The 143752-nt window shown below is 49.9% G+C and overlaps 4 protein-coding genes across 9 annotated transcripts in view; 1 reads left to right on the top strand and 3 right to left on the bottom strand.

Moving 5' to 3' along the window:
* The window catches only part of LOC103173149 (contactin-associated protein-like 5), a 104471-nt gene extending 85512 nt beyond the window's left edge, over positions 1-18959 (bottom strand). Inside the window, 3 exon segments of the mRNA XM_042336193.1 lie at positions 11033-11226; positions 11342-11452; positions 18887-18959. Of these exon segments, the coding sequence (XP_042192127.1) occupies positions 11033-11226; positions 11342-11452; positions 18887-18959 (378 nt within the window).
* A 37088-nt stretch (positions 18960-56047) lies between these two features.
* On the bottom strand, positions 56048-94385 carry LOC103189033 (myc box-dependent-interacting protein 1). 6 transcript variants are annotated; one of them, XM_042336255.1, is made up of 19 exons: positions 94254-94385; positions 84308-84388; positions 82822-82876; positions 81356-81450; positions 79214-79309; positions 78372-78479; positions 76026-76118; positions 72898-72983; positions 70590-70665; positions 69310-69389; positions 67281-67416; positions 65199-65327; positions 62328-62435; positions 61352-61375; positions 60511-60636; positions 59053-59127; positions 58068-58193; positions 57485-57586; positions 56048-56638 (listed from the first exon to the last, which is right to left on the bottom strand). In XM_042336255.1, the coding sequence occupies exons 1-19, from the start codon at positions 94332-94334 to the stop codon at positions 56531-56533; spliced, it is 1785 nt and encodes a 594-aa protein (XP_042192189.1). In that variant the 5' UTR covers positions 94335-94385; the 3' UTR covers positions 56048-56530. The 6 variants fall into 6 exon arrangements, with proteins under 6 accessions (XP_042192189.1, XP_042192191.1, XP_042192190.1 ...); XM_042336257.1 differs by lacking the exon at positions 60511-60636; XM_042336256.1 differs by lacking the exon at positions 76026-76118.
* A 12478-nt stretch (positions 94386-106863) lies between these two features.
* LOC103189037 (solute carrier family 15 member 2) lies at positions 106864-121763 on the top strand. Its single transcript, XM_042336414.1, has 23 exons — positions 106864-107226; positions 107718-107767; positions 108387-108474; positions 108975-109116; positions 110065-110157; positions 110315-110414; positions 110991-111081; positions 111492-111569; positions 112326-112408; positions 112879-112965; positions 113684-113773; positions 114392-114436; positions 114737-114772; positions 115196-115284; positions 115764-115845; positions 116402-116530; positions 117551-117715; positions 118220-118266; positions 118599-118709; positions 119486-119579; positions 120175-120321; positions 120977-121081; positions 121407-121763. The coding sequence occupies exons 1-23, from the start codon at positions 107202-107204 to the stop codon at positions 121596-121598; spliced, it is 2169 nt and encodes a 722-aa protein (XP_042192348.1). The 5' UTR covers positions 106864-107201; the 3' UTR covers positions 121599-121763.
* Positions 121764-126121: 4358 nt separating this feature from the next.
* Positions 126122-140921, bottom strand: LOC121849386 (HSPB1-associated protein 1 homolog; the record flags this gene model as incomplete). Its single annotated transcript, XM_042336189.1, has 5 exons — positions 126122-126580; positions 126613-126747; positions 127058-127168; positions 132867-132950; positions 140748-140921. Coding segments are annotated over 5 exons (867 nt in total), but the record flags the coding sequence as incomplete, so codon positions are not given.
* Between the last annotated feature and the right edge of the window lie 2831 nt (positions 140922-143752).

Here is a 143752-nt window from a genome sequence, read left to right as displayed (position 1 = left end):
AAACGATCAAATACTTTATAGAAATTTTTTTTTTAAAAAAAGCTAATTATTTTAGCTCCTGTCTTGTGAATACTCTTGTAAGGATATAATAATGATGATATCATAATAATAATAATAATAATAATAGTAATAGTAATGATATAATAATGAAATAATAAAAAGTAATAATAGAACAAAATAATAATGATATAATGAAATAATAATAGCAATATTGATACAATAATAAAATAACATTGATGTAAGGATAGAATAAGAAAAATATAAGAATGAGGAGGACGTAATAATTATTAGAACAGCAATAATAAAATAATGTAACGGTGGGGGGAGGGGGAGTGAAAAATAGACACAAAACCTTTGCGAAGGTCGGTTTCGAAAGCTGCTCTCGAGTACTGAGAGAGTAGAGATAGAGCTTTACGTTGGCGAAAGCCTTCAGAGGCGAACATCCCAGCCACAGACCCCCCGCGGCAGCGCTCCGAGACGCAATTTCCCGGCGGCCGCATCTTACGTTCAGAGTTCAAAAGTTTGCGGCCAACGCGTTTTCTGCGGGACTCCTTGCCCAAGAGCCCCGCGGCCTTTTTTTGGTTGCCATCGTAAATAAGTCAGCCGCTGCGCTCAGCGGGGCCGAGCGTCCCGCGGAGGGCAACGAGCGGGGCGAAGTCGTTTCCATTGGGGGTCACTTTTCAGCGCCGTGCGCTTCTCTCTCCAGCTTTGTTGTCTCTCAAAGCTGCCCTTGAGGCAGTGAGCGACGGAGAACAGCCATCGCATAACCCACCCCCTCCCAGCGTCAGGACGGAATGAGCTACGAGCAATGGTTAGACGAGTGGCGCTGAGACAGCAGAGCAAGAGGATGCGAGTTTATAAATAATAATCCTCGTGTTGGATTGCAGTGGCCTTGCTTGTCAGGAGGACGTCTCGAGGCACGCCGCTGGGGCTAACTGTGGAGTCCCGCAGGGTGGTGGTTAGCTGGCCCGCTCGCCTCGAGAGGACTCGGGTTCGATCCCCTGGCGCGTCAGCGCAAAACCTTAGGCGAGGTTCCTTCCTCCACACACACACACACACACGCACACACACACACACGCGCACACACACGCCGCTGTTCACCCAGCGGTAAGTAGGAACCCGGTTGTCAGTCGATGGGCACACGGCTTTTCCGGGGGTAATAAACGCCCCCAAAAAAAAGAAATGGGGGGGGGGTCACTCAAACCACGACCGTTTGCGGGGGGGACGCCGCCGTGCGCCATTGGCTGCCGCGTTTCGCCCAGAAAATACACGGTCGCTTCACTTTACTGTGTATTCTGTGAAGCGCTTTGAGACGTATCGACGACGCTGCATCGTATCAAAGGCAAAGATTATTATTATTGTCAGAGGCGCTGCCCTGTGGGGTGAGATGTTGGACCGAGATCTCGTCTGCGCCTGATTCAACCGGACGTTTAAGGATTATTATTATTATTATTATTATAATAATTATTATTAGTATTATAATTTCGGTCTGAGCAGATGGACCGGAGGGAGGGAGGGGTTTGGGTGTGGCGGGGGGGGGGCTCAATACGCACCCACTAAAGGAGATGCAAAGCCCCTCTCCCCACCTCCAAAAAAATTGTTTTTGTCCCACAGATTAACATTCGCGGGAAAAGCAAACCACAGAGAGAAAACGGCTCATTAGATTTAATCGGAGAAACCGTCAGCAGTGTGTCAGAGAGAGGAAATCTTTGGAAATCTTTGAGTGCGTCAATCTGTGCGTCCCGGCTCCCAGAGTCGACAGAACAAAGCCTATTCTCTCGTGCCTAACCCCAAAAAAAACACACACACACACTCTCCAGGCTTTATCCCCGACTTTTCAGTCAAGGCGTATTTTGCCTCCAAGCGAAATAAGCTTTGCTCTCGGATTCCCGTCGAATCTCGACCGACAAACACTCGAAGCCGCTGATGTGGACGGAGTGGACGCGCGCACAGGGACAACACGGGGGGGGATCGGTAACGCAGGAAACTCCTCGCAACTCGACCCCGTCTCAACTTGTCACGACCGCTTGAGCCAGATCGCTCTCAGTGTCCCGGCTGGGTTTATTTATATTGTCCGCCTGTTCCGGTGGACGTTAAAGATCCCGCGGCGCTATTCGAAAAGAATCTCTCTCTGTCTCTCTCGGTCTGTCTCTCTCTCTCTCTCTCTCTCTCGGTGTCCTGGCCCGAAAATCCCCCAAATAAAACTGGTCGCTCTCCCTCCCCGATGACCGTTGGTGGCACATCGCCGTGTGCCGTCGGCTGCCGCGTTTCACCCACAAAATACACGGGAGAGGTGGGATGACTACCCTCGGGGAAAGCGATCTGCCGAATCGATTAACAACCGGGTTCCTACTCGCTGCTGGGCAAACGGAGGTGGTGCGCGCGGAGAGAGGAAACTTGCCTAAGGTCAGGATTAAAAACAAGTGGACACGACCCGAAATAATTAGCGGAAATCACACGTAGTGCTGACACCGAAGCCAATTAAATACCTCGGTCTCCTGGGAGCCACATGGTTCACGCATTGAAACGGAATAAATTTCGCAGCAAATTAATTATTAGGAGCAGTAAACAGTACAGCTATCAGCCAGCCCCAGGAGACGATACCGGCCCTCACTCGCTACGCAACCCCCCACCCCCCACCTATTCGCCTCTCATATACCGCCCTCGACTCCCTTATCCCTCCCATGTATCAAGGAAAAATAATAATAATAATCCTTGCAGCTGATACAGCGCCTTATCACGTGGTCGAGACTTCTCAAAGGGCTTCACAGGTTACACTATAAAGTGCAGTGACTGTGTATTTTGTGGGCGAAACGCGGCAGCCAATTGCGCACAGCAGCGTCCCCCACAAACAGCCATGGAACAAGCGAACCCGGGGCCTCTCGCCTGCGAGGCGAGGGCTCTCACCACTGAGCTACGGGACTCCGCTCTATAAGGTTCCTCAAGTGTTGGGCCTGAGACATGTCTACCAACGCAGTGTCACCACCTCCAGAATGTTCTTACTTACTCACGTTCGGAAGCAGCGCTGCCGAGGACCTCACGTCACGTCACATCTCAACCGAGGGGCTGGTGTCCCTGTGCAGGACAGCGACAGCCAAGCCTGGTACACGTCAGCCAGAATCTTCAGCCCGAGGACTGCCTGAGGCTCCCACCATGTTAGCTGATTTCTCTCCCCCCAGCACCCCCACTCCCCCCCAACCCCTGGGGTGTCTCTGCCCCCTCACCCGCAGCCCCCACTCCCCACGAGGACATCTCCGTCACGCTTTCCAACCAACTCGTGACGTCTTCGGCTACAAAGGCTGACAGACACCTCACGGCACTGACCGATGCCCACTTTGAGACGTTGCGACGTGACTGAGGTTCTCAAGCTATCGAACACAAGCTATAATTATTATTAATAACAATATTAACAATTAATAAGCCCTCCGCAACCCCCACACAAGCCACCGAGGCACATGTACACAGCGCCTTTACACAGGCGAGGAATATCCCGACTACTACCGCTACAATAACATGTGAAATAATAATAATAATAATGATCCTCGCGTTTGAAACAACAGCGCCTCATCACGTCTTCGAGACGCCTCAAAGCGCTTCACGGGATACACTTCAAAGTGGAGTGACTGTGTATTTTGTGGGCGAAATTGCCCTCCATAACGTACAGTCAGTACACGGGAAGTTACTGTGAAAGGCGATGCTTCAAGTAATGATGATAGTGATTCCTGTTATTATTAATAGTCCTAATAATCCATCGCTCTTTACTCTAGAGAGCGACTTGCTGTGTTAACTGCCAAACTGCAGTGTTGCGCCTGGCGATGCAGGTGAAACATACAGCAGGACACGAGCTGCGATAACACTGCGCGGATTAACCAGGGATTTTATTTAGGAGGGAGAGAGAGCGAGAGAGAGAGAGAGAGAGAGAGAGCATAAATATAAATGAAAGCCGCTTCCATCGCACCAATCTGCTCCCTCTCTGAGACCGAACAAAACCACGAGCTCGCAGGACAGTTTGCAATGTGCGCGGTGTATGTTTGTGGGCTCTTGTGTGTGTGTGTGTGTGTGTGCGTTTGTGTACACGTATGTGTTTGTGTCTGTGTGTGTGTGTGCATACTCGGGTGATTGTGTGAGTCTGTGTGCGCGCGCGCGCGTCTGCGCGTGTTCAATACAGCGGCTTAGCACATCACCGAGATGTCTCAAAGCGCTTCGCAGGATTTACTGTCAAGTGCAGTGACTGTGCGTTTTGTGGGCGAAACGCGGCAGCCAATTGGCGCTCAGTGACATCCCTTCCTTTGGGCGAGCGACCGGTTTTAATTCGGAAGGAAAACCAGGAGAGTCTCAGGGCTTTACAACCTTCGGGTTGAGTCAATAACATGGAGGGATACGACGCTGAGGTTAGGCTGGTGCTACAGGAGTGTCCATTGCGCTGCGGTCAGTCAACGAAGGAGTCGGAATGAAGCTCTGTTTCAGTCCAGCACTGCCCACAAGATATTGATTGAGGTTAACCTTGTGTAACGTAAACCTTTCTCTCTCTCTCTCTCTCTGGTGGCAGCGCTAAGAACACGGGTGCACTGAGGCATCAGAGCAACGGCTGGCGATTGACAGGCCGACACGGCATCCAGCGAACGAGCCAATATTGCCTCAACAGTCTAAGCTGACGCTCCAATGCTGCGCTGGGCGGGGGGGGCGGGGGGGTGGGGGGGGTTGGGGGGGGAGCGATCGGTGCCACGGGATCTTTAACATTCTTGCATTTGAATACGGCGCCTTAAAGCGCTTCACAGGGTTCACAGTGAAGCGCAGTGACTGCGTATTTTGTGGGCGAAACGCGGCAGGCAACCGCGCGCAGCGGCGTCCCCGGCAAACAGTCGTGGAGCGTCAGCTTAGACTGTGTGAGTTCAAGTCCTGACATGGGGGCTCGAGCCCACAACCTTCTGACTCAGAGGCGAGAGAGGAGAGAGAGAGCTACTGACTGAGCCAGGCTGACACTACAAGGGTTAAAACTGTACCTCATCTCTTCTCGTTAATCTTATAAGACCCTCTGACGTCGAAGGAAGCCCAGATTTGTGGGTCGCAGGTTGCGGCCGCAAGATTAAAGCCAACGGCGTTTGGTTTTTCAGCCCGAAAGGTTGGGTTACGGAAACCCAATAGAAATAATTATTCCCAAATCAATTGGCTCCGAGCTGCTCACCGCCCCCACCCCCATTCACACCAAACAGCCTGAGAGATAGAGAGCGCTTTACACCCACAGTCAATATTCATTTACACAGCGTCAGATAACGAGAGGGTCTGTTCTTGCCGTCGCCGCGTTTTAAGCTTTAAAGATTGATTCCAATTTCCGAGTCTGTGCGTGCGAGGGAGATCCTCCAGAATGATACCATCGTCGGGCATCGGGGTGGGGGGGGGGGGGATTTACTTCTGAGGAGAGGACGGCTTGATTTGCATTGCGGTGGAGAAGGAAAGAGGGGACCCCGATAGAGGCCATTCAGCCCCTCGAGCCCGTTCCGCCATTCTATCAGATCATGGCCTGTACCTCGACTCCAATTACCCGGCACTGGCCCCTTACCCCTTAAGACCCTGACCTGACAAATAGCTATCCACCTCAGTCTTGAAGATGCGAATGCAACGTAGTGGGGTAGATCGCTCACCTCGCAAGCGAGAGGACCCGGGTTCGATTCCCGGGCGCGTCAGGGCGAAACCTTATGCGAGTTTCTTTAACCTGTTCGGTGTCACCTCAATCTCAAACGCTCTCGCTTTCCAGACACGAGGACATTCACCTCTCTTTCCCTCTCTCTCATCCCCCTAACCCCTCCTCTCGCACCCCAACCCCCCCACCACCCTTCCTCCAGGCTCAAGGTTTAAGCACGTCTCAAAGCGCTTCACAGAATACGCTGTCAAGTGGAGTGACTGTGTCGTTCGTGGACAAAATGCGGCTGCCAGTGGGATGGAGAAACTCCCTTCTCTTTTCCAACAGCGCCGCAGCACTTTAACGTCCACCTGAACGGGACTCCGGTTAAGGTGTTTGTGTGTGTGTGTGGGTGTGGATGGGTGTGTGTGTGGGTGGGTGGGTGTGTGTGGGTGGGTGTGTGTGTGGGTGTGTGGGTGGGTGGGTGTGGGTGTGTGTGTGGGTGGGTGGGTGGGTGTGTGTGTGGGTGTGTGGGTGTGTGGGTGGGTGGGCGAGCGTACGAAAAGGTTTCCAATTTCCCTTCTGCCAGCCCCAGCTTTCATTGCACGATTGAATCCGCTCTGGGCTGGAGGCAGGAGCAGAGGAAAGAGTTGCCCACTATCTAACCTGTCAAAGACTTTCATTGTTCGGGAGCACTTCAATCAGATTCCCCGCCCACCCACACTTAAATTTCTCAACTGGAAGGATTACGAACCTAAGTAATTTCTCTTCACAGCTAAACCAACGCCCCGAGACTAGAAGCCTGGGTCTCTCCTGATTCCCTATCTGATTAATCCCATAGATAAACTATTCCTTTGCTTCACGGTTCCTTGGAGAAGCGAGTTACACACACACACACACACATATATATATATATAGATATAAAATACAAGCATCAGTCTATGGTTGATTTGCTAACAGCTAGCACCCTATCTACTCTCTCACACGATAGTTAATAACCGTAAAATAGCCGTGAGCAGACGTGTTCAGGTGGGTGTTAAAGGTCTCCAGACATTTCGCCCACAAATGACACAAAGTGACTCCACTTTACAGCGCATCACGCGAAGCATTTTTGAGACCTCTCAACGACGCCACAGGGCCCGACATCACTCACCAGGGTTATTGCTATAATTGAATTGATTTGTAATCATAAAGGGATTGGATGTAGCTGCAGATAAACTATTTGCTCTGGTGGGTGGGTGGGTGGAGGGGGGAATTCAGGACAAGGGGGGCATCATCTTAAAATTGGAACCAGACCATTTAGGGGTGAAATTAAGAAGCAATTTTTCACGCAAAGGCCGGTGGGAATCTGGAACTCTCTCTCCCACAAGAGGCTGTTAGGTCAGGGGATCAATGGATATGGGGCAAAGGCGAGTAATTGGAGTTGTGGTACAGATCAGCCATGATCTTATAGAATGGCAGAACAGGCTTGAGGGGCTGAATGGCCTCCTCCTGTTCCTATGTTCCAATTATCACACACTGTGAGTGCTACGGGAGCCTTATACGGAGTTTGATGTGAAAGAATCGGAGGTCAAATTACATTCATAAATATCACCAGTGACATTTAAAGGCTTTTATTAAAAATCAATCCTCGGTTGAAGCAGTGACTACTTAAAGTGCCTAACTTATCACATGTGTCCCCCAAAGGGAAGAGAAACTGCATTCAATTCCGAATTAAAGAAGTTTATCGAACACTATGCACTAATATTCATCCCGGTTTGAAGTGGTTAAACATTAAACCGATGCTTGAGACTCAATAACTACTGTAATGAAACATTAGGACTCGCATATCCAGGGTTCCGCATTTACCTTATAATAATAATAATAATTTAAGACAGTGTCGTTCACGTCATGAGTTCATCCCAAAGTGCTTCACAGGGTTTTTTTACTGTAACGTGCAGTGACTGCGCGTGTTTTGTAGTCGAAAGCGGCAGCCGAGTCACGCAAACGGCTAGGAAACGAGTGACGGATTTTTAATTAATGGGGGAATTGTTGGCCAGGACACGGGGAGAGAGAGAGAGGGAGAGAGGGAGAGAGAGAGAGAGAGAGAGAGAGAGAGAGAGAGAGAGGGGGAGAGAGAGAGAGAAACTCCCTCTCTTTTCTAATAGCGCCGCGGGAGCTTTAACGTCCACCTGAACAGCCAGACGACTTAACGGCTCATCCAAAGGGCTCCAACAATTGCCCACTGGGTTGGGAAGCCCGCCGTGCTCAAATCGTCTGCCCCGTTCACCCCCGAAAACACACAGTGGTTCCCGTGAAACCCTTTGAGGATACCTCTCCCGCCGCGAAAGGGGCGTTGGAACCAAACACACGTTCCGTGTCTTCGTTTCTACTGACGTTCAGAATCCATCGATGGGTTAAGACGACTCAGTTACCACACTCCCTCCACCCCGCACCCACCCCCCACCACCGTGAAGGCAGAGAGGCACTGACAGAGACGGATGATCAGATACGTGGGCAAATGTGTCGTCTACACAGCCCAGCAATTCAAACTTATTGGATGAGGAGCTCGCGACACAGTGCGGGGCTCGAGGAGGAAGGGAGAGAGAAAAAAATATCTCAGAAAATAGGAAACAAAATAGGATTGACGCTTTCAACACCGAAAGGCTGCTCGGGTTATCGAGCCGCGCTTGATATTTACGCAGCGCCTTTCTCGACGGGGGGAGGAGGGGGAAACGGGCAACTCGAAGGGCTTCAAGTGGGGCTGGGGGAGTGGGGGAGGGATGGAGAGTGTGTTAGAGGGCGGGGGTGGAATGGTTGATCCCCGCCAATGATAATAGTAGTAATAATAATAATAATAAAAGCCCTTGCCTCTGATAATGCGCTTTATCAGGTCGTTCAGACGTCTCAAAGCGATTCACCGGAAATCTTGGAAGGCGGAGTGACTGTGCATTTTGTGGGCGAAAAAATTACAGTCAATTGTGCACAGTCGTGGATTGCGTCACCAATTTTTTTTGAAGGGATTATTAAGCTCCGGGAAAGCGATCCATCCGATCGACTAACAACTGGGTTCCTACTTACTGTGTGTGTGTGTGGGGGGGGTGTGGGTGGGGTGGGGGTAAGGAAACTTGCCCAAGGTTTCGCTCTGCCTGGGGAATCGAACCCAGGTTCCTCTACGCGCTCTGAACACTACGGTACGGGGCTGCACGATTCCACAGCGATGGTGGGGGTGGGTCGGGGGGACGAGAAGCAAGCGAGTGTTCGCTGAGGGGAGGGGGCGGCCGCGAGGGGTAGCTTTGACGGAGGTGGAAGAGGGTCTCGGCGGCCCGGGGGAAGGGGGTCGAGGTGGCGGAGGACGCGGGCGATGGTGCGGAGTTGACGGAAAGCGAATTAAGTGAGACGAATGCCCAGGCTTGTGCGGCGGAGAGTAATAAGACTGATTCCCCTCGTGTCTGGGAGCGATGAGCTGTGAGACCCGACAGGATAAACCGCAGCCTCTCAACCTTGGAGACAGATAACTCAACCAGAAACCCGCGGAGGCGCGAACACGCTTAACGGGGTAGAGAATTAGACCCGGAGCAATACGGGGGTGGGAGGGCGGCAAATTCCGTCTGTGTACGGGTAATTCTGGTGGGATTCTGTGTGCGTTGCGTGTGAGTGTTCTCTAACCCTCTCTCGCACCGAACAGCAACACGTGACCCGGCGGCTTTCACGTCAAGGGGACAGTCAGGGGATCTGTACCCGAGCTGCGGGTTGGGATCGAGAGGGTGAAAGTGGGGGGTAAGGGTCGAGGGCGGGTGGGTGGGGGGGGTTCAGAGGAGATGGGGGGGTGAGAGAGGGGGGGGGAGTGTGAGGCCGGCATCCGGCCTGAGTGTGCAAAACCCCAAATCAGATGCAAAACAAAACATCGAATGATTTGCAAACGATTTCCCCCCCGTCCCGAGGTCTGTGTTTACACCCTCGCCGCTGCCTCCTGCTCTTTTTTTTTGTTTCTTCGCAATCAATACCGAGTTATAGAGAGAGAGAAAGAGAGAGAGAGAGAGAGAGAGAGAAATCACTGCTTGCAAATCCATAATTACTGCCAAGGGAACGCAGCGAATTGAGTGTGAGCACTTACCGAGTAAACTAACCATCAGAGACTCACTGAATAATAAACGACGATAATAATAATAATAATAACACTGCTCGCGTTCGACGTGGCATCTTATCGCGCCGTCGAGAAGCCTCAAAGGGCGTCATCCCACACGCGTCTTTCCTGTGGGCGAAACGCGGCAGCCAAGTTTGCGCGCAGAAACGTCCCGGAAAACAGCCCAACCGTGAGTCCCGGCTCCAGATATGTGCGTGGAGTCCTTAGATACTTACCGCTGGGTAAACAGAGGAGGAACAGAGGCCGTGCGTGCGGAGTAAGGGAACCTGGCCAAGGTTTCTCCCTGCCCTGGAATCGAACCCGGATCCTCTCTCTCTCGCGCGCGCGCGCCAGGAGAGCGCTCTGACCGCTGCGCTACAGGCGCTCCACGCATCGAAACCGGCCCGCTCAAACCCAGGAGCACCGAGGAACCCCATCACCCGGCTCAAGAGTACCCGAACCAGACCCAGAGCGTCACACAGCGCACGTCGCCCGCACGCGGAAATTTTCTCCGCGTCTGGAACCTCTCTCTCTCTCTTTCGCTCTCTCTCTCTCTCTCTCTCTCTCTCTCCCCCACCAGGAGGGAGATAAGAAAGAAATCTCAATCGAGGCAGATGAGAGCAACTTCGGATCGCGGTTACAATGCCAGGCAATTTACATTCGCACAATGCCTTTCAAGTCGGGAGGACTTCTCGGAGAGTTCGACAATGGCGGCTGTTTGCGGAAGACAGTTGATGGCTCCCCCGGTTCGCCTCAACTATCACTCAGTAGGGCTCTAAGTGCCTCTGCGGGTCTCGTGCTCCGTCTTATAAACAGGGAAACCTGCCTTTTGTCAAGCCTCGAGGTTAAATATTCATTCCTAAATGGTCTCGGCTCCCGAGGATTAATATAATAAGGAGTAACAATAAAAGCAATAATAATCCTTGCGTTAGATAGAGCGCCTCACCACGTCCTTGAGACGTCTCAAAGCGCTTCGCGGGGATATACTGCGCTGCGAATCGACTGTGTATTTTGCGGGCGAAACGCGGCAGCCATTTGCGCCCGGCAGCGCCCCCCCCCCCCCCCCACCCACAAACAGCCGCGGATTGAGCGACCAATTTATTATTCTTATTTTTTTTTCTTTTGAAGGGATTGTTACCCCCGGAAAAGCGATCGGCCGATCGAACTAACAACCGGGTTCCGAGTGACCGCCGGGTAAACAGAGGGCGCGAGTGCGGGCGTGACCTGCCCAGATGTATGTGACACACACACGCACACGCGTGCGCGCGCGCGGTGTACAACAGCAGCTAATGATGAGGAGCACTGACCCAGATGCTGTCTTGCTGCCGGTATTGTTTCCAGTTGCTCTCCGAGTCGCTGAACATCAGGGCGTAGCTGGTCACCCAGTCCGAGCTCCCGTACCTGCCCTGTGTGGCCACGGCCGTGACCTCCGTCCTCTCGCCCAGGTCTATCTGCAGCCACTGGGGCCGGTTGGACTCCAGCGGGGACCAACCTCCGGCACCTGGAGAGGGGGAGAGGAGAGAGAGAGTGAGTGAGACAGAGCGGAGGGTCTGATCGGGTCACTTTTCGTTCAACGTTTGAGGTTTAACCGGCCGATCGCCAGCCGGCGCCATTACCGTCTCTCCTGTTGAGCTTGGCGAAGCCGGGGCCGTGGCTGGTAGAGAGCCGCGAGGAGGAATTGAAGGCCGAGCCGGGCAGGTCGGACACCAGGTGATCGTCGCAACCATCTGCCGGACAAAGGAACAGATTAGTTACCATAAAGACACACAGCGCGCTCGCTCTCTCGCTCTCTCGCTCTCTCGCTCGCTCACCAACAGATACCCTCGCTTTCCACACAGCGCCATTCACGTCAGGAGCGGCACTTGGAAACCATTGAGGCTCACCAACACCTTCTAAGCAATAAGCTACAAGACTCGTGGAGTCCTGTGGCTCAGTGGGTTAGACTCCTCGCCTCGCAAGCGAGAGGACCCGGGTTCGATTCCCGGGCGGGTCAGGGCCAAGCCTTGGGGCAAGTTTCCTTCCTCCGCACAGCTGCTTAAAGTCGATTGGCGTCGGCTAACAGTCCCTTCCCGAGAAAAAAATTAATAATAATTCGGTCACTCAATCCACGACGGGGTTTGTGGTGGTGGTGGGGGGGGGGGGGGGGGGGGGAACGCTGCCGTGCGCAATTGGCTGCCGCAGCGTATCCCGCGAAGCGCTTTGAGACGTCTCGACCGACGCGATGAGCCGCGGCGTCAAGTGCAAGGATTTAGCCCGGAAGCAGTCAGGTCCACGATCAATCCCTCGCTCTCATTAAAGCGGTATCGGAGGCCTGGAAGAGGAGCGATCAAAGCGTAGCGCGGGGCTTTGATTCAGGGCTGCGCTCGCTGGGATTTTCTGCCAATTAGCGGAGGCTTCAAAGCCCCGAGTTTGAGGTGCGTGTGTTTAAGTTTACAGCCTGGTCGCACGTCACCCAGTGATCAGCAGCCACCGAGCCCACTTCACACCGGATTGCTGCTCTCCACCGCTCGAGCGTCAAACACTGCTCGTGTTTAATCTACTCCCAAACACGCAGAGAGAGAGAGAGAGAGAGGAGAGAGAGGGAGGAAGAGAGATGGGGGGAAAGGGGTGGAAGGGGAAAGAGAGAGAGTGTGGGGAGGCGGGGGAATGGGAGAGAGGGGCAGATGGAAAGGGGTGGGGGGGGCGGGAGAGAGAGAGAGAGGAGAGAGGGGGAAAGAGAGAGAAGGGGGAGAGAGGAGGGGAGAAAGAGCGAACGAGGGGGAATAAAGAGAGAGGCGGAGAGAGAGAAGGAGAAGGGGAGGGGGTGGAAGAAGGAGAAAAGGCGAGAGGAAGAGAGAGGGAAAGAGAGAGCGAGAGAGGGAGCGGGGAAGAGAAAGAGGGAAGAAACGTGGCAATGAAATTGCGTCCCCCCTTCTCCCCCCCTTTCCCACCTCTCACTCCCTTCCCCCCCTCTCACCCCCTTCCCCCCCCTCTCCCCCACGTCCCCCCCCCACAACGTTCTGACTCAAGAGAGGTGAGAGCACCATCAACTAAGCCAAGAGCCACCGTGCGTGCGTTGGCATTAATTAGCCATCGGAATTAATGAGCGCACGGATGGCAATATCGCTATTTTCATCCCCGGGGGAACCAGTGTTTTTCGGGGGAATTTTTATCAGCTGTTGGACGAGAAGCCAAGGATCTCGGAGGCCTGTGAGCTCAGCTCCTGTCTCGCTGCTCGGGAGATTTTACAAGCGGTTCCGCAGCTTCGAGATTTATACTCCGCACGCAGACGTACACGTGTACCCCCCCCCACCCCACCCCACCCCACCCCACCCCACCACCACCGACTCACCCAGCCCCTTCCACCCACTTGATCACGCCTTCGAGACGTCTCAAAGCGCTTCACGGGAATACACCACGACAGCCACTGCACTACGCCCTGGAACTCTGGAAACTCTCCTCCCCATCCCTCCCTCTCCCCCTGGCTTCGGGGTCAGTCAGACTCCACACACCGTCAAGCGCTCTGGGACGCACGATCGCGAGTTGTTGTTCCTTCCTACGCTGAAGGCCTCCAGGAGATCCATTTTAATGGTCTCCGCGCGCCGCAGTTCGCATTCAGTCAAGTTAACAGTGACCGTTATGTTTAGAAATAATTGCAGACAGACAGAGAGACGGAGAGCGCGGGGTTGGGGGTGGGGGGGTGGATGGGGGAAAAAAAGGCCTCATCGAATGTGCTCACTGATATGTCACCTTCGCTGAGGTCCTTTAATTGTTTAAGCTGTTCCGAACTTGTCACGTTATTGAACGACAGGTAATATATCGAGGGTTTCGTAGCGAGGTTCTGCGATCTAAGTGCACACTATTGTAACTGCGGAATTATAACTTCTGCTTCATCCCCCCCCCCCCGTTCCCCTCGGCTCTACTGTCGGCGGCCGGGCTTCCAACCAGTACGCCCCGAAGCTTTGGAACTCTCTCGCCCACCCCCCACCCCCCAACCCCACCCCAATCCCTCCGCCTCGCCCCCTCCTTCGTCGTTGTGCGACTTCAAGCACTGACAACAAATTACATTTCTCTCGCGCCTTTCACGTCCAGAGGACGTCCCAAGGCGCTTGGACGGTCAACGATTTGCACCCGAGCTGGGGGTTGGGATCAGGAGGTGCGGAGGGCGGGGAGGGTGGGTGGGTGGGTGGGGGGGGGGGGTGTAGGTGGGTGACCCAAGGCGCGGTCGAAGAGGAGGTGTATGCATCCGGGGTTTTTGACGGCGTGACGACTTAAGTGGGAGTGACAAGTCCAGCCAGGGTCGAGTTATCAGGAGTCTTGATGGATTGCTCGTGGAAAGCCGAAGGGGAAAAAAATATAAAACACGGGGAGTCGTTTCTCGATCGCCCCCCCCCACCCCCCCCTCCGCCTCCCTCACCTCCTTCAAGACCCATCTCAAGACCCTCCTCTTCGCCCATGCTTTCGATCTCCCTGCTTCCCCCACCCGCCCCCCCACCCCCCCACTCCCCGACCCCGAGCTCGGGTCCGAAACTATGTCTGTCCAGCGCCTTGGGACGTCCTCCCGACGTGAAAGGCGCTTTACGCATGTCACTTGGGGGCGGTCGTTGCTGTTGATCACCTTTAATTAGCGCGGAGATTAAGTGAGGGGGAAAGAATAACCTTTTCGGGGTTCGGGGAGAAACAGTAAAGGGATTTGAAAGAGGGCAAAAAAGAGGGCGAAGAGTTTCAACACGATCGCGTTTGCGGGAAGTTCTCAAAGTTGTTGACAAAAAGTCTATATATTTATTCATATATCGCTCGAGACTACGTTCCAGGCGTTCAAAATAATTGACTCAAACTGCAACTTGTCGAGGACCACAGCTTCACTGGAGTGTTGTCTGCGGTTGCTATGTGCGGAGGTTTTTTTCGATTACACGGCAGCGTCCGCCGCAAACACCCGCGGATTGAGTGACCAATTTATTATTTTTTAAAAAACAAAACGGGATTATTACCCCACCCCGAGGAAAGTGATCCGCCAATCGACTAACAGCCGGGTTCCTATTTACTGCTGGTAAACAGAGGGGTGCGGAGTAAGGAAACTCGCCTAAGCTTTCGCCCTGACCCGCCCGGGAATCGAACCCGGGTCCTCTCGCTTGCGAGGCGAGCGCTCTAACCACTGAGCTACGGGGGACTGCATTGGAGCTTTGGCCTCGACTATGGAGCTCAAAGTCCCCGACTTGAACCCACACCCTTCAGAGACCATCGACATAGCTTCTTTTCCTGACAGAAAGCACCATGTGTTTGAGGCACAGGCGGCAGAAATCTTGCCTGGAAGTCTGTTACCGACTGCGAGAATTCCCCTGAACGCCGTCTATTTCTACATAACATAAGGCCCAGTTATCTCTCCGGCACTTTGGGACCGGAGAGGCTGAAAGCTGATTAAACTAGGGCTGAAGGGAATTTAGTTCAGGTTCATTAAGAAGTTGCACAGACCCAGAGATCAGGCAAAGCTACACTTATTCCACTGCGCAAATACAGTCCAATTAACGTTACACATTCAACATAAGACAACGTCGAGGCTCTCAGCTGGTTCTTTCCTCGGGGACCCATCCTCAGCAAGTCCGCGAACAGTCAGTGCACAATCCCGTCCTTCAATAATAATGATAATCCTTGCGCTTCGTTATGTGCTGTGCCTTTCACGTCAAGAGAACGTTTCAAAGCTCCCCACAGGATTTCGCTGTGAGCTTTGAGCTCGCAAGTCCGGTGGGGTAATGGTTAGATCGCTCGCCCCGCAAGCGAGAGGATCCAGGGCCGGGCAAAACCTTAGGCGGGTTTCCTTACACCTCGCGCACGCCTCTGTTTGCCTCAAAGTAAGTAGGAACCCGGTTGTTAAGTCAATCAGTGGATCGCTTTCCGGGAGCAATAGTCCCTCGAAAAAACAAGTGGTCGCTCAATCCTTCAGAGACAACTGTGCGCAGTTGGCTGCCTTGTTTCGCCCACAAAATTACCCCAAATTATATCCCGCGAAGCGCTTTGGGTCGTCTCGACGACGTGATCAGGCGCCGTATCAAATGCAAAGATTATTATTATTACAGTAAATTAAAAAATCTGCGATTGGCTGCTGCCTCAACGTCTCGCGGGAGATAAAGGAACAGCACGGGAGGAATTTCCCGTCTCTCGCCCCCGCAGTCTGTGAAAGTCTCACGATATCGGGAAACCTGCCTGTTGTTCGGCTAACCCCTGGGTTTTATTTTGCTCAGAGAGAGTGCTCTGCAGCTACTCACGCTCTCCGAGATTACAAGCATCAGCGACACACACACACACGCAAACGCACACGCACACGCGGACCATTTCACAGTACAAAATCTCAGTCGAGAGATTTACCCTTAATCAGATAACACGGAGCCCCGCATTTAATGTAGCGGCTGGAAACCCCGACAACATCTCAAAGGCATCTCGCGAGGCTTCTGTGAAGTGTAGTGACTGAGCATTAGTAGGCAAAGGGGCCAAGGTCACCATCGTAGGTTCAAGCCCCAGTCTGAGCTGACATTCCCATGCAGAGCTGGGGGGTGAAGGGGGGGGGTGGAGGGGGGGGTTATTGTCAGAGGTGCCGTCCTTCTGATGAGACATTAAACCGAGGCTCCGTCTGCGACTGTTTAGGTGGGTGTTAAAGATCCCACAACGCTATTGGAAAAGAGAAGGGAGTTTTTCTCTCTCTGTCTCTCTCTCTCTCTCTCTCTCTTTCACTCTCTCGGTGTCCTGGCTGACAATTCCCCCAAATAAAATCGATCACTCAATCCATGTCTGCTTGTGGGACGCTGCTGGGTGCAAGTTGGCTGCCGGCTTTCGCGCACAAAAATGCGCAGTCGCTGGACTTGACGGGAAAGCACTGGGTCAATCGTGCACTCGGTTCGAACCAAAAGCCGAGCAATCAAACAAACATATCTCACCTCCTTCTCGCGTTATCGGAAACGTCAAATCACCGAAGGCAAAGAATGAATGAAGTTAGTGATTTATGGTGAAACGCTGGTATTTTCTTATTAATAAATATATTATTTATTCTGATGATAAATATTCATATTAATTCATTAACTTTTTTCGGGAGCATCAAGGTGACCTCTGTTCTCGCCACGTCGGTTTCAATCGCTCCCAAGTCCAAGCACGGACGCACTCTCCCTGGTCCCCAACCCATCCTCACCTCCACTGAACCACAGCGATAACAACAATAATCCGTGCTTTTGATTTCGCGCCTCACCGCGTCAATCGAGACGTCCCAAAGCGCCTCACGGGACACGCTGTCGAGCGAAGTAGCTTTGTGGGCAAAACGCGGCAGTCAATTGCGCACAGCGACAAGAACTTACACCTATACAGCGCCATCCACGCAGGGTGGAGTCTCAGCGTCTCGCTTAAAACAACAGCGTCCCCACAAACAGTCGTGGTTCGAGCATAGGAACAGGGGGAGACCGTTCAGCCCTTCGAGCCTTGTTCCCCCAATGAATTAGATCATGGCTGACCTGTACCTCAACTAATCCTTTCAATTCCAATCTCCCATATCCCTTAGTCCCCTGACCCACCAAAACCCTTTCAGCCTCACTCTTGACGGCGTGGATGGATCCAGCATCCACGGCCTTTTGGGGGAAGAGAATTCCAGATTTCTACCCCCCACTTGATTGAAAAAATCCTTCCTGATTTCACTCTTAAACGGCCTGGTTCTAATTTGAAGACTATGTCCACTTGTTTTGGGTTCCCCGCCGGAGGAAATAGCTTCTCTGTATCTATCCTATCGAATCCCTTTATCATCTTAAATACGGATCAAATCCCCCCTCAACCTTCTAAACTCAAGGGGACACAATCCAAGGTCACGCAGCCTTTCCTCGTACCTTAACCCTTTTGGGCCTGGTAACATTCTGGTGAATCTGCGCTGCACCCCCTCCAGGGCCAATATAATCTTTCCTGAGGTGCGGTGCCCAAAACTGAACGCAGTCTCCGGATGGGGTTTGACTAACGCTCTATACAGCTGAAGCATCACTTCTTCCGCTCTGTATTCCAGGTCCCTTGAGATAAAGGCCAACAGTCCACTCGCCTTTCTGATGACTTTTTGCACCTGGGAACTAGTTTTTAGTGATTTGTGGACATGGACACCCAAATCTCTTTGCTCCTCCACAGTTCTTAGTTACTCCCCCATTACGAGAATATTCTGCTTTATCTTTTTTCTCCACAGTGGACGAGCTCACACTGCCCTACATTGAACTCCATCTGCCACAGTTTTGCCACTCATCTGTCTAAGTGCCTTTGTAACAATTGAGTGATCCAATTATTTTTGGGGGGAGGATTTTTTCCCCCGGAAATCAACTAAGAACCAGGTTCCAACTTACTGCTAGTTAAACGGAGGTATGCGGAGCCAGGAAACTTGCCTAAGGTTTCGCCCGGCCTGGGAATCGAACCCGGGTCCTGTCACTTGCGAGGCGAGTGCTCTAACCACTGAGGACTACAGCGTTTACCATTGAGAGATTTACTGCACAGAAGAGACATTTGGCCCATTAGGACGCTGCCAGGAGCAAACTGGGCGCTGTGTTCACTCAGAAACATTTACACAGCGCCCTTCATGTGGGATAGCGTCTCAGAGCGCTGCTCACCGGAGGGCTTGGACGAGCCTGAGGATTGGGCGGACTGGGTGGGGGGAATTGGTGGGGGTTGAGTGGGAAATCGACCGACTTTATTTCGCAAGCCAACTTTCTGGAGAGGGGGGAACGAAAGGAGAGAGAGAGAGAGAGAAAAAAACCAATCGATGTAGGGAGAGTGTGAGAGAGAGAGAGAAAAATCGGAAATCAATGGAAGCTTTTACAGGATGTAATCTACCGAGTTAAAGTACCGCCCGTCAAAGAAAATTAATGACAGATATCACTAGCTTTTAATCGACCCGGCTGTGAGCTCGCCCCTCTGTTAATTTAACATATGTCCGTTCCGTTTTTGTGGTTTGAATCACTACATACGCTTTCGTCTCGGAAATAAGACACAGGAATTTTCCTCTCCTCTCCTCTGCTCTCCGCCCCCACCTCCCCGACCCCAGGGTTCGATAGACGAATGCGTTAAAGAGGCCGTTTACATCAACGAGACAGGCAAAGGGCACCAGTCTGCCCTTTGCCCCCACACTCCCCCCCCCCCCCCCCCCGCTCCGCCCCACCGCCATCACCTTTGCTAACACACGTCAACTGGTTTGACGGCTTTCACTGCAAAGTCAATCGATGACGAATTTAGCAGCGAGTGGCAAGTCATCGCAATAGCAATAACGGTCCTCACGACCACATGGGTTTCACGTCGGGGGGGACGCCCCAAAGCGCTTTGCAGGATTCACCGTAAAGTGCGCTTTGTGGGCAAACACGGCAGCGGCCAACACGGGCGCAACCAGCCGCGGGGCGCTCCGGGACTCTGCCCTGCGTGAGGGCAATTTGTTGCCGTAAATGCAAGTTGTTGTTGCGATTGTGGAGCAAAATTATCTGGGTGGATGGGGGTTGGTGTTTGTCAGCTACGGACACTTGGGGCGGGTGGGTGGGGGGGTTGGGGGAGGAGAAACTCCCCTTCTCTTTTCGAGTAGCACCTCGGGATAATGATAATAAATAATAATAATAATCCTCGCATTCGACACGGCGCCTTATCACGTCGTTGAGCCGTCTCAAAGCGCTTCACAGGATACACTGTAAAGTGGAGTGACTGTGCATTTTGTGGGCGCAACGCGGCAGCCAATTGCGCACAGCAGCGTCCCCGCAAACAGCCGTGGATTGATGTCTGTGCTGGGGCTCGCTCCCCCTAACACTGGAGCTCTCTACTCTAACCCCATTCCCTGCTCTCTCTGGCTCTCTCTCCCTCTCTCTCTCTCTCTCTATCTCCCCATCGTGTCTGGAGATCTACAGATGTGTCCTGTCTGCCTTAAAGAGAATAGGCGCTCTGAACGCAAGTTTTGAAGGCAATTTTCCCGCGTGTAAATTGAATGTAGTTTGACTTCCGTACCTTAAAATACTGAATGCCTTTGCTGTTTTAAAGGCAGTCTGTCTCTGCACAGCAGAAGCAATTAGCCCTGAGAGTTCTAAATGTCCGGTAAAAATCAGCGGCTATCCTTCAATGTCACGACGTTTCAAGATCCAACTTTGCAGCGTATCCTGTGAAGCGCTCTGAGACGTCTCAACGAGGTGCTAAGGCGTCGGTGCCGAACGCGAGGATTATTATCATTATCATTCTAACAAAAATTGATCGGTCGCTTGGAGCTGGCGCTGGGTAGGGAGAGAAAAGGGACGACGCGAGGTCCGAATTGGCTGCTGCATTGACACGCAGCTTGAGGGCTGTGATCTCAAAGTTCCCCCCACCCCACCCACCCACCCACCCACCCCGTCTGACGTTGGGGCTTGAACCCGCAATCTTCTGACCCAGAGGCGAGGGCCGAGATAGCCTGCCATCCCAGCTCCGCCACACTGAAGCGTGGCTCGCTCGGTGGTGGTACGCCGCGTGGGCATACAGAGAGAGAGGCTTTACCGCAGCGCGCAATTCAATTTACTCTGGAAATAATGAAAGGTTTCGCTTTGCTCGCCTCGTGATTAGATGGTGCATCAGTTCCCACCGCTGGCAGACTTGCCGGGGGCTTAAAATACCTCTTTTCTTTCGAGGGAAAACAAAAATTCCCCTCCCTCCCCTCCCCCCCCCCACCCGCTGTGAAAATATCAACGCTATTTTCTTTTCTGACGCCAACGCTTTCGCAATTACACAATTATACAATTATACACAGCCTATTTTGACAAGACGGGAGAACAACTCAAAGCACTTTGCAGAGACGGCGAAGGGGTGTGCGTGTGTGTGTGTGTGTGTGTGGCGGGTGTGGGGTGGGGTGGGGGTGGGGGTGGGGGGTGCGGAGGTGTGGGAACCGAGCTGGGAGGCAGATGGGGTTGGGAGGAGAAACTCCCCTTCTCTTTTCGAGTAGCACCTCGGGATAATGATAATATAATAATAATAATCCTCGCATTCGACACGGCGCCTTATCACGTCGTTGAGCCGTCTCAAAGCGCTTCACAGGATACACTGTAAAGTGGAGTGACTGTGCATTTTGTGGGCGCAACGCGGCAGCCAATTGCGCACAGCAGCGTCCCCGCAAACAGAGTAAGGAAACTTGCTCGCTGCCGGGAATCGAACCTGGGTCCTCTCGCTCGCCCTCTAACCACTATACTACGGGACTCCATATCATTCCCAGAGTGGGAGGTTTGAGGAGATTCGAGGAGAGGAAAGCACCAATGGGAATGAACGGGAGATGGTTAGATTTGAGGGAGAGGGGGGGGGTTGGAGGGTGGCGGGGTGTTGTAGGGGCAAGTGTGTGGGTGGGGGGGGTGCAAGGGAGTGGGGTGGGAGGAGTGGGGGGGGGGGGCGCAGAGAAGTGGAGGTGGTGGGGGGGGAAAGAGAAAAAAAAATTCCATGTTTTCCTTTGTCCTTCAATCAATGCGGTGATGGGAAAAAACGTTTCACTTTAATTTGAATTTCCCTCCTAATTGCGAGCAGTATGTCTTCATGATCGCGTCGCTCCTCAATCACCGCCTGCTCGGACATCTCCCACCACGGCAGATAGAAGGGGCCATTGGAGTTCCGCTTGCGACCATTTCTCCACCCTACCATTCTGACGTCCCCCCCCTCTCTCTCTCTCTCTCTCTCTCCCTCCGACTCCGCTCTCCGCTGCCTCCCCTCGACCGGCTCCAAATCGCGCCGCAGGGGTTCGAGCCATATCAAAGGCGCCATATCAAATGCGAGGATTATTATTATTTTTATTGTTGTCGTTATTTGTATTATTATTATTTTTATCGTTACTATCATAACAAGGCGCGGTATTGAATGCGAGGATTGTCATCGCTGTAAAACTACCTTTTGATCTCAGGGCGGAAGTCAGTATGAATTTGTTCCCATTCACCCCGACTTTCGGCTCTTTCACCGACTGTCGTCGCGTTTCTTTTTTTAACATTACATTTTAGATCAAATTAGACTCGAGGGGGTGTTTTTGTGAGAAAACAGCTCAAAATGAAATATTCATCACATACAAATGCATGTTGCTTCATCTCGGTGTGTAATACATTATTGATCATTTATTATTCCACACTCTGGTGGATTTTGTTGGGATTAACTGGCTCACTCGACGGCTGACTGGCAAATCCAATAGGTGCGTTCAATAAATCATCTCTCGCACAGAACTGCAAATTCTTTCACTTGGTGGAATGAAACGCATTTTTGTTGCGTGGAGGGTGTGCGGAGCCCTGAGGCTGAGTGTGCGAGCGTGCGAGGGCTCAGTGTGAGACAGTGCAAGGGCTGAGTGTGTGAGAGTGTGAGGCTGAGTGTGTCGCAGCGTGAGGTTGGAGTGGACGACAGTGGTAGGGGAACGGGGTTAAGAGTAGAGAGCTCCAGTGAGGGGGAGCGAGCACCGGCACAGACACGGTGGGGGGGGGGAGAGAGAGCGAGAGAGCGAGAGAGCGTGAGAGAGCAGGGACTGGGGCTGGAGTAGAGAGCCCCAGTCATAATTGTTGCTCGCGGCAGAGAGAGAGAGAGAGAGAGAGCTCTACACGTGCATGGCTTCCGAGCAAAAGAAAGAGCCAGAAAAGAGATAGAAGAAAAGAAAACACTTTAATAATAGTCCTTGCGTTTGAATCAGCGCCTTTATCGCATCTTCTAAACGTCTCAAAGCGCTTCACAGAGTATACCGTAAAGTGAATTGACTGCATATTCAGCGGGCGAAACGCGGCAGTCAATTGCGCACAGCAGCGTCCCCACAAACAGCCGTGGATTGAAGTGACCACGTTTATTGTTGGGCTTTTTTCTTCAGGGATTATTATCAGGTGTGTGCAGTAAGGAAACTTGCCCGAGGTCTTGTCCTGCCCGGGAATCGAACCCAGGTCCTCTCGCTTGCGAGGCCAGAGCTCTCATCGCTGAGCTACAGGACGCCAACTCGTATTTATTTATCATCCTTCACATAGGGCAGCGTCCTAGGGAGCTTCAGAAAAAAGCGAGAGAGAGAGAGAGCGAGAATGTGAAAAATGAAAGCAAGAGTGGGAAAAGTGGGAGAGAGAGAGAGAGAGAGAGAGAGAGAGAGAGAGAAGAACGAAAGAGTAAAAAGAGAGAAGGAGCGAGAGAATGAAAGAAAAAAAAGAGAGAAAGAGAGAGAGAAGCAGCCAAGATACTGTGATTCCCGAATCTCTTCCATCAATGTGGAGGAATTGGCTTCAAATAAGAACCTCAGACTCTGCGGTTCGCACGTAAACGCAGTGTCTCCGAATAAAGAGCGGATCGATCGCCCGCAGCTGTTCAACATCCGCACGGATGCGTAAGAAACTGCTGGACGTGAAAAGAGGCCGAGGTCCTAACTCGTTAGCCTTCGGGTTAAGTGTCCCGAACGCGCCATATTGAAACCGCGCAGCATTTCGATTCCTACCACCCACTCCCTCTCTCCCTCTGCCCTTAACTATTCCAGGGACATCCATCCCTGGGCTCACAATAATAATAGTAATCATCATCGTCGTAACAATAATCCCTGCATTTGACACAGCGCCTTATCCCGTCGTCGAGACGTCTGAAAGCGCTTCGCGGGACGCACCGTAAAGCGCAGCGACTGCATCACTTGCGGGCGAAACGCGGCAGCCAATTGCGCACGTCAGCCTCCACCCCCCCCCCACCCCCCACCACCACCCCACAAACTTCCTACTTAAATTGGGCGACCGAATCATTATCACCTTTTTAATTTCCGGCGAAGCAGAACTAACTCTGAGACATTTCAATGACACAACGAGGCGCCGGATCAAGTGTCCGAGCAATCGTAGGATAATTATAACACGGGACGGTGAAAGCTTTCGATGTGGAGATTGGATCCCGGCCACGTTGGCCCATTCCGTACTGTTGCGCAAACATACCAGTGATTAGTAACTGTATCTCGCTAAATAAGTGATGCCGATTATAGATCCGGCAACGAACCTATTTAGCCCTCTGCTCTAATGATATTACACCAGAGTCCAAATCGATGTAACTTAGCGGGAGACACTTATGGATTCAGGTTGACACTTATCTGAAATGTGAAGCAAGTGTGTGTGTGTGTGTGTTTTTTTTTAGGGGTTCTATTCATCTCGCGCCGCGCTGAGGCTTTGTCGATCCGCGAGTGGGATTGTCACCACTTTTTTTTTCTTGTCGCATCTTGTTCTGGGCTGAGTTCGAGGACTCCGAGAGACTTTGCGGAGTCCCGAGGCTCGCCGTCCGTCACAAGCCAGAAGACCCGAGGGTTCGATTCCCGGTCAGAGCGAACCCTTAGGTAAGTTTCTTTACTCCACACACACACACACATAGACACACATAGACACACACAGACGCCCGCGCCCCTCTGTTTCTCCAGCAGTAAGTGGGGGAACGCTGCTGTGCGCAATTGGCTGTCACGTTCCGCCCACAAAATACACAGCCGCTCCACTTAACAATACGTACCGTGAAGCTCCTTGAGACGTCTCGACGACGCGATAAGGCGCTGTGTCAAATGCACGGATTGTTATGATTATTGCTATCATTATTTTACGGTTGGTTGGGGGTGGGGGGGGATACGGTGGGGGTGGAGGCAAAGTAGACACAGCACAAAGTTTTCAGGTCTGACCAGGCAGTGCGGAGAGGAAACTCATTGATAAAATAGCACCGCGGCTCTCAGCTCTGCGACCGGTAATGGAGTGGATTAGCTTTCAGGGAGGATGAGATAATTGGGCCGAAGAGGCTAGTTCATTCTAAACCTCCGCTGCGATCTCGCACAGGGCAGAAACCCCGTCTAAACAGGGCCATTAGTTAAGGAAGGAAGCGCTCTCTCAATTCATCAGCACCCCAGGGGCCTGAGATCAAAAGCCACGCTGCAGCTCTTACACCATCGCCTTACGGCACAAAGATTGAGCTGTTTGGCCCAGCGACACCACGTCGCTGCAAAATACAGCTAGAATCATTTACAGCGCATTCCCCCTGCTCTTTCTCTCCCTATCTCTCTCTCTCCCCCCCCCTCCCCGCGTCTGTGCTGGGGCTCGCTCCCCCTAACACTGGAGCTCTCTACTCTAACCCCATTCCCTGCTCTCTCTGGCTCTCTCTCCCTCCCCCTCTCTCTCTCTCTATCTCCCCATCGTGTCTGGAGATCTACAGATGTGTCCTGTCTGCCTTAAAGAGAATAGGCGCTCTGAACGCAAGTTTTGAAGGCAATTTTCCCGCGTGTAAATTGAATGTAGTTTGACTTCCGTACCTTAAAATACTGAATGCCTTTGCTGTTTTAAAGGCAGTCTGTCTCTGCACAGCAGAAGCAATTAGCCCTGTAGAGTTCTAAATGTCCGGTAAAAATCAGCGGCTATCCTTCAATGTCACGACGTTTCAAGATCCAACTTTGCAGCGTATCCTGTGAAGCGCTCTGAGACGTCTCAACGAGGTGCTAAGGCGTCGGTGCCGAACGCGAGGATTATTATCATTATCATTCTAACAAAAATTGATCGGTCGCTTGGAGCTGGCGCGGGGTAGGGAGAGAAAAGGGACGACGCGAGGTCCGAATTGGCTGCTGCATTGACACGCAGCTTGAGGGCTGTGATCTCAAAGTTCCCCCACCTACCCACCCACCCACCCCGTCTGACGTTGGGGGCTTAAACCCGCAATCTTCTGACCCAGAGGCGAGGGCCGAGATAGCCTGCCATCCCAGCTCCGCCACACTGAAGCGTGGCTCGCTCGGTGGTGGTACGCCGCGTGGGCATACAGAGAGAGAGGCTTTACCGCAGCGCGCAATTCAATTTACTCTGGAAATAATGAAAGGTTTCGCTTTGCTCGCCTCGTGATTAGATGGTGCATCAGTTCCCACCGCTGGCAGACTTGCCGGGGGCTTAAAATACCTCTTTTCTTTCGAGGGAAAACAAAAATTCCCCTCCCCTCCCCTCCCCCCCCCACCCGCTGTGAAAATATCAACGCTATTTTTCTTTCTGACGCCAACGCTTTCGCAATTACACAATTATACAATTATACACAGCCTATTTTGACAAGACGGGAGAACAACTCAAAGCACTTTGCAGAGACGGCGAAGGGGTGTGCGTGTGTGTGTGTGTGTGTGTGTGTGTGTGTGGCGGGGTGTGGGGTAGGGGTAGGGGGTGGGGGGTGCGGAGGTGTGGGAACCGAGCTGGGAGGCAGATGGGGTTGGGAAGGAGAAGGGATAATAATATAATTATAATAATAATCCTCGCATTTGATGCAGCGCCTTATCAGGTCGTCGAGATGTCTCAAAGCGCTTCACAGGATGTACTGCAAAGTGTAGTGACTGCGGGCAAAACGCGGCAGCCAATTACGCACAGCAGCGTCTCCACAAACAGAGTAAGGAAACTTGCTCGCTGCCCGGGAATCGAACCTGGGTCCTCTCGCTCGCCCTCTAACCACTATACTACGGGACTCCATATCATTCCCAGAGTGGGAGGTTTGAGGAGATTCGAGGAGAGGAAAGCACCAATGGGAATGAACGGGAGATGGTTAGATTTGAGGGAGAGGGGGGGGGTTGGAGGGTGGCGGGGTGTTGTAGGGGCAAGTGTGTGGGTGGGGGGGGTGCAAGGGAGTGGGGTGGGAGGAGTGGGGGGGGGGGGCGCAGAGAAGTGGAGGTGGTGGGGGGGGAAAGAGAAAAAAAAAATTCCATGTTTTCCTTTGTCCTTCAATCAATGCGGTGATGGGAAAAAACGTTTCACTTTAATTTGAATTTCCCTCCTAATTGCGAGCAGTATGTCTTCATGATCGCGTCGCTCCTCAATCACCCGCCTGCTCGGACATCTCCCACCACGGCAGATAGAAGGGGCCATTGGAGTTCCGCTTGCGACCATTTCTCCACCCTACCTTTCTGACGTCCCCCCCCCTCTCTCTCTCTCTCTCTCTCTCTCTCTCTCCCTCCGACTCCGCTCTCCGCTGCCTCCCCTCGACCGGCTCCAAATCGCGCCGCAGGGGTTCGAGCCATATCAAAGGCGCCATATCAAATGCGAGGATTATTCTTATTTTTATTGTTGTCGTTATTTGTATTATTATTATTTTTATCGTTACTATCATAACAAGGCGCGGTATTGAATGCGAGGATTGTCATCGCTGTAAAACTACCTTTTGATCTCAGGGCGGAAGTCAGTATGAATTTGTTCCCATTCACCCCGACTTTCGGGCTCTTTCACCGACTGTCGTCGCGTTTCTTTTTTTAACATTACATTTTAGATCAAATTAGACTCGAGGGGGTGTTTTTGTGAGAAAACAGCTCAAAATGAAATATTCATCACATACAAATGCATGTTGCTTCATCTCGGTGTGTAATACATTATTGATCATTTATTATTCCACACTCTGGTGGATTTTGTTGGGATTAACTGGCTCACTCGACGGCTGACTGGCAAATCCAATAGGTGCGTTCAATAAATCATCTCTCGCACAGAACTGCAAATTCTTTCACTTGGTGGAATGAAACGCATTTTTGTTGCGTGGAGGGTGTGCGGAGGCCTGAGGCTGAGTGTGCGAGCGTGCGAGGGCTCAGTGTGAGATAGTGCAAGGGCTGAGTGTGTGAGAGTGTGAGGCTGAGTGTGTCGCAGCGTGAGGTTGGAGTGGACGACAGTGGTAGGGGAACGGGGTTAAGAGTAGAGAGCTCCAGTGAGGGGGAGCGAGCACCGGCACAGACACGGTGGGGGGGGGGAGAGAGAGCGAGAGAGCGAGAGAGCGAGAGAGAGCAGGGACTGGGGCTGGAGTAGAGAGCCCCAGTCATAATTGTTGCTCGCGGCTAATAATAATCATCTTTGCCTTTGACACGGCGCCTTATCACGTCTTTGAGACGTCTCAAAGCGCTTCACAGAATATGCTGCAAAGCGTAGTGACTGCGTGTTGTGTGGGCGAAACGCGGCAGCCAATTCCGCGCAGCCGCGTCCCCACAGACATCGTGGATTGAGCGACCGCACCGTACATTGTGGAGGGAGGGATTTTTTTTTGTGGGCTACAGGGCAGACGCGTATTATTTAACACCTTCGCCCAATGACCTCTGCGCCATCGGAATTCCCTAAGTATTTCTCTGTGAACGGCATCGCTCACGGAAAGGTACTCGATGGGGAAGAAAGGCCTGAGTCACCCTGGTCGGGTTTCTACATTTAAACGCTGGACGAGAGAAGACCGAGAGCCATCCAGTTCGCTTTCCGCCGTCCCGGCGGTGGCTTGCACGCGTGTCACACCCCCGAACTATAACACGCTGTATCCCCGGATATTATTTCCCCAAAACAATCCATCTCATTTGCTTCGGGAAAAAAAAAATAATCAGCACTTTCTGCATCCACCGTCTCCCTGGGAGTCACTTGCCAAAGACTCCAACCCAGATACAAAATCCCATCCCAATTCCCGTGAGTCCCATTCCAATTCCATCCACTGGTCCAGGACGTGGCCACTTCCCAGACGCTAAAGGAAAATGGCCGACCTACGAGGTCGCCACTGACGTCCACTTCCTACGAGCTGCTCGCAAACAGGCGCCGACAGGGGATTAGCAGTTTAACATCTCACTCGATAGACAGCACCTCTGGCAATGCAGCGTTCTTCCCTCCCTGCAACCCCCCCCCCCCACTCCCACCCAACCCTCCACCCCCAGGACTACCCTGGAGCGTCAGCTTGGATATATCCTACGATATTGTCGAATGGCAATGAAAGAAGTACAGGACGGGTATAGTATAAGGGGTGGTCACTGCTGGTTGGTTGGGTGTCTGGGCTCTTGAATATCTTTGTTCAATTAGATTCTTTGCACGACTTCTGTCTGGCGCTTCCGACTTCCACTTCCTATTTTCCACCACCAGTTATGTTGTTGAGACGTCTCAAAGCGCTTCTCAGAATCTAACGTAAAGTGTGGTGACTGCGTATTTTTTGTGGGTGAAGGACAGCAGCCAAACATTTTCTTTGGAGGGTTTGCTGGGATCCGCCAATCGACTAACAACCGAGTGCCTACTTACCGCCGGGCAAACAGAGGTGTGCGGAGTGAGGAAACTTGGCTAAGGTTTCCCCCCGCCCGGGAATCAAACCCGGGTCCTCTCGCTTGCGAGGCGAGCGCTCTAACTACTGAGCTGCAGGACTCCTTCCCCCTCTTTCCCCCCCCCACCCCCACCACCGTCTTAGTTGCCTAACCAGCAATGTCATGCGCTTTGAGACATCCTCCCGAGGTGAAAGATGCTGTGTAAATGTTAATGGCATTGTTGTATAATTGTGCTATCAGTCTACCGCTGGGTGAAAGAAAAACTATTTCGCGATCGCAAATCTAAATTGACTGATGCCTTTCCAGGGTTGTGCTCTTGAAATCTATATTCATATTCAATAATTACAGCGCAGAAACGATGTCCTGTGATGAATTTGGGAACAATGAATCTCATTACCGTTCTTCCAGGAAAAATAAGGCGGACACCTGCTGTACCGGGGACATGTCTCATCGTCCTATTGATTCGGGGGTGACACAAACGAGGAGACATCACAATTTTGTCTATCGGGCAGGAAGATGGATGCTGACGCCTGGAGACAGAAGTACAGAGGCGCAAGAGGAGAGCAGACACCCAGCGTTGACTCCCCCATCAGGACTCTGAGCTCCAAGCCGTACACGGGGGGGAGGGAGGGGAGGGAACGACAGATAAGGAGATAAGGAGAGCTACAGCGTCGGAAGTTTTTTCGCTCAGAGAACTGTTGGGATGTCCACAAAGTCCTGTTCCGCCTGTTAAGAATTAGCAAGGAACAGGCAAAATACTGCGGAGAGAGGCTGGAAATCTGACATAAGAACAGAAGTCGCTGGGAACACTCAGCGGGTCAGGCAGCATCTATGGAGGGAGGAACATTTCAGGTCCATGACCTTACGTCAGAGGTTGACGGGTTGGGAGGGGATTGGATAGTTGCAGCAACGCAGAACAGCGCACTGAAGCATTTCACAGTTGCATCGGTGTTATAGATTAGCAGCGACTCTGGGCTGTGTGTAAAGCGAGAGGGCGATGTGTGTGTAAAAAAAAAAAAAATCACATTAAAAGATAAGGCCTGTTCGATATTAAGCCTAAAAGCAATTAGGATTTGCTGTCATTGTCATCGGATTCCTTCCATTTCTGTTCACAAGCATTCCCGCAAGTACCATCTGCACAGTCAAATCCGGTGTGACTTGATGGAACAGTTCTGAAGTGGAGAGGTTAGAGAACTCGCCTCGCGAGCTTGAGGACCCGGGTTCGATTCCCGGGCGGGTCAGGTCAGGGGCGAAACCTTAGGCAAGTTTCCTTACTCCACACACGCACACACACACGCGCGCGCCTCTGTTTACCCAGCGGGACGTAGTAACCCGGTCGTTAGTCGATTGGCGGATCGCTTTCCAGGGATAATAATCCCCTAAAAAAAAATGGTCACTCAATCCACGACTGTGTGTGGGACGCTGCTGCGCGCAATTGGTTTCGCCCACAAAATATACAGTTACTCCACTTTACGGTACATCCCATGAAGCGCTTTGAGACGTCTCGACGGCTTGATGAGGCGCTATATCGAATGCAAGGATTATTATTATTATTATTATTATTATTATTAAAGGCGACCAAAAAGATGACGGTGAAGGAGATGTGTCTCGAGGTGGGCCTTGAAGGAGTGAACGAGCAAGTGACGGAGGGAGAGAGGGAGTTACAGAGCAATTTTGCTCTGATCTGATCAGATGCAGATCATGTTCCTGCCAAAGCTACATTAATTATAACACAGATATCTTTCACTGCCCTCAGGGGAATGTCACTGTCCTGTGCTCCCAGTCTCTGCCGTTCTCCAACTCCCCAAAAAAATGATTATAACCCTCACGTTCAATGCATCACCTTCCACGTCGAGAGGACATCTCAAAGCCTTTCGCAGGTTTGTTTCACTGCGGGAGGCATCCCGCTTACCCAATTCCGGAGAGTACCAGGCGCGGGTTGGCAAGAGCCGAGGCTTGGGGGGAGATTAGAATGTGTGTTGGGGGGTAACTGCTGGAGTCTAAGACCGCAATAGCTTGCCGTTAATATCGCTCTCCGGCCAGCGTTCCCGCTGCTTGTCCCCGCGTGAGAGAGTGTGAGAGAGAGAGAGAGAGAGAGAGAGAGAAAAGGGAGGAAAATAATCTACTTTCTAATTAACTCAATTTACATATTGCGTCGTGAGCATTTCTCATCAATCTGATCGCTCACACCCACACCCCCACACACACCCCCCCCCCCCACCCCCGCCCCCGGAGCCCGCTGACAATTCTCCCCACCCGGGAATCGGAAATCTAGGTTTCGCGGAGTTTCGGGGGAAAAAAAAAATTCAATTCACGTAAATTTCATAATCTATGCCTCCGATGGATTTGCATAATTCATTAACACGCAACCAACCACTGGCTCAAACGATGCCGTTCGGAAGGATTGTCGTGGGAGTGTGATAATTAATAATTATAATAATAATATTAATAATGCGGTTGTTAGTCGATTGGCAGATCGCTTTCTAGGGCTAATAATCCCTTCCAATAAATAAATAAGTGATAATAAATATTAATTTGGGCACTCAATCTACGGCGGTTTGTGGGGGACGCTGCTGTCCACGTTTCGCCCACAAAATACACAGTCACTACACTTTACAGGGTATCCTGTGAAGCGCTTTGAGACGTCTCAGCCACGTGATAAGGCGCTGTATCAAATGCAAGGATTATCATTATGATGATTATTTTAATCATTCCTGGCACTTGTTACGCCTTATCACATCACCAACACGTCTCACAGTGCTTCAAAGGATTTTACTGCGAAGTGCAGTGACTGTGTGTTTTGCTGGCAGACCGTTTGCGCGCAGCGACGTCCCATCAACAACCATAAAGCGATCGACCAATTTTATTTCGTGGGATTGAGAGAGAAACTGCCCTCTCTTGTCCAATCGTGCTACGGGATCTTTAACGTCCACCTGAACAGCACTGACCGGTCTCAACGGTTTAACACCTCCTCCGCAAACCCCAGATTCGCCTACAAAATGCACAGTCACTCCACTTGACAGTCTATCCTGCGAAGCGCTTTGAGACGTCGCGACGGCGTGATAAGAAGACTTATTTAACATGGGCAGACCGAGAGAGAGAGAGAGAGAGAGACAGAGAGAGAGAGAGTTTAACAGCGTAGCCACAGTCACCGGTGATACCATGAACACCGTTCACTGACAGAAATTGCTTATGAAGGCGTAATGGGAGGCGGAGGTGGAAATAACAGATGGTTGAAGGCTCTCTGACTGATTCGGGGCGAAAAGGGTTGTATTTCACGCGATAATATTTCAGCGGATTCATTACATGCGAAAGGTGAAAGCCGGGACCTCTCTGTCTCGTCTGCGCAGAAGGACCTCGTGTCACTTACTGGGAATTGTCGTGAGCAGCTTCTGGGAACTGACGCGGACGGGCACGGCCGCGAGTCTTATTGGCTCGTGAGCTCTCCGCAATTGGTCTCTGTTTTATTTTCGCTGCCGAATCCGGGTCGGACAAAGGTAAAGCGAGGACTTTGTACAGTCTGTCTCCCCATATACGCACACAGACACACACACACACATATACACACACACTCACACACACACACACACTCACACCTCACCCTGACCTCCCATCACCACCTCACCCCCACACCCCCCCCCCCCCACCACCACCGACACCCCAAATTCCACCCAGTCTTAGCCATTCCGAGCGATCGAACAGCACAACGTATTTGTTGATCGGCTGCCGCGTTAAGCCCGGCTCTGATGGCTTTCCATCAGTAATAACCCCTTCAAAATAATAATAATAATAATGCGGTCCCTCAACCCACGAGCGTTTGTGGGGACGCTGCTGTGCGCAATTGGCTGCTGCGTTTCGCCCACAAACTACACAGTCAGTTCAGTATATATTGTGTAAGTTGCTTCGAGGCGTCTCGAGGACGTGATAAGGCGTTGGGTCGAAAGCAAGGATTAGTATTATTTATCAGATGGGCCGAAGGGACTTCTTCAACCAGACCACGCTTGGATCGTTGGGATTTATGATTGAAACATCATCACCTTCTTAAAGAGGGTCAAAGTCTCTCGATACTCAATATTGCCCGGCTCTCTGCATTAATATCCTCCGTCTTAATTTCCCACAGCTATTGATCGCTGCTATTTCTGGGTTGTGTTGTGTTGGGTCTTATTGACAACTGACGCCAATTTGGTTGCTTTTTTCTTTTCCCGATCCCGAGCGTGGGCGCCCGGGGATTGCGAGGAGAACCGGGGTTAAGATCTTATAAGGTGTCAGACCGGGGGGAGATAATGACCAACTTTTCCAGCCCCCTATTGGTGCAATTTAGGAACCGCATCAGTCCTTGTTCGTCCACAAAACACTCAGTCACTACACTTTATGCAGTGAAATCCTGTCAAGCGCTTCGAGACGTCTGAGGACTGGGATAAGGCTCTTTCCCTCACCGGGAAACAAACATTCCCGACTTCCTGTTATATTATTTTCATGCATTTTCGCCCCAAAAAACACACAGTCGCTTTACAGCATATTCTGTGAATTGTTTTGAGACATCTCTTATCCGTGATAATCAGCTATATCAAATGCAAGGATTATTATTATTATTATTATTATTTATTATCACAGCAGCAGGACAGAGTGGAGACAGGACAAACGTGGAGTCCCTGTAGCTCAGTGGTTAGACCGCTCGCCTCGCAAGCGAGAGGGACCCGGGTGTGATTCCCGGGCGGGTGGGAACCTGAGGCAAGTTTCCTTACTCCACGCGCCTCTTACTCCCGGCAGGCAGAGAGGAACCTGACTGTCCACAACAACAACTTATGCAGCACCGTTCACGCAGGGCTGAGTCTCAGAGCGCTTGTCAGGCAATTGTCGGGTTTACTTTCCGGGAGTAATACACGACTGTTTGTGGGACGCTGCTGCGAGCAATTGGCCGCTGCGTTTCGCCCGCAAAATGCGCAGTCAATCCACTTAGCAATGCATTCGGAGAAGCGCTTTGAGACATCTCGATGACAAGGCACTATATCAAACACACAAGGATGATTATTATTATTATTATTATTAATACAAAAACTGCTGAGCACTAGATGAGCATTCTACAGTTCCGGATAGAGTTGAAACCTCCTCACTTTCTCGTTGTTAAATTATTATGGCTTTTATGAACAGCGCTTTGGAAAATTGCCTATTTCACATTTGAATGATCCGACAGAGGCTGTCGGTCGGTAACCGCTTCTGTTTATTTTTATTAAAAAAACACACACGAAAAATAAATACCGCTGACTGGACAAACAAAAATCATCAAAAGCTAAACATTTGTTTCTCAAAGGGCTTTGAAATCAGCGCGATCAATTCCCTTCCCGGCCGGGGCAAAAACCTGAGGCAAGTTTCTTTCCTCACTCCACACGTCTCCGTTTGCCCGGCAGTACGTAGGAACCCGGCCGTTAGTCGATTGGCGGATCGATTTCCGGGGTTAATACTCCCTTCGAAAATAAAACACAATAAAAAAATGATTCACTCACTCAATCCACGGCTGTCTGCGGGGACGCTGCGGTGCGCGATTGGCTGCCGCGTTTGGCCCACAAAATATGCAGTCAATTCGCTTTACAGTCTATTCCGTGAAGCGCTTTGCGACGTCTTCACGGCGTGATAAGGCGCTGTATCAAATGCAATGATTATTGTTCATTTTATTCGAGGTAACTAGAACCCACGGTACTATTTGAAAAGAGAAGGGAGTTTTTCCCTCTCTCCCCCCCCACCCCCTCTCTCTCTCTCTCTCTCTCTCTCGATGTTCTGGCCGACAATCCCCCAGATAAAATCAGCGGCTCGCTCTGTGGTTATTTCTGAGACGTTGCCAGGTACAAATTGGCTCCTGCAATCACCCACAAATTGCACAGTAAAATCCTGTGAAGTGCTTTGATGGAGAGGGTTCAGTAAGATACGTGGAGAGCCCAGGAAATTATAGCCTGAAAGAAGGGTAAGTCTCATTAGTAGCTTTAGTGTAATGAGATGACACCGTTCGTTTCTTCGACTGAATTGAAATGAAAAGCCTCTCTGCTTCGTTCCGAGACAGTTTCAGTCAAACACAAAAAAAAAACACTGGGGGGTAGAATTGATTTGCATCGCCTGCCGCTGAGCTGGTGTCACTGACACGGGGAGAGGAGGGTCCGGGTGACACCGGGCTCACACGCGATAGCACTCGGCAAAGGCACTTTAGGGGCATCGTCTGTCGAGGGCTTCCAGGGCAGAGCCCACCCTGGGCATCGCCCCTGCCAACCGGGGAGGTGTGCGTGCGTGTGTGTGCGCGTGTGTGTGTGTATGCACATCTCTGTCGATGGGCATGTGTGTCTGCGAGACAGTGTATGTGTGTTTGTGTCTGTGACTGTGTCTGTCTGTGTGGCGACCACGCATGTGTGCGAGGGAGAGGTTGTTTATGTGTGGGTGTGCCTTGTGTGTGTGTGCGCCACTTGTATGTGTGTGTGTGTGTGTGTGTGTGGGTGGGTGTGTCAGAGAGGCTGTGTGTGTATGCCTGTGTGTCCGTGTTCGTGCCTGTGCGTGTGTGATAACATGACTGACAGTAGTTTCGCTGTGGGCAGAAAGTTGCTGATGGTAACCCACTCTCCCTTATTACATTCATCCCGAAAATCAATTTAAAAAAAATTTCCAATTTTTTTTTTCTGTTGGATGCAATCGCTGAACGCCTTTCACACCTCATTAGTTACAGCTTCGCAAAGCTTGTGTATGCTTCTCCCCCCCCCCAACACCCACCCCCCCCCCTCCCAACGCCTCGCACAAACTCTCTTCGAAACGCACGAAACTTTTAGCAATCGTAATAACAATAACAATCCTCGCATTTGACACAGCGCCTCATCACGTCTTCGAGACGTCTCAAAGCGCTTCGCAGGATATACGCGCGCGTGTGTGTGTGTGTGTGTGGAGTAAGGAAAATTGCCCAAGGTTTCGCCCTGACCTGATCCGCCCGGGAATTGAACCCGGGTCCTCTCGAGGGCTCTGACCACTGAGCTACAGGATTCTGCATGAACAACAACCAATATCTACAGAGCAAAGCCCGTTGCTTGGCGTGTTGTCACTACCGGCGACGCGGACCAGACAGGCTTTGTGCTGTCGCTCTCTCTCTCTCTCTCTAAGACATACGGACAGACCACGCATAGCGTTTCACTTGCTGAAGGGGTTGTCAGCATCTTGTGTTATTTCGGGGCCGACTCTGTCCCTATATCGTTGCCCCGGGGTTGAGAGTCTGCCTCTCTCTCTCTCTCTCTCTCTCTCTTTTGCTATCTCGTGCCTCCACACTCTCTCTGTGTGTCTCTGTGTGTGTGTCTCTCTCTCTCTGTGTGTGTGTGTGTCTCTCTCTCTCTCTGCTTGTGTGTCAGGCTCTCCAATCTACGCGGTTCCTTAAAGTCCTCACGCAGTTCCTCAACGAGCAAACGTCCAAAGGCAGTGGACAGTTAAGCGCTCTGAGCCCCACAATTTGGGGGGGGGGGGGTGTGGGGTGGGGGCTGTATAAATTCACGTCGCCGTTGTTGTCGTGCATGACAGAGCAAGCCTGGGATTTTGCACGGCATTGCATTCTCTTATGTTTTGTCGTTTGTGGAAAAAAAAAGTTAATTAGGGGTGGGGGCGCGCGGGGGGGGGGGGGGGGGGGGGGGAATCAGCGCTGGCACCGTGCGAATGAGCACGGGCGCCATGAATGCGTTCCCGCTAATTGTGAGGAGTTTGCGCGGTTAATTAGCCGAACGACACGGGCAATCAGTTACACACACACACACACACACACACACACATCCACACGCACAGTCACTCACTCACTGGGTGAACGGCGTTTAGCTCAGACTTCATTTAACTCAAATGCAGATTAATTGGTCGCAGCTGTTAGCTTCAATAAATACGGCCACCGTGGCCGTGGGAATCTTCTGCGTGCCTCACCCACCCCCCCCGGGACGCCTTCGCACGCCGAACTTAAAAGGAACTCCAACCCACCCCCTCTTGGATCCGCTTTACAGCGTGTCCCGTGGAACGCTTCGAGACGTCTCGACCACGTGACGAGGCGCTGGGATCGAACGTTATTATCGTCAGGATTACTTATTCGTTTATCTTCCGAAATGGTTCACGTCAACTAACTGGCCCGGGGAGCGTGGAAAAATTCCCTGGACCCGAATGAACGGCTTTTACCGCTCTATCTGCCATCTCCGGTAATATTCCCTTTTTTTTAAACCCCCCCCCCAACCGATAAACCAAACAGTACGACGACTTGCATTTCGCGCGGCGCCTATCCTGTCGGGAGGACGTCCCAAAGCGCTTCACAGGATGTTTGAAGCGAAGTGTAAGTGACTGTGTGTGTTTTGCAGGTGAACTCGGCAGCCGATGTCCCACAAACAGCCACAAAGGGAGGGGAGGATCATCCGTGAGCTGGGACGCAGGGAAACTCCCTCCTCTTTTCCATCAGCGCCCTTCTGATCTTTTAACGTCCGCTCGGGACAGGCCGGACAGGCGGGCTGATCGGTTCTTAACGTCCCGCCAGGAGAGCGAGGACCGAAAACGCGGGTGTGCGATTTCAAAGCTTTACAAGAGGGCTACTCGGAAACGGACACAGTGGCGCGAGACGAATCCATACCTCTGCAAAGCTCAATCGGCCAACGCTAATCGCGATAAGGCACCCGGAGAGTTGTTCGGGGTGAGAACAATGCTCAACAATTGCACTGATTGCGAGGGGCGGTGGGGGGGTGAGGGGGTGATGGGGTGATGGGGTGGGGGGGGGGGGGGAGGTATGCTGCGTTGTCGGAGGCGGCATAGGAAGCCTGACAAAGATTTACGCAGAATGTACAGCAGGGAGACAGGCCATTCAGCCCATCAGGCCATATACTCACGAGATCTCCATCCACTCCTCTCTGCCTCCCTCCCCTCCTCCCTCCCTCCCCTCCTCCCTCTTCTACTCCCCTCTCCCTCCTGCGAAGGTCTGGCTTTCTCTTGAAAGTATTATGCACCATCTGCTACATCTTACACTTGTTTCCCCTGGTTACAGACTCCCTCACCAGTGGGAAAGAGCCTCTTTTATGTTAAGCTTATCGAACCATTTTATTCACTTGGCTTATTTCACACCCCCCCAACCCCCTCCCCCATCACCACCACCACCCCTGAAATACTTCAGGCGGTGTTTATTTCAACAGAAGGAGAGAGTTCAGTCCTCACGAGCGCGTTGCTCGAAAGGTTTAATGGCGAGGTAGGATATTGCCGCGATGTTGTATTCAATCCAGAGCAGTGTAAGAGCTTTGACGAGAGGTTTAATATTTAATGACTGCTGCAATCATACTGGTGAATAATTCAACATGGACACAGCATTTGACACAGGCTTTCTTGTCGCTCATCTGCTGTTTGAGAGAATTCCCTCCACCCCCACCCACCATCACCACCCCCCCCCCCCACCCCACCCTAACCTTTCTGAGAGATCTTTCTAAGAGAGAGAGAGAGAGAGAGATAGTGGCGGAAACTGTTCTCGGGTCACATATTACAATAAACATCAGCAAAAGTCACCCCGAGGGCTGGAATCCCACCCAGCGAGACGACTTCCTCTTTAAAATTTGAAGTGAGCGCAGAATTGTATTGGAAAAGGTTTTTTGTGCGGCAGTCAGCCTGGCTCAGCGAGTAACGATCTCTCCTCAGAGGCAGCCAAGCTGTTCCAGTCGTTCAGGCGGAGTCCTGTAGGGTAGTGGGTTAGAGAGCTCACCTCGCAAGCGAGAGGACCCGGGTTCAATTCCTGTGGCGGGGGTGAAATCTCAGGCAAGTTCCCTTACTCCACACGCACGCGCACGCCTCTGTTTACCTAGGCGGTTCTCAGACGATTGGGGGATCCCTTTTCCGTCCATAATAATCCCTTAAAAAAAATAACGCTCAACCCGCGACTGCTCGCGGGGACGCTGCTGGGCGTAATCGGCTGCCGCTTTTCGCTCTCACGAGAAAAAAAAAAAACCCCACACGGTCGCTGCACCTCGCAATATATTCCGTGAAGCGCTTTGAAGCGTCTCAACGGACGCAGCAGCCTTTTTTGCAAAAGGGATTAAGGGATGTGGGGAGATAAGGCGGGGTCAGGTTATTTAGCTGGAGTTAGATTAGAAGATCAGCCATGATTGAATGGCGGGGCAGGCTCGAAGGGCTGAATGGCCTCCTCCTGCTCCTGCATGTTATGTTATGCCATCAGCAGCGAGTGCCCTGGACTACTGCGGCCCTTCCTGGCTCAGGAACCGGACTGGAGAGACCGTCAACAGAGGGTGGAGGAGATTCCGACATTGCATTGTCCACATGTCTCCTCAACCTCAAGGAAACCCCGTTTGCCTTCACCCCCCACCCACCACCACCACCACCACCCAGGGAGATCAGTCCACCCGCTGCATGGTCTCTGTCACAGCAAAATAAACATTCCTGACTCGATCCTTTTATACTATAGCAACAGGACAAAGTGCTCCAGTGGGAATGCAACCACAGAGCAAATGGGCTGGAAAAGTAAGAGAATAATGCATGAGTTGTAAAGAGCTCCTACACTGATAGCGAGAGAGAGGGAATGGAGCTCTCAGTGAGCTGTGAACAGGGAGAGAGCCACAATCATGATAGCACAATAACGCAGAGAGAAACTATTTCCTCTGGTGGGTGGTGGGGGGGGGAATCCAGAACAAGGAGGGGCATCATCGTAAAATTAGAGCCAGGCCGTTTAGGGGTGAAATTAAGAGGCAGTTTTTCACCCAAAGGCCGGTGGGAATCTGGGACTCGCTCTCCCTCTCCAAAAAAAGGCTGTGGGTTATGCCTGGATCCATTCACCTTGTCCAGACTGAGGTGGAGAGATGTTTGTGGGGTAGAGGGGAATCAAGGGACATGGGGCAAAGGATGGGCAATTGGAGTCGAAGGTACAGATCAGTTGTGATCTGATAAAATGGCGGAACAGACTCGAGGCTACTCTCTGGGAGAGACATATCATTGAATCATATTATTATGGAGCAGCGGAGTTGAGGATGGGATAGGAAGCCGGGGGGGGGGTAACCAGGCTCTATACCAAATGCAAGTTTTACTGCTACTATTATTATTATTTATTATTCATTATATCACGGGATCTTTAACAACGCGCCTGAGGCAGGGCACGGACGGGGGGGGGGCTCGAGTTAAACGGCCCACCCGGAAAGTCGGACGCTGGGGAAAGGAGAGAGAGGAATGAGAGGAGATTATTATTATTATTATAGATTTCGTTAAAAGGTGAGAGAGAGAGAGAGAGCTTCTCCACTGGGGGAGGGAAAGAGACAGAAGCTTAACAGTCGAGCACTAATTTAAAAGGCTGCTGCGTCCTGGCCTGTTTAATAGCTGGCTTCCAAAGTCGAGGCAAAATTCAAGGATTTTTCTAAACTCCGCGCTAAAATAATGAGCTTTTAGCCTGAAACCCAAAGGCTTTAGGTCGGCCAGTCTCCGCAGAATTAAGTGAAGCTTTCAATTCAGGAACGTCTGGGTAGATAATCCTCGCATTTGATACGGCGCCTCGTCACGTCTTCGAGACGTCTCAAAGCGCTTCACGGGATAAACTGCAGAGTGCGGTGACTGTGTATTTTCTGGGCGAAGCGCGGCAGCCGATTGCGCACAGCAGCGCTCCCCCCGCAAACAGCCGTGGATTGAGTGACCAAATTATTATTATGTTTTTTGAGGGATCATTACCCCCGGAAAGTGATCCGCCGAACGACTAACAACCGGGTTCCTACTGACTGCCGGGTAAACAGGCGCGCGTGTGTGTGTGTGTGTGTGCGTGTGCGTGTGCGGAGTAAGGAAACTTGCCTAACGTTTTCGCCCCCTGACCCGGGAGTCGAACCCGGGTCCTCTCGCTTGCGAGGCGAGCAGCCCTAACCACTACACCCCAGGACTCCAAACATCTCAGCCGAAGGACGGCCGGCCGGACCGAGAGATGGAGAGAGGGGTGGAGGGAAGGAGGGAGGGACGGAGGAGGGTGGCTGAAAGCTCGGTGGTTCCGGATAGCCCGAGAGACCTCGCTCCAGTTGATGGGAGAGAACGAGAGTCGTCGAGGTAACTGGCTCTGCCTTGCGGATCTTAAAAGGATTACTCCGGTAACCTGGCTCGGGTTATTATCCCGCTCCGTGGTCTGGTTGCCATGGCAATCTCACGCCTCAGCCCTTTGACGGAGAAAGACCATCAAGGGATGTGGTCTAATTTGCAGTCTGGGTTAACTGCAACATGTTACATGGGTTAACCGCGTGTAACAGGAGCCACAAAGGGGCAGCTGAGCGATCAGAAGGCGCTCGGGGGATCCTGCTCACGAGTCGATTGGCACACGGTTAGCACACGGTTAGCACACGGAAAGGTGTGGGTCAAGCTGGAGACCAGGATGGGGTTATAGGGAGCGAGCGACGAGACCGACTTGCTCCATCTTGTGTCCCCGGTGTGTGCGTGTGCGTGTGTGTGTGCGCGTGTGCGTGTATGGTGGTGGTGGTGGGAGTGGGGGGAGAGGTGGGGAGGAAACAAAGAGAGGGAAGAAAGAGAATGGGTGGTGGGGGTGAGGGGGGGGGGGGGAAGGGGAATTGAAAGCTTCGGAAAATACAGCAGAGCCTGAACAAAATACTGGTGGGACTAAAAAAAAAGGAACAGAGCAAAACAAACAGCGAGTGCGGTAATAGTCACAGGATAAGAGCTTCAGGCGGCGTCTAATGAGCGGTTTAGAATAACACTGCATGGCTTAGACTTACTTTGTTTTCTCTAAAGTTAACAGGAACTTCTTCACTCACACACACGCACACGCACACACACACACGCACACACATGTGTGTGTATATAGGGAAGCTGGAGGAGGTTTCATTCATCGGCTTTTGGAGAAACTGTTGCGGTTATTCAGTCTCTCTCTCTCACTCTCTCTCTCTCTCTCTCGTGACAATACTTCAAAGCGCTTCACAGAATATACTGTGAAGTGTAGTGACTGTGCACTTGGTGGGCAATACACGGCAGCCGATTGCGCACAGCGGTGCCCCGCAAACAGTCGCGGATTGAGCGACCAAATTATTATTGTTTTTTTAAAAAGTTTGGAAGGGATTATTATCCCCCGGAAAGCGATCCGCCAATCGACTAACAATTTGTGTGTGTGTGTGTGCGTGTGCGTGTGCGGGGAGTAAGGAAACTTGCCTGCGGTTGCGCCCTGACCTGACCCGCCCGGGAATCGAACCCGGGGTCCACTCGCTTGCGAGGCGAGAGCTCTAACCACCGCGCTACGGGACTGCACAAATTATTTTCAATTAGCAAAGTGAAAGCAAATCGTACTTGGTTTGACTGGTTAATTAAACAGGGGCGGGCGGCGGGGGCGGTGTGTGGTGGGGGGTGGGGGGGGGGGTGGAGAAGAGGAGGTTCGCTTAAGAGTGAGGTTGGAAGGTCAATTAGGATTAGCTCGTGAGCTACATTCATCCTCATTAACAGAGCGACAGTTCGCGAATGATTTCCTTTCTGCAGCTCGAATTAACTACGCCAAAAAATGCCGCCGTTCCTATTTGCGCTGAGCACCTTTGCGGGGATTCGTTCCGCTCCTTTCGTCAACGGCTTCGGGGGGGTTGAAACCCGCATCCCGCGATTCATTCCCGCGGTCGGTTGAAACCCGCGGACGGCCGTGCGTTGGTCAGACCGTTCGCCTCCCAAGTGGGTCACCTGAGAGCTCCGAAGTCTACTGCTCTCACCCTCTGCCTCGCGAAACTAGGGTCTTCCCGCCCGGCTCAGGTTCAGGTCAGCGATGGGCGCAGGTTTCCGATCGCTTTCGCTGTCGCCTCTCAACGTTTCAAATCTACCGGCGACCAAGTCTCGCTTCTTCCGGATGTCGCAAACGAGGAAATCTCGTCGCCAATGCGCTCGCTTTCCTCTTATCGGTGGTTTACATCGAATCGTGGAACTCTCTGCTCTGACCCCATTCCCCCTTTGCGCCCCTCTCAGTAAAATATAGCGCCTTATCACGTCATTGAGACGTCTCAAGAGTGCTTCGCTGGAAGCTTTGTCCTGTCCACAATGGAGGACTCTTTGCCTCAATCGGAGTCTCCAACAGATTAAAAATTACATTCTATTGTCACTGAAATCATTACTGTCTTTATTCCCCCCCCCCCACCACCGCCCCCACCACCACCGCCCCCCACCACCACCCCCCACCACCAACCCCCCCACCACCACCCCCAAACACAACACACACGCAACACACACGGTTTACGGAATCTGATCACAGAAATAACATTTTAATAACCTTGTTTTGTTACCACAACACAAAGAATTCTTCCCACCTTCCACCGCCCCCTACTCTGCCGCTTATATACACACACACACACCCCCACCCCCCAACACACAGTCCTACTCACAACAGTTATCCCATTTTATTCTTCAATTGAACGCAACCATTAATCATCGCTGCAATCTTTTCATCAGCGGTTGAATTACAAGTGAAAAAGCTTCTCGTCACAAATTGCCCGAGGAAACAACGAGAAAGAGAGGGAGAGAGAGAGAAAACAGTATTGCCTGAATGGTTCCAAAGAAAAGTATAATTAGATTGTATGTTGAGAGCTCCACAATGTTAAAGAGACTAATTTTCTATTAGATATATCTCTCTCTTTCTTTCTCTGCCCCACCTGCCCCCACTTTATTCCCCAACTCGATGGAGGTGGGGGTTAGAGGGGTGGGGTGGACGGGGTGCCCGACTGTGTCTCTCATGCTCTTACCTCTGAGTCAGGAGGTTTCGGGTTCAAACTCCCGCACGTCTGCGGACTCCGAGCTCACGGTCCAGTCGGACGCTCCAGTGCAGTGCTGGGGGAAACCGCTGCATCCTCAGAGACCCCGTACTTTGGATGGGACGTCAAACCAAACTCCCGGTCTGTGCCCTGTTCAGGTGTCGGACGTTAAAGTCTTTGTGTTGTGGGGGGGGTTTGTTGACCAGGAACCTGGGAGAAACTGCATCCTCCACAGGATAAGAATAATAATAATAATAATCCTTGCATTTGATATAGCGCCTTAGGCAAGTTTCCTTACTCCACACACACACACACACACACACACACCTCTGTTTACCGAGCAGTAAATCGGGACCCGGTCTTTAGTCGATTGGCAGATCGCGGTAATAATCCCTCAAGGAAAATAATGTGGGGACACTGCTGTGCGCAATTGGCTGCCGGGTTTCGCCCGTAACAGTCGATCCACTTTACAGTGTATCCTGTGAAGCGCTTTGAGAGGTCTCAACGACGTGATAAGGCGCTGTGTCAAATGCGAATATTATTATTATCTGCCGTTTGCCTGGTTGCAAACCTTGAAGCTGCTCTCTTGCTCTCTTAATCTAAAGGGACGTCAACTAATAAATCAAATCTCTCCTTGTTAACTCACTGTGTTTTTCTTTTGCATGTGTCTGAGGAGCGATAAAAACCTGTCCCTTCACCATTACTTAATCTAACTCCTTCTCAGATCTCTCTCACTCTCGCAACCCAACTCCTCGCCTCAATCGGGGCAAAACCTTGGGCAAGTTTCCTTGGTCCACGCGCCTCGGTTTCCCCTTTGCAGTAAGTAGAAACCCAGTTGTTAGTCGATTGGCAGCTCGCTTTCTGGGGGTAATAAACCCTTCAAATAACCAAATAAAATAATAATTCTGTTTGCGGGGACGCTGCTGTGCGCAATTGGCTGCCGCGTTTCGCCCACAAAATACACAGTCAATTCACTTTACAGTATACCCTATGAAGCGCTTTGAGACGTCTCAACGACGTGATAAGGCGCTGTATCAAATGCGAGGATTATTACTCTGCTCGGGGCTGCGGGAGGGGGTGTGGGGGAGAGGCGCAGAGCCTCCTAATGCATTGCAAGGCTGCTGCAAAGCTTCGTTAAGAGACTTTTAATTGCTTGTTAAACCGAGCGATCAACGAGCTGGAAAGCTGCAAAATAAACTATTTATCCGATTGGCCGGTCTCCTTTAAAGCTCAGTGGAGCCCGTTTAAGGTTCGGATTGCTTTACACTGTTCTGTCGTCTCGACTTCATTTACTTCCATTGACTTTTTAATCTGCTCTCTCTCTCTGACCTGATCTTTACTGAATAAGCTTTCCTCACCTCTGAAGCCCTCCGCTGTCTTGCTCCTCCCGTCCTCTGCGACCTCATAAAACGTCACCAAGCTGCCTGCTCCCTCCTGCTCCATATTCCCCCCCCACCCCACCTCCACCCACTCCACCCCTCCCGATCCCAACCCCAAGCTCGGGCGCAATACCCTTCCATTGAGCAGCGCCTTGGGACCTCCTCCCGACGTGAAAGGCCTTGCGTGAATGCAATTTGCGGCTCTTGCCGTTTGGTTCGGTCGCGATCTCGCCTCCGAGTCCAAGGTTCTGGGTTCAAGCCCCACATCAGGGAGTTTGAACTCATGCAGTGTAAGCTGACGCTCCAATGCAGCGCTGGGGAGGGGGGGGGGTGTCGTATTGACGGAGACGCCGTCCTCCGGATGAGACGTTAAACCTCACTCCCTGTCTGGCTGTTCAGGTGGATGTTAAAGATCCCGCGGGGCTGATGGAAAAGGAAAGGGAGTTTCTCTCTCTCACTCTCTCTCTCTCCCAGTGTCCTGACCGACAATCCCCCACCCCCACCCCAGATAAAACCGGTCGCTCACTTCCCGACTGTTTGCGGGGGGGCGTTGCTCCCCCCACTACCCAAAAAAGATAAGAACGCTCAGTAATATTTAACAATATTTGAATCCAAAATGAGTTATTGATCACAAATCTTGCAAAATCACTAATTGATCAAAAAAAGAGACATCCCCCCCCCCACCCACCCACCCACCCCACGTACACCCACCATCTCATAACCCACAATAAAACAGCGCCTTTAATCCAGCGTAAACCACAAATGAGGCAGAGATGAAAAGCAGAGACAGCCCTATTCCATCATCCAGAATTTATACTAAAATAAGGTCACTGGCCTCTCTGTGTGATGAATGGCTTTGCTCGCTATCTCCCCCATCCTACATCACGTCCCGATCCAAATGTCCGTCGGATTCCGAGTCGCTCTCATCTGCCGTGCGCATTTGGCTGCCGCGTTTGGTCCACAAAACGCACAGTCACCCCCCCCCTTTACAGTAGGTCCTGCGAAGCGCTTTGAGACGTCTCAAATACACGGTAAGGCGCTGCATCAAATGCGAGGATTATTATTGGTGTTGTTTTACCTGCGGAAACCCATCGCCTTGTGCTTAAGAGTCTCCAAACCAAGCTGAGAATTCCAGGCCTCCCACCTCCACGTGGACACCCCAGCGACAGACTGTTGGGATGAAAGGGGAAAGGAAAGATGAGCGAAATCCCACTTCTTCGAACGTTTTAACCCCTGATATCTTGCCTCGCCCCAGCCCACAACACCTCAGCGCCAACAACGTGGATTTATGCAAAGCCCCTCACGCAGTGTGGCCATAACCTCCTTCTCGGTTTGCATTCGCTCCTACATTCAACCAGTTTAACCTTGGTATCTTTTCTCCCTCCTCTATGTGATTGAACATGACCGACCATTTTCTAACTGCGAGAACCTCCTTAAAGCTTTTCACTCAACGCCCATTCCCCCCCCCCCCCCCCCCCCCGTGTCCTGTTCTCACTGCTCCTTGGCAGCCACGTTTGAGGTGGGAGCAAGACCCCAAAGACGTTGCTTGCTCCTGGCTGAGTGTGTGGGGTGGTGGGGTGGGGGGCGTCTCCAAAGACCCCAGTCAGTAGGAAGTACCACAGCCCATGGTGGTTGACTAGTCAGACCAAGCTCCCCGTCTGCACCTGTTCAGGTGGACGTTAAAGATCCCGAGAAGCTGTTGGAAAAGAGATGGAAGCTTCTCTCTCTCTCTCAGTGTCTTGACCGACAATTCCAACCCCCCCCCCCCCCCCCCCACCCCAAATAAAAGTTGGTCGCTCAATCCACGGCTGTTTGTGGGACACCCCTGTGTGGAACTGGCTGCCGTGTTTCACCCACAAATACAGGCGATCCACTTTACTATCCGCTTTACAATATATCCGCCTGTTTACCCGGAAAACCGGTTGTTAGTCGATTGGCGGATCGCTTTCTGGGGGTAATAATTCCTTCGAAATAATAATAATAATATTAATTGGGTCCCACAAAATATACAGTCAATTCACTTGACAGTATATCCGGTGAAGCGCTTTGAGGCATCTCGAAGAGACGCTATATCAAATGCAAGGATTATTATTATTATTATTATTACTTTACAATCCAGGAGTGTTATTATTATAGCTGTCCGGCGGGAAAGGTGCGGAATCCGGCACAGGTACATGAACCGACGGGGGAAACGACAAATGGAAACACACACACACTCACCCACGCACAAACACACACACACACAAACACACACACACAAACACACACACACACGCACAAACACACACGCACAAACACACACACACGCACTCAAACACACACACGCACACAAACACACACACCCACGCACAAACACACACAAACACACACACACGCACAAACACACACAAACACACACCCACGCACAAACACACACCCACGCACAAACACACACCCACGCACAAACACACACCCACGCACAAACACACACACACACACACAAACACACACACAAACACACGCACAAACACACACAAACACACACCCACAAAAACACACACACACTCAAACATATACACACAAACACACACACAACAAACACAAAAACACCCACGCACAAACACACACAAAACACACACACAAACACACACACAAACACACACACACGCACAAACACACACGCGCGCACAAACACACACAAACACACACACACGCACAAACACACACCCACGCACAAACATACACACAAACACACACAAACACACACCCACGCACAAACACACACACAAACACACACACACGCACAAACACACACACAAACACACACAAACACACACCCACGCACAAACACACACCCACGCACAAACACACACCCACGCACAAACACACACACACACACACAAACACACACACAAACACACGCACAAACACACACAAACACACACCCACAAAAACACACACACACTCAAACATATACACACAAACACACACACAACAAACACAAAAACACCCACGCACAAACACACACAAAACACACACACAAACACACACACAAACACACACACAAACATATACACACAAACACAAAAACACACGCGCGCGCGCACAAACACAAACACACACACACACACACAAAAAATTAAACGACAGCATCTCTTGGGGAAAAAAGATCACCACCGCAATGGGAACAAAGGACGCGAGAGAGATAGAGGCTCCCGGAGACCTTTTGAATACGGAGCCTGTCAGGCATCGCTGCCGTGTCAGGACAGTTGCTCTTTGGGAGCGTCGGACTGATAAACGCTTCAACAAAAGGGCGTCAAGAGAGACCGATTGTGGTTCTGCCGGGTCAGGAGCCTTATCTGTGAGCTGTGAATAAATAAAAGGCGAGCGGGGAAGCGAGAGCAAGAGCAGGTAATAGCTCAGGGGTGGGGGGGGGGGGGGGGGGAAACGGTGAAGGAAGAGGACACAGAGATGTCACGTTCTTTCTCTCACCACATCAACACCAGCCCCCAACCCTCAGCGATTGACACAGCTTTTTTTTTTTTAACGTCGGGCAGACGTCCACGAGGCTCTGGACGGTGAGGGGTTTGCACCTGAGCTGCGGGGTGGGATCAGACAGGGGTGGAGGGCAAGGGGTCGGGTGGGGTCGGGTGGGGTGGTGTGGGGTGGGGGGGTAGCGGGGTTGGGGGGTTGGAGGAGGGAAGGTGACCGAAGGCGCGGTCGAAGAGCAAAGTCTTGAGACGGGCCTTGAAAGAGGCGAGGGAGGGAGGGAGAGAGGCGAAGGGACTGTGGGATGGAGTTCCAGAGGGTGGGGGAATCAAGGAACATGGGGCAAAGGAAGTTGAGGTACAGATCAGCCATGAGCTCATCGAATGGCGGAACAGGCTCGAGGGGCTGAATGGCCTCCTCCTGTTCCAAGCTTCCTAAAGGGGACCTTCTTCAGCCGAACCACTCGTGCGATCCTGTGCTTTGCAGAATTTGCTCTTGAAAAAAAAACATTCCCGAGACTACGCTTGTTTTGCTTGGGATTGTGAGAGCGGCAAATCTGCCAATATATTATGATTTTCCGACTAACAACCTGTCGAGGAAAACACCTGGAACAATCTTCAATATTATATATATATTTTTGGTTACGTTTTGAATCTTGTTGTTGTTGTTGTTTACCCTGTGTGCGTGTGTGTGTGTGTGTGTGTGTATATAGGGTAACCAAAAAGTCTTATTTTTCAGCTAAAATATTATTTATCATCTAAAAAATACCCCAACGGCAGAATAAACTGCGAAATGGAGTGACTGTGCATCTTGTGGGCGAAACGCAGCAGCCAATCGCGCACAGCAACGTCCCCCACACACACAGTCGTGGATTGAGTGACCAAATTATTATTTATTTGCAACCCGCGAATTCGATCCACCAATCGACTGACGAGCGGGTTCCTAATTACTGCTGAGTAAACAGAGGCGTGTGCGTGTGCGTGGAGTGAGGAAACTTGCCTAAAGTTTCGCCCTGACCGGGAATCGAACCCGGGTCCTCTCGCTCGCGAGGCGAGAGCTTGAACCACTGAGCTACAGGACTCCACGACACACAGTCTTCAATCCCCTATTGTCTTCAAAACCCTTTATAGCCTTCAAATCTTCATACACTTCAAACAACCTATTCTGGTCAAACCCCTATTGCTTTCAATCCCTTTTAGTCTTCAACAGCGACTCATATTTGTATTGCGCCCTTCAGGTCAGGAGGACTTCCCGAGACGCTGGACAGTCAGTCAGGGACTTGTTCAATCCTCCATCTTCTAAGAGGGCTACAGACCTGCAGCTCTTTCTGCTGTGTGAACAACGAGCTCTAAATCCCCTCAAGACACACCGTCTGCATCACGACGGCTGCCAATAAGCATTCAATCCCTGATTACGAACCCACAAACGGATTTGCGAAGGCTTTGAGGCGCAGCGTGTCTGAATAAACAGGAACATTCTCAAGTCTTGTCAGAATATTAATTCCAGTCTAAGTCTGCCATAGAATTGCATAATTCATTTAACGCTCTGACTTTCCCCGCCTGTTAATTATCACTTGATAAGTGCAATGCGCTGACTTTAATATTGAAGTCTAAAATTGTTCCATCATCAAAATGATTGCACGGGAGGAAGCCTTTCAGATCATTGATCTTATGCTGGTTGTCAGTTCCTCACTAGAATAATTTTAATCCCATCTCTCTCCTCTTTCAACCTTCCATTCCATGTTTTCTCTCTCTTGGTATATTCATCCTGTTCCCTCCCGACACGCTCGCTCAGCAAAACTCCAGCCAATTTTATGATGGGTTATCTATCTTCTTCAATTTCCCCCTCGTCTTTCAATAAAACCTGTCTTCAATCCACTTTAGTCGTCAAGTCTTCATAGCTTTCAATCCACCATGTTCTCTAACCCTGAATAGTCTGAGAGCTATGTTAATTTGGGGCTCATTGCAATGATAATAATAATCCTTGCATTTGATGTAGCGCCTTATCGTGTCGTTGAGGCATCTCAAAGCACTTCACAGGATACACTGTAAAGTGTAGTGACGTGTATTTTGTGGGCGAAACGCGGCAGCCAATTGCGCCCAGTGGCGTCCCCACAAACAGCCGTGGATCGAGTGACCGAATTGTCATTATTTAAAGCCTCCACAAAGTTGCGGTTGACGGCATCGGAAAGAGAGAGAGAGACAGCGAGTGAGAGAGAGAGAGAGAGAGCGCGAGCGAGTGAGAGAGAGCAGGTCTCCGCTTTTAATCCGTAGACCCTGTCTGCCGTGCAGATGATCAGCTATTCAGTGAACGCAACACGCCTGGCAGCAAATCAGACATGGGTTGTTTCGTTCCCTTAACCTGAGCATCGTTTGTTTCTGACGAGGAACAGTGAAGTCATCTTGATTATCTCTCTCTCTCTTTCCTTCTCCTCCCTCCCTCCTTCGCTCCCTCCCTCGTTCCCTCCCACCATCCCTCCCTTTCGCCCACAAAACACAACTCCATTCGCTTCGCGGGGTACTCTGTGAAGCGCTTGTGAGTTCAAAGTCTCGACCTGGGGGGGGGGGCTCGAACCCACAACCTCCTGACTCAAGAGGCGAGAGGCGGCACAGACTGCGCCGATCCCAGAAGATTGATAACGGAGTCAACGCCAGACTTGTTAAAACACACGATAGTAAAAATAAAACTGTTAACAACATTTGGATTTGATCCGTCTCCACAAAGCGCTTCACAAGATCTTACTATAAAGAGCAGCGACTCTGTACTTTTGTGGGCAGACGCAGCAACCGATTTGCTCCCTTTCATTCCCACCCACATGTCAATAAAAACACAAGCATCAACTGCACGCAGGGCTGAACCCAGTAAATTATTAAAGGTGCGTTTTCCCCACCAGGGCTGGATTTCCTGCGGCTGATCAATTAATTCCAGTGGAAAAGCAACCACTGAATTTATTCCTAGTTCGATCGATTAATCTACTCCCTTTGCGGTGCTGCCTGTCTTGATTGCGGCTCGGTCAATAGCACTCTCGTCTACGGACCAAAAGGCCGTGGCTTCCGCGTGGAGGATTTGTGTTTGCTGAGGTTCCAGCTCAGCGCTGCGGGGAAAATGGGGGTTAATGTACCGCATTGACAGGACGGGCTATCCCCTTGGATGAGACGTTAAACGAGGTCTGTCTCTCTGTTCAGGTGGACCTTAAAGACCCTGTGGAGGCTATCTGTCTAATAAATAATCCTCGCATTTGTTATAGCGCCTTATCGCGTCTTCGAGACGCCTCAAAGCGCTTCACAGAGTATACCGCAAAGTGGATCGACCGCGTATTTTGTGAGCGAAACAGGCGGCAGCCAATTGACAGCGGCCCCACAAACAGTCTCGGATTGAGCGACCGCATTTTTTTTTGTATAAAAGGATCGTTGCCCCCCAGAGAGCGATCCATCCGTCCCTCGACCCACGAACTGGATTCCCTCATCGCGAGGCAAGCAGAGGGGTGTGTGGGGTGAGGGTAAACTCAATCGTTCGCCTCCTGGGCTATTTGCAGGAGCGTTGCGTCTATTACACCGCTGAACACTTGCCAAATTCCTACCGAAGGGCAATGTGCTTCTCCTACAGCTCCACAGTGCCGCTGGCTGGGCCTTTCGCGACACTGCAGCCGTTTCGCACCGCAAACATGACTCTGACCGCCGTCGGCAAAGTCTCGAGATATTGGCGCGTGGAGAGTTCCAGGAGCCCCCGCAGAGACAGCGCCCCAAGGGCACTGTCACTGCACCAAACCCACGGGACGGTACCAGGCTCTTCGCCAGCACAGGGCTTCTTCCTACTCACTCAGCTCCCGATAATTCTGCCGCGCCCTTAGGGTAAACTGGTTCTCGAATTCAAGATCCTCATCCTCACCTACAAGGCCATTCACGGCCTCGCTCCCTCCTACCTCTCTGACCTACTATCCCCCTACCTACCTGCCCGTACCCTCCGTTCCTCTGGCTCCGGTCTGCTCCACATCTCCCGCCCCAACCGCCCTACCATCGGTGGCCTTCAGCCTCTCAGCCCCGAGGCTCTGGTACTCCATCCCCAGTGCCTTCGCCGCTTCCTCCCTTTCCTCCTTCAAGGCCGGTCTCAAGATCTTTCTCTTTGACCTTCAGCCTTCAGCTCCCCTCTCGACTCTCTACCCCCTCCTCGCTCCCTCCCTTCCCTCCCCTCACCTGACCATTTCCCCACTGCTCGGTTCCTGACCCAACTGTACAGCGCCTTGGGACGTCCTCCTGACGTGAAAGGCGCTCAATAAATGGAATCTTGTTGTTGTTGTTGTCCTCAGCAGACAAGCAGGAGAAAGCTCACCTATATATGCCACGTAGGTGGCATATATATAATAATACCGTAGTAATAATCCTTGCATTTGATACAGCGCCTTGTCGAGTCTTCGGGACGTCGCAAAGCGCTTCACAGGATACACCGTGAAGCGAATTGACTGCATATTTTGGGGGCGAAACGTGGCAGCCAATTGCGCACAGCAGCGTCCCCACACACAGTCGTTGATTTGAGTGACCAATTTATTTTTTCAGTTTATTTTTTTAAAGGGATTGTTACCCCTGGAAAGGGCTCCGCCAATCGACTGACAACCGGGCTGTCAGTAAGGAAATATATATGTTCACCCCATTCCGGGAATCGAAACCCAGGTCCTCTCACTTGCGAAGGCTCTAACCAAGGCCCTGCAGGACTTCACCGTCTCGTTTGGGCGCTCTTAAGGTTGGCGCATCACTCTAATGAACTAACAGTATTCACAGCGGCTGCGAGTGAAATTACTTCCGTTTAGTCAGCGTGTCAGTGAGCAAGTTGGAATCTGAGAGACAAAACAATAATTATTCACAGACGTGGCCAACCGAAAAGCACTGATTAATGAATTCCGTGTTGGAACATGCTGGAGGGTGGGGGGGGGGGGGGAAAGAAAAACAACTTACGTACAGTAGTCTGAAGGAAAGATGTAGAATAATATTCCTTTGCCTTATCAAAGCTACATGTTATCTCGGTGTCTTTCTGTCAGGGTCCTGGCCGACTATCGCTCCAGATAAATTGGTCACGGTTCAAAACCAGAGGACACAGCCTGCGATTGAAGGCGGGTAAAATTGAGAAGGAATCTACGCCAACACTATTGCGGGGAGAGAATAGTGAACCCGTGGAAGAGGCTCCCGAGGGAGACGGTTCAAGCAGGAAATGTTGATTCCTTCAAACAGATCCAACAGTTTTCTTTCAAGAAATAACATGAGGGGGATAGAGTACGGAGGGAGTTCGGGAAGGCGAACTAGATGGACCTCGGTCTGTTTTTTCGTCCAGCATTTCTTATGTTCTTATGTTCTTGCAGGACTTTGCTGTGCGTTACATGTTCACCTGTAAAAGTGAGGCGCCGGTCTGCCCCAGCTGGTCATGCTTTGAGATCACAGTACAGGCTGACACTCTGGTAGACTTTCTCAGTTAGAAAAGTTAAGCAAGTATAGAGTCCTGTAGTTCAATGGTTAAGAGCGCTCGCTTCACAAGCAAGACGAACTGGGTTCGATTCCCGGGCAGGGCAAACATTGGCCGAGTTTCCTTACTCCACACACACACACACACACACACACACGCCTCTGTTTGCCCGTTAGTCGATTGGCGGATCGCTTTTCCGGGTGAGGAGTGGAGAGCAGGAGAGAAACAAAGTAGAGTCATGCAGTTAATAATAATAATAATCCCTTTTTGAGTCGGTCTCTCTCACAAGCCGTTTTCTTTCTTTCTCACGCTTGCCCTTTCTCTCTCTGTCTCTCTCCCTTCATTTTCACGTTTGCTCTCCTTCGTCGTAGGCTCTTTCGAGAAGAGAGCGAAGATGAGGACAAGAGAGACAGGAAGAAAATGAGAGAGAGAGAGAGAGAGAGAGAGAGAGAGAAAAAAGAAGGGTGATGGAGGGCAAAAGAGAGATGGAAAGAGCGATGGAGGAGTGGGGGGCAGTGGGGGGATTGCGGGTGGGAGAGTGGCCGAAGGCAATGTCAAAGAGGAAGGTCTTTAGACGGGACTTGAAGGAGGCACGAGAGGGGGTGAGGTGGAGGGATTGCGGGATAGAGTTCCAGGGCGTGGGGGGGCAGAGATGCTGAATGCCCGACCACCAACGGTGGGGCGGAAAGTGTGGGGGGGACCTGAAGCGGCCAATATCCACCGAGCGGAGGGAGCAGACGGGCTGATATGGGGTTCGGAGGTCGGAGAGGTGGGAGGGGCGGCGGGAGGGGGGAGCAAGACCCTGGAGAGTTTTGAAGGTAAGATCGAGGGTTTTGTACTCGATTCTCCCGCGACCAGAACAACCCGAAAGGCAGGAGCTTGAGGTGTCGAACCTCGAAAAGAGAAACGCAACGACCCGGAAATGAGAGTTGTGAGTCAAATCACATCAGATTTATTTCTTTGTGCATCATCCACTGCGTACAATACTCGGGGAAGGTTAATCTCACAGCTCGGTAAAAACACCGTACAGACCAGAAAACAAAGAGAGAGAGAGAGAGAGAGAGAGAGACAGACAGAGACAGTGGTTTGAGGTTCTTAGTGTCCTCTCTCTCTCGTAAAAATAAAAGTTTCACATCCGGCGACAGTGGAAGACACTTGAAATAATTTACCAACAGAAAGCACAAACATGTTTCATTTAAGCCAACTGATCCAGTAATCGGGGTTTTACTTTACGGTTTGCAGTTTTGTAGGGTTTTTTTCTTAATTTTTTTTTAAATTCTTCTTTTAAATAACATAACGAAGACTAGGTTTTCAAGACTTTTTAAAAAATAATAATAATAATAATAACACTTCAAAATGGTGGGAGGGAGAAACTATATTCTATATACCGACGGTAACAACAACTCACACACGGTAACAGGTTGCGTGTAATAATCACCAGCTCTTAATAAAAAAAAAGCACTAATATCTCACACACAATAACAATACACATCACTGGGTTTTACAATAATTAAAATACTGCTGTTTAACGTTACGTTTTCTTGGGGGAGACAGCGACTAACCCACAGCAAACAGTATTTATTCGCTTTTATTTTCCCTTAAATACAAAGATGATCAACATCTTAAGTTCAGTTACTTTTCGCTCAAAGCCGGGCTCCCACTCATTTTGTCACGAGAGACGGGGAGGGAGGGGGGAGGGAGGGAGGAAGGGAGGGAGGGAGAGAGGGAGGGCAAAATAGAAACAGAAAGAGAAATGGACAGAGAGAGAGAGTGAGCGAGGCGAAGGAGAAAACGAAAATGAGAGAAAGTAAAAGAGAGGAAGGGAGGAGTGCAATGATGACAAAACAGAGAGAGAGAGAATGAAGGAAGGAAAACAGGGAAGGAAGGGAAAAGTGAAGAGAGAGAGAGAGAGAGAGAGAGAGAAAGAGAGCGACTCAAAGAGTTGGGAACCACATGGTACTACTGGGTGGCAGGGGATGGGGAGCAAAGGAGGGAGAGAGGAAAAGATTGAGAACTAAAATCCAGTCAGAGTTTGTATCCTGCCCCACTATTTCCCGCCTTTCACGTCCCGAGGCGCTGGACAGTCAGGGATTTGGACCCGAGCTGGGAGTTGGGATCAGGAGGAGCTGGAGCGCGGTTGGGGGGGGGTAGGGGGGGTGTCTGAAAGCGCGGTCGAAGAGGAGGGGGATCTTGAGACTTGAAGCAAGACTCAAATGAAAAAAACACACTCACACACACACACAAAGCTTTTTGCAAGTAAAAAATAAAATCGGTTCTAAACCCTTAAACCTATCCCACCTGCCCCCACCCACCCACCCTTTCAGACCACGTAATACCTTATAATAATCTAGTCGTTTATCCTGAAATTGCCACAATAGGATTTTCATGCAGACAATGCGAAGAAAGAGTAAAATTGCAGAGAAGATCACATTTGTTTCGTTACATGTGGGTTTTTTTTTTGTTTTAAAAAGGAGCCCGGTTGTACTTTCGCAGAGGGGCACACACACGTGTAACCGGGCTTAAACCTCTCGCTGAACGATCCGAAAGGCGGGCGTGTCAGCTTTTGTGTCTTAAACTCAATATGTCCCTATGTCAGTATACGTGGGACTGGCCGGGCCTCAGATGTACAGTGTTGGCAAGATTCTACATTGGGGCAGGGGGCGGGGAGGGGAGGGGTTGTATGTTGGGGAGATTTTCACCCCATAGGTTTCAGTTCCTCCAAATCTCCCTTCTCTCTCTTCCCTCCACCCCCCCCCGCCCACGCGCGCACGCACACCACCACCCGGTCGATCGCTTGCCGGATTACTGCACTCGTTCCGTGAAGTTCTCTGGGAAAACTCCCCGAAGAGATTTGAGGTCTTTGTCCTGGTTCCAGTCGACCTGCCGGATTCCCATCAGCCAGCCGTCATCCTGACCGGGGAGAGATAGGGAGAGAAACAACAACAAGTTACATTTACTCAGCGTCTGACTTTCACGTCGGGAGGACGTCCCAAGGCGCTGGACGGTCAGGGATTTGGACCCGAGCTGGGGAGCTGGGATCAGGAGGGGCTGGAGGGCGGGGAGGGTAGGGGTAGGAGGGTGACCAAAGGCGCGGTCGATGAGGAGGGTCTTGAGACGGGCCTTGAAGGAGGCGAGGGAGAGGGCGAGGCGAAGAAAGAAGGGGCGGTGGAGGAGAGAAAAGGGGATACACCTGAGCATAGGATCGGAAGCAATCCCTGAATACAATACAAGTGTTTCTGGCGCGAAACAGACCCTAACAGAGCTCGGAAGGTTGAAGGGACAAATGGCATTTACAGCCTTAGCTGTTAATGGTTAAAATTACTCAGTGCTTCTCTCAGATTCTCTCTCATCCAGGAAATAGGACAGAAAGGAGTCAGAATGTGGATCTGGCCCTAGGGGGAGACAAAGCTCGTGTGTTGCACGCACTGATGTTCAGGGTATGAATTCTCCACAGCCTGAACGCGATAATAATCCTCGCATTTGATACGGAGCCAAATCATCCGTTTGAGACGTCTCAAAGCGCTTCGCAAGATACACTGTAAAGGTTGCCTCAGGTTTCGCCCCACCCACCCCGGGAATCTCTTGTGTGGCGAGCGCTCTAACCACGACGCGGTATTACTCCACAGTAACAACGGGCTGTAATAGCCTTAAACCCAACCGCTAAGATTAAGGCAACAAGCCAGAACATTCACCCCAGCCTCGTGCACTGCAGCCCTGATCCCAATAACAGGGAACAAATAAGCAAAAGCTCCTCACCTGCTCGTCTGGGTTTTCGTACGAAACTACGTAAACCAAGTCGCCCATTTTGAGGTTCAGCTCATCGGTGTCTGTGGAATTATAGTCGTGCAGAGCTCGGACCTGGGGAGACCAGGGAGGAAGGAAGGAACGATCAGGGAAGTCTGGACTGGTTACAGCCCTTTTTTTCCCCCTCGGAGACGGGATAATAATGCAGTAAACCTGGCACAAGTCTGATCTTCACAAACAGTATAATCGCCCAAGTCCTACCCCTGGCCAAGTCCCCTTCAAGAGTTTATAGTCTCTGCAAGTTTGACATATCTCATACTTTGCATGAGGCCAAGCCAGGGGTGGGGATGGGGGAGCACGGTCGAAGAGGAAAGTCTTCAGGTGCGACCTGAAGATGGGGAAGGATGGGTTGAGGCGGAGAGATTCAGGGAGTTGTTCCAGAGTTTGGGGGCGAGTGGAGCGGAGGGCACGAGGGACAAGCAGGAGTCCCGCCAGAGCCAGTCGAGCGGAGGCAGCGGGTAGTGGGTTGGGGAGTAAGCAGGTCGGAGAGGTAGGGAGGGAGGTGCCAGGTGAGAGGTTCAAACTCCAGCCTCACCTTGAACTGAAACCCAGGAGGGAAGTCACTGGGCTCAGAAGGAACGGTGTCGTACACAGCTCCGTTGGCAGCGCCCTGAAGCGTATCGCTCACCACGGCCGGCAAAGACTCCTGCGACTTGGGAGCCTGAAACACGGAAGAGTACAAAAGGTAAGCAGAGAGTCGCAATGAGTCAAAACAGCATCAAAGATCATATTAATAGTATTTGATACAGCGCCTTATCACATCTTCGAGACGTCTCAAAGCGCTTCACAGAATATACTGTTAAGTGAATTGACTGTATATTTTGTGGGCGAAACTCGGCAGCCAATTGCGCACAGATGCGTCCCCACAAACAGCCGTGGATTGAGTGACCAAATTGTTGTTCTTTTTTATTTTTGGAAGGATTCTTACCCACGCAAAGCGATCCGCTAATCGACTAACAACTGGGTTCCTACTTAGGGCTGGTAAACAGAGGGGTGCAGAGTAAGGACACGTGCCTTAGGTTCCGTCCCGCCCGAGAATTGAACCTGGGTCTACTCGCTTGCGAGGCTAGTGCTCTAACCAATACGTTACAGGAATCTAAAGGCACGAAGGTCCAAATTTCAAGGGGTTGTGTTTAGGGCAAATCTCTTGAAAGAAAAGTCAAGCCCTTTGAGTAGAGGGGTGGGGGGGCGGGGGGAAAGAGTGTGATCATGGCAAAAGAGTCCACATTGAAGTCCATGTAGTCCTTGGATGCCTCAGTGAAGAAAGCTGATGTTTATTTTATTACATCTGATATAATCAGGTTCTACTGGAAGCTGACTCACGCCACGGAGAGGGGGCGGAGGTGCGGAGGGAGGGGTGGTAACAATAAAACAAAGAAATTCATCAGCAACTACAAAACCCAGGGTTTCAAAACGCTTGACTAAAGGGTTTAAAGGGGTCCGATCTTTTGCACTCAGCCGCTGAACAATACTCCACTTTACGTTAAAAAAAATTTAAATAGAGATTTTGAGGTGCCTACAGTTCCTCTGGCTCCGTCTCCAACTGCACCTTCCTTCTCTACCGCTTCGCTGCTCACCGGTCCTTCTGCCGCTGGCTGAAGACAGAAAGAGAGAGAGAGAAAGTTGACTTGAGAAAGTTCACTGAAGCCAATTGCTGGCCAGTCCTGGGAACACCCTGAAACCAATGTTAATCCCTTACTGAACAGGCAGACTGTTTCGTGCGTCAGTGCCTGCTGCACCTCACACACACACTGACACACACAGACACACACACGCACAGACACAAAAAATGCTAGACGAAAAAAGACCAAGATCTAGTTCGCCTTCCACCTTCCTGGTGGTCGCATGCACGTAGGTCCTGTATCACCCACGTCGACCAAGGTCAGGGAGAGGAAGAGAGAAAGAGAGGGAGCGAGAATAATAACAATAATCATCCTTGTATTTGATACGGCGCCTTATCAGGTCTTCGAGACGTCTCAAAGCGCTTCACAGCATGTACCTTAAATTGAATGGACTGTTGTTTATTTTGTGGGCGAAACGCAGCAGCAAATTGCGCTCAGCAGCATCCCCACAGTCGTGGATTGAGTGACCAAATTTATTATTATTATTATATTCTTTAAAAATAGAGAGAGAGATATAGGGAGAGAAATCCATTGTTCAAACCACAAGGGACACGAAAAGTCTTAGCTGCTTCTCTCCGAACTTGCAATGAATGGAATAAAAACTTCACACTCGCACGCAAAACATCTTCTGAAAGGGGAGACTTGCTTCCAAATACTAACGTCTGGGAAACCAACGACGAATTCTATAAGATAAGGTTTCCTACCGTGCACATGAGGGCATCTATAGCATCACCACTACTCTGCACTATAGACTAAGCAACAGTGCAAGGAACCCGTTGGAAGACTTGGTACAATCCGCTACCGCTGCGCTACATACAAGGGTGGTTTTATTTTTATTCAACAAAGAAAAGCCAAAAGAATATTTTGCAATCCTCCCCTCCTCCAAGATGTCCTCTAGGATTCAACACAATGATGGAGGCGGAGGGTTAGATAGCACACAGGACCTGGCATTCAGAGCTCAATGCATTTAACAGCAGCAACTTAAGAATTGTACACACATTATTATACAGTAAAACTCGCACAAGTCAGATCTGTATAAATAGTATCATCACCTAAGTCGTATATCTGCCCAAGTCCCGTTGAATTTCCTATTATTTAATCCTAATAATACTTGCATTTGATACAGCGCCTCACCACGTCTTCGAGACGTCTGAAAGCATTTCACAGAAGGTACTGTAAAGTGAGCTGAATGTATTTTGTTGACGAAATACAAGTTTCACATAAATCATACTTTGCATAAGTCATATTGAATGTATGGTCCCAACTGATACACGACTTAGGTGAGGTTTTCTGTATAGAACAGAAGCACGGCACAGATATTAGCCTATTAGCTAATACACAGTCCTTGGCACTTACTACGACAGGATCACACTCAGCCTCCGCGGGCTGGCTGAATTGTACAGACCAGTCTGGCGTAAAGCCCATCTCGCAAGAACTATCTCCCAAATTGGTGTTAAGGTTTTGATCCAAAGAGGTGGAGCCCTTTTTCAGTGAAGAAACGAGAGGGAGATGGGGTGGCCATGAGAGTAGGGAAGAAAGAAAGAGGAAGACTGTAGAGACATGAAATGGTCCAGAGATTTACAGAGATGCTGAAGGATGGGGTGGAGGGAGGAGATGAGGCACATTGCAACACCGCAGCTATGGGGGGGTGTGGGGTAGGGAAATCGCACATAGAATCTTACAGCGCAAAAGGAGGCCCTTCGGCCCTATACCGGCTCTTCGAAACAGCTTCCAACTAGTCCCACTCCCCCGTTCTTACCCCCCACAGTTCTGCAAATCTTCCCCTTTCAAATACCTATCCAATTCCCTTTGGAAAGCTACCATTGAATCTGCTTCCACCACCCTTTCAGGCAGTGCGTTCCAGACCGTAAGACCGTAACTGGCTGGGGATGACCCAAACATTTACTGGCCTCAACGCGCCAGTTGGCAGAAACAGTTTTAACCCAAAGCAGCTACAGTGTGGAACTCAAAATAAGGGGAGATAGACAGCTTTTGATCAAGACTATGATTTACACCTTAGGAGTAAGAGCACAATGGCCCAAACTGTCCAGCCAGGTGGTTGCGTCAGCTCATGAGTACAATGTACCTTCAAAAAAGAACTATACCCTGGCAAACAGAGACAAGACAGGATACAGACAATTTACGTGATCGATCGATAGTATTGAGAATGCGGTAATTAATGATCCATGTATCTTACCTCCCACATGTCCCAAGGTAAGGACTGAGCATGTTAAAGAACAAAACAGGCAAGAAAATCAGTTAGTGACACGTCTCGGCAAACACAAAGGTTAGATTTTTAAAAAAATTATTCTGCATTCATCATTGCGAGGATGAAACACACGGGTTAAAAACGCAGGCGAGGTGGGTGTGTACACAAGGAGTGCGACCGGATAGCCAGCACCATTTGGTTGCCACGGGATAGAATCAATGTGTGACCGAATTAGACGAGGGTTTCAATGTTGCAGAGACTTAGCGGAAGTGGTTTGCGGATAGAAAGTAAAGTCCTAACGGAACATAAAATATCAAAACCAACATCTTGTAAGCGGAAACATTTTCACAAACACCCACTTCTCCATATCGGTCGCTCACACTTCTGAAGATAACTGAAGCTCTGAGACATCTTAACCCAATAAGGCACTTACTTGCACCTTATTATCAATTAATGAATAATATTATTACTATTAGTGATCTGCGCAGGCAACAGTGTGCAGCTGTAACACTTTCAATAAAAATCTTTTACTAAAGAACTTTAAAATCACAAATGGACGAAAAGTTATTTCCAATTCTTCCGCCCCCCCCACCCATCCATCCCCAACTCAATAGCACGTTGGTGAACGCAACTTGACTCAGCAGTTGTATAATAATGAACAGCTCAAGGTTTCAATGCAAGACTCGGGCCAGGAGCCTTGTTGTATCTGTACAGCAAGCCCCTCCCTCGAGATGAAGTTGAACTCTATTCTATTCTCTATTCCCCCCTCTCCCCCCCAAGGCAAAGGTTGAGAATCTGACCACTGCTAGGTTCAAAGCTCAGCTACGATCTTAGTCCCGAGTCAGGCGGTTCCAAACACAAGGTCCCAGAACACAAGTCAGCCATTACCGGCCTGACTCTCAGACCCGATCTAACAGAGCACGAGGGACAGTCACTAACTGGAGTCAAGCTTAGCCAAACCAACCTGAGAGGCTGATGAAGGTATTCCCGCTGTATTGGCCCCTGGCTTCAAAGGGTCAAAATTCAGGTCCAATAGACTTCCTTCATCCGCTAGAGGCCCAACAGCCTCAAACTTGGAAGGGCGGGAGAGAGGGAGGGAGGGAGGCAGGGAAATAAAACAAACATGCATTTATTCGTCACACAAGTCAAAGGGTTGGTAACGGTTTCAGGGTACAACGTACAAAGGTGCACATGTCGGTCAGGACTGTGGAGCAGAGTTGGCTTTTTTTTTAAAAATACGTTAAAAAAAAGGCCAACAGACAACACTGTGAACAATGTGAATGAAGCAACACGATGCATCAACGTAGGCTTGAAGGAGAAAAGTACGAGCGTTAAAATTACTTACAAAACACATTGCACTGATCTCTGTGGCCGGACTGAAAGCTGAACATGGATTACCATAGACTGTACAGAACGGGAAACAGCCGCTTCAGTCCAAATAGTCTCTGCCTGCGTTTATACTCCATATACGCACCCCTTCTTTATTTGGGTTGAAGGAAGGAGCAAATCTAGCCAAATCCATTTCTCTCGCACTCGCTTGGTCCATCTTGATTCTCAAACCACCTAATTTAATTTCCCCCCCAAACTAAACAATCCCAAGACCTCAAGGCCAATTGGCTCAGGATTTTCCGCAGGAGAAATAGGAGGGTTAGAAGTTTGAAGGATATTTCTACGCTCAGCGGCTTGGTAAGTTCTGGGATTCCTTACCACAGGTGGAGCAATAAAACCCCTCAAAAGTGAACTGGGATAAACACTCAGAGCAGAGAAGCATCGAGGGCATAAGAGCAATCAATTTAACAATATCAGGTTACATTGGATTAAATTAAATTGGGCAGAGAGATGTTGGCCCTATCTTTTTCCTGAGCTGAAAACGTCCAGGTCTGTAAGTGCTTCAAGCAGCGGACATCTGATAAAACCGTCCACATCTTGTTGAGCTCGTCTTGAACCATTTAGTTATTTATTTTTTATTGCGGATGCAGTTTTGCAGCAACAAAACCAAATCCACTGTGAGTTTATAAACCGCTCCACGTTTAAGGCACATCAAACCTGCTGAAAGGCTGTTCGAATGCACATATGGGGTTCCAGTTCAAACGACAACAACAACACCACCTTGCATTTACATGGAGCCCTTCACTCCATCCCGGAGTGCCTCACGGCAGGGGAAAGAGAAGGGAAGGGGAGAAAACAAGTGTACTTCACAAAGTGGGACAGGAATTGGCTCCAGGAAGGATTTTTGCTTGTGGTACGGGGGAAAAGGGAAATAAAAATCCCTTTTACACTGAAAATAATGCATCATGCCCCCAATTGTACTTGGTGCCTGAAATTGTTATTTCAGTTGTTTCCTACTTTTCCCGCCACCCCATTCCATTCCATCCATATAAAATATAGTCTTTCCCTTTGTGGCTATTTGTGGGGACAATGTTGTCCCCAAACACTGTGGCTGCTGCGATCGTCTGACAAAAAAAAGTCACTACACTTTAGAGTAAATGCTGTGGAGCACTTTGAGACGCAATTAATTAATCACTTTGCAATTGCACACAGCAGTGTCCCAAAAAGTCGTGGATTGAGTGACCAAATTATTATTATTATTATATTTTTTGAAGAGATTATTACCCCCGGAAAAGGGATCCGCCAATCGACTAACAACCGGGTTCCTCCTTACTGCGGCGTAAATAGAGGTGTGTGGAGTAAGGAAACTTGCCCAAGGTTTCGCCCCGCCCGGGAATCGAACCCGGGTCCTCTCGCTTGCGATTCGAGTGCTCTAACTACTGAGTTACAGGACTCCAGTTCCCAGCTTCGCAACAAATAAATCTCTGCACTGCGCTTGCTGTAAGGAGCCTTTAAACAAACAAAAAAAATGCTCATAGAATTAGAGTTCTTCAAGATTCTGGAGAACTAATAGCGAATTGGAGAAGTTCCCCTTTCAAAAAGGTCAAACAATTTCTCGATGTTCTCGAAAAGGCACCAGCGACAAAGCTGAGCCCAAGAATCAAAGGGATGAGCTTCAAGGAGAGAATGGGTATTTTCATCGCTGTAGGCTTGAGACTTATACAATATTAATTGCACAGATGGGACAAGCTCGAAACAAAGACAGCGGACTGGTTTCATGAACAATATTAGGAAAAAATATCTTCACTGAAATGGCCAGAACCAGTCTAGTGAGTAGAGAGAGAGATAGTTTTTTTTGGGTCAGCCGGGTGTCCGACACACGTGGAAACCCATCACCTTGTGCTTAAGAGTCTCCAAACCAAGCTGAGATTTCCACGCCTCCCACCTAGACATGGAAATCCCAGAGATAGATTGTTGGAATGGATGCACTCTCTCTCGCTCTCTCTCCCTGGAGGGATGCACCCTGCCTACCTAATTCCAGAGAGTGTTAGGCGCAGGTTGGCAAGAGCTGAGGTTTGGGGGGAGCCCAGAGTGTGCGCTGGGGGTGACTGCTGGAGACTAACCAGCGAAAACCACACAGAGGGAGACAAAGTGGATTAAATATAAGGTACAATGGCTGGTCTTCTCATCTTCCAATAACCTGGTACATCAGGACACACCGAGGGAGATTATTAATGTCCCCTCAGGGACATTCCAGGAGAGAGATTCACTGAGTGACTGATAGATGGTATTAAAAACACCACGACTCACAACGAGCAATGGAACGAGAACTAAGAGTTAAAACTAGTGCAGAACATGCATCATGCTTCATGCGGATGGAGGTGAGTGAAACAAGACCAGGCGGGGGAGGGTGGGATGATGGGGGTTAGCACGACGGAGATGGTGGGTGGTAATGAGATCACAACAACAACAACAACACCAAGGTAGGCGAAGAGGGCTGGCTAACCTTCGATGGTGTGGTCACACTTATCTCGGGGATAAAATTGTCGTCAAACAGATTGAGGATATTTTCTTGCTTGACCTCCTTGGATGGTGTGCTCTTGGGTGGGGGAGGAACAGGAGGCCCCTTCCTATTCTGCGTGTGCACAACGGGAGTAAAGAGATCAACAGCGGGAGACAACCCAGCGTAGAGCGTTCCCGCACGCGGGATACCAGGCTGGCAATCACCAGCGCCAACGCTATAACGCCACAAGTCACAAGTCACACACCAACTGCACTGGAGCACGACACAAGGGAGCAGAGTTGGCGGGCATGACAAGACAACAACAAATTAGATTCGCACGGCGTCGTTCACATCAGGAGGACGTCCCAAAGCGCTGGACAGTCAGGGATCCGAGCTGTGGTTGGGATCAGGAGGGGTGGAGGGGGCAGTGAGGGTAAGGGTGAGAGGGTGACTGAAGGCACGGTCGAAGAGGAGGGTCTTGAGATGGATCTTGAAGGAGCCGAGGGAGGTTGAGGGGGGATGGAGTTCCAAAGGGTGGGACAAGTGTTACTGAGGCAAGAGATCAGAACAAGGTGTGTTGGACAAGGAGACAGAACATTAAAGACAGATTGGCGCTAGTTAATTATTATATTATTATCATGATTATTATTATAAGGGAGACCGGTCACTTGCGTACTGTCAGCAAGGTCACGGCTTCCTTCCTTTGCCACTCGAACAACACAGGTTCCCCCACCCCTCCTCCCCCCGCCTCCCACAAACACAAAGTCAAACTGCTCGTTAACATTCACTGCTGAGCATGAGCTCAGTGAACGACTGCACAGAGTTTAGTACCAGTTTGCTGGCAGCTCAGAGTCACTGGAGGCACTCATTGAGACACTCAACCTCCAGCATTACCACTCAACAGACTGAAAGACACTCAGAGTTAGACCTGTAGGGTAGCCCTGGGACATCAAATAGGGAGTAATAATACAGATACTATAAGCGCGTCAACTCAGATGGTATGGGATGGGCGGGAGGGAGGGGAAAGAGCTGACAGGGAATGATATTAGAAATTTGATTCTGAGCCAACAAGGCCACGGCAGGTTGAGTCACACTGGGAGAATGTTGTCTCTCGAAAAAGTAAAAAAATTTTTTAAAAGAAAGCAATTTTCAAAAGTAGTTTGTAATGCAGGGGGGACAGACGGGGGCGGGGGAGAGGAAAGAAGAGAATGGGATAGAGACAGAAAAAGACTTGTGCTTGTAAAAAAAAAATAATCTATCCTTCAGTCACAACAAAACATTCAACATCTGTTGGATTCATTCAGCCGGTCCCAACGGAGTGATTTGGACCAGAAATTCCACTTTGACAGCAGGCTCTCCTCTCCGCCCTCTTTCTCTCTCCCCCATGACACACACATAGTTGACTCACAGCTCGTAAACACACAGAAGCACCAGAAAATTTGCTCGTATTTACTGTCTCAGGACCTAAGCTCCTCATGCTCCGAAATTTTAAGTAAGAAAATCGGAGGCATCCTTAAAGCCAAGGCCTGACTCCTTCCCCAATACCAGGCAAGTTCGAAGTTCACTTGCTATGGTAGAGCCAAGGCTGTACAAAAGCCACCAAAATGAGAGGGGGGGAGAGGTTTGGTACACTGCTCAACAGTCTCCCCTCTTCATAGTTTTATTTAAGATGCTCCCACGCTCAGACAGTTCCTATTTTAAAAAAAAACGCTAGTATTGAAAGATCTAAAGGAAAGGGTTTGAAGGCACCAACAACTGAATGCAGAAGGCAATCGGACGGGTTAACGACATTCATCGCAAAAAAATGTAAACCAAGAGGAAGGACTTGAGACGGACCATGAAGGAGGAGAGGGAGGGGGGGGGCGAAGGGAATGCGTGATGGGAGTTCCAAAGTGTAGCTGCTCACTGTACTTTCCCAACACGGTCACGATGCTCTTGTCACCGGTCAAGATTGAAAGAAGCAAGACAAGGGAAGTTTGCAGGAAGGACTTGACATCATAAAAGGTAAAGAACACCTCTCGGTTGGCAAGTGTCCCCTTCCCCCCACTCCCCCCCTTCCCCCCACCTCCCCTTTCCCCTCGTTACCTGTGTTGGTGACTTGGGGACAGGAGGGACTTGCTGGGCGGGAGGACACACAGCCAGCACGTGGTTAGTCTGTTTCACCTCTGGACTCGTTGGAGGAGACTCTTCCACCGTTGGGGTCACCGACTTCTCAGGGCCACTGTGGGTGCAAACACGCACAGCAACAAAAACTGTAATAGTCAATAATAATAATAATAATAATAATCCTCTGGTGGGCTGTGGCGATACTATGCCTCTCCTCCTCAAGGTGCTAGCTCCATGGATGACTGCTCCACCGCTCAGCTTGGCAATAATAATAATAATAATAGTAATTTGTTTAAGGAGGAGGCCTCAAAGCACTTCATGGGATTTTCTGTAGAATACGAACCGACAGCATTTCAAAGACGAACACACCAGCCAATGCATACAGCAATGTCCCACAAATAGTCATGAAGTAACAGATAAGTTTTTTTTCCATGGTGGATTGTTGGCCAGGACAATCCACCATCCTTGCCTTTGATATAGCGCCTTATCATGTCATTGAGACGTCTCGAAGCGCTTCACAGAATACACTGTAACGTGTAGTGACTGTGTATTTTGTAGTTTGTGTGCAAAACGCGGCAGCCAATCGCACACAGCAGCGTCCCCACAAACAGTCGTGGAATGAGCGATCAAATTATTGTTAAAATGTGCGTGGAATAGCGATGCAAATTGAAAATGGCCAGGAACACGTGTGGAGAAAGACTTGGCGATTAAAATCGACACAGAAGGAAAAGCTGTCCCCTGTGCGATCAGATCCACAGGGAGTCATCCAAAGATCCTCATTAATGACAGCCAAGTCCACATGTTCCACCGCCCTAACCAAGATTACTCGAGCATGACTCAATCACACCACAGCTACACAATTAATGAAGCGGACGACCAACTTCCCTCAGCTCCTCAGCAAAGTCCACACAGAAGAAGAAAGAGTGTTTGCAGCAGTACTTTGACTATCAGTGAACAGAGAGAAATTGCCCTTCACCCCATTCTACCTCTACAACCTTCTGCCTCTCGCTCCGCCCGACACCAGGCTATTTCAGGTCCCCCACCCGATCTGCCATCGGCGGCCGATCCTTCAGCCATTCTGCCCCATTCCACTCTCTGGAACTCTATCCCAGAGACCCTCTGCCTCCCCCTCCCTCCATCCATCTTGAAAGCTTGGCCTAATTTTTGACCGGGCAGTCGATCATCTTTATGAAGAGCGTGCGTGAGAGAGAGAGAGAAAAAAAAGATTGCACTCAGATGAAACGAAATAGTGTCTCAGAGAAGATGACTAATAAAGCCAAAAGGGTCCACCACAGTGTTCAAAAAGGCATTAGACTCATGATCGGTCTGACTGGCTTGAAATACAGTATTTAAGTACTTCAGCACCCAGTTTCTGAGCTGTACCTTATATAATAATAATAATCATCCTTGTAATTGATACAGCATCTTGTCATGCCTTTGAAATGTCTCAAAGCGGTTCACCGAATATATTGTAAAGTTAATTGACTGTATGTTTTGTGGGCGCAACACGGCAGCCGATTGCGAACAGCGGCGTCCCCACAAACAGTCGTGGATAGAGTGACCGAATTAATTTCTAACATTTATTTTTTGAAGGGATTATTAACCCCAGAAAAGCAGTTCCTACTTACTGCGAGGTAAAGAGAGGCGCCTGGAGGAAGGAAACTTGCCTAAGGTTTCACCCTGAATGAATCTATGACGGGTGGGGCTCGGCAGGCAAGTGAGAACTTGAGACTAGATTTCTCCAAAGTGACCAAAGCATGACTCCCATTACATCCTTCTTTTCCTACCACCCCACCCACCCCAATCAATAACTAAAATCTAGTTAAAAAAAAATTCTAAAACAAAGCACCACAGTTGTTCAATAGTAATAATAATCCTAGCATTTGATACAGCGCCTTATCACATCTTTGAGACGTCTCAAAGCGCTTCACAGAATATACTGTAAAGTGGATTTACTGTGCATTCTGTGGGCGAAACCCAATGGTTAGGATAAGACGCCTTCACCAACCTTATTGCTTTGACAGGCAGAGGCTTGCCACTGTGTTGATGTTCAAGTTGCAGCATTACACCATTGAGATTCTGGTTGAGCTGTGAATACACAAACCAGCGAGGAATGGTCAGTATAGAGAATACCCCGTGGAACACGTCAGACTGGCTCTGTCACTCCAAGAGCTCCGTATACTCCGGTCTCCAGCTCAGAAAGTCATGGGTTTGAGCCCCACATTGGGCCTCTAGGCTTCTACTTTGAGCCAGAAGTCAACTCCCTTCTCTTTTCGATTAGCGTCATGGGATCTTTAATGTCTACCTGAGCAGATGGATGGGACCGCTGTTTAACGTCTCATCCAAAAGATGGTACCTCCGACAATGCAAACCTCCGCCACCACCGCCCCCCTCCACCACCCCAGCGCTCCATCCATTGGAGCGTTAGCTTAGACTGTACGAGTTCAAGGCCCAACGTGGGATTTGAACCCACAAGCTTCTGACTCAGAGGTGAGAGTGCTACCACTGAGCCAGGCTGACATATGAGACTGACCGAGCCAGACTAATACAATTGGCAAAACACCAGTGTGTAGAATTTCGATCGAGATTCTCAAATTAAAAAAAGGACAAATGGGGAACGCAATCTTTCCATTTGACTCAAAACTTGGCCGACATCTGACAGCTGAACAGCTGTCCTCACTGTAACTCTACGCTAATGCTACACAGTCACAGCTCAAAGAACGACTTATTCCCCAGAACAGGAATGAGATAATAAAAGTAATAATACTCGCATTTGATATAGCGCCTGATCACGTCGTTGAGACGTCTCAAAGTGCTTCACAGGATACACTGTGAAGTGGAATGACTGCATATTTTGGGGGGGAAAACGCAGCAGCCAATTGCGCACGGCAGCGCAATGTGGATTGAGTGACCACATTTTTTTTCGGAGGGATTATTAGCTCGGAAAGCGAACAATCAGGTTCCTACTCGCTGCTGGGTAAAGAGGCGTGCGTGTGGAGTAAGGAAACTTGCCTAAGAGTTCGCCCTGCCCGGGAATCGAATTTGGTCCTTTGGCTTGCGAGGCGAGCTCGCTACTCTATGGGACACCACACAAACTCTGGAGAGGTGTTCAAAAAGCACATTTTGACATGTAGGTACACACTGTTAAGAAAAAAAAAGTAATGTTCCGTCCGTGCAATTTTTCCAGATGGGTTTGGTTACTGTACTCTCCGCTGAAAATGCTTTGCCGGTCTTTTTTTTAATATTTAAGAAGAAAGGAAACAGTGGAACGTGAGCAGAATTAATTACCTTGCCCATTTCTTTGTGAAAATTCTCTTCCAGTCCGGCTATGCTTTGGAATGTGTTCACGTAAAAGCCCACACGACTGGAAAAGAGGAAGGTACAGGGGGGAGACAAATAAGTGCGTGTGCAAAAGGTTTAGTAACTGCAAGACCTGAAACTCAAACAAAAATTGAATTCCTTGGGGACACAATTCCTGTTCACAGGACTGGAAAGACCATTGCAGCCATGATGATGGTAAGTAATGCTACACTCAACCGGCTCACAAACCCCGGATGAATCAATTTTATTCTCCAAATCACGACATCCAACCCTTCTCAAACTTCCTCACCCAATCTGTCCCACGTCCTCCCTGCTTCCGCTCATCCGTAATAAAGGGAGAAAGTTTATCTTCTCTTTCAGAATAGTGGCATGGGACCAGCACTACATTGGAGGGTTGGACTAGATGGGAGTTCAATGTCCCGACGTGGGGCTCGAACCCACAACCTTCTGACTCGGGAGGCGATAAAGGGGGAAGATAGACAGGAACGAGACTTCTGAATCTTTGCATGTAATTAATTCCGGGAAGCTGCTGAGCTGCAGCCCTTTCTCAAGTGATCCCTTGTGCCATCTGTGTCCAATCTGCAGAGCATTTGTGTGTGGGCGGGTGGGCTGGGCTGCAGGGATTAACATATAGGTACCTCCTGTGTTGCTGGGAAATGATGGCAGGCAAAAGCAAAAATATACAATTACATACAATTAGCTTTTAAACACTGGTTACTCTTTTTGGTAAACCCCTTCCTCCCCCATTGCACCAGCCTTGAAGGCTGTAACGTAAAGTGGACACAACACAACATTGCAAGACAGTAAACGACAGGATTCCCGTCATGGACTTGAAAACACATTGTTAATCTGCTCCTAGATAATACTGTCGTATTTATCTTTGTGTTCCTAGCACAGTCTGTCCACTCATTCAGCCCCCACTCCCACCCCCGCGGTTATAATCAAAATATTAACTTCATGTCGATGGGATTAATCCTTTGAACGCACAAAGTTTTTAAATCGCTCTCTATAGCCTGCTCTAACCACTCCCCTCCACCCCTACACCTAACTAATAATTGTTCTTCACTGACACGTACACAGAACTCCTCAACAGAGAACAAAAGTGGGGCGATGGTGGGAGGGAATGGGGGGAGAAAGGAGAGAATCGTTAAGACTGAACAACAGAGGCTGATGGACTTTGATATAGCGCCTTAACACGTCGGAAGGTCATCTCAAAGCGCTTCACAGGATTTACTGTGAAATGGAGTGACTGTATTTGTAGGTAAAATGCAGTAGCACAATTGAACACAGCAACGTCCCGCAAACAGCCATGATACGAATAACCAATTTTATTTGGGGGACTGTTGGTCAGGACGCCGGAGAGTGAGAGAAAAATTTGCTTTTCTTTTTGAATAGCACTGCGGGATCTTTAACGTCCACCTGAACAGTCAAGAGGGAACCTTGGTTTAATATCTCATCCGAATAATAATAATGCTTACATTTGCTATAGCAAAGACATCCCAAAGAGCTTCAGAGAATATACTGAAAAGTGGAATATTTTGTGCGCGAAAAACACAGCAGCCGGTTTTCGCACAGCAACGTCCCAAAGGACATCCGGAGGACGAGATTTGACTGCGTCGGACAACGACCTTGAATTGGCAGTGAGCCCGATCAAACCGCTAGGTTACACAGTAGAAGATCGAACTTGAGCCGCAAGATAAAAATAACTGGATTAACAAACATTATTGGTGATTGGGTGGAAAGAGAGAGAGAGAGGCGGAAAGAGAGAGAGAGAAAACGGATGTGGCATTTGAAAACTGGATTCGTTCCCTGAAATGGTGACTAAGATTTAGTATCACGACTACACACTAGTGGTCAGTTCAAGATCCTCATGCTCATCTTCAAATTCCTTCATGCCTGGCACCTCCCTACCTCTCCAACCTGCTTACTGCCCAACTCACTACCCGCTGCCTCCGCTCGACTGGCTCCGGACTCCTGCTCGGCTCTCGTGCCATCTGTTCCACCATCGGTGGCCGCACTTTCAACCACTACGCCCTGAAAGACTGGAACACTCTCCCTCTATCCCTCCACCTTCCCCCTCCTTCCCATCTTCAGGTAGCGGCCTGAAGTCCTTCCTCTTTGACCGTGCCTTACAGGGGCGCTGTGTAAATGCAAGTTGTTGTCATTGTTGGTCACTGCAATCTTAAGAGACAGCACAGAACACTCAAAGTGGAGTTGATGAAGGGTTCCTTGGCCCAATCTGATCTCAAGGTGACGAAGGAAGGGTTTCACCCACCTGTTCCACAGGGAGGGCAGCTCCTCTTGCAAGTCGATGTTAATTTCTTCAAATACTTTCTGGGCTTTTAAAAACTCCTCTTCTGCCTTTAAAACAACAACAAGCAATGCCCAAAAAACAAACAGTGAGTCACATCAAAACAATCTGCTATACCGACTACGAGACCGTCTAAGCTCGATGAGGGTTAGACTGTGGAGTGCGGCGACTGTGTATTGTAGGGAAACTCGAGTATTTTCATTGAATATTATAAACGCACACAGGCATTTCACAAGAGAAAAATTAGCGAGTGTGTGATATATATGGGTCGGATAGATAACCTTGCATTTGATATAGCACCTAATGCGAGTGTGTGTGTATCTGTCTCTCTTTCCCCACTCCCTTTGGAGGGGGGGGGGGAGGGATAGTGACACAAACACAAACACACATTCCGAGGTGTACTTCACCCTCCAACTTACCTGTGAGAGAGGAGATTGGTGCCACAAGATAACGCATACTTAAATATGGGTGGGGGGAAAGGGAGAGGAAGAGGGAATGAGCAGAAGGAAATGACATAAACAGGTCTTAATTCAAAACTCAGTTTGTTCCCTGGAACTCTAACCTGCTTCATTCTTCTACTTCTCGTCTAATTGCAACAACAGCTCTGTGCTAATTCTCTCACCTCCTCACAAAATTCCTTTTTCACAGGCACAGCGATCAGTATACAGTATACAGTAATAAAAACCTTGCCTTTAATACAAGTACCTTGCACATAGGACAACATGCTCAAAGTGCTGTATATAGACAGGGACAGACACCGAGCGAGGCTGTGGGTCTGGAGATGACCACAGACACGGGTCAAAAAGGCAGGTTCTCAGAAGCTGAAACACTGGCTGAATTGTATCCTGTACACTGAGGCGAATTGCACCAAAAAAAAACAGCTAACTCAACTCCATGTCGCAGGGTTTACTGGACAAACAATTCAGGTCACTGGAGGACAGTTCACTGGCTAGTTAGCAGCAGGAACCCACCCTTGGGATTGCGATAAGATCGAAGTATTATATAAAATACTATATAAAAGAATTCTACATTGTATGCATTCAAGCATTAGAGCCACGACCATTAGCAATGCTTCCAGCAGTTACACAGCCAGAGAAGACAGACAGACGCCCGCATTTTCAAGGCTTGAATATTAAAAAGCAGGTCACCCAAAAAAGGTCGCAAAATCTCTTTAAGGGAGAGGTATTGATGGGACTGTTATTAATAGCTGCATTCCTGCGGAAAGCCGCCCCATCAGCATTTACTCTGCAGCAGTGCGGATTCAGCATCCGCCACGGCCTTGCTCCTTCCTCCCTACCTTTGTGACCTGTTAATTCCATCGAGCCCTGCCCCGACCTGCTCCATGTCCCCCACCCGGCACTCCACGCCATCGATGGTCGGGGCCTTCAGCCTTTCTGCCCCCACCCTTTGGAACTCCATCCCACAGTCCCTTCCCCTCGCTCCCTCCCTCGCCTCCTTCAAAGCCCCGTCTCAAGATCCTCTTTTTCTATCGCGCCCTCAGTCACCCTCCTACCTCTACCCTGTCTGCCTGCCCGCCACCCCTACCGATCCCAACCCTCCCTGCTCAGGTCCAAATTCCTTGACTGTCCAGCCCTTTGGGACGTCCTCCCGCGTAAATGTAATTTGTGGCTGTTGTTGAAGCGACCAAAACCAGATTAAGATCACCGTCTCATTCCCAATTCAGACAGTGCCAATTCAACTCAACGGCCCCGTTCAAGTCTGTTACCGAGCACCGAAATGTTCTACGTCAGTCATAGACATCAATTTGCAATTTCAACGCCTCTTGATACATCCTCCCGACATGAAAGGAAAAGATATTGAACCAGAACAGCATCTAGGCTTAGAGGCTAAGAGATCAGTCAACCCACACAGAGAAAGTTATCCTCCCTTATTTTTTCTTCCTCATCTAAATGCACACTGGGAGAGTTGTGCAAGTGTAGAATTCACTGCCCCAAAAGTGTTGTAGGAGTCGGAACATTTAAAATACAGCAAAATCCTGATAACTCAATTCTGGCGAAACTCTAGTCAGTAGTGTCCCGCAAACAGTCGTGGATTACGTGACCAAATTGTATTATTTTTTTCAAGTGAATATTACTCCCGGAAAGGCCATCCACAATCGACTTAACAACCCAAGTCCTCTCACTTGTGAGGCAAGTGCTCTAACTAATAAGCTTTAACTTGTCACTCCCACTTAAGTCATCATGCTGTCTATTTCCTGACCACATCTATTTATGCGTTTGTACATATGCTAACTCACCACTCCTAATAACTCATCACTGAGCCCTTTTCCCTTGGAGTGACAAGCTATCAAATTACTGTATATATGAGAGAGAGAGAGAGAGAGAAGGGATGAATATTTGGTAGCTGGAGGGGAGAGTATTAAGAACACTGTGAAAGGGTATCAAGTTTCACATCAGCTGTGATCTAATAAAAGGATGGTACGAGTTGGAATGGTCTCTGGCTCCTAAGTTCACTTCAGCTGTTTTGACTTTTCACTGCGGTTTTGCGGAACACAGTTGGCGTGGATTAGCTGCTGCTCTTGCCTGCATGACCGAACACACTAGTTCATAAAAATTATTCTTGCATCTGATACAGCGCATAATCATGTCGTCGAGACGTCTCAAAGCGCTTCACAGAATATACTGTGAAGTGGATAGACTGGACTTTATGGGCGAAACGCAGCAGCCAATTGCACGCAGCAGTGTCCCACAAACAGTGGTGGATTGAATGACCGCTTGGTTTTTTAAAAAAGACTATTACCCCCAGAAAGCGATCCACCAATCGACTAACAACCAGGTTCCTACTTACTGCTAGGTAAACAGAGGCGTGTGGAGTAAGGAAACTTGCCTAAGGTTTTGCCCTGCCCGGGAATCAGACCCGGGTCCCCTCGCTTGCGAGGAGAGGGCTCTAACTGCTACGCAACAGGACTCCTATATGCTCAAATCAAACAGATGCTGTGCATTCTGCTTACCTAATTCTGGAAAGCATTGGTAAAAAAAACACCGAGGAAGTAGCACTAAACAAAAAAGGCAATCAGTCAACGAATCGGACCCCACCACATCACACAAAGGCAGAAAGGAAAGATGCGTCACCTGGTTTCGGAGCAGGTTGGATTGTGCAACGATATGAGCCACAAGTTTTCCCTGGCACCACTGAGGCGCAGCTTTCTCAAGCAGCGAGACAGGCTAGGCGGGAGGGGGAGGAGGGGAGGAGAGGGAGGGAGAAAAAACACACACAAAAAAAAGCAGAGAGGAGATTATAGCGAGAGTAACAGGCATTAAATGAATTGCATTGCGTTAAAAATATCCACACAGCACCAAGCTAAGCTTCTGCTCAGCAAAACCGGTTGTTAACCAGAGCTGCAAACAAGTAACAAGACAAGAATTGTTAGTCACACCACAGCGTTAATTTAATGAACAGCGCATTTCCCCATAAACATTGCAGCACAAACGCAACAAAGTTAGGAACCTTATTAGGACAGGGTAAATAGCTGGAGCGAGCTGCTTTCTGCCAAAGAGTTGGCAAGTCAGTGAGTAACAAGAGGATACAAATTGAAGGTAACAGAGAGAGAGAGAGAGAGAGGGAAAAAAATATTTGAGAGGTTAGAAGATTTCATCGCATTATTTAACACAGAGGATTGCTGGAATATAAGATGCTTTCTCACAACAAACGGCTTCTGAAGGCTGAATTCCAAGGTGGATAGATTTTTATTAAGTAAGGGCATTTGGGGATGTGGGATGAGGACAGGGTATTTAGCATTGTGCGGGATTTACTGCTAGGGAAACATGATTACTGATACAACTATCCCAATTGATGGAGCTCACTGAGAACATAGGAACAGGAGTAGGCCATTCAGCTCCTCGAGCCTGTTCCATGGTTCGGTTTGATCATGGCTGATCTATAGCTCAACTCCAATTGCCCACTGAAAGCCACCAGTGTCTCACGCTCTGTTCAACTCAACCTCGTCCCCATCATCTCCCCTCCGGAAGTCATCTCCACACAGCGGGGTAAGGTTCCCCGAGCATACCAAAGAGATTTCAAAATCCTCTGCGGGTGTCGCCTCCGAACTGTACAGAAGACAGGAATTGCAGGCGGTACGATTCAGTGACAGGAATCGCCACGAGATGGTTGCAGGAGGCACGGGCCATTGGCCTCGTATCTTTCGTTCAATCCCTTTTGCTGCCTCTCTGTTTCAGCCAGGGTTAGTTGAGTTGTTGTAAATAGAAAAGGCTTGATTAAGTCAGGTTACACGTGCAACAACAAATCCCATTCATGAGCGTGCAGCAAGCAAAAATAGTCGTGAGAGAGAACTGGGGTGGGGGGGGAGGGGAGAAGGAGGGGAGGGGGGGAACGAAAGGGGGGAAGGAGGGGGAGGGAGGAAGGGGGCCAAAAGGAAGGGGGTGGGGGGGGGAAAGAGAAAAAAGAGAGAGGGAAAAATAGCAAAGAGAGAAGAGCGAGAGTGGAGGGAAAATAAACTTAGGTGCCAGGGAACATCACGGTTTCCACAGTTTCTACGTCAGAATAGGTTTCCTTGAATTATCTGCAGCCGTTCTCTAAACAGGACAAAACAAATCGCTTCCCCTTCCGGAATTGCCGGCCTGGATGGCTGCAAGGAATCTTTCTTTTTTCCTCCTCCTGCTCCTCCTCCTCCTCCTTCTCCTCCTCCCGAGAAAAGTGCTGGGAAGCCCTACAACCGGCTCAGCGTTCCCTAGGGCACAAACTCACCCGCTGACCCACCACAGGGTTTAAACCAGCCACCTCTGTCAAGAGGGCAATCGACTTCCAAGAAAGAATACAATGGCAGTAATAATAATAATAATTCTTGCATCTGATACAGCGCCTTATCACGTCTTCCGAGACGTCTCAAAGCGCTTCACTGTAAAGTGTAATGACTGTAAATTTTTGTGGACGAAACACGTCCCACGTACAACCATGGATTCAGTGACCAATTTAGTATTTTTTGGGGGAAGGAATTATTCCCCCCTCGGAAAAGCGATCCGCCAATCGGGTTCCTACTGACTGCTAGGTAAACAGAGGCGTGCGTGGAGCAAGGAAACTTGCCCAACAGTTTCACCCTGCCGGGAATCAAGCCCAAGTTTCTCGCTTACGAGGCAAGTGCTCTAACCGCTGGGCTACAGGCAACGCACAATTATATGGCGCCTTTCACTTCCGGTGGCCACCCTCACAACCAGCCACAAGCAGGACAAGTCCACAAGCTGGAAAATAGCATATTAAAAACTCAACAGAAACAGAAAGATTTACAGAGTCCAGAAAACACAATCCAGCTTCAGCTCTTGAACGTTTCCATTGGAAATCTGACAAGGAATTCATCGCCATCTCGCTTCGTAACTGGATCCTGGACATTTTAAAGTCCTGCCCGTGGAACGCAGTTTGACGGTAACAGTGAGGAGGTGAGGGTTTGAGAATTGGGGATTTACCTTCGCTATCTTGACGTCATCTTTCTTTTTTGAGCTTTGGAGGGACTCATAATGGTGCCTTGCACTGTCGTAATCCACCAGCTTCCTGCCACGTTTAGCAATACGGGTCTGGAATGAGGAAACTATGATCAAACACTGGGAAATTAATAATAATGATGATCCTTACACTTAATCCATAGTATTCACGGCAGGGGGATGTCTCAAAGCACTTCACATGGTTATTATCATATACAACTTCTTCTTGTTTGGCCTGCAAACATTCTTTGCGTCATTTCACCAACAAAAAAAACACACGCAGTTGCTACACTTTACAGTGAATCATCATCATAATAATAATCCTTGCCTTTGCTATAGAGCCTTATCACGTTGTTGAGATGCTTATCACAAAATACTGCTAAGTGGATTGACTGTGTATTTTATGGAAATATAAGTAGATATAAATAATAATATTATTTAAGATGTCTCAAACACCTGATAAGGCCCTACATCAAATGTAAGGATTATTATTATTATTATTATTCACTGTAAAGTATAGGGACTATGTGTTTTGTAAGGTGAACTGAGACACAGGATGTTTGTAGGTCAAACAAGGACAACTTGCATTTATACAGCGCCTTCACATAGGGTAACAGAGATCTTCACAAGTACAGGGTTGGACTGAGAGGGGCAAGAAGGAGGGGATAGAGGGAGAGAGTTGCAGAGGTGATGGGCATAGGAACTCAAGGAACTCAAACCTTGCACAGTCGAGCGTTCCAAGAGGACGACACGTTACAAACAAACAAACAAACAAACAATCAGGGATGACAATCCAAACAGAACCAGGAAAGAAGTTTGGTTCCTACCTTGATATCCGGGAATTGGCCCAGGTAAGTGTCCAGAGTCAGGAGGGCTTGATCCACCAGCTTCTGGTGGTAATCTGTCCAAAGGAGGTCACAGTTCTGTAGGAACAAAAAGCCAAAGCCACTCAATTATACTGTAATAACCTCATATTTTCATACAGAGGCAAATAATTCGCGCATCTCAAAAGCGCTTCACAGGTAACGTCATGAATTGGTAGGCAAATGCAGCAGTCAATTTGAATACAGGATTACACAGAAGCCAACCGAGAAGTGTATTGACCAATTTAACCAGTGGTTTTGCTGACCAGAGCACAGGGGAAATTGCGCCCTGTGAGTGGTAGACGGACGCTTGAACGGACAGACGTGATCTCAGATTTGCAGCGTTCCCCCAAGTTCTTCTTTAGAATGTCAATCTGTAGCCCAAACATGTGGTTGGGGGGTGGTATTCCTTTCCATAACCTTCTGATCCAGAGCAGTGGCAGATGTAAGAGAGGTGAGGGGAGAGGCAAGGGAGTGGCTACCCCTTTAGGTGAATTTACAGCACATTTATCCCCTGCTCCGCCTCTCTCTGCACTGCCTCGCGTCTCGTACAACCTCATGAGAGGCAGACCGGGGAGAGGGGTTGGGTGGGGGGAGGCGAGAGGTACAGGCAATTGCATAGAGTAACAGGCTCTCCCCCCCCCCCACCCACTGATCCTGAGACAAGAGTGCAGCCCACTGAGCTGACCCAACACTGATAGATGGAGAATGTCAGACACTGATTAAAGGAACTTCTAAAACCAAAGAGTGAAGATGTGCAAACAGGGAATGGTGAACATAACATGTAGGAGCAGGAGGAGGCCATTCGGCCCTTCGAGCCTGCCCCGCCATTCAATCATGGCTGATCTTCTAATCTAACTCCAGCTAAATAACCTGACCCTGCCTTATCCCCATATCCCTTCATCCCTTTTGCAATAAGAGATCTATCTATCTCAGTCTTGAATATGTTCAAGGACTGAGCGTCAACAGCCCTTAGGGGTAGCGAGTTCCGTACATTCACCGCCCTTTGAGTGAAGAAGTTCTTCCGAGAGAGCGAAAGAGTGAGGGAAATGAGATTAGAGTAGATGGGTCCGGGGGGGGGGGGGGGGGGAGAGCTAACAGCATAGACAGGATGACCTTCCTTTGCAATCTCTAGATTGTGTAGCAAAACCAACCGAACGTGGGCAGGAAGTATGTAACCAAAACACACAAACATTTTTTTTTAAAAAAAATACAAGTCGCTTGCAAACAAATTCAGTGGTCTGAAGGGAAAGAAAGAGGACAAGTATTATTAATAACAATCCTCGCATTTGATACAGCGCCTTATCACGTCTTCAAGACAACTCAAAGCGCTTCACAGAATATGCTGTAACGTGTCGCGACTGTGTATTTTGTGGGCAATATGCAGCGCTCAATCGCGCACAGCAGTGTCCCGCAAACGGTCGTGGATTGAGTGACCAAAATTATTTTTTTATTTGGAAGGAGGGGGGGTGGGGAAGAGAGGGATTATTACTCCCGGAAAGCAATCCGCCAATCAACTAACAACCAGGTTCCTAGTTACTGCGAGGTAAACAGGGGCGTGTGGAGTAAGGAACTTGCCTACGCTTTCGCTCTGCCCGGGAATCGAACCCAGGTCCTCTCTCACTGGCGCGGCGAGTGCTCTAAAACCATTGCACCGCCGGGCTCCGCAAGTAGACGTTCTACGCAGTGTTGACGAAAGCACTGCAGCGCAGACGGTCATGACACACACACACACAAAATCAAAACTGCACATCTGCAGTTAAAGCTGGTTTGCATTTCAGCACAGCCGCACGCCTCTCGCCGCTTCAGACAGCTTTTGCTTATTCAAGACGCTGAGTGAAAACAGGGGTGGGGGGGGGATGACTCACTGAGCTATCGGGTCGAGTCTGCAGTGCAGCGCAGCACAGCACACCCACCCACGTCTTTGGTTCGATGCCAAGTCAGCTTTTGGAGCCGTTCCCAAGCTCCAGTAATTGACGGGGGCTGCACGCCCATCTTTCACCCAGAGCGACGGCTCTTCTTTTATATAGAGGAGGGGCGGGGGAGGGAAAAGGCAATAACCCGTGTCCCTAGCGAGAAGGAATCAGATACACTGTGAAATCTCACCTCTGCGATAGACGCTACGTCGCCTCTCCCAATCCACTCCGGCTCATAGATCTCCTCCAGGACTTCGGATAGTTTCTTTGTGGCTTCGTGCATAGCTGGAAATCAAGCGATTATAATAGGGGTATTATAAATATTAATAGTAATACAATAATCCTTGCGTTTGATATACTGCCTTATCACGTCTTCGAGATGTCTCAACGCGCTTCACGGGATATACTGTAAAGTGCAGTATATTTTGTGGGCGAAACGCAGCAGCCAATTGCGCAGAGCAGCGTCCCCACAAACAGTTCCGTAAGCGTCTGCCATTGAGTGATTTAATTTTTATTGTTGAAGGGATTATTATCCCTAGAAAAGCGATCCACCAATCGACTAACAACCGGGTAGAGCAAGGAAACTTGCCTAAGGTTTTTCGCCCCGCCCGGGAATCGAACTCAGGTCGCCTCGCAACTCAATGTTTTGAAAATTTGGTTTTACCGATTAGTACAATTTACATTCATGTAAACCGTACTCGCCAATCGGTGCAGCGCCTTTCATGTTGGGAGGACGTCTCGAAGCGCTTGATTAACCAGGCGAACGCAAGGTTCCCTACGTGAAATCTGCGACCAACAAACCACGTAACAACCTGTCCTCTCCCCCCGCTTGGCGGACCCTGGCCTGCCTTATGTCCCCCACCCCGCCTGCCCCATCATTGGCGGTCGGGCCTTCAGCTTTTCTGCCCCATCCTCCGGAACTCCATCCCACATTCCCTTTGCCTCACCCACTCCCGTACCTTCTTCAAGGCCCACCTCAAGATCTTCCTCTTTGACTGTGCCTTCGGCCACCCTTTCCCCCACCCCTCTCGATTCCAACATCAGCTGCACCCAGACAACCTAAACGAACTGACCACCGGCTATTTTTACAGCGCGCTCTGCTATACAATACGTTTACTTCAACCACAGAGACGAGCAGTATCCTCCGTCACTCGCCAACCACTGCCTGGGTGAGTTTCGGTCCTCGTGCCTCCGTAAAAAGCCTCACTCTTCAAATAAGCTTCGCATTCGACACAGCGCTCGTTCACTTCAAAACACCTCAAAGACTGTTTCGCAGGTATTTGCTGTCCATCCCGCAGTCCCTTCGCCTCGCGCCCTCCCTCTCCTCCCTTCCTTCAAGGCACGTCTCAAGACGCTCTTCTTCGACCGCGCCTTCGGTCACCCTCCTACCAACCCTCGCTCGCCCTCCACCCCTCCGGATGCCAACCCCCAGCTCGGGTCCAAATCCTTGACTCTCCGGCATCTTGGGATGTCCTCCCGACGTGAAAGGCGCAATGCGAATAGAATTTGTTGTCGTCGTTGCTGTTTGTTATCCTGTCAAGGATATACCTAGCCCGCAATACACTCACAAATGCTTTCCCACACCCACTACCTGAAAGATAGCACCAAATGCAATATTATTCCATTTGTGCACTGAGCCGCAGTAGAAACAGGTACCTTTCACAGCAGTCAAGTAGGTCCGCAGATCTTTCTGGAGCTTGGATCCTTCAGTCTGCGAGAAGGAAAATTGCACAAATCACAGAACATACAGAAATTTCAGATTAGCTGCTCACAAAATAAAAATACACAGCGAGAAAAACAGAAAAAAAATCACTGCACAGTGCAATGTCGCCAAATCACAGATTTTTTCCATTTCCGCTTTCACGCAACAGTAAAAAGAGAGAGAGAGAGAGAGAGAGACAGAGAGTCCTTTCCCAGATCTTCCATTGTCAGGAAATCCACAGGATGTTCTGCGTTTCCTGCGACTGTAAACTACTGATCCCGGTGGAAATAAAAAAAAAGAGAAAAGTGGAACATTTTTAAACAATTTTGTAAAAATGTGGAGCCCTGTAGCTCAGCGGTTAGAGAGCTCGCCTTGCGACAGACTTGGGTTCGATTCCCGGCAGGGCGAAACCTTGGGACAAATGGGCTCCTGCTGTGCTGTAAATTTCTATGGCTCTGAAAAGGTTGGGGATGCACAGCAAGTGAAAGGAAACCGATAAGGGCAACTACATCCAAGTGGTCTTGCTGTCCGTCATGCTCGAACGCGGGAACAGGGCAAGCAAGACCGCCACAGAGGGTAGACTCTTTTCCGACATTCTGTTGGCAAGCGGGTCACCTCGGAGCTGGTTCAGCTCCTTGACCCCAAGCTGTTTCCCAAGGAATGTCGGAATCGAGTCAACACCCCTTCCCCATCCTGATATCTTATGCTCCTTTTCACGGTGACAAACAACAAGCCCCTCACTTGTAGGTGGACATTCATGTTCATCCTGAGCAATGAACCACTCATACTACTGCAGAGCAGCTCTTTATTCAACTAGGACTGACAGCAGACCCCCAGGACCGCCCACCGGGATGCTTATCGGTGTGCAGTACCAATTCAGCAATCTCTCCATATTTGGGAGAAGGTCGCCTTAGATGTTAAAAGCCGGGAGAGCATTTGCGGATCGACATCGCCTCTCAGTGCAATTGTAAAAATCAGGATAACATAGGAACAGGAGGAGGCCATTCAGCCCCAGGTCTGTTCCAACATTCTATTGGATCACGGCTGCTCTGCACCTCAACTCCAATTACCCGCCTTTACCCCCATATTCCTTGAGACCCCGACCAAACAAACATCTATCCGGCTCAGTCTTAAAAATGTGACTGAATCCAGCATCCGCAGCCTTTTTTTGGGGGAGAGGGAGAGAGTTTCAGATTTCTGCTGACCTTTGTGTGTGAAAAATCCTTCCTGATTTCACTCTTAAATGGCCCAGCTCTAATTTAAAGATTACGCCCCCTTGGCCTGGATCCCCCACCCACCGCTACTTAACACGTGACACGGGCAATGGAGCAGTTATAATGACACAGTACTAACAAAAAGCCTCCAGGCTTTGGATGATCGTTGCAACGTAGACAGGACTGACACCATTGTTACGCAGAGAGTTAGGTTCTCGCCTCTTACCAGCTGTTTGTTGAAGTTCTGAACACAGTGCTCAAACTGTTCATCTTTCGTCTCGTCCGCCTTGCCCAGCTTCTGAAGGACCTGGAAGGTGAAGGAGAGAAAGAGAGAGAGAGAGAGAGAGAGAGAGAAAGAGTGAGCCAGGCCGGGTCTGAAATGTTCCCAGACACGATGACGCTAGCGCCGGACTTGGGATTGGTTTTGGAACGATGTGCGGCCAACATCTGGGTGAGGGTTCAAGCTACGGCGCAAGGGCCTTGAGTAGGGCAAACGGCATCTTTCAACAGCTGTTTAAGTCAGGCGTTCGTGCAACCAAAGCACAGCCCACAGGCCTCGTTGCTTCTGCAACATTGATCGTGTGCATAAGAGGGAGTTCCTCTTTCCCCGTTCGGTTGACCCGCTGACTGTAAGAGAGGAATCAGCACAGTTTTCTGACCCCAGTGTTGGCGATTGGGGGAGAGGGGGGAAGTCTGCTGCGGCTATTTATGAAGAACATTTAATTTTGAGTGAAATCGGGGCCTTTCGCAACACGACGTCTCGACGACACGTGAAGAACAGAATCAACGTCTGATGTTCACCGAACGGATTAATAATAATAATAATAATAGTACTAATCCTTGCATTTGGTACAGCGCCTTATCCCTCGGTTTAGGAGTCAACTTAAATTTCTCCCTGCGTTTGGGATCAAGCCGAATCGTACCACTCAGCGAGGTTTCCGCAACATGATTCCGCGTGGGAGATTGCCATCGGTTGCTCTTCACGCGAGCCCCACCACCCCACCCAAGCCTTTGAAGCGACGCCTCTCTCAGAAACGCTCACGTTGCGGGTATTTTTAGGACCTGATTTGCTGCGTCTCGAGACTCACCATATAGTTTTACAACCCAACGCTGTTTCCTGTGCCTAACCGCGAGCAGCGGTAAACATTCCAGATCTATGAATGGTGCTCTTCACACTGTCTTTCTCTCTCTCTCTCTCTCTCTCTCTGGTATTTGTGCCGTTAGCTTACAGCTGTCTGAGTCATTCATTCCAATACAGTACACACAGTCAGTATTTTCAACATCACAGCTAAAGCAGTGAGGACTGGAGGAACTGGATGCTTCTGAACACCGCGTCCTCAGAAACCCCCACACAATTCAGTGGAACAGCAGCGAATCATCATCCCGTCATCCCTCCATCCCCACCCACACCCGCACAGAGGTCTCAGTACGTTTAGCAGAAGGTAGCAAAGTGATGCCAAGCAGAGTTAATAATAATAATAATAATATAATAATAATAATAATAATAATATTAGCCGAAGTCTCCTGAGATTGAGGGAACCTTCAGAGGGCAGAGACCAGCTTCAAGGTGACCTTGGTTTGCAACCAGGTGAATGGTAGATAGTATTAATCCTCGTATGTGATTATAGCACCTTATCCCATCGTCGAGACGTCTCAAAGCGCTTCTCTCACAGGATACACTGTAGAGTGGATTGACTGTGCATTTTGCGGGCGAAAGACGGCAGCCAATTGCGTACAGCAGCGTCCCCACAAACAGTCGTGGATCGAGTGACCCCATTTATTTTGAATAAATCTAACTTTTTTTTTTAAAAGAGCTGCAGGTGAAGCTCAGATGGAGGGCCGCTGCCCACAGTGCAGGAAACAGCGAGCTTTTTTTTTTGTCGGGAGGGGACGGGGGGGGAAGGGGGAAGGAGAAACGGGCAAAAAGATAAATAAAGCGGCGGTTCGGCGGCACGAAGCCGGTTTCCGAAGCTCCGGGCAAAAGGAGGTGAGGAGTTCCCACCCGAGAGATACAGGAGCGCGTTTAACTCCTCATCCTAACCCTAACCACCGCAACAAGATTGCACGGTAGCACCAACAAGACCTTCCTTTGCTCTGAAATAAATAGAGAGAGAGATTGCCTATATACCAAGCCATCCCTCCCTCGGTCTGCGAGCAACGAGAGAGAGAGAGAGAGAGAGAGAGAGAGAGAGAGACACAGGAAGCGCAGCTCTCTATCACGCACATTCCACTCCAACCTCAAACCTAAATACAGATTCAGTCCGTCCCGTCCCCCCAGTGCCTTCAAACAAGATCCGCAGTCAGCGGAAAAAAAAATCACTTCACAACGTAGCCCTTAACCCCATGAGGATCCGAGCAACGGCCTCGAAGGATTGTTCTCCAAATACTGACCCTTGCATTCGGCCCCGCGCCGCTGAGGTGTCTCCCGCGCGCTTCGCGTGAATATACTGCAAAGTGGAGTGACTGCGTGCCTCGCGGGCGAAACGCGGCAGCCGTTGGGGCGCAGCAGCGTCCCCGCGCAAACAGTCGCGGATCGAGTAAGAAAGGGATCATTTCCTTTGTTCCCTCGGAAAGGGATCCGCCAATCGACTAACAACCAGGGTTACCGCTTACTGCTCGATAACCAGAGGCGGGTGGAGTAAGGAAACTTGCCTAAGCTTTCGCACCCCCCCCCCTCTCTCTCCCCCTCTCTCTCTCTCTCTCCGCCTCTCCTCCCGACCGCTGCAATGCCTCACAAACGACCCGGATAACCCGAGAGAGAGAGAGAGAGAGAGATCTATTCTATACGAAAGGCGCTACTCAAGGGCAACCGGTTGGATTAAATCCACCCAGATCTGCCTTCCCCTGTCACTCCCTTGGAAATCAGCCGCTCACGTTCACTATGCTCTGTGTAAATGGTCCCGTTAACCATCCATCTCTCTTCCGAGCCACAGTCTTCGCCCTCGGGCTCGACAACCGTGGCCGAATTTCCCACATTTCCGAGTCCCACGGTTTGATCTCGCGTCGTCGTCGTCGTCGAGCAGCGCACACCAACCTCACGCCTCGTTTACAATTCAGCTCTGGCCCACGTTCCTCTTTTCATGACCCAACTCTCACGCAAAAGTAAAAGCACGAGAGAATTCACGCTCCACCGTAGCGCGGCAACAATCGTGATAATCCTTGCACTTGAGTTGGACCCCCACCTCCACGTGCTAGAGTCGAATCTCCGGCGAAAACAGGCCGACACGGTGGTTAGGTTACAACGGCGGCATTTTTTTTTGGGGGGGGGGGGGGGGGTGAAAACAAGACGTGCGGCACTTACAATGGTGATTTCAAGGAAACGGCTTGTTTCGCAGCGCACAAGAATTGTGCCGGAACGGAGGAATACGGACATCCGCAGCCCAGAAGGAGGCCGTTCGGCCCCTTGAGTCCACGCTCGCTCAGAGCAAGGAGACGACCGCAGGCTCACGTTATCCCCATATCCACCCCGTCAAACCTCTCGCTCAAATCAGTCCGCGTCCCCCTCGAAAGCCGCAATGGATTCCGTCTCCACCATTCCCGTCAGCACGGTTTCCCACATCCCAACCAACCTCTTGGGTTAAAAAGAAAAAAATATATATCCTTCTCAGTTCTCCTTTCGCTGTTCTTGTGGCTTCCTTAGAACTCCGTCTCCGTCCCCGCTGACTACCACGTGTACCCCGTCAAAACCCCTCATGAAGTTGCACCGTATATTCTGTGAAGCGCTTCGAGACATCTGATCACGATAAGGCTATACATCAAACGCGAGTATCATTAGTGTTATTATTGTTGTTGTAATATCGTTCCCTGATGCGCGGTACCCACATACCGGACGCGCTACTCCAGTCACATTCTAACCAATCATTCATCACGAACTTAGCATTTTTCCTTTCGTCAGAAGATACTCGTTCGTACACTTTCCCCCTTTGCCGCCCACCCCTCGCTCGGCTGTTTGCAGACCACGCACCCGGCCGGGCAGCGAGAGGTGTTAGTGAAAGAACGCCCACGCAGAGCAAAGCGAGCGCACTTCATTTGCAGAAGTCACCGGTCACACGGGATTCGACGCACTCGGGACACGTTAAAAGGTTGTGAACTTCTACAAAGCGCAGTTTACCAATTTACCCTCCAGGTCGCTCACTTCATGGCAGTTTGCGGGACATTGCCGGGTGCACGTTGGCTGCTGCCTTCGCCTGCAAATTCACAGTCACTATACTTTACACTAAACTCCCACATTGATATCACAGGCGATGTATCAAAGGCAACAACTTGCATTTATATAGTGCCTTTCACATCAGGAAGATGCCTCAAAGCACTTCATAAAATGTAGTGTAGTGGCTGTATTTTGTACCAATTTGAGCACAACCACAATAATAATCTTTGCATTCGATATAGAGCCTCATCACATCTTCGAGACATCTCAAACCACTTCACCGAATATACTGTAAAGCGAATCGACTGTGTATCTCGTGGGCGAAACGCGCGGCAGCCGATTTTGCGCACAGCGGCGTCCCCCGCAAACAGCCGTGGATTGAGTGACCAAAATTTGGTCATTTGATTTCGTTTATCAATGCCCCACAAACAGCCGTAAAGCGAATGATCGATGTACCTACTCTGCGCAAAGCAGCAGTTAGCGTGAGGAGCAATGTCCAGGAGAGTTTGGCATTTTAAAGGCGACATTAGATGATTTTTTGAAGGCGGAAGGCAGAATTCAGAGAATACGGGAGATGGGGAGAGATGGAATCTCTACCAGATGGACTTTCCCATTGCTGCACGTTCCCCACGTGCGTTCCAGTTTAAGTGCCAACAGGAAAACAGGATCCCAATGTGCAGTCGCTGCTCTCTGGAACTGGAAGAACACATTCCATTAATTAGCTCAAATTCTTTCCGATGTTCAGTTGGATGAAGTGCGCAGATTTTTTTAGGTCTTATTCCCAATGGATTAGCCAATTCAACGTAGTGCTATATACCTCAGCGAAATGCACGAACCTGCCTTTACTCACATTTACCCACTGTACCATTAGCTCAGAGCTTAATAGCCTTCAACGTCAAGTCACCATAACTGCACTTGCATCAGTATCAGTTCATTTGATTTAGCGCCTTATCACGTCTTTGAGATGCCTCAAAAGCGCTTCACAGGATGTACTGTCAAGTGAATTGACTGTATATTTTGTGGGACGAAAAGCAGCAGCCATTTGCGCGCAGCAGCGTCCCCGCAAACAGTCGTGGATTGCAGTGACCAAATTATTATTTATTCATTTGTTCACTTTACAGTACATTCTGTGAAGCCCTTTGACGTGTCCTGAAGACGTGATAAGGCGTTAAATTAAACGCAAGGATTATTATTTATTTGGAAGGGATTATTAACCCCGGAAAAGCCATCCGCCAACAGACTAACAACTGGGTTTCCTACGTACTGCTAAGTAAACAGAGGCGTGTGGAGTAAGGAAACTTGCCAACATTTCACCTTGCCGGGAATCAAACGCAGGTCCTTTTGCTTACGAGGCAAGTGCTCTGACCACTAAGCTGCAGGACTCCGCATATCCCATACGTATGCGTCTCAGCGAAAGGCACGACCGAACCTGCCTTTAATCACATCTACCCACTGAGCATCGGCTCAGCCCTTAATAACCTTCCATGTTAAGTCACCACAGCTGCACTATCAGTATGAATCCTGCCTCGAGCCACCGGCACTGACCCTGGGCCGGCCCGGGGACACCCCAGGACGCTCGGCAACTGCTCCGAGTTGCAGCAATGCCCGAGCCTGGGCGTGAAAGAGTAAGAGCGCCGCACTGCTCGGGAAACGTACGCTTAGACCAAGCACAGCTTGTTGTTGACCGGTAGTTCTGGCAGCTGCTTTCGCTCCTGCAATGCACTGAGAAACTGACTCACAGCAGTGCTGAGCTCAGCCGCACTGACAATGCCCTCCAGAAATCTTCCGCGTACACGTGGGCACCAGCGGTTAAGCCGTGGAGTATCACAGCGCGGCAGCGGGCCGCTCGGCCCGTCCATCGTCATTTTCAACCCACGACTGTTTGTGGGACATTGCTGTGCGCAATTGGCTGCCGCGTTCGCCCACAAATACACAGTCAATTCACTTTACAGTGTGTTCTGTGAAGCGCTTTGGGACGTCCTCCCGACGTGAAAAGCGCTATATCAAATGCAAGGATTATTATTATTATTAGTATTATTATCTATCTGGGATTTCCATGAGCCAAGGCTTGGGGACCCCCGGAGCGTTGCGCTGGGAGTCCGTGAACAGTTAAATCCGCATAGTTTGCCATCGCTGCCGCTGTCCGGCAAGGACCGCTCCACCCGGCGGGGTTTGGCTCGCAGGGTTAACGGGAGGCGGAGTGGGAGGATTCCCTGTCCCGTCCACCCCCCCCCCCCCCACCCAGTGACTGGTCAAAAGGACGGGACGAGAGGGAACGGGTCCAGGGACGCAGAGGGTCAATTTAGCACCAAAGGAGAAGCATTTATTGCGATGGGAGCAATGAACAGCTGGAAAGAGGTTACTGGGAAGGTTTGTACGAGGCCAGGAAACGGGATTAATTAAGGAAGCAGCTTGATCCGATGGGAAGAAGATAGGGGGAGGAGGGACACGGGAAAGGGGGAAGGGGGGGAGAGAAGGAGAATTAAGTCAAGCGAGAGTCCGGTTCACTCGAACCTCACCTCACTTGCGATCTGAAGAGAGGGAACCGATACCGCACTGCGACCGGCGGGAAAAAAAAAAGGGGGAAGTTGGAGCCGCAAGTGACACCGCGAGAAAAATAGACGGGTTGTGAAATCGCGTCCGTGTGGTATTGCCTCGCGATGCTTCAGCCCAGGCGGCTGATTTACAGCCACACACACACGCACCACCCACCCACGGGCACACGCGCCCGCGCGCGCGGGCGAGCGCACTCCCAACAGTCTGCACCGCTCATCATAATAATAATAACATGCGACATCGTGCCGCAAAGCGGACCGACTGTGGGTGGGCGGAACGCGGCAGCAACGGCGGCGGCGGCGGCGACGTCCCGCAAAGCCGCCGCGAACGGCGCGACCGAGCGGTTATGTTTTTCTCGAGGGATTGTTACCCCCCACCCACACCGGAAAGCGAGCCGCCAAACGGAGGCGAGTGGAGCCAGGAAACCCGCCGAAGGTGTCCCCCCCCCCGCCCCCCACCCCGCCGCCCCCCTTTTTGTTTGTGGGACACTGCTGTGCGCAATTGGCTGCCGCGTTCGCCCACAAATATACAGTCAATTCACTTTACAGTGTGTTCTGTGAAGCGCTTTGGGACGTCCTCCCGACGTGAAAAGCGCTATATCAAATGCGAGGATTATTATTATTATTATTATTATTATTTACCCCTAGCCCGGGAATCGAACCCGGGTCCTCGCGCTTTACGAGGCGAGCGCTCCGACCGCCGCGCTACGGCGAGCGGCCGCTCTCCACCCGCTGGTTAAGTCCGCCGGCAATTACAGTCACCGCCCGCCTCCGCCATGGCCCGGGAAGCGCTCTAGAGACCACCCGCCCGCCCGCCCGGACCCCCCAAAGCTGACGATTATTCACGACGCTTATTTCTCCCGTCGACTTAAAAGACGATTCGGTTGCGTCGCGCGGCGATTTTTCCGGTCCTCCCTTTCCCCCCCTTTTTGACTGCGCCGTTTTGTCGTGGATTCTATTTCGCTTTCCCGCCGATGGTAACGCCGATCGTTTTCTGCCCTTTTTATTTTTTTTTCTGTGTGTGTGTGTGTGTGTGCGGCGTATTCATTACGAGTGAACGCCCCCCCCCCACCCCCACCCCCCGATCGAACGATAACCCGATCGAACTCTCCGGAGGAACAATAAGTGCGTCGTCTTAAGAGCTCCGACGCTCTGCGAACGATTGAAGATGGTGCGAAAAAAAAAATGTGGTTTTATAGAGGTGGGGGGGACGGGGGGGACGGGGGAGACGGGGGAGACGAGGGTACCCCCCCCCACCCCCCCCGGCTCCGTGCGCGTGTTCTCCGCCGCGGGCCGTATCCGCGCGAAGCTCCATGGCCGCGTGTCTATGCCATGTGCTCCGCGTCTGAGCCGCGCGCGTCTGCGCGCTGGGCTGTGCGTGTGTGTGTGTGTGTGTGTGTGTGTGCGTGTGTGTGCGCTGGGCTGTGTGCGTGTGTGTGCACGTGTGCTGGGCTGTGTGCGTGTGTGTGTGTGTGTGCGTGTGTGTGCGTGTGTGTGCATGTGTGTGCGCTGGGCTGTGTGCGTGTGTGTGCACGTGTGCTGGGCTGTGTGCGTGTGTGTGTGTGTGTGCGTGTGTGTGCGTGTGTGTGCGCTGGGCTGTGTGTGCGTGTGCGTGTGCTCGGTGCTCTGTGTCTGGGCTCTTCGCTGTGTCTGCGTGTCGGACCCCCGCCTGAGCTGCGGGTCTGTGCGGAGCTCTGTATCGTGTGCGGAGCTCTGTGTCGTGTGTGGAGCTCTGTGTCGTGTGCGGAGCTCTGTGTCGTGTGTGGAGCTCTGTGTCGTGTGCGGAGCTCTGTGTCGTGTGCGGAGCTCTGTGTCGTGTGCGGAGCTCTGTGTCGTGTGCGGAGCTCTGTGTCGTGTGCGGAGCTCCGGCAATGTGTGTGTGTGTCAGTGTGTGTGACGGTGTGTGTGTGAGGGTGTGTGTGTGTGTCTGTGTCAATGTGTCTGTGTTCTGTCAGTGTGTGTGTGACGGTGTGTGAGAGTGTCTGTGGGTGGTGTGTGTGACGGTGTGTGTGTGGGGGGGTGTGAGGATGTGTGTGTGTGTGTGTGACGGTGTGTGTGACGGTGTGTGTGTGTGACGGTGTGTGTGTCGTTGTGTGTGTGTGTGTGTCGGTGTTTGTGTGTGTGACGGTGTGTGTGTGTGTGTGACGGTGTGAGTGACGGTGTGTGTGTGTGACGGTGTGTGTGTGTGTGTGACGGTGTGTGTGTGTGTGTGACGGTGTGTGTGTCGTTGTGTGTGTGTGTGTGTCGGTGTGTGTGTGTCGTGTGTGTGTGTGTGTGACGGTGTGTGTGTGTGTGTGACGGTGTGTGTGACGGTGTGTGTGTGTGACGGTGTGTGTGTGTGTGTGTGACGGTGTGTGTGACGGTGTGTGTGTGTGACGGTGTGTGTGTGTGTGTGTGTGACGGTGTGTGTGACGGTGTGTGTGTGTGTGTGTGTGACAGTGTGTGTGACGGTGTGTGTGACTGTGTGTGTGAGTGTGTGTGACGGTGTGTGTGTGTGTGTGTGTGTGTGTGTGTGTGTGTGTGTGACGGTGTGTGTGTGTGTGTGTGTGTGTGTGACGGTGTGTGTGTGTGTGTGTGACGGTGTGTGTGTGTGTGACTGTGTGTGTGTGTGACGGTGTGTGTGACGGTGTGTGTGACTGTGTGTGTGTGTGTGTGACTGTGTGTGTGTGTGTGTGTGTGTGTGTGTGACGGTGTGTGTGTGACGGTGTGTGACGGTGTGTGTGTGTGTGTGTGACGGTGTGTGACGGTGTGTGTGTGTGTGTGACGGTGTGTGTGTGTGTGTGTGTGTGTGTGACGGTGTGTGTGTGTGTGTGTGTGTGTGTGACGGTGTGTGTGTGTGTGTGTGTGGTGTGACGGTGTGTGTGTGTGTGTGTGTGTGTGACGGTGTGTGTGTGTGTGTGTGTGTGACGGTGTGTGTGTGTGTGTGTGTGTGACGGTGTGTGTGTGTGTCGGTGTGTGTGACGGTGTGTGTGTGTGTGTGTGTGTGTGACGGTGTGTGTGTGTGTGTGTGACGGTGGGTGTGACGGTGTGTGTGTGTGTGTGTGTGACGGTGTGTGAGAGTGTCTGTGGGTGGTGTGTGTGACGGTGTGTGTGTGTGTGTGTGTGTGTGACGGTGTGGGTGTGTGTGTGTGTGTGTGACGGTGTGTGTGTGTGTGTGTGTGTGACGGTGTGTGTGTGTGTGTGTGTGTGACGGTGTGTGTGTGGTGTGTGTGTGTGACGGCTGTGTGTGTGTGTGTGTGTGTGACGGTGTGTGTGTGTGTGTGTGTGTGTGACCGGGTGTGTGTGTGTGTGTGTGTGTGTGTGTGTGTGACGGTGGTGGTGTGTGTGACGGTGTGTGTGTGTGTGTGTGTGTGTGACGGGTGTGTGTGTGTGTGTGACGGGTGTGTGTGTGACGGTGTGGTGTGTGACGGTGTGTGTGACGGTGTGTGTGAGGCCCTGAGGGCCTCTCTCTCTCTCTCTCTCTCTCTCACCTTTTCCTGCGCGCGGTTGATCTTCTTCTGCATGTTTTTGGCGATGAAACCCGCGCTCACCCCCTTCCCCGCCTCCGCCATCTTACCTCACCCCCACCCCCACCCCCTCACACACACCCTCACACACACCCTCACACACACCCTCACACACACCCCACCCCCCAACCCCTCACACACACCCTCACACACACCCCACCCCACCCCCTCACACACACCCTCACACACACCCCCACCCCCTCACACACACCCTCACACACACCCTCACACACACCCTCACACACACACCCACACACACACACACACCCTCACCCCCACCCCCACCCCCTCACACACACCCTCACACAGACCCTCACACACACCCTCACACACACACCCACACACACACACACACACACACCCTCACACACACTGACACACAGACCCACACACCCCCACACACAGACCCTCACACACACCCTCACACACACCCACACACACACCCTCACACACACCCTCACACACACACTGACACACAGACCCTCACACACACCCTCACACAGACCCACCCACACACACACACACAGACCCCCACACACACACTGACACCGACACACCCACACACCCCCTCACACACACACACCCACACACAGACCCTCACACAGACCGTCACACACTGACTGACGGAACCGACAACACTGACAGCGCCACCGAGACTGCGGCAGCCCGACTTAAAGGGGAGGTGCGCTTAAAGGGGAGGTGCGTTTAAAGGGGAGGGGTGTTTAAAGGGACCTGCTTAAAGGGGAGGTGTGTTTAAAGGGTCCTGCTTGAAGGGGAGGCGTATTTAAAGGGGAGGGGTATTTAAAAGCACCTGCTTAAAGGGGAGGTGCGTGTAAAGGGGCGGTGTATTTCAAGGGGAGGGGTGTTTAAAGGGACCTGCTTAAAGGGGAGGTGTGTTTAAAGGGGAGGGGTGTTTAAAAGGACCTGCTTAAAGGGGAGGTGCGTGTAAAGGGGCGGTGTATTTCAAGGGGAGGGGTGTTTAAAGGGACCTGCTTAAAGGGGAGGTGTGTTTAAAGGGGAGGGGTGTTTAAAGGGACCTGCTTAAAGGGGAAGGGCTCCAAGCAAAGCAAGTTTGCTTCCAAGAAAACGTGTATTTTTATATATAAAAAAAGTCTGCTTAAAGGGGAGGGGCGGTTATAAGGGGAGGCGGTGCTTCAGCTCGGTTTGCTTAAAGGGGGGGGCGGGGGGGGAAATAAATTAAAGGGGCGTGTTTGAAGGGGACGGGCGTTTCGCCCGCAACACACGCAGTCACTACACTTTTAACGGCGTATCCGGTGAAGCGCTTTGCGACGCGATGAGGCGCTGCATCGAATGCGAGGATTATTATTATTATTATTTCATTATTATTGTCTGCTTGAAGGGGGGAGGGCTTCAAGAGGGTTTGCTTCGAGGAAAACATATTCAAAGGGGGTTGGGCTTCAAAGTGGGGGGGAGGGGATAGTGTTTAAAGTGGGGGAGGGGGTGGGCTTTAAAGGAGAACCCTAATGAGGCGGTGCTTCGAGAGGGTTTGCTTAAAAGGAAATGCTTAAAGGGGAAGCGCTTCTTGACCACACTTTCGATCGTCTTTTCCCTGTCCCGTTCCCGCACCCCCCCACCACCACCTCCCAACCTCTTTAGCTCCCCGGCACCCCTTCACCCTGGAGAACGAGACGTTAACCCAAAGTGCAAAATGCCAACCGCCTGTTCGAGTGGATGTTACAGGTGCTATTCGAAAAGAGAAGGGAGTCTCTCTCTCTCTCTCTCTCTCAGTGTCCTGGTCGACAATCCCACCACCCCCTCTCCACCACCCACCCCAAATAAACGCGGTCGCTCATGGTTGTCCTGCAGCTCAGTGGTAAGAGCACTCGCCTCACAAGCGAGAGACCCGGGTTCGAGTCCCGGCAGTTCGAAACCTTGGGCAAGTCTCCTTACTCCACAAGCCTTCAAAAAATAACAATAAAATTGGTCACTTCAATCCACGGCTGTTTGTGGGGACGCTGCTGTGTGCAATTGGCTGTCGGTTTCGCCCACAAATATACAGTCACTTCACTTTACAGTATATTCTGTGAAGCGCTTTGAGACGTCGAGAAGACGTGAAAAAGCGCTATATCAAATACAAGGGTTATTATTTTCCAGCGCCTTGGGATGTCCTCCCGACGCGAAAGGCGCCGTACAAATGTAATTTTGTTGCTGTTGTTGTTGTTGTTTGTGGGGGACGCTGCTGTGCGCAGACTGGAGGCCGCGTTTCGCCCGCACAGCACACGGTCAATCCGCTTTACAGCGATATCCCGTGAGGCGCTTTGAGACGTCTCACAACGACGTGACAAGGTGCTGCGTCAAAGGCGAGGATTACTATTGCTATTAGGTGCTCAGTCGACGCTCTGAGACGTCCTCCCAAGGTGAAAGGCGCCGTATCGATGGGAATTATGCTCAGCTGGATGCCAGCCAAAGCTCCTCAACCCCATGCCCCTGCCCGATGTTTGGAAGAAATGAACTGCTTTCTCTGCTAATGCTTTCGAGCTGCCCGGTCAGCGAATACAGAGCATATCCATTGCAGGCGGAGGGACTCACATCAATCGATGCTGTCGGGTGATCAGCAACTCAACCGTGGCCTTCCAAAGGCGCAGGACAAGCAGCAACGTGCCCGGGTTTGACTTAATGGGCATACAAGCACTTCAATGACTGCAGCTGTTGCTCAGAGAATAGCCAACAGAGGCAGAGCTAACTCAAGCTAACTCGGTAAAGTCAGTGCACGTCAACCGCACGTCAACGCCGATAACAAAAACAACAACAATAATCCCAATTGGTCACTCAATCTACGACTGTTTGCGACTGTCCTCCCATCGCAACATCAAGCGGTTTCTTTTAACGAGTCCCAGCAAACCGGCCACAACCGCACTGCCTGGAAACCCCCGCTTTCCAGTCATTTAAAAAATATTTGGTTGCTCAGTTCCACGACTGCTTGTGGGGGACACTGTTGTTCGCAATTGGCTGCCGCAACACACACAGTCAATTCACTTTGCGGTTTATCCTGTGAAGCTCTTCGGGACGTCTCGACGACATGATGAGGTGCTATATCAAATGCAAGGATTATTATTATTATTATGAATTACCCTCTGAGTAAAGACTCCCTTCCCTTTTACCCACAGGGTCGCGGGATCCTTGATGTCTGCCTGGAGATACAAGCACAGACGGGGATCTCGGTTTAACGGCGGAGGAAGGCGCCTTCGACGATGCGACGCTCCCACCTTCAACTCCAGCGCCGTAAGAGAGAAAGAGGCAGCAACACCGGGTCCGATGGCCTCGTGAGGTTAAGGACACTTCCCGGGACCAGAACCTGGCGGAGCTGCTCGAGTTCACAAGGAAAACTCGAGAGAGCTCGTTTCCATTCTCGTCCGTGCGAAGCACAGCGTGAGCGTATTTTAGTTCCGCTGAGCACATGGTGCAACCCTACTCCCGCCACCCCCCCCCCCACCCCCCACCCACACTCACCACCCCCACTTCACAGCCGACTCATATCAGTATTTAAGTCTGGCTCGAGCGCAAACCACAGAGCAGTGCGTTCACTGCCCACTTCCTAAACACGGAATCAGGGATTCTTCCCACTCAGCTCCTGTTAACCCTACAAGCCAAAGCCCTGATGGGTTTAATAACAATAACAATAATAATAATGATAAGAATACTTGCATTTGATGCAGTGCCTTATCACTCGCAGCATTGTCCCGCAAACGGGTCGGGGATCGAGTAAGCAAATTATTGCTACTTTTTAAATTTATTTTTGAAGGGGCTATTAGCCCCGGAAAAGTGATCCACCAATCGACCAACCGCCGGGTTCCTGCTTACTGATGGTAAACAGAGGCGCATGCGTGGAGTAAGGAAACTTGCCTCAGGTTTCGCCGTACCCGGGAATCGAGTCCGTGTCCCCTCACTTGCGAGACGAGTGCTCTAACCACTAAGGTACAGGACTCCACTCTATTGGCTCGTCGCCTTTCGCCTCGGGAGGACGTACCAAAACTGTTCACGTGGTTTACTGGGAAATGAAGTGACTGTGTACCTGTAGGCAAACGCAGCAGCCCAATTGCGCACAGCAATGTCCCGCAAAGCCCTGAAACGAATGACCAATTGTTTTTAATATCGATTTGGGAGATTGTTGCCCCCGGGGACACCGGGGTGGGGGGGGAGGGGGTGGGGGGGGGGAGAGAGAAACACCCTTCTCTTTTCGAATAGCGCCGCGGGATTTTTAACGCCCACAACGGGACCTTGGCTTAAGGTCTCATCTGATGGACGCCACCTCCGACCACGCAACACTCCCTCCCCCCCACCCCCCCCTCCCCGGGCGCTGCATTGGAGCGTCAGCTCAAGACTGTGCGATTCCAAGTCCCAATGTCGTGCAGTTTATTGGACTACCACAAGGTAGAGCCACGTGTTCATAAAACCAAGACAGAAGTGGCCGGGAACGCTCAGCAGGTTGGGCAGCATCTATGGAGAGAGGAAAGTGAGTCAACGTTGGGAGGCAGAGACGTTTAAGGACTAACAGAGACGGGGGGGGGGGTGTCCCAGTGTCCTGGCCTCAACCACCTTCTAAAATTGCCCCCTTTGCAACTCTAAACCCGGACCCTCTCATTCGACTGTCTCGGCCCATACAAAAGTATTGCTCTGTGTTTTCATTTTCGATCCCGTTTACAATCGTAAATAAGGTCCCCTCTGAGACCGCGGGGGGGCTGCAAAGGAGCGGGAAAAAAAAAGAATAATTTGGTCACTCGAGTCACGGCTCTTTTGTGTCTGGGTTTCGCCCGCAAAGCACACAGTCACTCCACTTTGCAGTGCATCCTCCGAAGCTCTTTCAGACGCCTTGAAGATTTTGGCAATGGGCCCCCTATCAAATGCGAGGATTAATGTTGTTGTTATTAACTTCAGGACAGGTATCAGGAATTACTTAGGATCGAACGAGAGACCACCACAGAGGGTGGTCCATTCCGACGCTCTCACTGAGGCGTCAGGGCACCGTATCGAACGCTTAGAATCATACAGCACAGGTGGAAGCCATTCGGCCCATGGTGTCTGTGTCAGCTCTTTGAGAAGAGCGATCCCACTCGATCTCACTCCCCCCCCCCCCCACTCCCCGCGCTTTCCCCCTCTCCCCTGCACACTTGTCCGCCCCAAACTCCGATCCAGTCTAAAAGTACAGGAGAGAATATGTTAAAAGGGTTAAAGTGCAGCGCCGGCTTCAGAGGTTAAGTGCGCACTGGAGGAATAAAACACAAGCTTTAAGTTTTCAAGCGAAAGCCAGGGTTGCAATTTCACGGCAATATAAATTGATGGTATCAACCTGGTGCAGCGTTCACATGTACGTTGTTCTAAAGGTTAACGCGGCTGTTTGCCACAGGAGGCCGTTTGCACACAAACGTCAGCGGCAGAAACGCCGCGAACCCCGATCGCGTCTCGAGACGAGCTCGATCGCAAGCGGAAAGGGTAACGTCATCGCTTCGAGCTCAGTGCAGCGCCGCGGGGAGGAGGGAGGGAGGTTGTGGTGGGGGGGGGGGGGGGAGGGGGGGAGCACTGTATGGCCTGAGATGCCGTCTTCTGGACGTGGGGTCCTGTTAGTGTAGTGGTTAGCCCACTCGCCTCGCAAGCCAGAGGACCCGGGTTCGGTCCCCGGACGTGCAGGGCGAAACCTTAGACGGGTCTCCTCGCTCCGCACGCCTCTCTGTTGACCGAGCGGTAAGTACGAACCCGGTTGTTAGTCGACTGGCGGATCGCTTTCCGGGGGGGGGAAATAAAAAATAATAATAATAATTCGGTCACTCAATCCACGAGCGTTTGTGGAGACGCCGCCGCGCGCAATTGGCTGCCCCGTCTCGCCCACAAAAGGCGCGGTCAATCCACTTTACAGCGTCTCCTGTGAAGCCGCTTTGAGGCGTCTCAAAGACGTGATAAGGCACTGAATCAAATGCAAGGATTATTATTATTATTATTATCCGAGTCATTTTCTCCCTCACCCACCTCCCCCATCTCGAGCCGCTCCTTCAGACGTGACACTGGGGCGTCATCCCGAATAACTAGAGGTGAACGGTGGTACGAATCGTAAAAGATACCAAAGATGTCAAGCTCTGCACCATCCAGCAACGTGCCCTCGTCAGCACTCCGAGAGACGCCACTCTGTGCGAAGGGCACTATGTCAAACGAAAGTTGCTGTTGTTGTGTTTTTTTTGTGTGGTGGCGTTGGGTCACTGACCCTCAGTGTCGCTCCCAGAGAACTTCGCATCACACGCCCGTACTGTCACGGTGATAAAAACATTCCTCGGTGGATGTTTTAATCCAGCAATTGACCAGATAGCACTTACGAGGTAGAAAAAGGCAAACATCTCGATGACTCAGGGGATTGTTTTTATCTCCCGTGTAAGGCGTCAGCTACTTAAACCCGTTAAAACCTTCTTCCGGCGGACGTTAAAGAGCACCTCGAAAGGAGAAGGGAGCTTCTCTCTCCTGGTGTCAACAACCCCCAACACACAACACACACACACACCACACGCGCACACACACGCGCACCACACACACACGCGATAAAACTGGTTGTTCGCTTCACGGCTGTCTACGGGACGCTGCTGCGTGCAAATTGAAACGCAGTCACTACACTTCACAGTATATCCTGTGAACCACTTTGAGACAAACTCCCGGCGTGAAAGGTTCTGTATCAAATGCAAGGATTATTATTGTTCCTTTCCGGTGATGGTTTAATGTGTGCCCAGAGTGTCGTGGTTAGAGCGCTCGCCTCGCAAGCGAGAGGACCCAGGTTCGATTCCTGGACGGGACGAAATCCAAGGCAAGTTTCTTAATAATCCCCTTAAAAAATAATAATAATCCCTGAAAATAAGCAATAACATTATTACCGACCGAGCCAGGCTGACACACACTCCCCTATTTCACCCCCACCCCTTCCCCACCCGCCTGGATCAGACTGTGTTTGAGAATTAATTTAAATATCGCGCTTGGTTGTAAAAGCAAAAGGACAGCTGTGTTCCTACATTATGTCGTGTTCCCTCTCTCTGTAATGGGAACACGAGGAAATGAATCCGGCCTTATCAGGAGAAAGAGACACGTTCACATCAGCGAGCGGGTGGGTGGGCATGAAACGTTAACAAAAACAGCTCTCCCCGTGGTGAGCAATCGAGATCACACACCGCGATCCCTTCCTACCTCATGACCCCCTTAGCAACCCGTCCGCTCCCTCGGCTCAGCAGACCTTCCACCTCTCTGCTTTGGAAGCCCACCACCCCCCCCCCGCCACACATTCCCTTCGTCTCGCTCCCTCCCTTGCCTCCTTCAAGGCCCGTCTCAAGACCCTGACCCCCTGGCCGCCCTCCTGCCCTCCCTGTCCTCCACCCTCCCTGATCGCGGCACTCGGCTCAGGTCCAAATCCCCAAATGCAAATAATAACAATCATTTTTTTTAAAAAAAAATCTTATCTCCGTTTTGTAAGACCGTCAATGCCGGCCACTGTCCTCACCGCATCGCTCGCTCACTCCGCCTCAACATCATCCAACACACCAATGGCCCCTTTCAGCTCGACGCGCTAACTGCGTCAGCCTGGCCCAGTCGGTAGCGCTCCGAGTCAGAAGGTTGTAGGTTCAAGACCCGCTTTGGGTCAGGGTTAGGGTCCGTCTAAGCTGATTACTATTATTTATTATCAAGGTGCCCAAAACTGTGCACAAGAAGACCTCGACGTGTATTACAACAACAACCACGTGCATAGCGCCCTTCATACTGTGCAGGTTCTCGGAGGGCTGGCATTACCAATGGGTTTGTTAGGGGTTAAAGCAGCAGATTTGACTCTGCTAACTGTCCTTGTCCTTGTGCTGACTAATACTAATGCTAACCAATGGATTGATAAAGCACTCTGACCCCCTTGTTAATTGTCCTACAATATCGTTGCTAACATTGTAAACCTTTAGGAGTCTTTATATCTTTATGCCGTGGTGCCTGGCTCTGCGCCAGCTGGTGACTCTCCTTGAGATTACAGCTTCACCCGAAAGTATCGGGTTTCCACGTTGAGAGCCGTGACTTAAAACCTGGATTCCGCGAAGCGCTTTGAGACGTCGCCACGACGAAGCACATTTTTAAAAAAAAAAAAAAAAATGCGATCACTTCGATCCACGACTGCTTTGCTGGATCCCGCGGTGCGCGATTGGCTGCCGGTTTCCGCCCGCAAACTGCACAGTCACCGCACTCGACAGTCTGTGCCGTGCAGCGCTTCGAGACGTCGCGAAGACGTGGTAAGGCGTCGGATCGAATGCGAGGATGATGATTGTTGTTCTTAATATTATTGTTATTAAACCCCATTAAGGTTACAGAACAGTTCCTTCCAATCCATGAGCACAAGAAGATAGAAATAACAACAACTTGAGTTTATGTTCTGTAACGTCTTACAGCCCTGCAGGCAAAACAGGAACATGAGGAGGTCATTCAGACCATCAAACCTGTTGCGCCAGTTTATTAGACCTTGTCAAATCTTTTAATCCCAAAGAGCAGCCCACTCTCCTTCACCCTTAATCCTCCTTTAAAACCTCGACCGCCCAAGTCCCCGTCCACCTCTCTCTAAAGCACTGCCCCATCGATTCCTTCCCCACAGCTTTCCACGCCATATATCCTCACCGCCCTCTTTGCGAAGCGAATTGAATAGTTGAAACCACCATTTTTCAGTATTAAAATATGTCCTAGCACAAAGTTAAAAAGTAACTTTGCCCCGACAAAGAATATTGATGGGTAATAAAGTGAGCTCCAAAATACATTTGGCTCGTGAGGAGGACAATATTTTTTTTTACGACTGATGTTAATAACCCGTCATTTTAGGCTAAAGCTCATGTGTGTTCACTGAGAGGATTTTAAGGTGTTCAGCTCGGCTCAATTGGCAGCTCTTCTGCCCCCTCCTCCACTGCATATACATATATGCCACACAAGCCTCCATCCCTGCTCTTCTACACCCCCTCTACACCCCTCTCCCACACCCCTCTATTCCCCTCTCCCACACCCCTCTATTCCCCTCTCCCACACCCCTCTATTCCCCTCTCCTACACCCCTCTATTCCCCTCTCTTACACCCCTCTATTCCCCTCTCCCACACCCCTCTATTCCCCTCTCCCACCCCCCTCTATTCCCCTCTCCCACACCCCTCTATTCCCTCTCCCACACCCCTCTATTCCCCTCTCCCACACCCCTCTATTCCCCTCTCTTACACCCCTCTATTCCCCTCTCCCACACCCCTCTATTCCCCTCTCCTACACCCCTCTATTCCCCTCTCCCACACCCCTCTATTCCCCTCTCCCACACCCCTCTATTCCCCTCTCCCACACCCCTCTATTCCCCTCTCCCACACCCCTCTATTCCCCTCTCCCACACCCCTCTATTCCCCTCTCCCACCTCCCTCTATTCCCCTCTCTTACATCCCTCTATTCCCCTCTCCCACCCCCCTCTATTCCCCTCTCCTACACCCCTCTATTCCTATCTTCCTCCTATGTACATCAAGTTTCCTCTTAAATATGTGGGTTTCGCCCACAAAATACACAGTCAATGTGCCGTGCAATCTATTCTGTGAAGAGCTTTGAGACATCTCAACGATGTGATAAAGAGCCATATCAAATGCAACGACTATTATCCTTTTTGGTTCAACCACAGTTCCCAGCAGCGAGTTCCACATTCTCGCCACCCTCTGTGTGAAGAAGTTCCTCCTAAACTCCCTGTCAGATCTGCTTTTGACTGACTGATCATTTATACCCTCTCGTTTCGGACTCACCAATGATTGTATTATCCCTTCACAGTCGTAAACCCCTCGATCGGGTCTCCTCTCAATTGTCCTCATCTCCAGAGAGAGATAAGCCCCCAAAGCGTTCGATCGTTCTTGCTCAGCTGAACGCTAAAGCTACCGCGGCACTATTCAAATAGAGAAGGGAGTTTTCGTGTCCTGCTTTCCTGACCGACAACGCCACAGAGAGAGAAAACTGGTTGCTTCACGGCTGTTTGCGGGACGACACTGTGCGCGAATTGGCTGCCACAAAACACGCAGCCACTGCACAGCACAGAAAGCACTGCAACAGCTCTCTCCAATGTGACACCGTCTTATCAAATGCCGTGATTATCATTGTTGTTGTTATTATTTTATCTGCTCCCTCCGGCCATTAGTTCTTGGATTCTGTTCAGGAACCATTGCCTTCAAAGGGATCTTTGTACAAGTTGTTCAGTTTATGTAATTTCTCTTCTCTTCTCTCTCTCTCTCTCTCTCTCCCTCATCCCCCCTCGCTCGCCTGTCAGCGTACCTGACCCACTGAACAGCAAAGCGATGCCAGGAATCATACAAACAGTACGTGTTTATCATGACAACTCCTACAACAAGAGCAACTTGTTAACTATTCCTGCCTCGCACCTCCATTCTTCAACCCTGACCTACATTTCGCTCTCTCTTTCGATTGGCGCCACAGGACCTGTATTGCTGTGCGCAATTGACTGCCACGTTTCGCCCACAAAATCTACAGTCTATTCACTTTACAGTCTATTCGAAGACGTGATAAGGCGCCGTATCAAACGCAAGGATCATCATTATTATTATTGAAAGGCCACCTGAATAGGGCACAGATGGGACCTCGGTTTTAACGTCTCATCCAAAGGACAGCAACTCTGACAAGTTCCCCCCCCCCCCCTCCACCCATCCCCATCACCGCACTGGAACCTCAGCGTAGTCTGTGAGCTCAGACTCCCCAACGTAGAGCTTGAACCCACAAATTTCTGACCCGAGAGTGCGACTGACTGAGCCAGGCTGACACTTATAATGCGTTCGGCACTTAAAAAGCTTAGACTTTGGTAATCGTTCAATTCAAAGCTGATAGATGTCTCAAACCTAATAATGATCAAAATAATAAGAAGAATAATAATCTTTGCGTTTGACGCGGCGCCTTATCACGGCTTCGAGACGTCTCAAAGGACTTCACAGGATATACTGTAAAGTGAATTGACTGCATGTTTTGTGGGCGAAACATACAAACCTCTAATCAATTCCCAATGAGCACGGACATCATGGACATGGAGAGAAATCAATCAATCTGCGATGAATTCAATATAATAAGAAGAATCCTTGCAAATGATATAGCGCCTTATCACGTCTCAAAGCGATTGATGGAATAACCCTCTCCCTGTCCGTCATCCTCTCCTCTCCCGACAAGAAAGTCATCTCAGGGATGCTACAACGTGTGAGGCCTCTATATAGACGCAAGATGTGTTGTTGTTGTTGCTGTTGACCTTCGAGCAAACGAGTCTCTGGATGCCAATTCGGCCCACATTGTCCAGTTCTCTGCGCTGAGGTCTCTATGCTCTGGTGGTTCCTGCCAATGTTTACAGGTGATTTGGGCGTTGGGTTTCTGCATTGCTGTTTTTGTTGGCAGTCAACTTAAGCTGAGTTCCAGTGCACTAAATTGTCAACGACAGGCAATGAAGCCAAACCCAGAGCTGGTAATTCTCAATGCAAGAATGTCCTGCACAGAGCCACAGCGGTGGGTTGAGTGACTAAACTATTTTTGGACTGTTTGTGGGGACGCTGCTGTGCGCAAATTTGGCTGCCGCGTTTCGCCCACAAAATATACAGTCGATTCACTTAACGGTATAATTCTGTGAAGCGCTTTGAGACGTCTCAAAGACGTGATAAGGCCTGTATCAAATGCAAGGTTATTATATTATTATTATTATTATGTATAACTTCCACTGAAGCTATGTGGTTGTAGCTGGTTAAGATTCCAGCAGTTCTCTACCCCAAAACGCACGCTCTGGGACCCCCCCCCAAGCCTTGGCTCTCACCTTTAATACTTTCCAGAATTCCAGGTAAGCAGGATGCATCCCTCCGGGGAGAGAGAGAGAGAGAGCGCATAAATATATAATTTATACAATATATAAATATATCAGGATGCGTGGAGTTCTCTGCTTGGTTGGCATACTCTTAAGCATGCGATGGGTTATAATAACAATAATAATAATCCTTGCATTTGATATAGCGCTTTTCACGTCGGGAGGACGTCCCAAAGCGCTTCACAGAACACACTGTAAAGTGAATTGACTGTATATTTGTGGGCGAACGCGGCAGCCGATTGCGCACAGCAATGTCCCACAAAGTGTCGTAGATTGAAAATGACCAATTTATTATTGTTTTTTTTGGTTTTGGAGGGATTATTATTAGGCTCTGTGTGGCGTAAGGAAACTTGCCCGAGATTTCGCCCTCTGCCTGGGATTGACCCAGGTCTCTCGCTTGCGAAGCGAGTGCTCTAACCACTGAGCTACACTGAGTTCCCCCGTGTCTCAAGACCCCCCCCCCAAAAAAAAAATGTGTGTACGTGATTGAGATCGGACGCGGTAAACTCAAACTGCGCTGTGAAATCTAAAAGCCCTTCTAACGAATATAAACAAGCGAGAAATCACGTCGATAGGAACAAAACAGCACTTGTTCTTTCCTCCCCCTCTCTCTCTCTCTCTCTCTCCCTTCCTCCCTCTCTTTCCCTCCCATCCAACACACGCGCACACACACACACACACACACACACTTGCACAGAATTCCTCCCACACATGCACACAAACGCACACACACACTCACTCACCGATTATCCATCCAGTCACACAATCCGCCAGTCCTGCAGAGAGAGAGAGAGAGAGAGGGAGAGAGAGGGAGAGAAAAAATTGCAGTTTAATTGGAAAAGTAAAACATTAACTAGCGTTCAGATTGATATCAATCTGGAAGTTCAACACAGCGCAGATCTTTAGAGAGCGAGAGAGCGAGAGAGAGAGAGAGAAATAATCAGGGCAAAGGAACCGGGGGCAGAAACGTTTCAGTCTTTAACGTACAGAAAAGTTTGACCGAACTGCTAAGTTTTATCTCCCGACCTCTCTGCTCCACTCCGCAGAAATGGCTCAGCAGAAAATAAAGACCGGTAAGACGAACCTTCTGAATTATTATTATTATTATTATTATTATTATCAATGCTTAATAATAATTACACCCTCCTACCCCCTACTCTCCGCCGCCCTCCAACCCCTCCTGATCCCTCGGGTCCAAATCCCTGACTGTCCAGCGCCTCGGGACGTCCTCCCGAGGGGAAAGGCGCCGTGTAAATGTCATGTGTCGTTCTTGTTGATCTTTCCTTCCACCGTCCTTCCGACGATAGTTTTTATCAGTGAAACGATTACGCAGTGCACACTTCTGATACGAACTATCTCCTGATTTATTTGGAAACCCAAAAGTTTGCAGGAAATTTCTCGTGGCTTTTTCGCTGTCGTTTCTGTAAAGTTTTATCTATTGTGTTGTGGGGTTTTTTTTTGGGTGGGGGGGGGGGCGCGGGGCGGGGGGGGTGGTGGGTGGGTGTGGGGGAAGAGTGTGCGGGGTGTGTGGGGGAAAAAAAATCATATTTGTTTTCTTTTGCAGATGATGAAACTGAGAAAGATGCATTGCAGAGCAATGGGAAGAGAGTACCCGTCAGTGCATATAATTTGTATTTATTTTGGGTGTAGGGTTGAGGAGGGGAGGGGGTGGGGGTGGGGGGAGTGGGGAGAGTTGCACATTAAACGCAAGAGAAAGTTGCCCCATAATTTATTGACCTGTCAGAGAGTGTGCAGGGTCACCGACAAGCCACCGCTCCCTGGCGATTAGCCAGATGGGATCGAAATGTGCTGCAGAGATTCCTGTCTCCTGCAGTCTTGTGCCCGCGCTGACTAGCAGCGATAACCCGTATAATGTTAACCGTCCCCCCCGTCCCCCCCAAAGCTATGGCGCTCTGGTCCTCAATCCCATCCCGCTCGCCTCCTCCCTACCCCCGTCTTCAGATCGCACCTGAAGACCTTCCTCTTCGACCGTTGCCTGCGTTTGATAAAACCCCCTCACAACCCTCGCACTTGATGGAACGCCTGATCACGTCGTCTCGAGACGTCTCGAAGCACAGAGTGGCCCAAATTATTATTATTATTATTATTATTATTATTATTATTGCCACACTTTACCGTACATTCCTGCGAGGCGTCCTGAGGTGTCTTGCTGACCTGCTCAGGCTCCGTATCAAACGCGCCGATGATTATTCCTTTTGTGTGTCTCTTTCAGATGCTGTGTGGAACCAAATATCCCCTGAGCATCGGGTTCGTGATAGTGAACGAGTTTTGCGAACGCTTTTCCTTCTATGGCATGAAAGGTACTCGGAGGGAGCGCTCCCGCGTTTGCCTTCCACAGGGCTGCGCGATGTTCGGGCGCTAGTTTCTTAAAGGGCCGAGACGTCATCAGATGCACGCTTAGCCTTCTCCTGTGCTGTGTTGACCCTCTGTCACCCACCCACCCACCCCACCCCCCACCCGCCTCAGTCCCTCCGTCCCGTGACGAGCGCTACGGGAAAACTCACCCAAGTCGCATCAGTCGGGGGGCCGTGACATTTAATTTGATCAAGATTAGATCTCCCGCGCTTCAAAGCAACCAATAAGTGCGGGAGGGACGTTAACGGAGGGAGGGAAGTTACGAGTTGATTAATTTCGAGTAGTTCGAATAAATCCAAGTGGTTTTGATAGGAAACTAAATTGAACTCGGGTGAATGTACGACTTAGGTGATTATCAAGATATGAGACTTGCGCAGATTTTACTGAACGTAAATACAAGTTGTTGTTGTACTTTTCCTGACCTCCGCCCTGCTTTCTGTTACAGCCATCCTTACGCTTTATTTCACCAGTTTCCTCCACTGGGATGACAATCTCTCCACCGCCATCTACCACGCCTTTACCGGCCTGGCATACTTCACCCCGGTGTTCGGAGCCCTCATCGCTGACTCTTGGCTCGGGAAGTATCGGTGAGAGCGAGGGTTCGGTCTTTACCCCCTCGGTCATTAACCTTTTCGTCTCCTCCCCACCCCTGCCGGGCTGACCATCCTCCAGATCGGTCGTCCACTCCCTGGCTGTTTGCGGAGGACGTCGCAATATACTGTAAAGTGGAGCAACTGTGTATTTTGTGGGCGAAACGCGGCGGCCAATCGCGGGCGCGAGATTGCGTCCCCACAAACAGCCGTGGCTCGAAGCGACCAAATTAATGTTATCTTTCTAGAGGGATTATTTATCCACGGAAAGCGAGCCACCAATCCTACGTACTGCGAGGTAACCAGAGGGAAAGGAAACTTGACTGAGGGTTCGCCCAGGATCTGACTGTGACTCAGACGTTCCAAGCTTCACCCATCCCTCAACCTGGCACCAAACGAGTGCACATGAGCCAGAAAGAAATCCTCCCCTCAGCTCCTGCTAACCCTGCAAACCAAAGCCCTAACTGGTAGAGTAGTGTATAAGCAGCAAAAAGCTTGCCATACAATGCAACTCCGTCTCTCCTCCGTCCGAGGAGAGACGGAGAGAGCCAATTCCATTCCAGACCCAGGGAATTTCTACAGTTGCTCAATCCGCCACTGTTTGCGGGACACTGCTGTGGCGCAATTGGCTGCTGTGTCCGGCACAAAATTACACGGACACTTTGCACTTCACGATGTATTCTGAGAAGCGCTTCGAGGCGATAAGACTCCACGTCGAAGGTTATCCTGACTATTCTGATTGCGCGCGGAGCCCTCGGTCTGGTTCGGATACTCTTCAAGGCGATGGGTTTGCCGGGTGCGTCAGACACCTGGCTGAGCAAGAACAAGACCACATCACCCCCCCTCTCCTCTCCCCGCCCCCCCCCCCCCCGGTTGTTACCCCAGTGTGTCGCACGGCCAGCGTTACTGCTGCTCAAGTCCGGTCCGTTCTTTTTTCTCCTCCAGAACAATCATCTACCTCTCCTTAGTTTATGTTGTCGGCCACGTGGTGAAGTCAGTGGGTGCCATCCCCACTGTGGGCGATCAACAACTACACATGTGAGTGAGCGATACAACACAACACCATGTTATTATTACACAAAGTACCTTTCACGTCGGGAGGACGGCCCGAGCCGCTTAGTAATAACAACAATAATATCCGTATTCCGGACTCGGAGTCGCGAAGGAAACATAACGCACTGACCTTGGTTTCCAGGATCCTGTCGATGATCGGGCTGTTTCTCATCGCTTTGGGGACCGGAGGCATCAAGCCCTGCGTGGCGGCCTTTGGGGGCGACCAGTTTGAGGAGGAGAACGTGAGTCAAGCCCCAGGGAGACAAGTCCATAAAGATAACGTACACGTACCTGTACCCGTTGCAGCTTCGCTTGCAACCAAAGGATGCAATGTGGGATGTAGATTTCAGTGATTCCACCCACAAACCATTTAGCACGCCATAAACACTGTGTGCGCACCTTAATCAAAACTGCCATACCTGTGTGATGAGCTTGTTTAGGTCATAGCTCATCGAGGATAGGAGATTCCCCCCTAAAAAAAACAATATGCCCATGACACTCCCCTTTCCGATGAGGTATAAATTATGTCTCTATGTCAATCAGTTATTGCATTCTTGGCAGACAGACAGACAGACAGACAGACAGACAGACACACACACACACACACACAGACATTTTGTCTTTATTAGTAAAGATAATGTACAAAATGTGTATCACGTCCTCCCGGGACTGCGCTGTGCGCTGCTGACGTGAAATACACTAACAGACCTTTTGCCTGTTTAATAACTGTGCCCGTGTTATTACTCGGGGTGGGGGGCGCGGGGGTCTGGGGGCCACTGTACACCGCGCTGACACATTACGTGCGATTTGCTTGTCAGGTCCGTGAACGGAGCAAGTTTTTCTCGATATTCTACCTGTCCATCAACGCGGGGAGTCTGATTTCCACCTTTGTCACCCCAATACTGAGAGGTCAGTCCGCTTGCCTCCCCTCTTCCCCCCTACCCCTCTCCCCCACTCCTTCTCCCCCTCTCCCTCCACCCTCCGCCCCACCCACCACCCCCCACCGCTAGATAAAACAATATCGTTCCCTCAGGAGTCACATGGCTCGTTCACTTCACGGCTGTTCGAGGGGATAGGGTTGAGGAGCGCTCAACTGGCTGCCGGGTCCGTTTGCAAAAACACACAGTCACTACGCTTTGCGGTGAACGCTGTGACCTTTAGCTCAAGCCTGAGGAGCAGGTGGGGAGGTGGGGGAGCGGAGGCGGGCGGACAGGCGGGGTGGAGGGGTGGGGGGGGGGGGGGAGACAGAGAGAGCGGAGAGAGAGAGAGCGCGGAGGGTTTGATTTTAACGTGCGCCGTTCTCTCTCTCTGGGTCGCAGCTGATGTGCAGTGTTTCGGTGGAGACTGCTACGCGCTCGCGTTTGGAATCCCGGCCATCCTGATGGTGGTGGCTTTGGGTAAGTCAGCGTTCCTCCTCTCCCGATCACTGTGTTCATCACCGTCAGAAACGCACAGCGGTGCGAGACATTTCCGCGGCGCCTTTCGCTGGACGGTCAGGGATTTCGGACACGAGCTGAGGGTTGGGATCAGGGCGGGTGGAGGGCGGAGAGGTTGGGGCGGGGGGGGGGGGGCGGTGGGGGTAGGCTTGCTCCATGAGGCTGAGACGCCGAGAGATTTGCTGGCCGCACAGTAAAGGAACCCTTCGTGCCTCTGTCGCAGCTCTATGGGAGGGAGATGGGGACCATGGGGAAGGGAAGAGGGGGGTGGGGGGGGGGCATCCTTGGAGCAGAGCTGGCAATAATGTCGGAATCGAACCCACCCTCTGTGTCGGCCTCTCCAGTCCGGTTCCTGAGCCAGGAGGGGCCACAGTATTCCAGGGCACTCGCTGCTGATGGCAGTACCAGCCCCGGCCCGTCGGCAGGACCTGGAAGGACCGACCAGTCACTGGGGGTCAGGGAATCCTCCCCCCTCAACTCCTGGTAACCCTGCAAACCAAAGCCCTAATGGGTAAGGGTGGTCCAAGCAGTGGAGGTAAATCCCTTCTAACCCTCCAAGCTGGAAGAGAGTGAGTGAGAGCGGACGGGACGGGATGGGATGGGTTGGTGGGGTGTAGGCTGGAGTGAAATGGGAACGGAGAGCGAATAAAGGGATTTCTACAGAAACATAATTTGTTGAATTTGTTGCTTTTTTCCCCCCGGTCTGTTTTCCTTCAGTCGTGTTCATTGCCGGAAGTCCGATGTACAAAAAGTACCCACCACAGGGCAATATATTGTTTGAAGTCTGTCAGTGTATTGAGGTGAGTGCCTGTTTCGCTAACAATAAGTTAATAATTAATAATAATCCTTAGATTTGATACAGCGCCTTATCACGTCGTTGAGACGTCTCAAAGCGCTTCACCAGATACTGGAAAGTGAAGTGACTGTGTATTTTGTGGGCGGAACGCGGCAGCCAACGGCACACAAACAGCCGTGGATTGAGTGACCAAATTATTATTATTTTATTTACTTTTTCGAGGGGTTATTACCCCCCCGGAAAGCGATCCACCGATCAACTAACAACCAGGTTCCTACTTACCGCTGGTAAACGGAGGAGTGTGGAGTAAGGAAACCTGCCCAAGGTTTTGCCCCGCCCGGGAATCGAACCCGGGTCCTCCCGCTTGTGAGGCGAACGCTCTAACCACTGAGTTACAGGACTCCAATCTGTGCTGTGAACACGACTACACTTCAGCACATTTTTGTTTCATTCAGAAAATTTGTCTCTTTCCAGTTTGCAATGACGAACCGATGGAAGAATCGATCGAGAGATATTGCGAAGAGAGATCATTGGCTGGACTGGGCAGAGGAAAAATACCCGGTAAAACGCGGGGAAAGAAAACTTTTTAGGGAGGTGGGGTCTGAACCCCCAAAACATAGCGACTGCGGTCGATTTCGTGACACTTCTTAACGGATTCCTGAAGAGATTCCGAGTGGGTTTTGCTGTTTGTAGTACCTGGGAGTCTGGAGCGTAGCACAGCCATTTGCACACAGCAGCGTCCCCCACAAACAGTAGTGGACTGAGTGACCAAATTATTATTATTATTTTTTTTGAGGGCTTATTACCCCCCAGTAAAGAGATCCACCAATCCACTAACAATCGGGTTCCCACTGACTGCCGGGTAAACAGAGACGGGCGGAGTGAGGAAACTTGCCTGAGGTTGAGTTGCCGGAATGAATTTCTGAATGAAACGATTCGTAGTGAGTCGAGTACTTTTACAATGAATTGATAGTTACTGGAAACGTCGTCGATAATTACCGAAGAATTGGCCACTGCGGGCCGGGCGGGGAAACTAAAGTTACGAGTTACCCCAAAATTCCACCCTGTCTGTTTGCGGATCTTGTTATCATAGAATTGTAGAATTCTACAGCACAGAAGGAGGCCATTCGGCCCATCGTGCCTGTGCTGCCTCTTCGAAAAGAGCTGCCAACTACTCCCACTCCCACCCCATAGCAATGCAGTTTTTTTTTAACTCGAAAGAGATGTCGGGTATTCGCTGCTTAACGTTTCCCCCCCCAACCCTTCTCTTCTCCCCCAGAAACAGCTAATCAGAGACATTAAGATGGTTTGCAGAGTGCTTTTCCTCTACCTGCCTCTTCCAATGTTCTGGGCGCTCTTTGACCAACAGGTAGGTTTGAAATTGACCTTCAAGTTAATTTTCATGTTGGTAATGAGAACCGTGCAGATGGCAGATGGAGACAGCGCTGGTTACGTGGACATCCGACAACTGTTCAACATCTCTTAGGGTGTGTGGGTGGGTTAAGGGGGGAGGGGGGGGGGAGTAGGGGGTCTCCTTGGAGCTGAACTGGTGGGTTGGAGCCTTCACCAGGTGGATGGAAGGTACCAGGAACTTCCTGGTGAGCAACATAACTCAGCATGAAATGCGTGAGAGCATTGACACCGTCTTCCTGTCCGCAGCTTGGGCCCTCGTATACCTTATGATAATAATAATCCTTACATTTAATGCAGCGCCTTATCACGTCGTCGAGACGTCTCAAAGCGCTTCACAGGATACACTGTAAAGTGAACCAGCGGCGGGAGCTGTGTAATTAAAGCTGTGTTCCTGGGTGTAGATTGACTGGCAGGTCAATTGTGTTTAAGTCTCACCTTAAGACCTACCTCTTACGTTGTGCCAGAGCTCCCAGACAGTCTCCCGACGTGCTGAGGCTCTGTGTAAACTGCAAGTTGCTGTCGTTCTCATCCTCGCCCGATCCAAAGCCATCCAAATGTTTTCTTCTGTCTTCAGGGCTCTCGCTGGACACTGCAGGCCACCAGAATGAACGCAGACTTTGTAAGTACAACACAGAGAGAAAGAGAGAGAGAGATAGTCAGATAGATACAGAGACACGGAGAGAGAGAGAGAGAGACAACATTTTTCCTAACTCACCAATGGAACAGTAACTCAGTGAGGCAACCCAATTCATTAAAGGGGCTCCTATTTATATTTTCGTTCTCTCTCTCCTCTCTCTGTCTCTCATGCTGGTGTTTTGCTCTGTCCCTCATTCCATCTGTCGCCCCCTCTCTCTCGCTCTGTCGCTCTCTCTCTCTCTCTGAGAATCATCTCTAACATCCCGAATGTTTCACGTCACAGGGCGGAGGATTTGTTCTGCAGCCAGATCAGATGCAGGTAGATATAAACCTTTGTTTGTTTGTCAGTTGTACGTATAAAATTCATTGCATTTGATAAGACGCTTGTCACATTGCAAAAAAGGACCTCAAAGAGATTCACAGGATTTACCAGCAACTGTAGTGACCGGGTATTTTCTAGGCAAATACGGCAGCCTACATTAAAGTGAGTGACCGGTTTTATTGGACCAGTTTAGACTATGACCCAACGTGGGGCTTGAACCCAAACTTTCTGACTCAAGAGTCGAGAGAGAGAGAGCGCTAGCAGCTGAGCCAGACTGACGGGTCAATGATTTATGTCGTTTATCACATGATGCAGGACGACCTTGATCATATCATTAGCACATGGTTAACCCACGTCGCAGATTAGAGCCCAGGTTTTGCTTTGTTTATATGTATTGCTTCGCTGTTTATTGTCACACAGACCATAAACTCCATCCTGATCCTTGTATTCATTCCAATCTTCGATCTGGGCATCTACCCTCTGACCACAAAATGTAAACTCAATTTGACGTGAGTATTAAATAAAATCCTTTCCTCTTGTTTGCCTCTCCTGTTTTCTCAGTGACTTTTCCTCCACCTGAGTTATTAATGATAATAATCATCATCATCATCATCATCCTTGCATTTGATGTAGCATCGGCGGCGGGGGGGGAGGGAAAGGGGAAAGAGGGAGGGAGAGAAGGAGAAGGAAATGTCTCGAACCGGTCGGGGATATTGAACTGCCTTTTAAGCGACCACCCACATCGGCAGGTCCACTGACCAGCCTTGTCTGTTACATCAATGGGTCTGGGGAGATGTGGTCCCATCTCCTTCTCCCCCTCACCCGCCAACGCCCAGTTCCATGAGACTTTGAGAAGCACCAGGTTTGGGACCTCTCCACACAAGTCAAGCACTCCCTCCCCCTCTCCGCCCCCCCCCCCCCCCCCCCCCCCACCCTGTGCACCCACTCTGCACTCCCTCTGCCCCCCTTCTACCCTCTCTGCCCACAGGCCGCTCAGGCGTATGGCGGTGGGGATGGTCCTGGCGTCTCTGGCCTTCGTGGCAGCCACCCTGGTGGAAATCGAGACCCAGGTAAGTCAAAGCCTTGATGGTTACTAATCCTACAATAATCCCTGCATTTGATACAGGGCCTCATCACATCTTCGAGGCGTCTCAAAGCGCTTCACAGGATACACTGTAAAGTGAATTGACTGTATATTTTGTGGGTGAAACACGGCAGCCAATTGTGCCCAGCAGCGTCCCCACAAACCGTTGTAGATTGAGTGATAAATATTTTTATTAAAAAAGGATTATTTCCCCCAATCGACTAACAACCAGGTTACTACTTACTGCTGATTAAACAGAGGCGCGTGTGTTGAGTAAGGAAACTTGCCCAGGGTTTCTCCCCGCCCGGGAATCGAACTCAGGTCCTCTCGCTCGCGAGGCGAGCCCTCTAACCACTACACTACAGGATTCCCAACGACTGCCCCGTTTCGCCCACAAAAGTACACAGTCACTGCACTTTACAGTGTATCCTGCGAAGCGCTTTGAGACGTTCTCAACAACGTGATGAGGCGCTGTATCAAAGGCGAGGAACTTTAAGGTTTATCTTCCCCTCTCCCTCCCTACCCCTCCGTTCCTCTTTCAGAAATCAGTGATAGCTGAGCCGGGAGCGAGAGAGTCTTACATTCAGATCCTGAACCTCAGGCCAGACCGAGTGACAGTCAATCTCCCCGGATACGGCCACGACTTTCCTCTCACCATGGAATCTTACCAGGTATCTGGAGCACGAGGAGCGATTGGATAAACTGCACATGTTCACGTTGGAGAAGAGAAGGTTGGAGGGGCGATGTGTCTTTAAGATTCTAAAGGGACTGGATAATGGCCAACTGGCGGCCCACGGGCCACATCCGGCCCCTCTTCCCTCGGAAGGCGAATTGGACGGACCTTGTTTTTTTTTCTCTCTAACGTTTCCCGTGCTCCTACACGACTGGGGCACAGTACAGTGATTGATTAGCGCGATCGTTACACAACAACAGCTTGCATTTACACAGCGCCCCTCACGCAGGGCAGCTTCCCAGAGCGCTTGACAGTGGCGGAGCACAGCACCGAGCCGGGGGGGAGGGAGTGGGGGTGGGGGTGGGGGAGGTGACCGTAGGCACGTCGAAGAGGAAGGTCTTCAGACACGACCTGAAAATAGGGAAGGAAGGGGGGTCGAGGCGGAGGGATTGAGGGAGAGTGTTCCAGAGTTTCAGGGAGTAAGCAGGTCGGAGAGGTAGGGAGGCGCTAGGGCTTGAAGACAGTAGGATGGCCGTGAGGATTACAGTGGTGACAACACAGGGATTACAGCAAAAGGGCCAGGACAGAGGGACATGCGAAGGATAACGGTAATGCGGGTTCAGCGAAGAGGATATATTAATGAGATGTGCTGTCATCTGGTGGCTGAGGTTTGAAACGCCACAAACCGTTCCTTACAGCTGTGCTTCATCTCAATCTGATCCAAGTGTGTCTCCTCCGTTCTTCTCTCTCTCTTTCTGCCTCTCGCATTTTCTCTCTCGCATATGCTCTCGCTCTCTCTGACTGACACCCTCGGGTTCTCTCTCAGATTCCGTGTCTGTCTCCATCGCATTCTCTGTCTCATTCTCACTCGGTCTCTCCGTGTGACTCTCACGTTCTCTCTCGGTCTCTCGCACCCTCCGCCTCTCGCACGCTCTGTGTCTCTCTCTCACGCTGTCTCTCACACTCTCTCTGTCCCTCTCACACTGTCTCTCACATTCTCTCTGTCACTCTCCCACAGGATCCCGAGAAGTATGTGAAGCTGAACCTAGCCTCGGAAAGCGAGGTGCTGACCTTTGAGATCCGGTACGGAACCCACAACAAGTCGTGCAGTCACTCCATTAAATCCAGGGAGTCCTACAGCTTAGTGCTGTCCCAGGAAGGCAGCAACCTGCACTGCAAACTGGTACGTCAACCAGAAAATGTTCTGGAAAGCGCTAAAACAAGCCGTTCATACCCTCAAAGTCCGCGTTGGTGGCTCCCCCACCCCACTTGAACCCAACAAATCTAATGCCATCTCCCCCCCACACACTCTCACCAAGTGCACACGCATAAGCATCAGCTTATATTTATTTGCATTAAATTCCATCTGCCACTCTTTGGCCCATATCTCTCTCTCTCTATTCCAGTGAGTTCCGTAACATCCACCTGAACAGGCGGACAGGACATACGTTTCGATCACAAAATACCGTCACTCCACTTTACTATATATCCTGTGAAGCACTTTGAGACATCTCGACAATGAGATGAGGCACTATAGCAAATGCAAGGATTATTATTATCATGATCGTTATTATTATTATTATTAGTCCGAAACGCACAGCCTTACAGAAAATCTCGTGAGAAGAAAGACATTAACGGAAGGATTTTTTTTTCTTACGGATACTGATTGTAGAACCTTCTCCCACAGCTGGAAGACATCATTTTAAAACCCGAGAAGGGCCAGGCCAGGATAAGGTAGGGCGGGAAGCGAGTCTGTTTAGCGTTAAGCACCGGAGCTGACTGTTTTGTTACTTGGGCGTTCACTCACCCAAGGTGGGGGGTTATTTCCCTGCACTGAACGGCAGAACCAGAGGACTGCGATCGAAAGGGGCGTCAAACCCAAACACACATCTGCGGAAACACTACTTTCTGTGTTTTTTTTTCCGTTAGGAAGTAATATCTCGGGGGAGACAGTATATAGTTCAGGACACGTCAGGTCAAGCGACTGCCGGGCTGGTGGAAGGCGAATTGGATGGACCTTGGTCTTCCCTCACCAGCAAATTCTTGTGCTCTTATGTTCCTCACAGGATCCTAAACGCCCACACACAAGACATGAATGTCACACTTGGGCATGTGGACTTCGGAATGGTACCCGCCAACATTACCAGCTCCGAGTACCAGCTTCTAGAGAGGGGAATGTAAGCAGACACTCACTCCCGTTCCGACTGAACAAATAATGGGCTCTGATAAGAGTAGATAGGGAGAAACAACTGGTTCCACTGGCCAGTCAGTCGGGGTAGCCAGAGGACATGGACTCAAGATAATTGGCAAGACAACCAGAAGGGAGACGAGGAGAAATTTTTGTTTGTTTCTTTTTTACACAGAGAGTCGTTGCGGTCTGGAACGCATGGCCTTAAAGGCTGGTGGAAGCGGATTTGATGAATAGCTTTCAAAAGGGAATTGGATAAGGACTTGGAAAGGAAAAAAATTGCAAGGATATGGGGAAAGAGCGGGGGAGTGGGATTGATTGGGCGGCTCTTCCAAAGAGTTGGCACAGGCACGATGGGCCAAATGGCCTCCTTCTGTGCTGTAATATCCTATGATTCTATAACAGGGCACAGATGGGGAGCTCAGTTTAAAACATCTCACTCTACGGAGCACTGTGCTGGAGCATCAGCCGAGACTGCGCGGGAATAGGTAGAGGGGAATGAGCGGGAAGTGGGATTAGAGCATTCAGCTCCAGTTGGTTCAACTACACGGACATGAGGGGTCGAATAATAATAATAATTATCCTTGCCTTTGATGTAGCGCCTTTACAACATCTTTGAGATGCCTCAAAGCGCTTCAAAGAATATACCGGAAAGTCAATTGAAATGCGCACAGCAGCGTCCCACAAACAGTGGTGGGTTGAGTGACCAAATTATTATTATCTTTTTGTATGGTTCTGTATCTCTATTGGTTCTACGTCTGACAGATACACAGGACGAAGTAGGATCGGTGGAACTGACTACACGTTGGAAGCCGGATTGATAGACTTTGGGGCGACTTATACCTTTATTGCTGTTGGGGTGAGTGTTTCCTTCAATAATAATAATAATAATCTTGCATAGCGCTTTTCACGTCCCGCCAAACAGAGCAGTGTAACGCGGTCATCGCTTGACCTCCGGAATGGCTTTCCCGGCTCGGGATTCCCGGCTTACCGTGCAGGGAGTCTGACAATCCGCCACCTCGCACCACATGTGGCATTGGACGCTACGATTGCACTTTGCCCACAGAGCACATCAGTGGCCCAACCGTCTCTCACGGAGTCCTGTAGCTCAGGTTAGACCCCCCTCGCCTCGCAAGCGAGAGGACCCGGGTTCGATTCCTTAGGCAAGTTTCCTTACTCCACACACACGCCTGTTAACCAGCAGTAAGTAGGAACCCGGTTGTGAGTCGATTGGCGGATCACTTTCCAGGCACAATAGTCCCTCCAAAAAAACAAAAATGTGGTCACTCAGTCCACGGCTGTTTGTGGGGACGCTGCCGTGTGCAATTGGCTGCCGCGCTTCGCCCACAAAATATACAGTCACCACACTTTACGATATGAGATGCACCGTGAAGCGCTTTGAGACGTCTCAACGACGTGATCGGATGCCTTACCAATCTATTTCCGACCCGCAGCCCGAGGGAAGCACAATGGTGATTCGGAAGACTGAAGATATCAAGGCAAACGTGGTTCACATCGCGTGGCAGGCTCCTCAGTACATCCTCATGTCTGCTGGCGAAGTCATGTTCTCCATTACTGGTGTTTCCTTCTCATATTCGCAGGTAACGCTTTGATATACGCAGTGTTTCCCCCCCCCCACCCCCCAGCACCGAGCTGGAGCTTCAGCTTAGACGGTGAGCTCAACGTTCGGGCGAGTGGCTGGGAATTTGCAATCTCCTGACTTGAGCCGTTGAGCCTTTGTTTTTTCTCTTAAACGTTTGAAGTTTGAGCTGACGATTATCCCGGGGACACACACGTTGGAAAGCGTGACCACACTTTGCTCTCGAATTCAAGATCCTCACCCTCACCTACAAGGCCATTCATGGCCTCGCTCCCTCCTTCCTCTCCGACCTACAATCTCCCTACCTACCTGCCCGTACCCTCCGTTCCTCTGGCTCCGGTCTGCTCCACGTCCCCCGCCCCAACCGCCCTACCATCGGTGGCCTTCAGCCTCTCAGCCCCGAGGCTCTGGAACTCCATCCCCAGTGCCTTCGCCACTTCCTCCCTTTCCTCCTTCAAGGCCGGTCTCAAGACCTTTCTCTTTGACCTTCAGCCTTCAGCTCCCCTCTCGACTCTCTTCCCCCTCCTCGCTCCCTCCCTTCCCTCCCCTCACCCTGACCATTTCCCCCCTGCCGACCCAACTGTCCAGCGCCTTGGGACGTCCTCCCGACGTGAAAGGCGCTCTATAAATGCAATCGTGTTGTTGTTGTTTCTCAGGCTCCAGCGACGATGAAAGCTGTCCTGCAGTCCGGCTGGCTCCTGACTGTGGCCTTCGGGAACGTGATAGTGATTATCGTGGCCAAAGCTGCTTACATGTCGCAGGTAAGTGACCCTCCTCAGGCAGGAGCGCTTGAGACAGTGGCGGAGTCTGAGGGAGGTCGAGCCGGGAGGGAGGGAGAAGGTGACCATAAGCACTGGTCTTCGGTTGTGATCTAAAAGAGGGGAAGGAGCAAGGAGTTGGAAGAGAGGGGGAGACGGGGGGATTCCGGGATTGGAGTTCCAGAGGATAGATCCTTAGCCCCTAAACAAGGAGCGGAATGTTTTAGGAACGACGGGATTTCAGACCCTCCCATCGGGCGGTTCGATCGGTATCTCCGGGAATTTTCCACACCTCCCGGGTGATTTCTCTGTCGGTTCCTCCTTGCAGTGGGCTGAGTTCCTCCTCTTCGCTGCCCTCCTGTTGGCTGTCTGTGTCATTTTCTCCATCATGGCCTATTTCTACACCTACGTGGACTCCTCGCAGTTTATGGACGAAGACAAAGAGGAGAAGGAAACAGCGAAGCCACCGCCCCCTGAGGACATCCACCTCACCACGATTGACAAACAGACATATATGTAAACTCCATACCGACCCGTTGGCTCCCTGAACTCATCGGGCTCCAGCCTGCTCCACGTCCCCCGCCAAGACCACTCCACCATCCACAGTCAGGCCTTCGGGCTCTCTGCCCCTAGCCTTTGGAATCCATCCCACAGTCTCTCTGCCTCGCCGCCTCTCTTGCCTCCTTCAAGGCTCATCTCACGACCTTCCTCTTCGACCGCACCTTCGGTCACCCTCCTACCCCCTCCTGATCCCAACGCCCAGCTCGGGTCCAAATCCTTGACTGTCCAGCGCCTTGGGACGTCCTCCTGATGTGAAATGTAATTTATTGTTGTTGCCCAACTCCACTGGCTGCCCATCACACAGCGGATATAGTCCAAGATCCTGATCCTCACCTTCAAAACCTTACATTGCCCTGCTCCCCCCTATCTCTGCGACCTCCTAACCCCTACCATCCCGCTCGCACCCTCTGCTCAGCGGGCTCCGGCCTGCTTCACATCCCCCGCCTCGCTCGTCCCACTATTGGCGGGCGGGCCTTCTGTCACTCAGCCCCCACCCTCCGGAACCCCATCCCGCAGTCCCTGCCACCTTCAAGACCCTCCTCTTCGACCGTGCTTCCGATCACCCTGATTCCACCCCTGCCCTCCACTCTCCCGGATCCCGACCCCCTGCTCAGCTCCATAACTCTGTCAGTCCAGCCCCATGGGACGTCCTCCTGACGTGAAAGGGGCTATGCAAATGTAATTTTGTTGTTGTTGTTGTTGTTGTCTTAAAGCCGCAATTTACTGATCAAACGTGCCTTCCAAAAAAAAACATGTACAGTAAATTCCTGACAATCCGAGCCTGGCTTCACTTGTTACTTCCACGGGAGTCATGTCATCGCGCTGTCAATATCCCGGCTGGGTTTATTGCGCCTAAACTCGCCACTCCTGATAACTAGTCACCGAGTCTCGGTTTGCCTCGGATGAGTTGTCGGTTCATGTGCGTTAAAGTACAAAATATGCGAGGTAAGTAAGGTCACAGGTTTTGGTGGCTGGGGGTGGACGGAGGGTGGACGGGGGGCGGAGGGAGGAGAGGAGAAATGGGCAAAAAAGTTCTTTGCAGAGAAAATACAAGGACATTTAATCATTGGGGTGATTGCCCCAATTCTGGTCATGGCGAAGGGGTTTTGCTGTTGACTGTGTTGCTGCCGTTCCACTGTTCGGCCACTGGAGGGTGACACCGAGCCGAGGCTGCTCTACTTGAGCACCCGATTGGCTACGTTTGACCACCCACTCGCGTTGCTCTCCTCTGCCTTCTAGTGGTGGTTGGTGATACAACAGAGGAACAGGAGGAGGCCATTCAGCCCCTCGAGCCTGTTCCACTATTCCATGAGGCCATGGCCGATCCGCACCCGGGGAAATCGATCACCAGGCCGCGAGGGGAGTATGGGAAGCACTCTGGGTGTATCACGCTCCTTCCCCTTTCCCAAGCACAAGATAAACCAGTCCTGTTCTGAGCTGGTGATGGTCAACCGGGGGTGGATTTAAAGGGATCTATTTACCAGTTGAAGGCAATCGGCATCTCCTTCCATTATTGGGCAACAAACGGCTTAATCGACAGCCGTGTCGTCCATGCTGAGATGTGACTGGAAGGCGGGGGGACAAACTGCCCTTCAAACCTTTATAAAGTCTCGTCATTGCGGTCACCTCAGAACAGAGTCTTTGAGTTGCACCAATGGGTTCTTTGTTGTCCAACTGAATGGGCCACAGACAGGACCTCAGGTCAGCATCTCATCCGAAAGACGGCACCTCAAAATAATGCAGCACTCCCTCAGCACTGCACTGGAGCATTAACTGACGCGGGAGTTTGAACCCACTCGCAACCTTCTGGCTCAGAGGCGAGAGCGACACCAACTGTGAACTCCATAGTCTCGACAGAAGTGGAGGGGAGGGGTGGGGTTGTTGAGTTAAGAGTCAAAGTGGGAAGAATATACGATCTTTACAATAATCCTCGCACTTGATGCAGCATCTGTAACCTCAAACCATCTCAAGACCCTGGTAATTGCTGTCAAGCGCGGGCCATGTATTTTGTAGGCAAACGGGGAAGCCAATTTGTGTGTTTCCACTGCCATGAACACCTTGGACAACCGGGTGTCTGACACACTGATAGCACTGCCTGGCCAGCCTTTGCCGCGTTCTGCCTTGGAGTGAACTCACAAAGACCCAAACTTGGGACGTGAGCCCTTCAACCTTCTGACTCGCAGGCGAGAGCGTGAGGGACTGAGCCAGGCCGATAGCTTGACTTGCAACCAGTTGTTGTTGGCACCAACGGCGTGTCCCTGTATACGTATACAAGGTCGGCAGTGAAAGTCTTTATCCCTATTGTCCTACTTAAGCACTTCAAGAGGTTCATCGCTCGTGAAAGGCTCTTTGCATAAGTGATAGCCTTTGCTGGATTCATCGTTTCGACTGAGCCGGATAGATTCCCTTGTTCCTGTGGTTAAGAAACTGAGCACTTTAAAAGGTTGATAAGAGTGGGGGTGGGAGGGAGGACGGGCGAGAAAACGTCAGAGTGAAGCACAGAAAAGAAAGACATATTAAGCACCAAGGTAATAATAATAATCCTCACATTTGATATCGTACCTTATCACGTCGTTGAGAGGCGTCTCAAAGCTCTTCACAGGACGTACTCTAAAGTAAATTGACTGTATTTTGTGGGCGAAACGTGGCAGCCAACTGTCCCACAAACATGGATTAAGCAACCAAATTTTTTCTGGAGGGATTATTATCCCCAAGAAAGTGATCGGCCAATCAACTAACAACGGTGTTCCTGCTCACTGCTGGGCGAACAGAGGCGCGTGTGTGGAGTAAGGAAACTTGCCCGATGTTACGCCCTGCTCGGGAAGCCAACCCAGGTCCTCTCGTTGCGAGGCGAGCGCGCTAACCCGCTGAGCTACGGGACTCCATCGGGGGAGACAGGGAGAGAGCGAGCGAGCGCAGTGACAGGAATATTGCTAAGGTCCGTTGGACGTCGACTGATTGTGACAGAGAACGTACAATTTCAATCTTTTCAGAAAAGTCAGTTGAATGGTCCTGGGAATCGTTAGCCCGACATCTATACAGAGAGAAGGATTGGTCTCAAAGTGCAAACCAGCCAAGTTAAGAGCCTCCATTGACAGGCAATAAATCTATACTGATCTGAGTGTCTGATTCCAGGGTCATCATGTCTAACCCACTCTTTTGTGTCACAATTTTCTTGGAAATCTTTTGTGGCGTTGAACGAAAAATCTCAACAAGGGGAAGAAAATAAATGCTATGCAGCTCACCATTGAGAAGGCACTGTTTGAAAGACATTTCCCTGTGAATTTACCGAGGATCTTAAGCAGAAGCTCAAACCAGCGGTCGCTTAATAGTACGGCGTTAATGGGGCAGTTTTTGATGTTCAAAATGGTGAGTAGTTTGATAATAATACTCGCACCTGATACAGCGCCTTCTTCATGTCTTTGAGACGTCTCAAAGCGCTTCACGGGATGTACTGCAAAGTGAATTGACTGTATATTTTGTGGGCGATACGCGGCAGTCAATTGTGTACAGCAGCGTCCCCACAAACGGGCGTGGATTGAGTGACCGCATTTATTTATTAATTTGAAGAGGTTACTACCCCCGGAAAGTGATTTAACAACCGGGTTCCCATTTATTGCTGGGTAACCAACTTTCTCCTCAGACCTGCATCCCCCTTTGCTACTCTGCTAAAATCATTAAGTCAGATTATCCTCACAGAGCAGTAGGGTTCCCGACAGAATACATGGCAAAAATCCCCTACAAGCATAATTCTTGACGCTTTTCTTTGCGGACCGGACAGCCTGGAGATTTATTCCAATGTTTCTGGCTCCTGTTCTCACAGAAATGGCCGCGAGGGTTAATTTATAGCGTTATCTAGATTCTGGATGGAACCAGACTTCAGAGTTTAGACAGCTCCAGGGATGGTGAAACAGTCTGGCTTGATTTAGTTGCTATAAATTCAGGGAACGCCCTCTATCCTGTATGTTAAATACAGATGCCGCACAATGGCTTTGTCTTTTTGTCTCTGGAGGACGGCTGTTTTGCTCGAGCCTGCCTTAGCTTCGAGATTAATATAATAATAATTCCTACATTTCATACAACGCCTTTCATGCCAGGAAGACGTCATAATAATAATCCCTGTATTTGACATGGCGTCTAATCACATCATCGCGACGTCTCAAAGCACTTCACAGAATATAATGTAAAGTGCAGTGACTGTATATTTCGTGGGCGAAACGCGGGAGCCAATTGCGCACGGCAGTGTCCCGCGGCAGTGGTGGATTGCGTGACCAAATTATTATTATACCTTAAAGGGATTATTACCCCTGGAAAGTGTTTCACGGGGTTTTACTGTAAAGTGTAGTGACTGGTGTATTTTTAGGCGAAACACAACAACCTTTTGATACAAGAACAGCTATGAACTGAGCTACCAATTTTATTTGGCCAGGCCACCGGGAGAGAGAGAGAGAGAGAGAGAGAGAGAGAGAAACTCCATTCACTTTTTGAATAGCGCCGCGAGATCTTTAACGTCCACCTGAACAGGGCACCGACGGGGAGCTCGGTTGAGACAAACGAAACATGGACGAGCTGGTGTGACTAACGGGAGCTTTGCCTGTCCAGCAGGATTCGAGTCGCTAACCGAATAACGTCAGGGTGAACCAAACATTCCAGCAAGTCATCGGTGGTCAGCCCATCCTCGCTCCCACCATCTCCCCCTCCGCTTGACAACGTGCCATCACACCCAGCCGCCACGCACCCAATACTCAGGCCTGTCCTTCCCCGACAATGGGTGAGCTCCACGTCATCTCCATCCAGAGGTCCCTCGCACTGCTCAGAGTCGCACGAAACACAGCCCGACCCACCGCTTCCTGCGTGAGCCGTACCAACCGGAAGGAGGTGGGGACCAAACGGAATGGCGGATTCATCTCCCACGGGGTCTCGCTCGGAGGCGGGAAACACTTTGCTCGACTCGCGTTCCTTTTCTTGGGTGAGTTGGAAGATGAACGCCTCGCTGGTGAGGTCCCATCATTTGGGGAGGGGGATAACGGCAGGTAAGGCTTCGAGTTGCAAGCCTGAACTGCAAGGTTTAGGTAACGCAGATTGGTTTCGTGGGACATAATGTTAACCTAGTCCAAAAGAGAAAGACAGATCACCGGTGTTAACATATTCCAGCTCCTTTAGTTGACTCCACAACAGTATTTGAAGAGTAGACTGTATAACAGTAAGTGCACGGGAGAGCTAACATCAGCACAGACATGATGGAGGGTTGGGGGGGGGGAGTAAGGAAACTTGTCTAAGGTTTCGCCCTGCCCGGGAATCGAACCCAGGTCCTCTTGCTTGTGAGGCGAGCACTGTGCTACAGGACATGTCAAGCTTTTGACATGGAAGACGTTTCGAGATGACAGGCGTTGTAAAAATGGGTGTCTCCTCAAGTACCTCTGTGGGATTGAGCCAGCTGCCAGCGTCGGCCAAATTCTCTGCGGACTTCAGAGCGTAGACCGCGGTGCGTGTCAACGCCTCGCTGACTCTGGCCTCGTCGTCTTCAGCCTAGCGAACAGGACAGGCAGGAGGAGAGTCACCAACAATGGCCTCGTAGCAAGAATCATGAAAGAACTAACACAACTACTTGAAAAGAGCCGCTGAGTTTTCCTCCAGGTCCATAACCACTATCTATATCCTCGAATCCTCCCTCCTCCACCTTTAAATACCCATCTTGCGATTTACCAACAACAACAACTTGCATTTACACCCCGCCCCACACGCAGAGGGTAGCGCCCCAGAGCGCTCGACAGTGGCGAAACTCCACGTCGAGTTGGAGGGAGGTGGGGAGGGGACCGTTCGGCGCGGTCGAACACGAAGGTCTTCAAGTGCGACCTGAAGATGGGGATGAAAGGGGGGAGGGGAGGGGAGGTGGAGGGATTGAGGGAGAGAGTTCCAGTCGGATTTACCTTGTTGACTGTGCTTCTGCTCATCCTCCACCAAGAAAAACTCGGGCACCCAGCCAGCTGTGTGAAGTGCTTTGATACGTCCTCCCGACACGAGGATGCCTCAAAGCACTTCATCTGCCTTTGTTCCATTTTGTTCTGACAAACATCGAGTGGATTGTGGAACACTCCCGATTGATGGTAAATTCACCCACATGCAGTTAAAGTGGGCCGCTTGTTATGCACTTATGCATCGCAGTATTTATATTGCTTACACATTCTAACTACTTCATGCCTTTGTAATAATACTAATAATTAATCCTGGCATTTGATAGAGCGCCTTAACAGGTCGGTGAGGCGTCTCAAAGCGCTTCACGGAATATACCCTAAAGTGAATTGACTGCATATCTTGCGGGCGAAACGCGGCAGCCGATTGCGCGCAGCAGCGTCCCCACAAACAGCCATGGATTGAGTGACCATTTCTTTTGAGGGATCATTGCCCCCGGAAAGCAATCTGCCATTCGACTAACAACCGGGTTCCTACTTACTGCTGGATAAACATGTGTGTGGAGTAAGGAAACTTGCCTAAGGTTTTGCCCTGCCCGGGAATCGAATCCGGGTCCTCTCGCTTGCGAGGCGAGTGCTCTAACCATTATACTTATGATAACACAATAATTTTGCCCACAAATATACAGTCAATTCACTTTACAGTGTGTTCTGTGAAGCGCTTTGGGACGTCCTCCCGACGTGAAAAGCGCTATATCAAATGCAAGGATTATTATTATTATTATAATAAACTAGAGAAAGACAGCTGACCCCAGTCAGGCGAGACACAGGATCTTTTAAACGTACGACATTTGTTTCAACTGTATTCTTGTCAGTAAGTAGACGGTACACAGATCGGCTCTCTCTGCATTGTTATTGCCTGGCACTGTTATAGTTGTGCTGCAGTTCGTAAGGGCACAGCTGAGATGCATAAAACAAATCATTGAATATTCTTCCGAAAGATACACTGCAGCGTGGATTTAATTATCCAAAACAATAACGGCCGCACACATACATAAAGATGAACTCCTCGTTCAAAGCTACTCGTCTCTCGTGTCCTTGTTTAACCCCCTCTGAGGATATTAAGATAATAAAACACAATGTGGAGGATAAAACCCAGTGAAAGACTATCCCACGTTTCACACAATTAAAAGAGGAAAGGGAAGCTTTATCGTAGAATCTCACAGCGCCGAAGGAGGCCATTCGGCCGATCGTGCCTGTGTCGTCTCTTTGAAAGAGTTATCCAGTTAATCCCACTCACTCCCCAGAGCCTTGCAAATTGTTTCTTTTCGAGTAAATATCCAATCCCCTTTTTGAAGTTATTATTGAATCGGCTTCCAGCAGCCTTTCAGGATCCCAACAACTCGCTGGGTAACAAGATTTCTCCTCGTCTCCCATCTGTTTTTTTTTTAATCTTCAGAGTGCTTCCAAAATAATAAAAACCTATTCATAGCAATGAAAGCCTAACAGTCCTCCTCCAAATAAATTGGGTCGTTCATTTCACGGCTGTCTGTGGGACCGCCGCGTTTGCCTGGAAATACACAGTCACTACGTACGCTTTGACATCAATCACCTTTGAAGGAGGTGGAGTCCTGTAGCATACTGGTTAGCTCGTTCTACTCACATCCGCCAATCAACTAACTTACCCACTTACTGCTGGGTAAGCAGAGGCGTGTGTGTGTGCGGAGTAAGGAAACTTACCTAGGGTTTCGTCCTGCCCGGGAATCGAACCCGGGTCCTCTCGCTTGCGAGGTGAGCGCTTTAACCACTGAGCTACGGGACTCCACAAATTTGTTTGCTTGCGATGCCTTTCCATCAAGGTACAGCATCCCGATGCATCAAGTCGGATGAAAGCTGTAACTCTACCCTACCCTTTTAGCTAGCAAAGTTACGTTCAGCCCAGCTAAGTGGAGAATGTGCCAGATTAATAGTTTTAACAGGCTCTGAAGCACGGAAAGTGGAAGTGCAGAACTTGCAATGTGCAGAAGCGTTCTTTATCTTCAACACCAACCCGAAAGTAAAACACCGGTTTATCCAAAAGCTCCCATCCCCTCAGACAGCATCCATGACCGAGTGCAAACAGTCACAATCCATCAGCAAAACGAATGAGGTCTGCGATCATTATCATTTGCGTTGTTGCTTGGTGCGAGAGTTTCGCTGTCGGGAAGATTATGCTGTGATGGCTGCCAAGCTTGCGTGGAGAGTAATGCTTAAAATGATTTAGTGCTATCATCAAAACGGGAGCTGTAGCATGACATGCCCATTTGTACCCCATAACTGCTGGCACTGGGAGGGACAGATTTTCAAACCGACACTCTCAAAATCAATTACCACTTACCTTCTGCTCGCTTGTGTCCCTTAGAGCCTATATTTAGCTCCACTCACGCAGAACAGTGTCCCAGACAGTGGCGGAACACGATGCCAAGCCAGGTCTTCAGGCGCGACCTGAATTATATTATTTTATATGAACTCTATTAGTTAGGCAATAGCGAGCCACTGGAGCCTGGCGAGAACAAGTGCTCCAGGATTCTACTCCAGGTGAAGGACGCTATATAAGTTGTTGTCGTTGATGTGATGGGTGTACGGAGTTTAGTATATAAATATATACACATATATATAAATAAGGCTGTTTTTTTTGCTGATGAATTCAAATGATAAATTGGATTTATAATTGACTCCGGGCTTCATTTCTACCCAGCGGTGAAAACACAGGGATGAGATGGAAACACCATTCATCAGACAGACGGATGGGACGATGGGTAATAAATTCTAACCTCATTAAGGTACGTTCGTGTTTGGAGTCCAGCTTTCTGCACATTATAACAAGCCCCACACTGCACGTCGCTGCTCTATTAGACTGATTAAAAACTAGAACGTGGTCAACTGTGCTAACCTTCTGACAGATAGTACAGCAAAACCTCATATCAGTCTTCGCCCACAAAATATACATTTTCGCCCATAAAACATACAGTCAACTGCCTTTACAGTATGTTCTGTGAAGCGCTTTGAGACGTCTCAAAGATGTGATAAGGCGCTATGTCAAATGCAATGATTATTATTATTATAAGTCGTATCAGTTGGGACCATACATTTAATTTGACTTACGCAAATGTTACAGTCAATTCACTTTACAACATATTCTATGAAGCGCTTTTCACGTCTTCTAGACGTCTCAAAGCGCTTCACAGAATATGTTGTAAAGTGAATTGACTGTAATATTTGTGGGCAAAACGTCCACAATGTGAGCTTTACTGTATCATACTGCTCTGTAATACTATTATTATTGTCATTATTATTATAACTGACATCCTTCCAATGAGGTTGGATGTGCCTAAACACAAGTAAAACCCAGAGCAACCCCTCGTTATGACAACTTGTTTGGCTGCTGAGGGCATATGCAATATTTTTGCGTTTCCCTTCCAGAAACACAACATAACATTTACGGTTTATGTACGGAAGGAGAGGATGGTCCAGATGAAATAGAGCGGGGGGGGGGGGGGGGGGAGTTAAATCGGCCCGCGGGATGAATTAAATCGGGCCAGCAGTTGGACCACCTTTGTCAATGTCATAGCAAGGAGCTCTCTGTATCCGGAAAGCTGTTCGCATTCTTGCTGCCAGGGGCGCTACACGCAGACCAATCTCTACTGTGTGTTCAGACAGAGTTTGTTTAAAAAGATTATCAGCGCAATTCAACACAGAAAATTGGCCCGACTGCTCCTTATTCCCCCTGCAATATGCGGAGTTGACAGACTGTCAGGAGGGTTGAAGAGATCTGCCAGTAGTGGCCATCTCTTGTTAAACGCTGTCTCTCCCGTTCTTGACGTTTAAAAGTGCCACTTCTCTCTCTCTCTCTCTCTCTCTCTGTAGATTTAGAACATTGTTTCCTGACATCTTGTTCCGTCTTCACTCTGTCAGGGTTGACGGGAGGATTTGTCCCTTTGCCCTTGCTCAGCATCTGACCCTGTCTTTGCGAAGCGCTTTGAGGCATTACCTTATGTACCTTACGTCCACCTTTGTGAGAATGTATTCTCAGGAGGCATAAACAAGGACAAAATTTGAACGTTTCACTGCTTGCAACGCTGCAAATTTATAATAATAATAATAAATCTTGCATTTGATACAGCGCCTGATCACATCTTCGAGACATCTCAAAGCGCTTCTCAGGATATACTGTAAAGTGAATTGACTGTGTATTTTGTGGGCGAAATGCGGCAGCCAATTGCAGACAGTAGCGTCCCGACAAACAGCTGTGGATTGAGTGACCAAATGTTTTTTTAGGGGGAGGATTATTACCTCCGGAAATGCGATCCACCAAGCGACATACAACAGGGTTCCTACTCACTGCTAGGTTATCAGAGACATTCGGAGTAAGGAAACTTGCCCAAGGTTTCGCCATGCCTGCCTGGTCATCGAACCCGGGGTCCTCTCGCTCTCGCTCTCACCACTGCGCAGCAGGGCTCCAAATTCACTGGGTAAGAGTGAAATCCGCTTGTAGGTGACCTGTTTATACACAAATCCCTTTTGCGCATTTACCCACTGTTCCACGTGCAAATAAGTGATTTGCCCTCTGTGCATTAGCTCACTCACTGCCTCCTCTCCATTCATCAGACTTCCTGGCTTCTGGCCTCAGTTTGGCAGGATCCAGCCGAGAAGGGAGGTAAAAATCAAGCTGACAGGAAGGAAGACTACAAAGCTTGATTATCTATCACCGAGCTGTAGCTGCTTTTTGGACATTTTCCACTCAAGCTGTGGACACTGGCAATTTATGATAAACCCAAGCGGAATTAAAGGGAAGGTTAGGAAAGAGTAATTCTTCGCCCTGAGGGTGGTAGGAAGATGGAATTCCCTGCCACGACACTCGTGAGGAAACCCACCGGTTCTGCACGAAGCAAACTGGTAGATACTCGCTTGGCAATGTGGGACGCTGCCGTGCTCAACTGACTGCCGAGTTTCGCCCTATTATTATATTATTATTATATTATTATTATATTATTATTATATTATATTATCATATCATTATATCATTATATTATATCATTATATCATTATATCATTATCATTATATCATTATATTATTATATTATTATATTAATCAAGAGAGCGATAAGATTATTATTATTATAACTCCTTGCATTTGATGTTGCGCCTTATCACGTCTTTGAGGCTCAAAGTCTCAAAGCGCTTCACAGAATATCCCGTAAAGTGGAGTGACTGTATATTTTGCGGGTTGAAGGTTTGTGTTTCGATTAGTCTAAAACCAAACTCCTATGCGTTACCAGTTCAATCCAGGAGTTCATGCTGACGCTGATAGGATCCAAAGATTCGACATAGTGCCACCAGTGCCTGGGGACAAACAGGACCTGGAAAGAGAAAGAGAAGCCAATTTATAATAGTCATGTCAACAGCAATGAACCTACCTGCAAGAGAGGTCCCCGCCTGCACTTTCCCCCTGAACTCCCCCACGGAGACCTGTACCGTAGTGGTTAGAGCACTCGCTCTGCAAGCGAGAGGACCTGGGTTCAATTCCTGGCTGGTGTGGGGCAAAACCTTAGACAAGTTTCCCTCCTCCACACACTCCCTCCTCTCTGTTTTCGTAGGCAGGAACTCGTTTGTTAGCGGATTGGTGGATCGCTTTCCGGGGGTAATAATCTCTCTAAAAAGAAATGTGGTCACTCAATCCACGGCTGTTTGTGGGGACGCTGCTGTGCGCAAATGGCTGCCGCGTTTCGCCCACAAAATACACAGTCACTCCACTTTACAATACATTCTGTGAAGTGCTTTGAGACGTCCCGACGACCTGATAAGTCGCTGTATCAAATGCAAGCATTATTACCATTGTTATGATTAAACTTTTCACTGTTTGGCAACGCTTAACTCTGCAAATTTGTCTGCGTTCTCCACAGAGCAGGGTTATTCTGAACACGGCAACAATATTATTTCAATATATTACGCTTGAAACCGATTGTGGGAGCTGACTTTCGCATGCAAATGAACCGTACCATCTGGTCTGGCTCAGAAATCCTTGGCGGATCCCTCAACTGAGATGAAATGAGAACAGTGTAAATCACAGCAAATGGGGCCTTGGGAGGTCACGATTATAGATTAAAAAAAAGCTGGATGTCTTGGGAGTTTGGAACACTCATTCTCTCTCGTTATCTCTCATTCCATGTTCACTTCCCCCCGGGACACCTAATTGAATCATGTCGCCAAACTAAAATGTAATTGTTCGCAAGAGAGGTACAGATTTTAAAAAAACAAACATTAGACCTCATCCTTCCATGACACCAACCCTACTGTCCTCTCAATATATAATAATAATAAATAATAATCCTTGCATATAGCGCCTTATCACATTACAGCATTAAGCTTCTTAAACGAGGCTCAATGTCCTTTGCCTCAATCATGTTTTATGGCAATTTGTTCAAACCCAAATACTTTGTTTGATCCAAGATCACAAGATTTGCTTTGATTTCCCTCAACACCTCGGTCTCTCTGCTGTTTTTGACCTTGGCGTCGCTGAAAATATTGTTCCGAGTTTACTTTTGCTTTGCCCTTTCGGATTGTGTAAACTGTACCTCTATAAGGTTTTCTATCACACACTGAATGGTAATAATAATCCTTGCATTTGCTATAGCGCCTTATCACGTCTTCGAGACGTCACAAGGAGCTTCACAGAATATACTGTAAAGTGAATTGACTGTATATTTTGTGAACGAAATAAGGCAGCCAATTTTGGCAGGTGAACACCATTGTCGAGGCTTAGCCCAACCTATGGATGTGGCAAGTCAGGGGGATTGGGGGGGGGGAAGAGTTCCAAAGCTTTGGGGTGTAGTGGCTAAAAGCGTGCCCACCGATGGTCAAGCGGAAGGGACGAGGGATGAGCAGGAGGCCAGAGCCAGTCGAGCAGAGGCAGCAGGTCGTGGAGTGGGAAGAAAGCAGGCCGGAGGTGCCAGGGCGTGAAGGGATTTGTAGACCTAGTGAGAAGATCTTCAAATCGATCCATTCTGTGATCGGGAGCCTGTGGAGCCTGGCGAGGACTGGCATGATGGGGATACAGAGTTTTGTGTGGGTGAGAATACGGGCGGTCAAGCCAATTAAGGGAACTGTTAAGGGAAACATTCAATCAGTTATAGATTGATTCCAATAGTTTTTAACAGGAACAACTTAGGCTAGGAAACAACTCTGGCTGTTTCCATTGCCAGAACCGCATATTGATTTGGCAGATCCAATTAATTAGAAGCAAGTTAAATACTGCTGGTAATAGGATCACCACAAACATTCAACTAAAGTGGTATTGATAAAGAACTCGCATTTTTATGACACTTTATCGCATTGTAAGTGCTTTACGGCAGTTAAATGTGACGTGTAGTGTAGTTGGACACACATGGCAGCCATTATCGCACAGCAAACATCCTACAAATACAAGAACCCAGAAAATAACAAGATTGGTTCAGGTGAGAAAGGCTCTTCAGCCCAATCTGACCTCACCCTTCCAAAACTCCCATCCTACCAACATCCCATCACAGCATCAAGGTGTTTTTTAAATAATAATAATAATAATAGTAATTCTTGCGTGTGATATAGCACCTTATCACATCGTTGGGAAGTCTCAAAGCGCTTCACAGGATGTACTGTTGAGTATAGTTTGTGGGCAAAATGTGGGGGCCACACAGCAGTGTCCTACAAACAGTCATGGAGTGAGCGACCAATTTTTATTTTGGGGGATTGTTGGCCAGGACACCTGGAGAGAGAGAGAGAGAGAGAGAGAGAAACTCCCTTCTCTTTTCGAATAGCGCCGTGGGATCTGAACAGGCAGACGAGCAGCTCGGTTTAACGTCTCATCCGAAGGACAGCTCAAATGCTGCTGTGATGACACTTTTCCTTACACCCCGATGTCGCGTTCGCTAAGCCTGCTGGTTTGCGAGGCGACTGCATTAGTCCTGAAAAGACATCTATCCACAGGGCCAAAAGGTAACAGCGATGCCTTTGCTTAATGAGACAGCCTTTGGGATAAAAGTGATATCTTGTCTGCGACAGAGCTAGGAGTTGCTAATTAAGAGACCTCGGATCAAGCTCAGTTTCCATTTACTCCCGGGTAGGTTTAGACGCAGGGCTTAAGCTTGCGCTCCAGAGCTGCACAAGTTAAGAGCTGACAACTGATGCCGGTTTCATTTTTCAGTTGTGGCAATTCCTTGCTGGAGTTGGGATCTTTGGCCCTGAAAAGAGATGCCATCAGGAGGGACCCAACCGAGGTCCACAACGGGATTTTCTGCCAGTAACTCTGCACATCAAGTTATTCAATGTTCGCTGCGCTGCAAATAATTCCCCACAATCCCAGCTAAACGCAAGCCCCATAGAGTAGGGTAAGTGGCGAGAGCGCCCGCTTTCCGGGGGTAATAATCCCTCTAAGAAAAAAATGCGGTCACTCCAACCACGACTGTTTGTGGGGAACTCTGCTGTGCGCAGTTGGCTGCCGCGTTTCACCCGCAAAATACGCAGTGACTGCACTTTACAGTATATTCTGTGAAGCGCTTTGAGACGTCTCGAAGACACGATAAGGCGCTACGTCAAAAGGATTGTTAATATTTGAAATAATAAACTCCAACACAAGCGTTTAACTCCAGCCTGGGCATTCCATCCTAACTTCCCATCGTGCAAAATTGAATCACGGCAATGAAACACGAAGCAATCGGATCGTGTTTCACAGCTTCCGCAAAGATAAATAGCGACTGCGACTTCGGTTTCTTTTGCTGCACGGCCAAAGGCGTATTACTCAATTAGCAGCAGGTAAGAGAGAGAGATGGGTTCGGGATGGATCATCAAAAACAATCGATAACAACTTGCATTTACACAGCGCCCCTCACACAGCGTAGCGTCCCCGAGCCAAGGGGGAAGGTGAGGTGACCGAAGGCACGGTCGAAGAGGAAGGTCTTCAGGTGCGATCTGAAGACGGGGAAGGGAGGGGGCCGAGGCGGAGGCGGAGGCGGAGGGATGGAGGAAGAATGTTCCAGAGTGTTCAGTGGCTGAAAGCGCAGTCGTTGGCAATGGGGAGAAGGGGTTTGTTACGAACGACAGATGTGTTGGACTGGGTACGTCTCCTCATTAGCCACCACCACCCACTTCTTGGCGGCAAATATATTTTTTCATAATCGCTAAATACTGGTAGGCATGCCTGATCCGCAGGCGGGATGTCGGATTTTACCAGAATTAACTGCTCTCCATTACTGCTCTGTCGGAAATTACCATAAACAAGCACAGCCATCCATCACTTCGATGCGCAAAACAAAACATGATATTTCATAATTGTACCCATCATAGTTTGATCTCGCGCCCTGTAGGCCCAGAATAGCTCCCTGGCTCGGAAAAAGAATTAAAATCTTTCCAATTTACAGACGCGTTTCCCGAAAGCAATTTACATATATTTTAGCGAAATGGTCTAAAACGAATGAAAAATAATTCCATGTACACAGCTGCCTCAACTGGGTATGACTCACTGGAGTATGTACACGCACCTGATACAGATTTATGCCGAACTGAGAAGAGACGGATGATTAAGAAACGGCCAGCGACTGGGACAGAAGAAATAAAACTTGCCCTGGCCCTTAAATTACCAAAACCGCTCTTTGATTAACTCGCTCTCGTCTCAGGGTAATTCATAAATGGTACAGTTTCCCAGATTTTTTTAATACAAAAATCGTCTCTCTTGTGGCTATCACTAATTTACAATATGTGGCTCTCATAATGTGTGGCTGTCAGATCGTCACCTCTGGATTCCCGCCAATCACACAACCACAACTCACAGGTTTGTGTGTGTTAAAACAGGGAAGGCCACATGGCAGTGATCGCAACTTCTTCTGGACGAAAGAAAAACGAATCCACTTTTTACGGCGCTAATGATTCGAGGGACAGAACATCGATCAGGTTTGGGTTCAGACTGCGATGCCCAGCGAGTGATACTTCCAGACATCGCTATCTCAAATCGCCTTTCTGTACCGTCGTGAGGAACGCCGTTTGAAACAAAATGAAGGCCGAAACTCTAAGACACAGCGATAACGATCAGCAGAATTCCTGAAGCTTATTGATTAGAGCGCTTGCCTCACAAGTGAGAGGACCCGGGTTTGATTCCCGGGCGGGGCGAAACCTTAGGTAAATTTCCTTTCTCCACACGCCAGTTTACCTTGCAGTAAGTAGGAACCCGGTTGTTAGTCGATTGGTGGATCCCTTAAAAAAAAAACACAGTCACTCCACTTTACAGTATACTGTACGAAGCGCTTTGAGACGTCCCGAAGACGTGATAAGGCGCTGTATCAAAGGCAAGGATTATTATAGTTATACATTGTAATTCAAACGGAGCTTGCAGCCGTTGCTTATCAAGTCGTTCCCCCCCTCCCATCGTTTTGTCTGTTCACCCTCACGATTTACAAAGCAGTCTTCTTCGGAAGGGCAACACGGGAAAGTTGACCTCCACGGCAACGTTCACATTAGGATGTGGAATGCGTTATCTAGGGCAAGTGGCTGGTAAATCGGTCTCAATGGCGCCATTCATAAAAGGAAACTGAGAAACGCTAGAAAAGTTAAGATAGGGAAGAGCAATGGAGGAAAAAGAGCAAAATAGGATTAGAGATATCTCCAGCGGCGGACGGGAGGTGAGGGATGGTGGCGAGCACAGTTTAGGCACGAAACTCCTGTGCTGAAATTTCCGTGTCACTCTGTGCAGCGTAAGATAAGTGATGGAAATTCTCCCGAAATGAGATTTGACGTCACTTAAATGGAACAGTGGAGCTGAGAACCAAAGACTGGTTGGCGCTTGATACCATTCAGCTGTTAACCAGCGCTCTCACCCCTCCACACTGTGGCACATCAACCAATGCTAAACTACTGGACCAGCTGATTGGTATATTTATATTTTAAGGCCGTTTGATGGGCTTTAAGATGAGGTATTTCATTTAGCGTTGAACAACGGAACTCTTTCTGATTTTTAACATCAAACACGCTCTGACAACAACAACAACAACATGCATTTTCTATAGCGGCCTTCAGGCCAGGCGGTGTCTCGGAGCACCTGGATGAGGTAGATCCAGCTTCCCTCCACTCTGCGCCAAAAGTACATCTTATGAATCTTAACTTCAGCCTCAGAAGAACACACCCTTCCCTCTCAGCGTGACGACAACAACTTGCATTTACACCGCGCCCTTCACGCAGGGCAGCATCTCGGAGCGCTTAACAGAGCCGGAGCCTGACGCCGAACTGGGCTTGGAGGGCGGGGGGGGGGGGAGGTGGAGGTGACCGGTCGAAGAGGCAGGGTTCAGCCGTGAACTCAAAGAGGGTAACGAGGGGGTACAGCGGAGGGATTGGGGGAGAGAGTTCCAAAGCTTCGTGGCGTCGTGGCTGAAAGAGCGGGAGCTGACGGTTGAGCGGAGGGGACGAGGGACAAGCCTGACCTTGATGGTAGTTAGAGCGCTCGCCTCGCATGCGAGGTTCTCAACGGGTTCTCAACGACTCGATAAGGCGCTATAGCAAATACAGGGAGGATTATTATTATTATTATTATTATTATTGTGAAGGGTAAAACTTGCATTTTTATACTGCCTTCACGTTGAAATATCTCGAGAGCACTTCACCAAAATCACAGTCAAATGTTGTGACCGCTTTATTGCCGGCAAAAGCTGCAATGACCACATTTTTTTGTTAGTCGATCGCAACGTGGAAGTGAAATGATTGACTCCATCGTTTCAGTCATCATTGACCTTTGCCCTCTCCCCTCTTCCCTCCGCACCCCCACCGCCCCGGGGGTCTGTACGTTCCCAGTACATGTCAAACGCTGGACGTGGATTTATTCCAGGAATAAACTTGCAAAATGGCCGAGGGTCTTTTTTAACTGTGGTAAGTTTGGACTGTAAACCACAAGAATCTACAGTGGAGTCCTGTAGTGCAGCGGTTAGAGCACTCGCCTCACAAGCGAGAGGACCCGGGTTCGATTCCCAGGCGGGACAAAACCTTAGGCAAGTTTCCTTACTCCACACGCCTCTGTTTACCCAGCAGTAAGTAGGGACCCCAGTTGTTAGTCGATTGGCGTATCGCTTTCCAGGGGTAATAATCCATTCAAAATAACAATAATCATTATATGGTCACTCAGTCCACGACTGTTTGTGGGGCACTGCTGTGGGCAATTAGCCTGGTGTGTTTCACCCACAAAATTCACAGTCAATTTACTTTGCAGTGAAGCACTTTTGAGACGTCTCGATAACATGTTAAGGCGTTATATCAAATGCAAGGATTAGTATCATTATATCACATCTTCGAGACGTCAAGATTTTAAAATGTACAAAAACTGTGATCCCTCAAGACGTAAATAATAATAATCCTTATATTCGCATCTCTTCGTCTCGGTTGACCTACGGAATTTTGACCTATTTTAACGCACGCAAAAAATAATCCAGATAAAAAAAATATATACTTTCTCTCTCCCTCTCTAAGAAAAATCCTCTAAAAGCTGCGAAAGCTTTAAATTCTGGATAAAATTGTCGGGATTTTTTTTTATTCTGCAAAGATTTGCCTGAAGCCACAACAAATGCAAAGCCTGAAGGTCAATCTGGGCTTTAGTCAAGTACAAACTGGGAACAAGGTGAACCCAAGGCAGCCTGATGATGTCTGATTGTGGGACGCTGCTGTGCGCAATTGGCTGCCGCGTTTCGTCCACAAAATACACAGCCACTACATTTTACAGTATAATCTGTGAAGCTCTTTCGAGACGTCTCGGCAACATGGTGTCAAATGCAAGGATGATTATTATTGTATAAAATGCAAGGATTATTATTATTTTGAAGTTATATTCAGATGGACTTCACATCAAACCACTCTAATTCCCTTCGTAATTTTAGAAGCACAAATTGTTCCCCCAACCCTTCCACCACCACCACTGACTTTATGTTCCAATCACCAAATTCAGTTTGATTATAGGTTGCCGGACACAAGTAATAAGAAAGTAAGAATTTGCGAGGCGAGAGAAGACCCAGGTCCTTCCAGTTCGCCTTCCACCATCCTGGCAGTCGCTTGACATGTCGTGTCCCAAACTATTTATTGTTTCGTACCTAACAGTAACAGTAACAGTATAAAAATTGACTCAGAACTTAAACTCCTACCACACACTCACTCACCTGTCCTGGATGTAGAGTCACAATGTGGGGCTTGGCGCGACCAAACTGAGGGAACATCTTGACGTTAGGGTTGACAACGTTAACTTTGCTAAACACGCTCGACTCTTCGTAAGGAATTCTAGTGGGATACAGGAAGGAGGTGTCTTCTGGAGGGAAGAGATGCCACCGTTTTCTGCAGATACACAAAACATTTCCAGATTTATGTCACTCTCCCGCAAGAAACCCGATTGTTTTATGACGCTGCAAATTATTCTCTGGTCAGTCAGTCTCCTTCGCCGAAGGCCTTCCACGGTACAAGTGATTTACCGAGATGATAGAGGGTGTTGAGCAGATAGGAATGGAAGGAGCATCTAAGCGTGTGTGCCAAAAGCACAGTCAGGGTGATGTGTTTTAAAGAGGATTCTGAAGGTAGCAAAAGACAGCAAAGGTAAAGGATTTCAGGTGAGAGTTCCAGAGAGGAGGGGCGCATTGGCTAAAGGCTTGGCCACCAATAGTAGGGTGGAAGGAGTCAATAACGAGCATTAAACGTGATAGAACTTTAGACGTGGGTACGAGAATAGCTGTCTGTGTTTTGTGGGTGGAGTGGGGGAGGCTAAACATCTTTAGGGCGTTCCTTTTCTCTCTTAATTCTGTGAATTTAAAATTTCACACACAAAATACAAAGTCAATTCACTTTATAGTACATTCCGTGAAGCACTTTGAAAGGTCTCGAAGACGTGATAAGGAACTGTATCAAATGCAAGGATTATTATTATTAAAGTTGTGATATCCTCCCGAAGATATGACTTATGTAAGGCTGACTGTAGTGGGAAAGAGATTCAGTTTAAGTCAAAGAACCCGTTCTTGCAGAGATTCAGGAAACTGTTTCCATTCAATTGCCGGAATGCGTTGTTTCCTTCGAGACTTTGCACAGGAGATGTGTCTGGGGTAGTAGATGTGTTGAGAGTGGAAGGTTCCACATAGTAAGATATGTTCATTTGAACACCATGTGGTCAGATCTCCAAACTGATGGCTTTATGATTATAAAATCACTTAAGAGTTGTATAATAACAAGCATTCAGATTAGACACACAAGTCATTTCCGATCATGGTCTCTTTGACTAACAACCCAGTGAATAAGGCAGCCTTCCCCCACAGCAGATATATTGCATCTGTCAACCAAGTTAAGACCCTACTGAATAAAGGGAATGATAGACGTCTCACATAATAGGTACATTCCAGATGTATCTTCCATTTTCTTTGGGGAAAATGGCCAAATCTGTCCTAGAGGGGGTGGGATTTGGATCATCCACTGTGCATCCACGCACAAACAAAACCAAAAAAAAATCCAAATGTGAAACAGATTCAGTGTCAGGGAGAATTCAAAGCTCTTGAGTAATTACTCAAACCCAACTGCTTGTACAGAAATCGCAGCAACCTAGTTAAACCGCAACGCAACTGAATTCTCAGTACTGAGCGCAAAATGTCTCCTCGTTTGCGAAAAGTTTGGGCTCCAACAGGTCAAAGAAAGTCCTTTTTAGAACAGCTCTCTGCTTGGCAGTAATAACTGCTAAATGGGGCACTTTCTATACATGTAGTCAAATGGGGTAACCATTCCTACTAACAGCCGTGAGGTGAATGACAAATTTATCTGGGGGATCATTGGCCAGGCAGCAATGTAGAGGGGAACCCTTTTCTAATAGTGTAATAGTGCGATCTTTAAAGTACACAACAACAAATTACATTTGTACAGCGCTTTTCATGTCAGGAGGACGTCCCAAGGTGCCGAAGGGAGAGACAGGACCTCTGTTTAACGTCTCATTTGAAAAACGGCACCTTCCACGACGCAGCACTCCCTCAGCACTGCACTGAAACATCAAGTTAGACGACCTGAGCCTACAGTCACTACACTTTACAGTATATTCTGTGAAGCGCTTTGAGACGTCTCCTCAACGACGTGATAAGGCGCTATGTCAAATGCAAGGATTACTATTATTATTACAACAGTGTTCATCTAACAACTGAGGCTAAACTGGCACTAAAAGGAAGCAGTGCTAACCCGAGTCCACCAATTAATTTAATGCAGAACTTCGGAGAATCAACAATAACCTTCGTGGGAAAGGAAGAATAAAGTATTTTCTGAAGTGAGCCATCTCTACGTTTCATAACAAAAGGGGCCTTTGGAGGCCATGATCCTCAAGTCTAACGCTTGACAGACACCTTCATTGAGAATGAGATCGATAAGGAATCTGCCTCTGCCATATTTGACATGAAAAATATTAAACATACCGCCAGATTCCACCAGCTAAATTGATTCCAGTGTGATTCATTGATTTAATTTTTTTTTAAATGGCAGAATATATAATGATCCTTCCTCGGGAGAACATAATGACAACTTTCAACGCAAAGAGAGTGGAACATTTTAATTACACTGAGCTCAAGAATAACATGGTTCAGAGAATCTGCTATTTTCATTGTCAAGTTTTATTCCGATTGATTTTAAAAGGTCCAACAAACAAGTAATTTAACAAAGCTAAGGATGCGCAGGTTAAAGTGAAATCAATTCAGAATCTAAGTTCAGTTAATAACACATGACCTTTTTTTTCCCTCAAGTCTCGATCTTTTAATCTTACAATATGTAATTAAATTAAAACACACGCTGTTTAGAACATGTGCAAAGGTCAAGTTAAAATGTTTGATGTTTTTAGTAGGTCTCGACGCTAGAATGAATGCTTCCACACAATATTTTCTCTGTGCATTTTTGAAGGAAGTCTGTCTGCGTTCGATGACTCCTTCCATAATCCTTGTGTTTGATAAAGCGCCTTATCTCATAAGAACGTAAGAACATAAGAACATAAGTAATGCGAGCCAAAAAAAAAACAAGGTCCATCCAGTCGGCCTTCCACCTTCCTAGCAGTCGCATGCACTATGTTCTATGTCCCATCGTGTTATTTCCTAAAAGAGAACTATCGAATCCATGTATGAAGGAGTCAACATTTCCTGCTTCGACCGTCACCCTAGGGAGC

Source organism: Callorhinchus milii, unplaced genomic scaffold (genome assembly GCF_018977255.1).
Source record: "Callorhinchus milii isolate IMCB2004 unplaced genomic scaffold, IMCB_Cmil_1.0 Scaffold6, whole genome shotgun sequence".
NCBI lineage: Eukaryota > Metazoa > Chordata > Chondrichthyes > Chimaeriformes > Callorhinchidae > Callorhinchus > Callorhinchus milii.
This window is presented reverse-complemented; position numbering and strand designations above follow the sequence as displayed.

Bases quoted from the DNA above. Each gene is read 5' to 3' on its own strand.
- LOC103189033 (XM_042336255.1), bottom strand. From the start codon at position 94,334: ATGGCGGAGGCGGGGAAGGGGGTGAGCGCGGGTTTCATCGCCAAAAAC. The intron at 79,310-81,355 runs GTGAGATTTCAC...TTGTTCCTACAG, and splicing joins ACGTAGCGTCTATCGCAGAG to AACTGTGACCTCCTTTGGAC. The intron at 56,639-57,484 runs GTGAGGAGCTTT...CTCCCCGGTCAG, and splicing joins ACGAAAACCCAGACGAGCAG to GATGACGGCTGGCTGATGGG.
- LOC103189037 (XM_042336414.1), top strand. From the start codon at position 107,202: ATGGCTCAGCAGAAAATAAAGACCG. The intron at 107,227-107,717 runs GTAAGACGAACC...TTTCTTTTGCAG, and splicing joins TCAGCAGAAAATAAAGACCG to ATGATGAAACTGAGAAAGAT. The intron at 112,966-113,683 runs GTAAAACGCGGG...CTTCTCCCCCAG, and splicing joins GGGCAGAGGAAAAATACCCG to AAACAGCTAATCAGAGACAT.